Genomic DNA, 123,262 nt, shown 5'->3' with positions numbered 1-123,262 from the left:
CTCCATAAAAATTGCACTTGTGGCTGATGGCCTGTTAATGTAAGGCTTTAGGCAAAGACCGAGGGCAAGTTGCATAGCAGAAAGATTCATTTTAGTTTCTTGTCCGCAAGTTATGTTCAAAGTAGATTGGTGATTACATATATAGAAAACGCCTTGGTCTCCTCATGGATGTGAAATCTTCTGGGAAGCTCACATAGTCTCAATAAAGCAGAAAACAAGAGAAATACCTGCCTGTGCAGATATGACGAGTAAAAACGAGAACCTCCTTCTGGAGAGGAGGATCCTCTATTGTTTCGATGGCTCATAAAAAAGCTAAATTAAGAATAAGAAGATCCTTAATAAAGCTTTGGGACCTGATATAAAGCCTTAAGCTTAGTGAAAATAGCTCTTGGCAATAATAAAAATTGCACAATAGACCAATACTGTGAGTACGAAGTATCTTTTGAAAAGGTGAATAGACCAATACCCGTTAGTTGGTCGTAAAAAAGCTTACTCATTTTAACTTACCCTTGTTTATTTTATTTTATACATTTTTATTCTTGGCGAATGAACTTCAATTTCTACAAGTTTAACTTATATTGTCAATTTACTGGCTGATTAATATCAGTTTAATAGTAGACAAAATGACTTACTTGCCTCAATTCCTCACGTTTCTCTTTCTTTTTGTATTTTTTATAAGCCGCTTCTGTTTTCATTTGGAAATTAGCTAGAAGCAAGTGATGATCAGATGTAGCATCTGCACCTCTTTTATTTCTGAAATGATGCGTTATGAATTGGCGAGAAATAGCTGTTATCTTTCTGGTTTACAAGTTTAGTATTGATCACATCTTATTGGAAATTTAACATAGGTTTCAATGGTATCAACGGATTTGTCCAAAACCTTTTAGTTTTTGAGTTATCATTGTTTATTTGAAGCAAGGTCGGGAAATCTTACAAAATCAGAAACTTTTTGGTTCCTTTCTGAATATAGAATCTACTGGCAAAGAGTAGCAGAACACCCTGTATAGACAAATGAAAATGTATTCACCAATAACGTTTTTGTTCACGTGGCCAATATCAAAATCGCTTTGGGCATCGCTTCAAAGACTGAAAAACTTATATTTTGCTTAAAATAAACATTTCACTCCTCATTATTCTTAATGGCGATTGTTGATTGAGGGCGATATAACGGCCTTCGAAACTATAAACCCGAAAGATATGCAGCAGTTTGGAATCACCTTGCTGTGTCTTATCTTTTCTCTTTTAATACCCTATGTTTGAGGTGTGATTTGTAGTTAATAGGCTTCAGACGTCCTTCAAAGCCAACATCACGATCCAGAATTAATTTCACACCAGAATACACTTTTCAACGCTAGTTGAAACTTTCAATTTGGAATTAGATTCTTTCTATCGACATGCTTTGGATTGATAAGATTAGTTCAATTGAACCACAGTAATAATTATTGTTTACACGAGCAAACATAAATTAATATTGTTTAAAACATTAAATGTATGGACCACTTTTTTACTTTCTAGTAATCTGGATCTCGGTAAGGTCTGGGTGAAAAAGAAATTCAATTTATTTTTATCTTCCAAGCATTCGACCCTGATGATGTCCTGAATATAGGTCGAATGCTTAGCAGATAATTGAATTTGTTTTTGTTTTGTTTTTAATCCAGACCATACCGAGATCCAGATCATTCGTGGATAAATTAATAATGTGTGATCAATTTCTTTCAATCTATAAGCACCTCATACATACTGGGTCGTAAAATAAGCCGGTAGTTCATAAAAATACAAATTATATTACCCTGAATTGATAATTGAACTGTGATTTTTTAAATAAGATGTTTTATTAAATTTATTCTTCTAAGCTTATTCTTTATTATAATCAATAGACGGACACAACCACAAAACAAAATGACATAAAAATATTTATTATTTTACAAAGCAAAATTTCGGAGTTCTACTAGCTTCTCCTCTTCAACTGTTTAAAAACCCGTTACTGGAGACTTAGAAAGATTTGTAAAAAGGAAAATTTACAGGAACAATTCATTTTTACACATTTTTTCCAAACTTAATTGTATATACCCCCTATAAAAGACAGTATAGACAACCATTAAAAAATAAAATAGCGTATAAAGTTATGTGTTCATTCCTTTTGAAAAATGGCAAAAAGGAGGGAAAATTCAAAAGGTGCGGTTGAGATGGGAAGTGTCCGAGTGGATCGAGGTCACGATAGCTCAAGTCGTAGAGCAGCGGCGTATCAAGCCGAAGATCGTGGGTTCGAATCCCGCTCGTGCCATTGACTTTTTTATCTCAACTAAAAACCTTAATTAATTGTAATTTATTAATTGGTCAAGCGGACCACGAAATTAGTGAAATTATTAATAAAGAAGATTGTAATAGTTTATCATTCGAACCCGACATACTTACAAATGAGCAAAAAAAAAGATAAGATCAGATGATGAGGTCTGACCCGGACTGCAAATTGGTTTTGTCATTTCCAGTCTGTTTGTTCACTAGAAGATATTAATCATTTTTCAAAAAACTATTTAAACTGAAACATATAAAAGAAATATTTACATTGAAAAATGTCGTTCCAGGGTCCGTACGATTTCAATTTCAAATATACTGAAAAGTGTGAAAACGTGGGTACTGGGGCGATACAAATTTCAAACTTTAAAACAAACAAAATTAATAGGAAAACATTTGTCTACAGTGGGAAAATTACCATTTACAACAGGACTATCAACGACGACAGTGACGTAAGTTTTAAAACTTGTTTATATTTAAGTTACGGCTTTCTTTTTATATTACGCCATCACTTTAGTTTCAATAGTGCCAAACAAACAAAATTATGTAACATTTTTGGTCTGTTTTTCGGACTATATTTTTACAAATCTCAAATCAATTAATCAAATTTGTTAAGATGTTTAACTAAATTGACAAAGAAAATCTCATTTTAACCAACTACCGTAGACAAATTGATTGTTTTAAGGTTTGTCATTATATTGGTTTTCTGTAATTATTTTTATTTGTTACTGCAGCTAGAGTTGGTTTTCCACTCTGTTTGTGTGCTATGAAAGAAATAGAAGAGATATAAATCATTTTTCAAACAACTATTACAACTGAAAAATAATAGCTTTTGTACGACTTGGGGAAAAATGAGATCAAAACTGTTAGTTTTACTTGTTCTAAAGTCAACGTACAATCCGTCAAAACAGGGACTCTCTAGGGAATATGCCGTGAGTAATTTTTAACATTGTCAAGCAAATATTTATTTGAAACGTTTCTTTCCAGAGGCCGTACGATTTCAACTTCAAATATATTGAAAAGTGTGAAGACGAGGGTACTGGAGAGATGCAATTTACAGACTTGAAAACAAACAAAATTAATAGAACGACGTTCGCTTGCAGTGGAACATTTACCCTGTACAACAAGACTATGAACGACGACAATGAAGTAAATTTAAAACTTATTTATAATTAAGTTTCTTTTGTCATTTTGCATAGACCTATTTTGATTAAATAAGTTCAGTTCATTAGAGTCAAAAGTACTTACAAAATTTTTCAAAGTGACAAAAATTTAAACGACAAATTTTGGGCTATTTTCGTACTGCATTTTTACCAATTTCAAGTCAATTAAATATGTTAAGAAGTTTAACTCAATTGAACACACAAAATCTCATTTTAACGAATTACCGTAAACAAATAGATTTTTTCAGATGTTATCAGATATTTTTTAAGTTACGCATATTGGTTACTGCAGCTAGAGTTCGTTGTGGCAAACTGGGGAAACGGTGGATGGATAAACAATTACTTTGTAAAGCGTTTTGGAAAACCATTTTCAACTTGGAGAAACATATTTCCAAAATATTACGACCAATTGTTTGAAAAATTTGGATTCGGCGAGCTACCAATACAACCAGTACGAAAATCCAATTCAGTTCATCATCAGAGTTTTTACTTAAGAGTGGGTTTTTTTTTATTATTGTTAAGTATACAATTTTTTTTAGGGTGTATACAAGGCGAAAGATGTCTATATCATGCCCGATTTACAAATAAAAGTTCTCCCAAACAACAAATACAAAGGGAGATTTTCCTTTTTGGACAAAGGAGTCAAATTCGGCTGCTTAGGAGCCCAATGGGAAATTGCTCCAGCTTCTATACAAAAAAAAGGCTAATCAACAAATAGATTAATAAAACAACCTGAACCAAAATATTTGGTAAATTTTCGATTTGATTTTTAAAATCATGCACATTAAATCATATAATGTATTCAAGAATAATACACCAATTTGAAAATAAAACCTGGTTTAATTTAACACCAGACAAATATACATTTAATTTTGAGCCACTTTTTCATTTTTACATGTATCAAATTTGTTTTCAAATCAGCAATTGGATGAAAATATTTCCTAAAGCCGATCACCATTAATTGATAAATATTTTTGAAAATATGACATAAAAAACTATAAATATAATATATTAATGATTTTTTTAAATTCGTTTACTTGCTAGCATGTTCCATATACATATTACACGTTAGTTATTATATAACTATTATTACTGTTAAAATTAAATTTATGATCATAATATTGCACTAACAAATAATTTTAGATTTAGGTTATAATTTCACAAATCATTAAACCTATAGAATATATTACAGATCATTAAAGGTAAATCCTTAGTTAAAATTCTTTAATTTTTAATTTCTTCAAATACTTTAAAAGCTCGAAAATGTGTCCCTCTTCTGCCAGAGTGGTATAGGCTGGCCCCATGTATCTCCGTTGTAGGACCACGTGCCGCATCACCTGAGCCCTTTCTCTCTCGTAAAACCTGCAGCTTCGACAGTATATGTACAAAGCTCTGGGTCGAAAGTAAGTCGCAAGAGCGTGTTGGAGAGTTCAAATCGCCTACAATTCCTATACGGTGGAGGAATGCCCGACATGAGCCATGTCCGGTAAGAAGTTGTGCTATACGCTTCGATGGTCCGATCCTTCGTATCCCGTGAGGCCGGGTTTTTAACGATGGCCATACACAAGTGCTAGAGCGAAGGTCCTCTTTTCTAAGTTCTCGCCAGGGGCGTCGCCACGTACCACTACGAGTCCATTCCCAATGTAGCAGGGGCTGGACCTTGGAACATTTCTGCTACCCCGTAGTACAGATGGTTATGCACCCTCCCCTGGGAGAGGAGGAGGCCGCAGAACACATTTTATGTTCTGTGAAGATCTAGGTAGGTGCAGGTTCATGCAACTAGGTCAAGAAAAACCACAAGCAAGATCCTTACACCAAGGAGCCGCTGGCAAAGCTGTGGAACTGGTTAATAACCTGAAGCTGGCCAGTGAGTTATAAATAACAGGGGAGCACAATAGATCTATTCAGGTCGAGGTGCAGAAGGCCTTGTGACCGCCTCTTTTATCCCTATCACTATCCTTATCCCTATCCCCCATTCCTGAATATCATGATTTTAGAAGCGATGGTGTTTAACATGAATTGTATTTCTGAAATTATCGCTAAGTCTTCCGCGCACAGTAACCGCGTATCTTACCTTGTACATATCCTACCCTGCAAACATTCATTCGAGTTGCATTTTATTTGAAGAGAGCTTGTTGTTCCATACTTTAACAAAGTTATTTCGTTTTAAATTGTTCATGAATTTAGACGAGATCCGAATGCAGCTCAGCTTAAATAGTAAATATGACCTTCTACTCGGTAAAGCGGAATTTAGTTCGACAAAAAGCAGTATAAGTTACTTTTTTTGGCTCATCTTTAATTTAATTAAACTAATCAGGAGCCAGCTCTTATAGCACGATACGTAAAAATTGGGTATCAATTCTGATTATTTACAACACCAGTCTGAGAAAAAATACTAGAGAATTCTTAGGGTATGATCGCAAATTATTAAAACTTTCATCATTTTTGGCTTCGGGCATTTACATGAATACTGTCTACATAGCTGAACAAATGATAAATCAATATAAACAGTTTCGTTTTTGCTTTGTTTTTTGAATGCTTACCGACTTGATGTCAAACAGACCAATAAACTTTTAAAAAGTAAATACATCACAATGACCCTGTGTAGATAAAAATGTATTAAAATGGAAAAAAATTCAAAACTTATTATTAGATATGACGAATTACCTCAGTACCAAAAACAGGAAGTAGATCTGCCTGATAAAACAATTAATCCATTATTATATACCGAAAATACTCTAACATTTACTATCATTTTCCTAATGAAACGTCCTCTAAGAACTAGATTTATGAATTGAAAACTACGATGGTTTTAAAAAATCAATAATATTTACTGTTAATCTCGCATATTCAGTAATATTGTTAAAGAAGAAAACGTACCAGATATTATGTACAGATATTAAAGAATTATCTAACGAGGCTCCTAAACAATAATTTAGGATTTGCAGTTTAAAACAGTCAGAATACAGAAGAGAATATTGTACAAGGTTGACAAACTTACTAAATAATTCACTGTTGATGACAACTGTCTTCTTTCAGAAACATTCGACCCTCAGATGTACACCATAAACAGATAGATAGATGTATTAGTCGGGTGTGTATTATATTGTGCCCTTTAAGATCTATTGTATCCCCCGTTATATGGTTAAAGCACATCGGTAAGTCCTAGTTCATCCAGGAACTTGATTAATAGGCCCTGTTTCAGTGGTGGAATCTCCTTTACGGTTACGTTAAATGGCCCAAAACATTTCCTCCTGTAGCCCCACAGTTTGTGGCTGTTCATCGACAAAACCTTACGTTTTATTTACTAGACATAACAAATTACTGTCAACACTTATTGCATGATGCAAACGATCAAAACTGACTTTTGCCAGCAAAAGACTGGTGCACATACTTTCAGCGTTGAAAGGTACGTTTAAAACATCATCACATTCAGATTCACAAGCCGAAATCCACCAAAAAGCGGTCCACCCCTCCCTTGTAAATTAGATAATCCATAATGGGTTTAATATACTAAAAACATTTACGGTTCCCTTTCAACTTTAACACATAAATGTCTCGTGATCTGCTGGACCTAACGCCTTTACTTAATATCGTGACTACTAAAAGTATCATCACTGGGTCCTATCTTCAAGTGCCAAATTTGTTAATGTTTTTTATAACTCAATCATTTTACTTGTATTAAATCGCAAATGCTGCTACAACAGCCATAAAAAATAAAAACAATTTAACTTTATCACCGTAATCCCATTAACCAAAATACATACATATCCCTAACAAAATATCAAAGAACACCTCAGGTTAGCTAAATAAAAAATTACAATAAAAGTATACTGTAAGCGTATTCAGAAAGAACACTATTAAAGTAAATAAAATGTTGTATTTGGATATATTATCAGAACAGTGTCGGTAAAAATAACTAAGAAATAAACAACTAAAACATTGAAGTTGGTGGTGTAGGTTGGTCTGAGGGTGTATGAACACATATACTGAATATTTGTAAAATTTTGATTACCGTCTCTAATGGTTTTCCCTTGGCAAGATAATCCAGATTAGTGTTAACTGGGTCGATCCAATCCAGGTCAAGCTGACCAGATCGTTCAGGGTTGAAGCTATGCAAATGTACAAAGAAGTCGACGTGCTTCGCGTTCAGGTTGGTCATTTCCGTTCGTGACTCACTGGCTAGCCCAGTTTTAACCCTTATCTAATCAGCGTTGCGTACCGGCAAGAAATCTCCCTTAAATCTTACGCGCATATGAGTTCCTCGTGGAAAGACATTAAACATGTTTCGATCTTGTTCATGTTTCGAACAGAAATTATTATGTAAAATAGTAGTAATACTAAGAGTATGTAAGTTTTGTGGTGAGATGTTTTCTAGAGGTTTGGAGCATGTAGCTAGGTCGGTTCCAATCGTATGTCTGCCTGATGCGTTTTGCCTCCTGACCATCTTTACTGGCGTGTTTGTGGTCAGACTAATTGTTTATAAAACAATGGATTTTTTATCCAACGTTTTCACGAGAGAATTATAATTGATGATTTATACAAAAATATAATCAATACAATCCATTTTTAAAAGAAAAAAGTTGTTTGGGAATAAACGGATGACAAGGATAACAAATTAAGAAATCCTGTCTGAGGAAAATCCATTTTTACATATTTTACCGTTTTTCCAAGGCACAGATTTTAAAAATTTATTTTACACTTAAATTTTTAATGCTACTCATTTGGTTGTCTCTTTGAATATAAAGACTTCGAATAATCCATAAGTTAAAAAGTCATCCTTGACCCAGAATGGTTTGCCTTACGTTAAGGGGGATGTTTTGAGGCGTAACCATATTTGCATCAATACAGCCCGGAAGGCAGGGCACTTCTGAATAAATCGAGGTTGCTAATAATTTCGCAATTTCTTCCAAGGGCTTCAATGAAACTTGATAAGACTTCGATCTGCTTTATCGCGACCCTCATGGCCATCTTAATAGTGACTCATTGATTCGTTTCTAAGATTACAGGATATAGTTAACATTTATTTCTTGTTCATATTATTAATTATTAGTTGATTACAATACAAAAATCGAATGATTAGCAATTAATTACAATAAAATCTCCCAAAGAGTGGACATTTGGTTTTAATTTTAATTTGACCTGAACACACAAAAGTTACTGTTTTAACAACTTCAAGTAATAACGTACTGTATCTCATAAATTGTGATCATTTTATCCGCAAATATTTGCGACCAATATCCGACTGCAGGAGGTATAGAAATACAATATATAACATTTAAGAAATAAATACAAAACAAAACTAACAAAGAGAAGTCTACGGACGTGGGATCACTGATTTCAATGAAACTGACAAAAAGACCAATCGGACCTAGATGCCGAGAATTAAAATATGTTTTAAGTCATTTAAACATATTTTGTTGATCTGCCAAAATTAAAATTAAAATGTATCGAGGAAAGATTTAAAAAATTATTTGTCTACATTCCACATGGTCAAATATTTCAAAGATCATTAATAGCTTATGTGAAGATAAAATAGCCTACATAAAATTGTTTATATGACTATAAAGTAAAATTTATTACTTCCAATCGGTTATTGAAAAACAGAAAAAATTTACCCTTTGTCCACGTTTGCTTTTATTTAATTAATAAAAAATAGATGTAAATAACTACGTATTAGTTGTCATGCAATGTTCTGATGCAGAGTGCATATGAACTGATTTTTCCATATTAAATTTATCGTATGTCACATCAATGAAAAAAAACTCTGAACGTGTTTTAAGCAAGTAAAGGCTTTAAGTGGTCTATACTTCGGAACATTTTCTTTTAGTGTGGTAACTAAAACTAAGTCTGGAATTGAGATACGTTCTTTGCCCATGGTATGGACCAGTTATTTATTATGAGAAGATTGACAATGCGTTGTCCCCGTCGAATGAAAAATATGCAGATAAAATCAACCCTATATATAATTCCCTAATTTCGTGGTCCGCTTGACCAATTAAATCATTACAATTAATTAAAGTTTTTAGTTGAGATGAAAAAAAGCTAATGGCACGAGAGGGATTCGAACCCACGACCTTCGGCTTGATACGCCGCTGCTCTACCACCTGAGCTATCGTGACCTCGATCCACTCCTATATATAATGTGTGGTGATTAGTGACCGTTAATCGATATTTATTTAGAAATCGTGAGATGTGGTCTGGGTGATGTAGGTTTCAGAAAAACATTTTCTTTATCGTGCCAACGTTTCGATCTTTATTGAGATCATCTTCAGGGCCTGGGATTTACAAACATTGTTTACATATAACAATTACATTTTGGATGTGGAAAAGTGAATTTATATGCAAAATATATTTTTTTTATATATTCAATCAAAGTATTTCTACTCTATTACCTATATATAATATGAACAGATGCTTTAATATTGCAGAAGGCCAATTATAATTGCCAGTGTGTTTGCGTTGTAGGATCACGTGCCGCATCACCTGAGCCCTTTCTCTCTCGTAAAAGCAGCTTCGACAGTATATGTGCAAAGCTCTGGGTCGGAAGTAAGTCGCAAGAGCATGTTGGAGAGTTCAAATCGCCTACAATTCCTATACGGTGGAAGTATGCTCGACAAGAGCCATGTCCCGAAAGAAGTTGTGTAAGGTGGTCGGATATTTTGTTTCTATAGTTTTCCTTTTTCTTATGTTTTTATATTGAGATGTCGGGATCTTGTCGCATAGATCGAATAGTAAAGAGACCACAGAAGCTGCTTTGGCTAATTTATCTGCTTCTTCGTTTTCTTCAATTCCAATGTGGCCCTTCACCCAATACATACATTTTATACCGCCACAAACGGGGAACTCACCCAATGCAACGCCATGCGACGCTACTCGACGCAAATCCAAACTCCAATTTTCCATAAGATTGTATTACCCCCGTGCATATCTGCCCGATGCAATGCAATGCTACCCTACTCTATGCTCTGCGATCCCCACTGTCCAGATTTTCGTCGGGTAGCATCGAATACAGTCGAAGACAAAAGAAATGGACACTCATATTTTTATTCAAACTACATGTATTATTGTCGTTATAATAATTACAACATACTTTCTTTTTTTTCTAATCGGGCGCCATCGACTTCTTTGGTCATTTCGGCGCCCTTACGTTCCCTAAAACTAGTCATTCTCACACTCACTCATACAATAAATACATACATACTACTATATGCAAACCCAATCACACATGCATATCCTCTGTCTGGAATCCGGGTCGGAGGGTACTCGATATTCCGCCCCGACCCGGCTTAGCGGAGCAGCGGTGGAGCCTTGAAGTAATATGCTGCATCGCCGCCCAGCATACTCCTATTCTAACATAAGCTAAGTCTAAACTTTAACCTATGAAGTAAATACCCCACTATATACAACCCATAATCCCTATATAATATCTCTTCGAAACCTAAAAGGTTTTTCCTTAAACTCGCTGCCATGCTCGAGCATTCTCCTATAATCCGGCGGTATTCCACTTCGGTCCCCATACGGGGCCAAGCTGCGACACCCCTCAAACACGTGCGACACCGTGAGTCTGTCAACTTGGCATGCTGGGCACCTAGGTCGGCTCGCGCCAACCAACAGGTACCCATGAGTTGCACGTGTGTGGCCTATCCTTATTTAACTTATTTTAATATAAACCAGATTAATTCATTTGTTTTTATCTAAAAAAAAATTAATTTTAATGGTTTGGTAGAAAATCAATCAAAACACCAGAATATCATTTATTGGTATAATGAATTTAACTAACAATTTATTACACAGTGTTACTCATAAAATTTAACTAACAATTTATTACACGGTTTTACTCACAAAATTTAACTAACAATTTATTTTATGGTTTTGCTCATAAAATTACACCATTTTCGTCGAGTAGCGTCAGAACAGGACACTCATATTTTTTGTACTTTATTTCAAACTAAGTAATATGTAATTTTGTCGTTATATTAATTACAACATTCCTTTTTTAATGTAAACCAAATTAAACGAGATCAAAAATTCATACGATTTTATAAAAATTATTTAATTATGATGATTAGGAAGAAAATTTATCAAAACACGGGAATAACTTTATTTAAAATAATTAACACTTTCAACGTTCATATCGTTGCTAATTAATAAATTGTGATAATGAAAGTTGATCTTTTCCGATAAGTTAGGTTTGTCTATTTTCACCGCTGTTACATAGGATTTTATTATATATTTTGTTGTAAATTGTAAAATTTCTCTTTACATTCGATCACCAATCGGATTTTCAACCGAATTGGTAAGCTGTTTGGTTTGGATCTTTGACAAGCTTTGATGAGCTTATCTTGGCATTAAGTTTTACGAGTGTACCTCCCCTGAAGGTTTTCGAAGCTAAAATTGTAACAGATAATCTGCGAGTTGTAGCTTACGATTGTCATTGAGCCTGATATTGCATCCTAGATACAATTTAAATTTAAAATTGTTAAATTTATAATTGATTGGATATTATAATTAAAGATCTTTTCAATTCCCCTTGTAAAGCGACATGACCTACATTTCTTTATATGTAAATATTAATCAATAACATGCTAGAGCATTGATTTAAAAATTATAGCATGACGAGTGTAATTACGCTTTTAAAATTTCCATAAAGATTGTGAACAGTTCATGAATAGCAAGGAAAATGTTTAGTGTGTTAAAAGACTCCCCTTATCGATACGCATTGTGCAAATTTTACGTTACAGCACCGCCGGGAAAATTAAAGCCATCAACGGGCAAATTTTGTGCAAATAAGAAATACGGAAATGGAACAACAAAGGTTTTCTTCCTCAAAACACGAACATCTGGCTCTTACGTGAGAGCGTAAGTGTTTCTGGGTCGCACGTGTGTGAATCGTTTCCAAGTTCGTTTTTTTCAACTAAATTTACCAGGTTGTTAAAAAATGTACATAAAAATCAAAAAATTATTTCAACACTCTTACATTTATACAATTTATATCATTAATACACTGATCAATAATTTATTTAAGGATATCCTTACATGTTAGTTCTGCCTTTGAAGTATCTATATTGTACAATCATGAAATCAAAATTTACACGGGGAATTAAGATTGGGAGTGAACTTCAGCAACAAACAAGCAGTATAACTTGCGATTATGAAAATTCTTGAATGGCAATGGCGGATCCAAGGGGGTGCAAAAGGGGAATTAACCCCCCCCCCGTAGCCAAGTGAAGATGTTATGTGTTATATTTAATTATTCAGAAATCGTGAGTTGCGGTCTGGTGTGATGTAGGTTTCAGAAAAACATTTTCTTTATCGTGCCAACGTTTCGATCTTTATTGAGATCATCTTCAAGGCCTGAGTTGTACAACAATGTTTGTAAATCCCAGGCCCTGAAGATGATCTCAATAAAGATCGAAACGTTGGCACGATAAAGAAAATGTTTTTCTGAAACCTACATCACACCAGACCGCATCTCACGATTTCTGAATAATTATCGATTAGCGGTCACTAATCACCACACGTTATATGTAATATGTCTTAGTTTAGCCTTAATTAAGCAAAGTGGCTTACATTTCATTATTATAAAACCTTGGTCTGTTACTTCTGATAAACCTTCCCTAAATTAAATCAGTTTCCTTTTAACTGGTCACGCTTTGGCTTTGTTTCCCCCGGTTCGATACTTCGAACACTCGATTTGATATCAAGAAACCTAAGAAGAAAGAAAAAGAAAGAAAGAAGAAGAAGTTGATGTTGTATTTTAGGTAGATTTCTTTCAAAAATCTAGCACTCTCTAGCGGCCGCATTTTTGATCGTATTGCAATGAAATTTGGCAAAGTAGTAAAGAATCCTATAAGGACAGTTGGGATTGTTTTTCAGCCAAATGGACTGAGGTTCGCAGAGTTATAGGCGATCAAGATTTTTGTCATTTTTGCGTTTTCTCCCGCAAACAACCAGCTCGATTTGTTTAACTTCACTCCCTCCTAGCATTTTTGGTACCGATTTTAAGCTGGATTCTTCCTGTAAATTTTAAGCTCGGTGTGGCTCAAATCCAAGAAGTATTTTAAAAGTTATCATATCCCATTTTTAATCGGGTTTTTGTCTCAAATACGATACTTTCAAACCTAATTTCTTCATCGTGCCAGCGTTTCGATATTTATTGAGATCAATGATAGGTAGACCAAAAAGAATCTTTTATGATGTTATTTTGTCAATTTGCACGAGTCCTTCTCATCTGTGTTGATTAACGACTTGCCAAATTTCGCCATCTTCAATGGAAGTCTTCATGTTTCCCTCGCTCTATTCTGCCATCTTAATCAATTTAGACTAGATTGAAAGATGTCCACTGAAAATGGTGAAATTCCGAAACCAACCTCAAACCAACATCGAAAACAAGCAGACCAAATTTATAGAAAACGGCCAACCTTAATAATCGCATATTGTTAATCAGCACCGATGATGATGAGAATGGGAGTGGTGCAATTGTCTCTGAACTTGACAAAATAACATCTTAAAAGAAACTCAAATAATTTAGTCGTTTTCCATCAATTTTGTCTTCCTACACTCGCTGTTTTGTATTGACAGAAGCATTTCCGCATCTTCAGTGGAAGTCTTTATGTTTCCCTCGCTCTATTCTGCCATCTTGATCAATTTGACTAGAGGAAAGATATCCACTGAAGATGGTGAAATTCCGAAATGAACCTTATAGACCTACATGGAGAACAGGCAGAACAAATTTATGGAAAATGGCCAACCGAAGAAACTAAAATAATTTGATCATTTTCGAGCATTTTGTTCTGCCTACCCTTGTTGTTTTGGACTGACAGATGAATTTCACCATCTTCAGTGAAAGTCTTCTTGTTTCCTCGCTCTGTTCACTACTGACTTGAATGAATTACCATTGAAGATGGTGAAATTCCTAAAGGCACTTTTTTGACCAAAACAGCGAGATTAGGCAGACCAAAATTGACGGAAGTATCCACCATCATAATCGCATGTGGTTAATCGACACCGATAAAAAAAGGGTCGTGCAACCTTCTAAACTTGACAAATCTTAGAAGAGACCCCCTAAATCGGTCGTATTCAATCATCTTGGTCTACCTATCCTTGTTTTGGTCTGACAGACGCATTTCACCATCTTCAGTGGAAGCCATGTTTCCTCGTTCTATTCTGCCAACTGAATCAATATCACTAGAGTAAGAGATATCACTGAAGATGGTGAAACTCCGAAGCCAGTTCGCATACCAAAATTGTCAGAAACGGCTTATAACTTTAGGGTTATTATCACTGATTGTTTCCATGCTCTATCTTTCTAATTAGCTATAGACCAAGTTTCAATAATTAAGTAAGGTTTATCAAAAGCCATTTAAATTGTGTTTCATGTGTTGCCAAAATTAAGGAACTTTAATGGATGCTCAGAAAATTGTCTGGGTAGGAAAGATTACTTTTGATTCTCTTATAAGCGCCTAGGTTTTCCTAGAATATTTAAAGGCGCAGACAGACAGCTGTTCCGTCTCTTCGTGCCTGCATATCGTCCCAATGCCGACCAATCAATCAATCGGGCAGCATCACAGCAAGTGGCACCTGTTGCTTTTCCTGATAGACCGGCGCAGTGTGACTGCGTTTCCGATCAGTGTAGCTCCTAGGCCGTTCTGCCCTCCTGTTCAAATGCCGAAGGGTTCCAATACATTTGGCGGAGGGCACCCCGTCCGGCCCAGGGGTGAGTACATTGATTATATTGCTTTCCACCCCCTGAAGGGACCGATCGGTTTCCCCCACCGACGCGATTTCACCCCAAAACCCTTCGGAATAATTTATCACCTTTATGCAGTTATATAACTACTATTAGCCAGAATCTTTCAATACATTGTCTTTCAGAAGACTCTTTTAACAATTTAATTATTCAAATAGTAAGAAATAAATCAGGGAATCATTCCTAAAATATTGAAAAATTTTCTTCGTCAAACCCCAACCAATATTTACATGGAGTTCCTCTTATTTACTATTCAGCTATTACAAAAAATATTATTAATTATCTCTTAAAAAAATAATGGCAGATAAAAATACACAAAATTAGATTTATTATTGCAGGAGGTTATGGGATAAATTTACCAAAACGTCGCAAAAGTGGTAACAGATTTGAAAACTCAATACACTTGCTAAAATTTGGCCTATATAAAATGCACTGATGGGCAAAATAAACGCACCACTCTTAAATTTTAATGTATTTAGATTTATTCATATGTTGCATACCAAAACAGGTTTGGTTGCAAAAATGAGACATTTAAAAAGAAAGTGGTTTTTCCTAATAGTTAATTAACGTTTATTGAGTATAGAACAAAAACAAATAAAATGAACCCCTTTAATTCCAAGTATCTCCACCTCTGGAACGACTCTTGTCCGTTAAACGCCTCTGCATTCCTTGGAAAAAAAATTGATAAAATCCTGAGTAATTCTTTCCCATTCATCAAGAACAATCGTTTCCAACTCTTCTAGGGTGTTAGGACCTGGGTTTCGCCATCGTTCTAGTCGCTTATGTTGATCCCAAATGTGTTCGATTAGGTTCAAATCTGGACTTCGAGCTGGCCAGACTCATTTCTATATGTTCCAGCTATATGGAGCCTGGCATTATCCTGTATTAGCAAGAGCATGTCACCCATGGTGGGGGAGGGGGGCAAATGGCACCACATATTCTCTGATTATGTCTTGTAAGTGCCTATTAGAAGTTAGAGATCTTCCTCACATAACGACCAATTCTGTGCGGGCGTCCAAGGAAATGCCATCCCAGAACATCAATGACCGACCATGGACCGCACCCTGAAGAACCGTACAGCATGTGGCCTACGTTTCTGCTAAGCGTCTCCTTATGAAATTACGCCTATCTGAAGATTAGGCCTACTCACTTCGCCTTAAGAACTCGCCCTCAGTCTTTCAATGCCCAATTCAAATGTTCCCGTGCAAATTGAAGCCTGGCCAATTCCTGAGCTGTTGAAAGAAGAAGTTCACGATCCGGCTGCCGGGCTGTGAGCTTATTTTCAATGAGCCTTCTTCTTTCAGCACTGGAGAAACTGAAACATTTCGGACTTGTCTTTTCACATTTCTTATCTCATTTCCCGTAATGCTGCGGTTTCGTAGAGTCTGATGACCAAGCATCTATCGACTCCTTCGCCTATGGTCCTAGGACGACCCTGTCCTGGTCGAAGAACCCTCCCTATCGCAGAATGATTTACACTCAGTCAGCGTAGAATCTTAAGGCATATAAAGGAACAATTCTACTTTTTGTGCAAATGGGATTAATGACGTAAAAGTAAGCAAAAAGCAAGTAAAGAAAGCATTATTTTATTTTGACTACGATAGCTCCTAATAACTGTAACTAATGTAGAAAGATAATGGATTTAATTTTATACTAAATAAATTGAATGGTTAAATTTGTCCATGTGTAGTTTGGATTAGACCGATTGAATCAAAACTGCAGTTCATCAGCCTGCAAACCCCGTGAATAAATCTTACAAAATGAAATAGAACAATAGACCTCAATACGGAAAAAAGGCTGATAATGAACAAAAGAAGAAGAAACTGAAATAATCGGTACAAGTTCTTTAAATCTGTATTAAAATTACTTACCGCCCATGTTAAAAACATGAAAATTCGAAAAAAAAATTTAATGATTGACCCATGAGTAAGATTTTAGGACTTTTTGTCATTATTGACGTCGTCGATTGATTATTCTTTTCGACTGTTTTGTCGTCGTTTTGTGATTATTATTTATTATTTAAATGATTTATTTGTTAAAGGAGATTGTTGGAATTCTATTCAGCCAATTAATACAATTAAAAATTGTTGTAAATAATACTGTACTTTGTATGCAAAAAAACACTTCGAATAATTGCAGTCGTCGATATCGACAAGGTCTCAAATAAACTGATTACTGATTTATATAAGCGCAACTCTGCACATTTATCTACAAACGTGCACAGAATCAAACTTGTGGCAAGTCGTGAGAATCACCTACGTCAAGTTTTGGTATTCCGCGGTCGGACCTCTGGGAAGATACGATCCCCAGTGTTATTGACAAGTTCATTTCAGCCCCCAATTTATGCAATTTTTCAAAAGACATTCGAAAATGCTTCATTTCCTATTTATATCTCATTCACACATTGTATAACTAACCTAGCTCTGAATCAATTGTTACTATTCCTCTTCTGCCCTTTCACACTGCACTGTCACGCTAATAAATACTTTCATTCTCTAAATGCAAAAAGGCACACAAAACAAGACATCTTTCATGTTCTGTATAAGATAAAAGAGTCCGGTTTCCTTCAAATTGAAACAGAGGATCCAAATACTAGCTGCCATGTTCAGGTACAATTCTCGTATCAGGAGACTACTAGCTCTGAACATAGTGTCAAGGAATGGACACCCTTCAATCATGTCGAACACATTGAGCAACAACCTACCAAACACATACAAGTGTGTCAACTTCATATGGCCCATTCTCGTTTTTCGTTTTTTAATTTATAGGTTTATTTATCATCCTTGTCAATTGGACAAGTAAAATGTTTTAGAATTATGTCAACCACAATCTCACTTTAGACTAAGAGTGTTTTATTACTTTTTTTTTCATTTTCCTCTTTTCTTATTGCTTAAAGCAACTGTAATTTTGTTGCTGTTATAAATACAGGCATCATTCAATTTATCCCCTTTCATAAAGATGAAAATAATTAATAATAATAAATGTAATCCTTTTATTATTCTTCTGTAAATAGAATCCATTTAGTATCTATACACAATCTCATAACTTATACATTTCTTTAAGGTCATACTTTGACAATCAAGTAAAGAGATTTAAATCCATATATGTATTTAGTAGTCATAATTGGCAGTATTAATTATTTTAATTAATTATATATTTTATCTAAGGTTTTGGTTGAGATGAAAAAGCTAGTGTCATGAGAGGGATATGAGCCCGCCAAGAGAATTGAAGTCACAATAGCAAACAGTTTATTAGCCGAAGGTCGTTGGTTCAAATCCCGCTCATAGCACTAGCTTTTTCATCTCAACCAAGACCTTAGCTAAATTGTATAATTAATTAAAATGTTTGCAATGTTTACAAGTTCAGTAACTTTTTATCTTTATACCTTATAATAATAATTAAATTAGGTGATAATTTGTAAGCCATATTGCCGCTGTTAATTATAGGTCAAAGGAATATTAATTAAAATTAATTTCATGTTTTATGATTTACATTCAGCTCAGACCTTTTAATTGTATTTATTTCATAAAGGTTCAAATAATAATAATAATAATAATAATTCACTAATTTCGAGGTCCGCTTGAGCAATTAATATATTACAATTAATTAAGGTTTTTAGTTGAGATAAAAGTTAGTGTCCCAGTGGATCGAGGTCACGATAGCTCAAGTGGTAGAGCAGCGGCGTATCTAGCCGAAGATCGTGGGTTCGAATCCCGCTCGTGCCATTGACTTTTTTATATCAACTAAAAACCCAAATTAATTGTAAAATAATAATAATTTCACAACAGCTCAAGTGGTTAGAGCACCACTCTGGTGGTGTAATGAGCCGAAGGTTGTGGGTTTGAATCCCACTTGTGATACTTGCTTTTTCATCTCAACCAAAATGTTAGATAAAATGTATAATTAATTAAAATGTTTACAATCTTCAAGTTCATAGTTCAAGTTCAGTTTTATCATTATGCCTTATAATAATAATTAAATTATCTGATAATTTGTAACCCATGTTGCAGCTGTTAATTATAGGTCAAAATTATTAAAAGTATAATTAATTAAAATAATAATAAACGTTTCTTATGTCAACACAATAAACAGCAGTTGGTTTGGATTAATTTAAAACACACACGAATTTATTTTGTTAATGTTAATTTTTCTCATGATCAGAGTCGCTGATCATCAGACTTTAAATTTTTTGTCAGAAATGACTCCAGATGAACAACAATCCTTTTAAGTCCTTCTAACATTTTAAGAGTGGACATCAGCATCATCAAATCAGACATTATCAAAAAAAATTTAAAAAAATATGATTACAAATTCTTCTTATAAAAAAATGTATTCCCTTGCATTTTAATGTAAGAATGTCACAAAGATAATTATTTGATTCTGACTCCCATTTTAAATTATTTTTCTTTTATATAAGATTAGACAGATTTGAAAAATTCATTGCGCAAATAGGTAACTTTATATTTGCATAGCTATAGCTTCGAGGGGAGAACTCTAACGATGCCTGTTGATGCCATGACCCCTAAATTCAGTTTTGACAAAAAAAATATAATCAAAATACATTGTAGAGCAGATTGGGAGAAAGGGATCCCAGTTAATGACAACCAGAACTGAGTCAGGAGCTGGCATTTATGGAAATAAACCATGGACTAGAATTTATATAAGCCTTGGACAATACACCACCATCTTCCAAGTGGAAACTGTGACTATTGAACACTGTGTCGGGAGATCAAAAGGCAGGGGATTGTCAATAGAAGAATAGCCATCTACTCGGACAGCCAGGTGACACTGAAGGCAATTGCCGCATCGACGGTAAAGTTCAGAGTTGTTTGGGACTGCATCAAAGCTCCATCAGACATTGGGGAAAATAACAAAGCTACCCTTGTCTGGGTACCAGGGCACACATGGAAGAGGGGCAACGAAAAGGCTGACGAATTGGCCAAGGAAAGTTCGACAAATACACTTATTGTCCCAGAACACTTTTGTAGCATGCCAAACTGCCAAAAACACAAATCCATTATACAATGGATTAAAAATAAGTCCTCTGTTCAACGGAATGTAGCCCAGGACCAAGGCAAGCAAAAACTCTCAACACAACACACAAGAATGGCACAATTAAGCAGAAAACAAACACTTTGAGCCCTGAAGATGATCTCAATAAAGATCGAAACGTGGCAAGAAAAAGAAAATGTTTTTCTGAAACCTACATCACACCAGTCCGCATTTCACGATTTCCAAATAATCATCGACTAACGGTCACTAATCACCAAACGCATGCAAAAAAGTTTATCAAATGACCATCGCAGAATCTATCGGCAGAACTACTAAATCTAGGATGTACTAGGTCTAGAATAACAGTTGGACTGCTGACTTTTCACTGCAGACTCTGGAGATATATTTTTAGACTCGGAATGGCAGATGCTTATGCAGATATTGCCAAGAAGAAATAACAGAACATATCCTCTGTTGGTGCAAAGTCTGAGATTCCTAATCCTGGGAGAGGAAAAGCCAGGGCCTGAAGCAACAAAAGCAACATTTGTATTTGTTTTTTTACACTTTTGTGAGTGCTACAGTATGATTGTCGAAAGAGAAACATGTTTTCGATCTAAAACCTTGGAAATGGAATTATTCATTAACCCCTTTAACTGTCGGCCTCTAAGATATTCCTATTTTCTGTAAATTAGTTATTTTATATTGTACTCTTATAAGTGGTATTTTACTATTTTTTTAATATATTTTTCTTTTCTTTTACAAATTATCAGGTTATCATGCAAGTGTTATATTCGGAAGATTATAAAACTTATTTCATTGAAATTACACCTAAAGTCAGAGTGAGAAACAAATTTAATGCAAATCCCCTTTTAAAACAATATTAAAGATTTTGCATGAATGCATTTGCAAGATAAAATTAAGTTCTTTTAATCAAGTAGTAACTGATAGAAAATGGTTTACATAATAATATCACAAACTTTAAAATTTTTATATTTCAGGTTTGTCTTTATTCAGCAGTTATTGACAATTCTAACATCTACAATTCAATAACTTCATACTTTTTTAATTCGTTTTTAATTCTAAACAAATGCCCTTTGCAAACATTGGCTATCCTCGAACCTGACGAAGAGAGCGGCTCGAATCTGAGAATGTAAATACAATTTTCCAAATGTGCTTTGCCCTCCTCCAGGAGTTTGCTCTTCTCCAATTTTCCTTTGGTCCGGTTGTACTGTTCAAACATTGTCAAAAATAATTCCAGTAAAATCACAGCGTTGTAAAGCACTACTCGTGTGTTCTCGACGTCCAAAGTTGAACTCACGTCCAAAAGATCTTTGCACATGTCTGTATTAAATAAATATTCACAAATAAAAAAACGTTAAAAATGTTAATTCCAGTGTAATTTATGAAAGTTATACCATACCAATCTTTTTTTGAAGATCTTCATTACTCATTTTGTCATGAGTATATCCATCTTCCCTCCCTAAAAGTTGGACGAGCGAATGCTTCAACATAAAGCAGTGGTAGTGATTTTTGTGAACCAATTTTTCCAATTTCAGTAAGAAATCTTGAAGTTTCTTTACACTAGGACTCTAAAATAATTAAAACAAACCAAGTTTTTTCAAAACTGTGTGTACGTAGTTTGGCCATTTCTGATCATCCTAGTCTGCCTTTCCTCACTCTTTTGGCCTGTTTCAGACATGAAATAGAGCAATGAAAACACAAGGACTACCACCGAAGATATTGAAATGCCAAAAGTGTCTGATGAACACAAAAAAAACCAAAACAGGCAGTCTAACTTGATCAGAAAAAAATTACATGCTAATCATCTCACAATCCTAAAGGAAAACTCTCATAAAAATCATGTATGTTAAAATAATCAAAATTAAAAAAAAAACAAAAAACCTCCAATGTAGCATCTACATCGGCAGCAATCCTTGACATAAGATCAGCAACATGTCTCCCCGTTAGTATGACTGGACATTGAGTGCACTTCCAGTCAGAATTATCATCAACCGAGTTTTGAGGAAGAATCAGCCCGGTGCAAGGTGTGTTCTATAAAAGGTTTGTATTTTTTATTTTATTTTTAGTAAAAATATAACCCTCAAAGAATGAAAGTTGGTGTTACTATGTCATCCGGTGACGTTCCTATGCACTTCAGTGTGCTCAAATTAGTACCGAGCTCAGTTGGGTCCTGGCATCTTTTGCATTTGCACACAAAATATTTTGTATTCTTCAAGTGCTCAAGTCTGGCCGCTGTTCCCCATAACATGTGTGTGTACATAGTTGCTACATGATCGCCTCTAATAAACAAAATAAGTCGTCAATTGATCTTTATTAATTCATATTTATACTTTACTTCTTTAAATTTTGCGATGAGAGTACGGTGATTTTAAAATCTTCCAGTTGGATCATGTAACGAGTATTCGGGATGCAGCTGTGCTCCATTAAACACGCATTTGGATATAAGGCTGACAATTCACCATTTCCTAAAGAGAATTTTTTTTAGACGCTTTTTATTTTAATTAAATCATGGTTGTTGTTTAGGCATGCTGAATGTTGGGGGTTTTGATGAATGAAATCAACCAGGCTCTTACACATTCACATTTAATTATCGAAGCCTTAATTTTCTTCATATCTGGGAGCGAGAAATGACACAGTTGTTTTTGTTCATCAAAAATCCCAACATTCAGCATTTTTGGAGATGTTTAATTTAAATTTATTTATCGTACCTGTACCAATGTCCATAGCATTGACTTCAAGTATACCACATATCACATGAATAATTTCAACACTCATTTTTGGTAAGATTGAGTGGTCCAGCTTGCATAAAAAATTGTTTACAAGGTACTGAGCTATTTGATCCGTTTCCCTTTGAACATAACAAAAATGATTTATTTTATTTTTTAATTGGTAATTTTTTGTAGTTGTATTAAAAAAAATTTTAATGTATAATAATTTAATATATTAATAAAGAATAATCCAGGGCCTACTCATAAACATCGCTATCTTTCCCTCTTTTCTTGATATGTGATTCCATCGACATCAATTCATCCCATTTTTTTGGATTTCGTTTTTGCAACAGCAAACAACGTAAAGGAGTGACAGCTTCATAGCTACAGATAAAAGTCAAATTTTTAAAATAATGGTGTTAAATATGTATACATTGTTGGCTTACTAATATCCCAATTCATCAGTGTCTGTGTTCAAACTAAAGACAAGACACTCCTGCAAATGATGATGACGATGCGTCAGCCCTGGACAGTCAGCACTGCATGCAGGCCAGTTGCATTTCGGACACCTTGCCTCGATATTGTCCAAATCGAGGGGCTGGTAGCACCCTAAGCATTGAGGAGTCGGGCTGGAAAATTTCGGCCCAAATACGAGTGGCAATTCAGTGAGTATGGTGCCGTGTATTTCTATGTCTCGTTTGCATGTCAGGTATCGTCCAAGATCAGGACTCCTTTTCACCTGGTACATAAAACAACAGAAATTTTCGTTTCGTAAAGAACAAACATTTTTTAATTTAGCCCGGTTTAATCACACACCTCATATGGGTGACATGCAGTTTTGTGAATTTTCCAGTGTTCTCTCTGGTGTTCCTTGCTGCAATAGCTGACTTCACGACAAGCACCGCATAAAAGTCCCCCTTTTGCATTGCATATTGGGCATTTGCTGTTTTGACACATACCACTAGATATAAAAAAACTACCAAGCAACTAGGACTTTCTACGCCACTCCTTTTGGCTATTTATAAACACCATGTGAAGAGACAAGAATAGAATATTATTTTCCCTCTTGATTTCTCAATATAATTTGATTTGTCTAAAAGTCAATTTGAAATATGCTCTATTTATTTCTTGTTTTTTTGTACCTAAATAATAAAAAAATGCTTAATGCAATAACCTAGAGTGCAAAAGTTTATTTTTTTTGCAGTCAAAAAAATATATTCACAATATTTATAGCAACATGTTCAGCAATATTTTTTTCTACTTCTATACTTATATTTTATTAGGCATAGTACAGAAAAAACATACAATTGTACAATTCTTGGAAACAAAAGAAAAATATATACGTTTTATAACGTGTAAGGGTGAATCCCCTTCACACGATGCAAATTTGTTTCCTTGCAAGTGTAAAATAAAAATAAGAAAAAATATTTGTGCCACAAACTCAATTAAATTAGACGGAAAAGACAAAAATTGGAACCTGATCCAAATAAATTATAACAAAGCCTTCAAAAAAATAAATAAATGTATTTAGATTTGAAAAAATAAAAATATGTGATCTATGACATACGCACTCTCCTTGCCATTTACACAAAAAAGAGCAGGTGCCTTCAAGCAAAATTGAGGTAGAGTCCTTCCTAGTCCTTTCGTAGCTCAGCTCGCACTGCCCAAGCCTGCAGTAGGGGATTAGCTTATCCTTTGAGATAAGCTCCACGTTTTTAAAAATATTGTTATAGTTTATATAACTTAAGTTGATGTTATCGGCACCCTTGAGGTAAGTAACATTACTAAGCATATATAGAAAAAAATAATAATAATAATAATAATAGTTGTAAAATTAGATTACACATGACAATCTAAGAATTTTCCTTTTTAAGTAGAAGGTACTAATTTTCATTGATGTTCTTAGCCATGTACTCAAAAAGCCAACAGTTGACTTTTTTAAAATCCTTTGGGGTTTACTTCAAATTTGACAAAATTAGGGATCAAATGGAACCACATAGGGCTTACATACAAAAAACAATTCAATGTAAATGTTAATCTTTCAATTAATTAAGGTTTTTAGTTGAGATAAAAAAGTCAGTGTCACAAGCGGGATTCGAACCCACGATCTTCAGCTAGATACATATGCTGCTGCTCTACCATTTGAGCTATCGTGACCTCGATCCACTCGGACACTAACTTTCCATCTCAACCCCACCTTTTGAATTTTCCCTCCTTTCTGCCATTTTTCAATTGAAAGATATTAATTGGTCAAGCGGACCATGAAAACTAGTGGAAGTAAATGTTAATTTTTATTGGCGCAACACGCTATTTGTAGATTTTTTTTTATATTTGTCGGTGTAATTTCTACCTCTATTTTCTTTAGGTTTGGACAATGTAAAATATAGTATAGGTAAAATTTGGTATTTGAGGAAGAGTGGAAACCAATTTGCATTTACAAAACATTGCATGAATAATTTTTAGCTGTAGCATTTTCATACACACCCCCAGCAAACCGAGCATTTTGCTGTAATAAAACCAAATTAATTAATCAGTTCTCTTAAAGATTCTTAATAGGTACATCAGTGGTCACGATGTTGACACAGCACTCATCACAGTGGCAAGAGCCCCAGGTTCGAATCCAGTGGCCTTGCATTCAAACCCAACATACAAATGTTTTTTCTTTTTTTTTCTCAAAAACACCAGCACCCTGAGGGTTCATAAAAAAATTAATAATTAAATATATATATATATATATATATATATATCCNGGTTGAGAATCGGACCATGGACAATATGAACTTTTTTGTTCATTTTAGGGTGAAGAATCTACTGGAGAAGTTTGTAGCACGAGTAGCAATTCACCCTGTATATATAATAGTAACATAAAATTATTATGATTACATAAGATTTTTCTCTTTAAAAATGTCACTGTGGATTAAAGTTGAATAAGTAATTACATCAAAATGCATAATCGATAAAAAAAATGAGTTCAACAACATAATTAATTTGTTGAAGTCATGAATAAAGGATTTTAGAAAAAACACCTTTTTCATTTTTTTGCCGACGTTTCAACCTATATTTGGGTAATCTTCAGGGCATAAATTGTGGCGCTATTCTTTTGTTGTCATAATGGTTTTGTGACCATTTTGGCACCACAAGAATAGCACTACACTTTATGCCCTGTCGGTGACCCTAATAAAGGTCGAAACGTCGGCAAAAAAATGAAAAAGGTGTTTTTCTAAAATACTTTACCCCTGACTGCTCCTCACAACTTCACCAAATAATAACATAATTATTTCATTTAAAATTAGTTTGTATTAGAGAGACCTACACCAAAAGTAAAAATTGATTAACTTGAATTTTTGTTTCAAAATTTGTTTTCTGATCATTAAAAAACATCTTTACTTGGAATAAAAGTATTTTTACCATTTCTCCTGTCATGGTCAGTGATTAATTTCTTAATAAAACATGTTTTGAAGTTTAATCAATTCAAATATTTATTCTAAAAATTTACAAACTGCTGACTTAATCTTTCATGTAAATACCTATTACCTAATATGTATAGAAAGTGCTTTTTAAATTTAATCTAAATAATTGTTGGATTCATGAGGTGTGGTTAAGAATGAGGTAGTTTACAAAAACACTTTTTCCATTTTTGTGCCGACGTTTCGACCTATATTTGGGTCATCTTGAGATCATAAATTGTGGTGCTATTCCTGCTGTGTTTACATATCACTTTGTGTACATTGTAAGTGAATGAACTTATTAGTGTGAGGATCAATGCAGTGCCTGGGGAGCACAAACCCCGCTTCTTAGTATGCTCATTATCACCACAGTCTTTCAGTCGAGAAGCCAAAAAGCTCAATTCTGTCTAGTAAGTTAGAAATGTAATTTATCCAAAATCAATGTAAAACATGTCTGGCAGGCAAAAAGCTCATATAAATATTGTTTTACGCGTCTGTGGTTGCTGAGTGGTCAGTGTGATATTCTTGGCGCTAGACCCATTGTGGGTTCAATTCCCACCATCGCCCCTGGCCCCCTTTTCCATGCAACCTTCCCCCCCCCAGAAAAAAAATAAAAAATAAAAAAAGCACTACATATGATTTCACGTTCCTTGAGTAATATGCAAAATTCATAAGGTCATTAATAACAAAATTAAATTAAATTTGTAAAAACTTATTTTACTCTTAAAACTTACATAAAACATGATTTTAGAGTAAAACTTTTTTTTAATTACTATAATTAATATATACAACCATATTAATTATACTAATTAAAAAACTTAGATAATAATTAAAACATACATGTACATGTTTTTTGGTTAATATAAAAACCTGCTTTTAAACCACATAATAGAATACAAGCCAAGACACATTATTTTATATACCTCCAATTTTTATGATTCATTCAATCTTCCTGTGACATTAAAAATAATTTCCTTCAACCAAGTTAAACAATTTCTTCCAGTAAAAACCTAAATTTCCTTGGAAATTTTGACCTTATCAATGTGGAGGAAGTCTTGCCAATTAGAATGTAGGTCAAAGCACAAAAAAAAGTTGGGAAATCACAAGCAATAAAATAAAATGACGTAGAATATCAAAAATCATTTATATTTGCTCGTATATTTACATATTTACATCGGAAACAATGAATAAAAGAAAGACAAATAAAAAGTATCCGCAGGAAACATGGACAATTAATAAATACAATTATTCAGTGTGTTCATGATGTGCTTGAGCTTCCCTCCACGAGTTTTGAACCGCTTCGACTAGAACCCTCCATCCTTTTGATTTAGATATACCAACTGCCAATGTTATCAGGATGACAGCCCAAGCCAATCCGAGTATGTAATCCCTCTCTTTGGTCAACTTACTCGGCACTGGGCCTCCAAAGTCGCTTGACGATACAAACATCATTTCAACTGGTTTCATCCCTTCAAAAATAAAACAATTGGCAACTTATAAAGTCCAAGTTTAAAATAAATAAATACAAACCTGTAAATTGGATAATGAACATAGCAAACATTTTCAATGTGTATTCACTACCATTAAACTTAGCAACAGGGCGACCATTGTGAAAAAGCATAAGAGTCGGAACTCCAGCGATTCCGTATTGTGTATTAAAACTAAAAGAGGGGAAATTAATACAGATAATGTTTTTTAAAAGTGAAATACACACCTCTGATACAACATAGCATTGACTGCTGCCATTTTTATAGCTGGGAAAGCTCTAGGCAGGGCATTAAAATGAGGCGCTGCGAGACAACTGAATGGACATGTTTTTGAATAGAATAAAAGAACAACGCATTGCCCTTCCATGTGCCTATTTGTTACATTTGGATCTGGTAACAACAGTGAAGTGAGACGTGTAGAATTCACCAACTAAAAGTGAATCATTAAATCATTTAATTTTTCTTTTTAACAACCAAAATATAATAGTTACCTCAACAGTCATACTGCCCAGTTTTTTCTGTGTATTGCAATTAACTAGTGAAGTACCATTTTTGTCAGTGCCATTTTTACCACCTAGTAGCGTTCCATTGTCATTTAGCGTGAAATGTGTAAGAAAATCACTTTCAGTAGCTGCTTCAAATTCCGGGGTTGGATACAAATCTTTCTCAAGTTTTCTCTTCACAAGAAAAAAGAATACTTAACTGATAAAGTTTGCTAATTAAATAAATTGTCAATTTTTTTGACAATCTTCAAAACTTGAAAGTCAAATGGAAACTGTTTTTGGCAGACTTTAGATGTTTGAAAATTATAAATAAACAATTAACAAAATTCATAAAGTGATATAAAATAGTCTGCCAAATTTAAATAATGGAAGTAATTTGTTGATTATTTAATCAAGTTTGGGTATTTCTAGCTTTATTATATTTATTCAGAAATCGTGAGATGCGGTCTGGTGTGATATAGGTTTCAGAAAAACATTTTCTTTATCGTGCGTTTCAATCTTTATTGAGATCATCCTCAGGGCCTGGGATTTACAAACATTGTTTAAATTTAACAAATACACGTAGGATGTGGAAAAAAGTGAATTTATACAATGCAAAAAATATTTTTTATATTCAATCAAAGATCTCTACACCAGACCGCATCTCACAATTTTTGAATAATCATCGACTAAAGGTCACTAATCACCACACTTTATTAAATTATTTTCATAAAATCATGAAAAACCTTAAAGTAATTAAGTTAAAAATAATTCAATTAATTAAGGTTTTTAGTTGAGATAAAAAAGTCAGTGTCACGAGCGGGATTCGAACCCACGACCTTTGGCTAAATACGCCGCTGCTCTTCCACTTGAGCTATCGTGACTTCGATCCACTCGGACACCAACTTCTCATCTCAACCCCACCTTTTGAATTTTCCCTCCTTTTTGCCATTTTGCAAATGTCGTGTAATCTAATTTGATTTAATTTAAAGAATTAAAATGAAGTATACTTCACTAAAGCTCTCCGTGACTATTTCATTTGTCGCTGAGAATCAAATTAGATTACATGACATTTGAAAAATGGCAAAAAGGAGGGAAAATTCAAAAGGTGGGGTTGAAATGGGAAATTAGTACCCGAGAGGATCAAAGTCACGATAGCTCAAGTGGTAGAGTAAAGCAGTACCAAGCCGAAGGTCGTGGGTTCGAATCCCGCTCATGACACTGACTTTTTATCTCAACTAAAAACCATAATTAATTGAATGTACTAATTAGTCAAGCGGACCACGAAAACTAGTGAAGTTAAAAATAATGCTTAAAAATTATCCACAGTTTAGTTGTTTCCAAGCACAAACATTTTTGTTTGGCTGTTTTAGTGGTATCTTGTCATCATCGTTGGTGGATGTTCAAAACAGCAAGGATAGGCACACCAAAATGTTCAAAATGACCAAAATACAGGTTCATCACCCTGTAGAACCCAAGAGGAAATCTCACAATTTAAAACAATTACCCTTAGACCTAAGAAATGAATACAATGTATTATACAATGCATTCTTTGTTCAAATGTATGTTAGTTGAACAACTTAAAGTACAAAGAGAAAGTCGCACATTTCACTCCGTTCAACCATATAATTTAAAATGTGGTATTTGTTGTACAAAACTGCTGCTATATGAGCGACAAATCATCTGCATCAAATAGAAAAGAAGTTCACTATATCGATAATATTTGTATGAAGTCTTACATGGAATTCCTTGATGAAGTTGCTAACGTATGTGATATGATTCAGGTTTTCATTGCTCTCGGTTTTCAAGCTCTGCTCGACCTTCTGACAGGCAATGCCCGTAATTCCGCAAATTAACACCAACAGTCGCAGAAGCATCTGTAAACTGTATATTCTCAGATGGTGGATACAGTTCGCCAAGTGGGGATACAGCTCATCTGAACCGGCCAACTGTTAAATCACCGCTGGCTGGAAAATATTTACACCATTGTTACAACAAAAAATAAGCCAATCAAATTAATATAACTTTACTACTGCCAAATATAAAAATTTAAATATATTAATTTTGTTCAACCATCAGCCATTTAAAACCTATATCACCAATTTGTAAACCAAGATTGAATTTTTAAAGTTTATTAAGAACCTCGAAATATTTACTTATCTTTATATTAATTAAACTTCAATTTAATACGTCTAACTACTAATATAACCATAGATAATACAAGAACAATAGATAATGATTATAGACAAGTGATTTTATTAAAAGATGTCGATAAAAAGACTAATTTAACTGAACAATAAAAAGTATATAAAAAAACTTACTGACAAAAATCTATCAATGCTCCAGTACCTACAGACTGCTATACAGACAAACAAGAACAACCTGAGCAAGTTAACACATAACACTTCACAACCTCTCAGATTGTTATCACGAGGCGGGAAGTTTTGGAGTTATAACTTTCATGTCACCCTTGTTTCTTTAAAGTTTAAACCTTTATTATTTTTAAAGTTTAAACAATGGGAGAGCCGGGAGTTATAAAAAAGCTGGATGAGACCGTTGTGAATAGAATCGCAGCAGGGGAGGTCATCCAAAGGCCGGCAAATGCCCTTAAAGAATTGTTAGAAAACAGGTAAATAATACTGGTTTTTGGACAAATTGTTACCATTTCCAGACAATTTGGCAAAATAGTTCTAGTACTGGCACTTGCTTTGTAGTTCTAGTGTTAATTGTAGTTGTACTACCAATTTTTTATTTTCAATTTTATTTTATTTTTTAGTTTTAGGGCCGGCAAACTACATTGGTAGTTCCTCTCTTCCTTAGCTTTACATTCCTTTTCTTATCTTTCTCGCGTTTTAATTCTACTAATTTTTTTTCTGTTTCTTCAGCTGAGTTACGATATTTTATGGTACAACGGTAACCAACTCTCTCTTTTCTATGTACTATTGCAGACCTCTCCGTACCTCAGGGCCTCATCAATTGCGGATAAAATAAGACAAATAACACCCAAATACAGAGAAACAAGATAAAAACATGATAGTCTGGTTACCATTTACACTACCCAAAAGTATGTAACATTCCTCGGAGTAATTGATGATAGGCCCTCCCATTCACACTAATAAATATCATTCACACTACCCCACAGTACTAGATATTCCTTGGGTTAATTGGGGATAAGCTACCTTCCACGCTAATAAATTATATTCACACTACCCCAGAGTACTAGATATTCCTCAGGGTATTTGGGATAAACCTTTTCATTCATTCTAATAAATTACACAGCATAAATCATTCACACTACCCCAGCCTACTCGATATTCCTTGGGTTAATTGGGGATAAGCTACCTTTCACGCTAATAAATTACATATATACAGCACAAATCATTCATACTTGCCCAGAGTACTCGATATTACTCAGGGTAATTGGGGATATACACTTTCATTCACTCTAATAAATTACATTCGCACTACCTAGAGTACTTGATATTCCTCTGGGCAATTGGGATAACTTCTTCCATTCATGCTAATTAATTACATTTCACAGCACAAATCATTCACACTACTCCAGAGTACTCGATATTCCTCAGAATAATTGGGGATATTCACTTTCATTCACTCTAATAAATTACATTTACACTACCTCAGACTGCTTGATATTCCTTCGGTTAATTGGGGATAAGCTACCTTTCACGCTAATAAATTACATATACACAGCACAAATCATTCATACTTCCCCAGAGTACTCAATATTTCTCCGGGTAATTGGGGCACCTGCCTTCTATTAGTGAAAGTCTAAAACATAAATACGTTGAGGCCGAACACTATATGACCCAAATTTTCATGGGACATGGTGATTTCGGGACGTATTTATGTAAATTCGGTATTCAAAATATGGAAGAGTGCTCCCAGTGCTGTGATGGTTCTGAGGAGACACTGGACCACACGTTCTCAGAGTGCCCAGCTCATTCAGCTGCACGAAGAAGAGAATTGGTTGAGAGAAACGTACTCCATGGAATACGACGTCTGAGCCCTATCCAACGCGAAAAGATTCGCGGCCACCAAATGCTTCGTGTACCAAGTGATGAAAACAAATGGATGGCCAGCATCAACCACCAGTGACTGATAGTGATAGTGGTTTGTGGATGCTAGTGTAAGTGTCAGTGTAGTCAGTGCCAGTGAAGTGTATATTAGAAATATATATTAGATTTAATATTAGAGTGTATACATAAATATATTGTAAATTTATATGTAATTTATTTTATATAGTATAAGTATGTATGAGGGGGCCCACTCTCTTTCTCTCCTGGGTGGGGTTCAGTGCATGGGGGTACCCTTCATTAGGACGTAAGAAAAATTGTAAGATGCGACACTCATGCTGAATCCTGACCAGGACCTGCTGCAGCCGTGGCTAACTCCTGGGGATGTGAGGGTTGGGCCTTCAGGGGTATATGATTGCACAATCATCCTGTGTAAGTCCGTAAACGGACATAGGAACAGGCAGTTCTTATACCTTTGAAGGGAAATTGGGGATATGCCCTTCCATTCACGTTAATTCACACTACGCCAGAGTACTCAATATTCCTCCAGGTAATTGCAGATAAGCTACCTTTCACGCTAATAAATTCCATACACATAACCCTAGAATACTCAATATTCCTTGGGGTAATTTGGGATAACCTTCTTCATTCATGCTAATAAATTACATTCACACTTCCCCAGAGTACTCAATATTCCTCAGTGTAATCGGGGATATACCCTTCCATTCGCAGTGGCAGACAAGTGATGTGCATGTACGTGCCAACATCTACAGCTACAGCTTAAGTGCACCTTTTGATGCACATAGATATTATAAATTAGTTACTCTTGAAATTATACAATGCAATTTACTTTGGGGGTAAACAACTGAATAATGTATTAGAATTTAGATCAGAATCTAGATTTTAACTGTGGTTTAAGTAACTCGAATAGTTGACACTCTAATTTAAAAATTATACAATGTAAAATAAGAGAATCCTTTAGGGAAAAATGTATTTTAAAAGCTCTGAATTCTTTCTTTGGTGGGTTTTATAATTAATTGAATTTTAACAAAGGATATAAATTAAGAAATGACGAGATGCCAAATTAAGTAAGATGGGTAATCAAAGAGGGAGGTGGGCTGTTGTACCTAAATTTTAGTATGTTTAGATGAATCAGTTGAGGCTTTTTTTTTTTTTTTTTTTTTAATTGTTTATTACCATCTGTACAAATACATTATGTAATGTGGTACAATATTTATCATTTGCAAATATCCTGAGGAGAGCCTGCCTATGTTGCTCTCCCAGCTTTCTGAATAATTGCTTACAAACTATAAGGAAGTCCCATGGCGATCTCTATTTCAATCCCCTTATTGGGACACTTTCTATTAAACCAAAAACCTAAAAGTTTACAGGCTTAGTAAATCAATTAAATATCACACAAATAACAGAAGAGAAAATATTAAAGAAATAAAAAAATGATTGGTCATTCTGACAAATTTCAGCAAGGTTGGTTTTAAAAAAGGTTAGAAATACCTAGGTAAATAATTTTAGTACTAGTAAAACTACTGAGTTCAGTATTTGTTCTCAGATAATTTATGTAGTTTCAGGCAGAGAATGCCAAATATACTAATTGTATATATATTCTTTTAGATATTTCAAAGTAAACTTTTCAAGAAAAGTAGCTGGATTAGTCATTTTCTTCAAGATTTAATATTGTCTTGCTTAAAGCAACACACATTAAGATTTGCTGATAGTCATGTTTTTCAAACTGCTGTGCAATATTATTGACTCCAGAATTTCTGTATATCATAAATAAAAATTAAATAAATTGTCTATAGGCTAGAGTTCAAGACAAAATCGCTTTTCCAGTTTAGATGCCAAGGCTACAAATATTCAGGTAACTCTGAAAGAAGGCGGTCTTAAGCTTCTACAGATAATGGACAACGGATCAGGAATCAGAAGTGAGGACTTGGAGATTGTATGCGAACGCTTCACAACAAGTAAACTGAGAGAATTTGAAGACTTGTCTAGCATTGCTACCTTCGGGTTTAGAGGAGAGGCCCTGGCATCTATCAGCCATGTCGCACACTTGACAATCACGACAAAAACAGCATCACAAAAATGTGCTTACAAGTCAGTATTGAAGTTACTTGCTTGGTTTTATTTTGTATCTTGTCTTTTTCGTCAGAGCATCGTATTGCGATGGTAGGTTGAAAGAAAAGCCTAAACTTTGTGCCGGAAACCAAGGGACGCTTATTGTCGTTGAGGATCTTTTCTACAATGTCGCGACTAGGAAAAAATCTCTGAAAAATGCCAGCGAAGAACATGCAAAAGTCGTTGAAGTGGTATGTTTAATTTTATGAATTTATAAAAATTTCTCATTAATTTATCTATTTATTTAAGGTCAGTCGTTATGCAATTCACAATCCTTCAGTGGGATTTAGTCTTAAAAAGCAAGGTGAGCCTACGGCCGACGTTCGAACAAACCCTAATTCTACCCATATTGATAACATACGTACAATCTTTGGCAACAATATAGCAAGGTGATATTTCTAATCATCAAATAACCCTGGTATCGTTCATTATGAAGTTCTTTGCAGAGAGCTTTTAGAAATTACAGAAACTGATGATGTTCTCAAGTTCAAACTACATGGCTACATCACAAATGTCAATTTTTCTACTAAGAAACATACACATTTTATTCTTTTTATAAACAACCGTTTGGTGAATTCCACTGGTAAGAAGAATAATTCTCCATCAAAGTCTTGCAAAATTTATTTATTTTTTATTTTTTTAAAGCTTTAAAAAGAACTCTAGAAGATCTATACACCCTATATTTGCCCAAAGGAAGTCACCCATTTATTTATCTAAGTATAAGCTTAGATCCAAAAAATGTTGATGTCAATGTTCATCCAACAAAGCATGAAGTCCATTTTCTTCATGAAGATGCAGTGATTGAAAGTACTAAACAGGCCATTGAGAAGAAATTGCTTGGATCTAACACATCTCGGGTTTTTTACACACAAGTAAACCATCTTTCATTTTGAAAACTAGCTTTTTTTAAACATTATTTTTAATGCTAGGCCAAACTGCCGGAGGTTGATCTTGATTTAAATTCAGCTGTGTTAGAAGAAACCATATCTAATGTTGAAAATAACCTTAATAAAACTGAAAAGGTGCACGCTAAAAATTTAGTCCGGACAGATTCAACTTCCCAAAAGATTGAGAAGTTTCTTACGAGCCAATCGGAGAGCCAAACACAAGAAGAAAAGTCTGCTGAGCCGAAGAAACCTATAATTTCTAAGTACGATTATTCTATAACTTTGTATATTTCTAGCTTTTTTGTAATAAAGTAAAGTCCACAGGCAAGAAACCAAGTTAACAAGTGTACTGACATTACGAAGGATAATTGAAGACGAGTGCAATTTGGCTCTGAGGGATATTGTAGCAAATTTAACGTTTGTTGGCTGTGTTGACCCAGACAGAGCTCTAATCCAAAGCAGCACTGAACTATATCTGTTTAACACTCGGAGACTTAAGTAAGTACAAAAAAGTTTCAATAAGCTCTTTTCAATTAATTGAGGTTTTGGTTGAGATAAAAAAAGTCACACAAGCAGGATTCGAACCCACAACCTTTGACTAAATATGCCGCTGCTCTACCACTTGAGCTCTCGTAACTTCAATCCACTCAGACACTAACTTCCCTTCTCCCCCACCTTTTGAATTTTCCCTCCTTTTGGCCATTTTTCAAATGTCGTGTAATCTATTTGATTCTCGGCGACAAATGAAATGGCCATGGAGAGCTTTAGTGAAGTATACTTAATTTATCTTATTACATTTTATTAGCTTTCGTGGTCTGCTTGACCAAATAAATTCTAGATTACATGACGTTTGAAAAATGGCAAAAAGGAGGGAAAATTCAAAAGGTGGAGTTGAGATGGGAAGTTAGTGTCCGAGTGGATCGAAGTCACGATAGCTCAAGTGGTAGAGCAGCTGCGTATTTATCCAAAGGTCGTGGGTTCGAATACCGCTCGTGACACTGACTTTTTTTATCTCAACCAAAACCTTAATTAACTGGAAAAAAACTTATTTGGTCAAGCAGACCACGAAACCTAATAAAATGTTTTAATAACTGTTAGGTTGATCAACAGTTTTATTTACAAATCCATTATATTTTACCTTAAAATTTTAATTTCAGAGAAGAGCTGTTTTATCAAATGATGTTATATGATTTTGGAAATATCGGTGCTATCAAATTTCAGGTATTTTATAAAAATGTTTTCTGAATTGGTTTTTATTTTACAGTATTTAATTATTTTAGACCCCTTTGCCTTTGACAGAATTGGCCATGATTGGTCTTGAAGATCCCATATCTTGTTGGAAAGAGGAAGACGGCGACAAGAGTATGATTGCAGATTCTGTAACGAACCTTTTGATAGACAAGAGAGAGATGCTTATAGATTATTTCTCAATTGAAATAGACCGGGACAAAAACCTGTGCACCATCCCTTTGATCCTAGGTAAAAAATTTATTGTAAATGTGCCTGATAACATATTTGTAATTTTGCATCCTTCCAGATGACTACAAACCTGATGTAAGCAGACTGCCACATTTTGTCTTGAGGCTTGCATGCGACGTCGATTGGACATCTGAGCAAAACTGTTTCGACACCATTTGCAGAGAAACAGCAAAATTTTTCAGTTATACAGACTGCTTTGAAAACGTGAGTTAATGCTAGCAAAAATAGCTTCAAACACATTTAACAAGTAACTTTTTTTATTGTATTATTTTGATTAAATTATCCTGGAATCGTTTAAAAGAACCTTACAACACATGAATAGCTTTTATTTTATTAGGATGTAAAATAAGTCTGTCACTTTTGTTTCAGATCTTGTATTATTATAAAGCATTTAGCTAATTTAAAATGGAGGAAAAAATAGTGCATTTTTATTGCATGATGGGTTTTTTATTATCGCAAAGGAAAAACCACTGCTAGGAAAATTTGTGCTGTTTATGATGATGACGTTTTAGGATAAAGAACTGTTCTTAAGCTGGGTTTCCACTGCGCAAAAAAATCACTACCGAAACGCTATCTGGGGTTAACTATTTCTACGAGGCGAAATAAGATTGCTGTTTATAACTACACAAATTGCACCATCAGCATTTGCTAGTATGGCGATACTTCATGTTAAAAAATTAATTAATTAAAATTTTTAAAAAACTAAGAAAATGCTGTTGGTGGGTCAAAGAATTATTTTATCAGCAAACCCCATTACGTTTTCATTTTTGCTTTAAGAGAACTGTCAGTTTGATGCTAATTTCCTTCCATGCATCTTCTCTCTTGTTCTTGTTCTGATGAGCTTTATCTTTAGCATTCCAAAAAAATCAGTAGTTGTGATTCTGAAAAGTCGAATGCACTCCTGGTTTATTCTCATACTAAATACAAGTGCATTTATGGAGCGAAATAACTAACACGAAACAATTTGATGTGCACTAAAAAACTGACAGCCGGTCGACTTACCCCGAAACTTCCTCGCGCCAAAAGTTTCAGTCCCAACTAGGTCTCCACAATGTGAGATATATTTCGCAATACAGTTGCGCGAGTGAGTTTCACACAGTGAAAACCCAGCTTTAAGTAATTTAACTCAGTTCAAAAGCGGAAATTTTGATTTGGAAGCACAAATGTCGCGTCCTTCAATCATTGATGATGACCAAATTCAAACTTTTATACAAATAATCTCACACCAAATGACACTGCAAAGATACTTAGCGTACCTATTTCATACTAGTGTTTCAAGACATTTGAGATCGGCTGGAGCAATATGGGTTCCTCCTAACAGAGAAGACTTTATCGGACTGAATTTCCATCAGCAATTCCTTCCTAGAACGCAATGTAAACAGTCCATTTTTGAAAAATTAATAATTAGAGATGAAAAGTGAGTCCGTTACGACAGTGTTCAGAGATCGTTGGGAACAAGCAGCAACCCTTAATTAACAAATCCAAAAGCCAGATTACATCCCAAGAAGGAAATGTGAATTTTGTGGGATTTGAAGAGGGTGCTTTATTATGCACTTCTTCTGCCCAACCAAACAAATCTGGTGTACACTGCATACGATTGGAGTGATTAAAGTCAGCAATTTGCCAAATTTGACCATAATTGGCTAATCGCAAGGGATTGTTTTCCATCATGACAGCACTTACGCACACATATCTTTGCCTCAAAAATTGTTAGAGGCTCTTTAGACAGTTTATTCCTGGCTCTGTAGAACTCTATTAATGGGGGAAATTTTACTTCATTTGAGGACTGCAGAAAACAGCACATCACTTAAAGACTTGACAAGTTCTGGGAGGACAAAATTACACGGAAAGTGCTGCCCTTAAGTGGCTTGCTCGGTTCAGAAGTGGAATTGTTGATTTGGTAGATGCAAAGTGCTCTGGTTGCCCTACGATTGATGATGGCAAAATTATAGCTTTTGTCATAAATGACCTTCACGCAACATGAAACAACGCAGACAATTTCACATCTTATAAAAGTGTTTCAACACATATAAGAGAAAGCAAATGGATATGTTTGTCAGAAGGATATGTGAGTTCCTCACATGTTGACATTAAAGGACCAAACCTCCATCTGTGATTCTCTCCTAAAACACAATGCAAGTGACTCACCATTAACAACTCCAAAAACTGGATTTTATACCAAGAAGGTAATGTGCATTTGGCGGGATTTGAAGAGGGTACATTATTTATTATGAGCTTGTCCCACCCAACCAAACCATTAATTCTAGTGTACTGCACACATTTGGGGTGATTAAAGTCAATAATTGACCAAAAATGACCAGTATTGGCTACCACTCACCCTCGTCGGGCCAGTAATTGTTGAAGCTTGGCTGGGACGTGCTACCAAACCCCTCTTTATTCTGGGCTCTACAAGTCTCTATTAATGGGAAAAATTTTTCTTCTCTCGAGTAATGCAGAAATGACATTGAGGAGTTCATTGTGTAAAAACCTGGGATGTACCGGGATGATGACATTTTAAAATGGATAATGGCTACAGGTAGTGGAACAAAATGGTTCATATATTGTTTATTAAAATTTCTTTAAACTGCCTGAAATTTTCATTGAATTTACCATCAAAAAATGCTTTTATGACAGACTTATTTTATGACCTGATAATAAATAATTAGAATTATGACATAAAGCGCATATAATCTAATGAAGCAATTAAGCTGTTGGTTGTTTTTTTGTTGGCTGAAATTTGCTTAGTGTGTATGTGCATAAACGAAAATACTTTTTCTCTTTGTGATGAAAGGTTAAACTTAAATAAATAATTCATAAAACAAATTTATTGCAAGAAGATTAAAAATTTAGCATTTCCAGCATACCTTTATTTTTCTATTAAGTAATTTATTTAACATTTATTAGGCATTTAAAGATTATTGTTTATAATTAAGGTTAAAAGTAAATAAATAATAAAAAGGATGATGTTTTAGTTAATGTTTGAAGATTTCTAACAGCATTATAATTTTTTACTACGTGTCGTACATCTGTTGAAATATTATAGGATGACAACGAATGGAGAAAGACAATCGAGCATGTAGTCTATCCAGCAATCAAGAAAACACTTCTACCTCCGAAAAAATTCGCTGAAGACAAGACGATTCTTCAACTGGCGAGCCTGCCTGATTTGTACAAAGTTTTTGAAAGATGTTAACTCCGTATTTTATCTTCAAATTCTTTTTTAAATAAGACGATTATTTTGAAGCTAATTAATACTGCAAATAAAAGTAAAAGAGATTTCAGATAATGAATGCTGAATTCTCAAATTGTTTCGGTTTATTTCTTCAAACTTAAGACACTTAATCACTCTCCGAAGATTGATAAAGAAGCATTCTCTTTGCGCATTTTGATCCAACGAGTTGACCGTACTCTTCGATTTCTCTATCTTTGTTAATTCCAGTTTTGCTCTTGTAATATTCATAGGTCATGCCCATGCCGCAGAAGATCAATACCTGTTGAATTAATTGTACATTTTAATAATGTGTTATTTGTCAATGAATTGTCAAGACACTTGCATCGTGAATTGATTTAAAACAGTTTTTATCTTCTTCTTCGGTCCCTCCCAACCTTGAATATTTATTCATGTCGAGCTTTTTTTTAGCTTCGTCCACTGGGTGCCATGTATAACTTTCAGGGCAGAGCAGAAAAGACGGAGAAAGGCGAGCTTTGTAACACATTTTTGGGCAATTATGAATATAGAAACCCATATAATAGTATTTCATCTGCGGAAAAGTTTTATTAAGGCTTCTCACATAAGCAATTTCTCTAAAAACAGGCAAATTTTAGATTATGATAAAGGAAAACATTCAATAAATGTTAGAGAAAAATCAACCTTAAAGAGCTGTACGTCCCTAGCGAAAGAAATGAATAATCGGGGTCATAGAAAAAATAAACTGATGAAATACATGTCGGCAATACATCTATTACGCCTACTGCAATTATTTTTCCATTGAGACAATACTGTTGATGAAAAGAGCCATATCCACACGGGAGGCCTTTTACACTCATCTCCCTCTGAAAAATATATTTTTTTCTTTCAAAATGAACTACGTGCACTGCGTACCAGTACTTTTAAAGGGCTGGTGACTAAAAATCTTCTGAACTGTTTCTTATTGCACTGGCTCGGTGTATCTTTGTGAATGGTTGTTTGATATTTTTGATATACTGCGAAACTCTCCTCGAACGTATCTTCAAACTGTTTACTTTCGGGTTCTAAACAGACTAGCCTCAGCTAAAATTATCCATGTTAAAATTGTTTTTGTATTAACTTTTTTTTTTTAATACCACATTTTACCTCCAACTGTAATGTAGGATTTTCATATATAATAAAATCTTCAAGGGATTTTTCCTGATTGCCTTTTGTTTTTACGTTTACATTTGATGCAGCGCTTTGTTTCTGTTTCTTCTTCTCTAGTCGTATCAATTTTGCCTTCTTGCATTTAGGTTTGCCCGCTTCTTTACCATCTTCTGAAATTAAATCAATATATTCCATTCACAATTTTCAATTAATTAAAAATAGCTTTTTACCTATTTTTTCTAACTATAACATAACTGAAAATAATTATGTATTACCTAGGTTTAAACTCTGTGTTCTCTTTGTATTTACATCAGCAGGCTCAGTTTCTTAGTAAATAAAAAAAGCAAATTAATCGACATTTCTGACATATAAAATACCTTTTTGTTCATTTGAACTCTTATCATTATCCAACTTATTAGTGCAAATACTTCCTTCTCCTGGAATAACTAGAATTAATCAAAAATAAGTTTAGAAAAGCTTTAATGAGGAACTTTACCTGACAAAATTTCGACCTTTTCGATGTCCTCCAGATTTAGTTGAATGTTTTCGGAACTGATGTCCGTCATAACAAACCCTAGAGAAATTTCTGAAGTCATTAAAGAAAAACTTTCTTTTAAAATATAATTTGCACCTTGATCATTTGGAACTGGGGTTTCGTCTTCTAAACTGTCGTTCGGACACTCGTTACGTTTTCCGTCCATGAGATATTTTGAAACTCTTTTTAGCAATTTCTTCTGAGATTTAGAAGGTTTGAATTCAGTCGCGTCGCACCTTTGAGAAATCATTCATTCATTCTAATTTGCATATACAAATGAAATTCAACTGTGAAAATAATTCTTAAATCAGACTAGAATACAGCCAACATAGTTTTACAGGGGCTTTTTCTACTTAAAAAAAAAAAAAAAAAAAAAAAAAAAAAAAAAAAACAGCTTAACACACTAGCTTATTAACATTCTGGAACACCAGCAGATTCATGAAAATTACCTTTGGAACCATACTTAATTTTACAATAAAATAATATAAAAATAAAAAGCCACATATTTATAAAATCTCACACGGTATTAATTAGTGTTTTGCCATTACTAGTAAGTCCTCAATAAAAATATAAGCACTTTAATGGTGTTACGTATAAGGTGCAAGGATAGACAAACCAGTCGGTAATGATCAAATTGCATAAAGTTAAGAACTGGAGGATAAAGCAAATGGTAGAAGAAAAGAAAAAATAATAAAAATGAAGGTTTAGATCAGGCTGATGGAAAAAATATACATGCACTATAAATTACAGAGGGAATAATGAAAAGAATTTAGGTCAAGCATTGTGAATATGAGTGAAATTATACATATTTTTCACACAAGCGCTAATTTGCTGGGATGGACAGAGGTAAGAAATATAAAAAAGGCAATTGTTAAAAGCAGGAAGTAGGAAGATGCCTTTGCCAAGGACAACTTAGTTCCGAATAAAGAGCATGCAAAATTAAATAAATTAGGTATAATATGTGTCACAAATTGTAAGTATATAAGGGTAAATGCTAGAAAAATCACTTGATAGTGTAGAGTGGACAACAAGTTGCCTTCATGTTTGGCTTGTAGCAGTACTTCCCACTCCTTCTCCAGCCCCTGTCGATGAGATCCTGGTAGTCCTGTGCTGTGATGACATGGGCCCACATGCCTAGAATGAGGACAGTTTAAACATTGAAATGTACGCGTAACGAAATGGACAATACTGTAATTCTGGCTGGTGTCAGTGGACTTGCAGTATCCGCAGGAGCCATGCCTGGATGAAAAGTAATCAACTATCGAAGGCATTCTGGATCGCCAACTTATCTGCAAAAGGTTTTTTTTAATATTTTATTTTTATTTTTTATAAATATATATTGGTTTCAACAATATACCCGATTGACAGTTTCTGACTAGACAACAACAACAAACATAACATGGCAATATTTTAAATTATTTATTTTTGTTTATGTAAAAATGCTTTATAATAAAATGTTGAGGTTTTAAAATACAGTAAAATTTACGCTACCTTTAGCTAACAATTATAGATTTTCTGTTTGATTATAATTGTGTTTTTAAATACGTTGGAGTAGATATTTGTAAATAATACATTTCAGCTTGAAAAGAAAAGATTGTTAATCAGTTCGGATTGATTGGTGTTGAGTTAACAAATAACACGTCATTGGTACACCACTGCTGGAAGGTTAAGGTACGCCTTGGCCCGTAGCCGTACCTGAACTTGGCACGTCTCCTTGGAAGGATCAGGTAGAGCTATGCCTTGGACTTGAGAATTGAGATGTCTAAACTTTCCGGGCAGTTTCGCAACACGGCATGGGACCCGTTGCTGATAATCGGGCAGATAATCGCCGTCCAGAGCGTTTTCTACTTCACACTGGGCGTATGGCTTGTTGCTTTGGATATACTATCAGGATCTCCTCGCTCCTTGGCTCATATATTTAAATATCAGGTAATTTGGGTCAGATTGTACATGATCATCCTTCTGTGGTCACTATTTACGATGGGAATTAATATGTCTCTTATGGTGACATTTCTGTTTCGTTTTGCTTTCTACCTCTGCCTCGTGAACTATTATTCTGCGGAGCGATGAACCTGTAGTTTGGACGTTCCCAATTGATTTGGGATGCCTGTCTTCGCTGGCACATTTTGTACTTTATGCTGAGCCTATCGCTAGTCATATTAACGTATTGTATCAATGCCAATGTATGCAATCAATACCATGTTTGTATGTTGAAAGTGTACAGTTCAAATTGATTAACATTTTTTTACCTTGTAGACTATTATTCTCTTTTAGATTTCTTTTTGGGGTTCTGTACAATGACATGTAACTTCGTCATTTCCAATTGATTCGGGATGCCTGTCCTCGCTGGCACATTTTGAACTTTATGCTGAGCGTATGGCTAGTCAAGATCTGGTTACAATTTAACATATTGTATCATTACCAATGTATGCAACCAATACCATGTTTGTATGTTGAAAGTTTACAGTTGGAATTGATTTATCATTTTATTACTATCTTTTTACCTTGCAGACTATTATTCCTTTTGGGGTTCTGTACAATGACCTGTAATTTGGTCATTTCCAATTGATTCGGGATGCCCGTCCTCGCTGGCATATTTTGTACATATGCTGAGCATATGGCTAGTCAGGATCTGGTTCCAATTTAGCATATTGAGTCAATACCATGTTTGTACGTTAAAAGTGTACAGTTCAAATTGATTAACATTTTTTTACCTGGTAGACTATTATTCTCTTTAGATTTCCTTTTGGGGTTCTGTACAATGACCTGTAACTTGGTCGTTTCCAATTGATTCAGGATGCCTGTCCTCGCTGGCACATTTTGTACTTTACGCTGAGTGTACGACTAGTCAGGATATGGTTCCAATTTAACATATTGTATCAATGCCAATGTATGCAATCAATACCTTGTTTGTATGTTGAAACTGTACAGTTCAAATTGATTAACATTTTTTTTACCTTGTAGACTACTATTCTCTTTTAGATTTCTTTTTGGGGTTCTGTACAATGATCTGTAATTTGGTCATTTCCAATTGATTCAGGAGCCTGTCCTCGCTGGCACATTTTGTACTTTACGCTGAACGTATGGCTTGTCAGGATATGGTTACAATTTAACATATTGTATCATTACCAATGTATGCAACCAATACCATGTTTGTATGTTGAAAGTTTACAGCTCAAATTGATTAACATTTTTTACCTTGTAGACTATTATTCTCTTTTAGACTTCTTTTTAGGGTTCTGTACAATGACCTGTAAGTTGGTCATTTCCAATTGATTCGGGATGCCTGTCCTCGCTGGCACATTTTGTACTTTACGCTGAACGTATGGCTAGTCAGGATATGGTTCCAATTTAACATATTGTATCAATGCCAATGTATGCAATCAATACCATGTTTGTATGTTGAAAGTGTACAGCTCAAATGGATTAACATTTTTACCTTGTAGGTTATTCTCTTTTAGACTTCTTTTTTGGGTTCTGTACAATGATCTGTAACTTGGTCATTTCCAATTGATTCGGGATGCCTGTCCTCGCTGGCATATTTTGTACCTATGCTGAGCATATGGCTAGTCAGTATCTGGTTCGATGTTGGGTATTTGTTTTCAGTTGATTACATCCAGTTAAACGTTGTTTCAAATTTTGTAGGATTGTGAGTTGTGCCCTTGGAATAAATGGCTTTCAATAATATGAACTGCAAGTGATTGTTGAATCTTTTTATTTATCACGGTTTTTTAAAGGCAAATTATTTTTTCCATAAAAATATGTAAATAAATGTGTGATGATTAGTGACCGTTAATCGATAATTATTCAAAAATCGTGAGATGCGGTCTGCTGTGATGTAAGTTTTAGAAAAACATTTTCTTTATCATGCCAATGTTTCAATCTTTATTGAGATCATCTTCAGGGCTCATAATGTTCGTTTTCCATTTAAACACCACACATCCTTGTATGTTGACGATTTCCAATTGGAAGTGAAGTGTAGTTAGTTAACATGTTCTTAGTACCTCTTTGCCTTGTGAACTATTTTCTCAGTTGGATTTCCTCTTGGGGTCTGTGGACCAAACCTGTAGTTTGGTCGTTCGCAATTGTTTTGGCCTTCCTATCCTCGCTGGCACATTTTCTACTTTACACTGGGCATTTGGCGTAGTCATGATCGGGTTCCCATTGAACATATTGTGGTGCAATCAATATCATCTTTGTATGTTGGCAGTTTGCAATTAGAATTGATCTGACATGTTTTTTTAACATTTTATTACTACCTTTTTGTCTTGTAGACTATAATAATAGTCTCTTATATAATAGTATCTTATATAATAAGAAATCTCTTATAAGATTTCCTCTTGGGGGTTCTGTACAATACCTGGAACTCTGTCATTTCCAATCATTTTGGTCTGCCTACCCTTGCCGGTATAGTTGAATCAATCAAACTTCCTCAACTGGAAGAAATCTTATTTTCAAACATAGTGAATTTCCAAGTTGATCGTGGAACGAAATCTATTATGTGTCCATTCTAATAATGGAAGAAAACTTTTCTTTTTTTAAATTATATTCTAAGTATTCATGTCAATAAAATTTCTGTAAATCATAATTTTCTCATTATAATTTTTTACCGACTTTACATGATTAACAATTTATTATTTTTCTTTATTTCCAGGAACTTCATAAAAATACCTTTGTGGTCGTTGGTTCTTACCTTCTAAATTCATTTACAGGGTTAGTAAATTTATTTAATATTTTAAAATATAACCAAAAACAAGCTTATACACCGTAATTTCCTTAGAGCCGTGAATCTGTGGTGTATTGTCCAGAGGACGAAGCTGTGCCTGGATTTTGCAGCGACTGCTCACTTAATCCACATGATCCTTTGCTGGATATACAACGGGTTGGTTTGTAAAATATATTCGACAATCGTTTTATAAAATATTTCCATTCTTCTTTTTGTTAAGGTATTTTCCGACAAGTCTCCCCTGGTGGTTATTGAATATAACTGATGCATCGATCATGTGCGCTTTTGGCGAATATCTATGCAGAGGAACGGAATTGAAGGCGATTCCATTATCCACTGCTCCAAAGGTTGGTTTATGATATTTGGTAGAATATTTTTCTAAGATATTCCAGTAAGATGCCAAACTAATTGAACCAAAAAACTCGACTTGTGATTTGTTCCTTCACAATTGCCTTCAAAGTGATCTATTTGTAATTCTATTATATTTTTATTACTGTTCTAGCTATCATCATATTTTACTAATATTCGTTATGATAGCCAATATTAATGTATAAAATTTAAGATTTATTTATTTTTCAAATTAATTGTTATATTAAATTTCCTTTTTTTTTCTTTTGACTTTCACTTTTTTTACCACCCACTCAATTTCCCCAAAAAATGTTTTATAGTGTTTTTAAAAATCATTTATAGAAAATTATTTAAAGGACAGAAATTGACAGTTAATCTAGAAATAAGTCGCAGAGATATTTATTGAAAGTGTTCTTTATTTAATTCAAATATAAAATTTAAAAAAAAAAATGATTCAAGAAAAAGTAAGACCTTGTCTGGAAGCTGACAAGAAAAAATCATATAAAGTCCTTGTGCTGATTGATGCTTATTTAATATTGAAAAATTGCAGCTTAAGTTGCATTTTTGGAGGATATTGTTTTTTAATAAGTCTTTTGTTGAGTTTTTCTCATGGCAGTAGTGATGAAGAACGTAGTCAGACTATTGCACGACAAGGTGTTGTTTTACTCCCTCCTTTAGGTTTAGTTTTGGTTTTCCAGCCTTTTTACAACCTTCCGCACTACTACCAATAATACCAATAGTCTATGATGCAGTCATCATTGTTGTCAAGTTCTTTGTTAAGGGACCGCGGTAGCCAAATGGTCAGTGTGATTGATGGACTCTCACCTCTTAGACCCCATAGTTGTGGGCTTTATTCTTCACCCCTATGATGAAATAATCAATGGAATCGTATTCTGGCTAATATGCAAGCTCATAATAAAATAAGTTCTATGTTAAGCTTAAAGCGGGGAACCCACTTACATGATGTGACCCGAAGCCACCCGATGCAAATCCAATGTCCAATTTTCCATAAAATTGTTTTACCCCCATGCACATCTGCCCAGTGCCTCGCAGCGCTACCCTACTCTTCGCTAAACGATGCAACCAAGTCCCCTACTGTCCAGATTTTCATCGTGTTCAGTCAACGTCTGTATTAACTGGACACTCATATTTTTATTTCAAACTATATGTATTATTTTGTTATATTAATTACAACATACTTATTTAAAATAAACCAAATTAAGCAAGATCAAAAATTCATGAGTTTTTATTTAAAAAAATTAATTTTAATGGTTTGGCAGAAAATTTATCCAAACACCGGAATACCTTTTATTGATAGAATGAATTTAACTAACAATTCATTACATGGTTTTGCTCATAAAATTTAACTAATAATTTATTTCTTGGTTTTGTTCATAAAATTTAACTAACAATTTATTTCATTGGTTTGCTCATAAAATTTAACCAACAATTTAATAAATGGTTTTGTTCATAAAATTTAACCAACAATTTATTACATGGTTTTGCTCATCAAATTTAACCAACAATTTATTACATGGTTTTGTTCATAAAATTTAACCAAGAATTTATTACCTGGTTTTGTTCATAAAATTTAACTAACAATTTATTACATGGTTTTGCTCATAAAATTACACCAGTTTTGTCAAGTAGCATCAGAACCGGACACCCATATTTTTGAAATTTATTTCAAACTATGTATATGTAATTTTGTCCTTATATTAATTACAACACGCTTATTTTTATGTAAACCAAATTAAACGAGATCCAAAATTCATGAGTTTTTATAAAAATTATTTAATTATAATAGACAAAAATTTTATCAAAACACCAGAATAACTGTATTTAACAATTAAGTTTAACTAACAATTTATTACAGGGTTTTGCTCAAAATAATGCATTAAGAACAAAAGAGATGTTGAGATTGTAATACTGATTTGTATGTGATACATGCTGTGTGACTACGTGGCATGCGCTTGGCATCGAACAGATGTGCACACCCTACCAAAATGAGACAAGGAGTCGGGTCACATTGCGTTACATTGCGTCGAGTAAATGTGTTCCCGCTTAATGCTTTTTACCAGATCCCTAAGATTAGTTAAAGATTCATGTGTTTATCTTAGGTCTTAGCTTTTCCTCTCTAGCGAGTAAAAAACTGCCTGGCAGTCCTTTGCACCAACAGAGGACATGTTCCACTGTTTCTTCTTTCTGGCAAAATAACTACACAGGCTTGTTCCTAATGCTCCACATGTAGACAAACCTCTCTATACTTTGCAGCATAGTCAGCTCTCCTACTATCATTCTAATCCAGACATTCTAAGTTAAGCAGATTTGGCATGCCTGTCTTAGTATACGTACATTGCCTAGTAAATACAGTTTTGGTAATTTGGTTTGCTGCGAAAGGATTTAGAGCCAATAGGTGTCCTGACTGAACATTCCTGGGCCAATTTATCATTGCCCCTGATGCCCAAATAAGGGCATTTTGTTGTTTCCCCCAATATTGCTCTGGACTTTACTACCAACGAGGTGCTTGCTTTAAGTGATACCTGACTGTCCGTTTAGATACTAATGCCATTGGCCTCCACTGTTAGCAGTCGAATGAGCCAGATCTGTATGTGGCCAAGACAGGTGTTTGGTTTATTGGATTTTTTTCTTTATTATCATAAACAATTTACGAAATAGTTGGGTTAACCAAGACCCTTTAACCCCCATTTATATCCCTACCTCCTTTGATCTTGTTTTATTGTTATTAAGATAATTTAACGATGGTCATTGTGCTTGTTATAGTTTGCATAAACTGTTGTCATTCTGGATGGAATGGAACTAAGTAAAAATATTGAATATATAGTTACCTATTACAAGAAAATGATACCTTGTCAGGTGAGCAACTTTTAAATTTTATTTCTAATGATTATTCAGAAATCGTGAGATGCAGTCAGGTGTGATGTAGGTTTCAGAAAAACATTTTCTTTATCGTGCCAACGTTTCGATCTTTATTGAGATCATCTTCTTCAGGGCCTAGGATTTACAAATATTGTTGAAATTTAACAAAACCATGTAGGACGTGGAAAAAAGTGAATTTATATTTTAAAAAAATATTTATTTGCATTGTATATCGAAATATCGAAACGTTGGTACGATAAAGAAAATGTTTTTCTGAAACTTACATCACACCAGACCGCATCTCACGATTTCCGAAAATCATCAACAAACGGTTACTAATCACCACACATTTATCTCTAATAGAAACTTCGCAATTCACACTTCTGAGAAAATCCTTCCTATTTTTCTCCCGTTTTGCTCAAAACGTTTTGTCCATTATCTTGACCATTTGGTGACATGTTGAATAGAATTTTGGGGAAACATTCTGATAATATACCCAATTTGTATTACAAAGCACAAGTTTGCCAAAAAAAACTTGACTAGCGCTTACCAAAAGGACGAATGAAGTAATCAACAACCGAATGGAGTTTGTCTTTCAGTCTACATGGTGATTAGCCTGTAGTTCGGTCATTTTAAATCATCCTGTTAGCTCATAGCTGTATGCCCACCACTGAATATAGCAATGATGATCTGAGAACTGCAACGATAAACAGCTAAATTGACTGGAAATGACCTAGCCTAGTGAAATATGAAATACAGTTTACATACATTGTCAGGCATCAGCTTGGTCATTTCAGCCCCGAGCGCATGCAAAATTTTAACAAGGTGAGTTGTTCATCATGCACACTCGATATTCAAATCAATAATCATTTCACCTTTATTTATCAAACAAATCAAGGAATCGCATTGGATGAAATAAGCAAAAATGTTTAATCAGTTTATTAATATTTAATTAATTCCAAACTGGTCAGGTTTATCTGAACACTGTCTTTAGAAAATTAAACAATGACTGTTGGCCGCTAATGGAAAAATATAATAACTATTTTTAGGAACATACTTTGCAAAAACAGTTTAAAAAAATAGTGATTATACAAGCCAAATATAACAATTTTATAACGATTATTTAATAGTCCAACTGCTAATCATACCACTTTAATTTAACTTCAATAACAAATTATTAATAGACTACAAATTACCTGATGACTGGTATGCTAAATTAAACTAGATATTTTAATCCAAAGCAGTTTCAAAAGGCATATTTGGTTTATATGACTATATATACTTAGTTTTAATATTTGTTTGCTAAAATTTAATAAAGAAAAATATATTAACTGACCTCTTTAAAACTGAGTTACTATTAGTTTTACTACTACCTACATGTGTTTATGTGTCTAAACACACAATTTGTTTAGCATTAAAACCATATTATTATTATTTTAATTGCATACCAATAACCAGTTGATCAACAAAGAAACAGATAAAAATAAAACAAAACGAAAGTATCTAATAAAATAAACATCACAGGAATTGCCTACTTAAAATTACAATGCAAAAATTAAACGTTTTTTTACGGCAACAATTCTGGTTTGTGAAATTTTTTCTATGATGTTTATCACACAAGTTTTTCCTATAATTAAAAATTATTATCTCAAATAAATATGAAAGTCAAGATTAAATTATAACAGGAGGAAACTCTTTCTTTTTTAAACAAAGTTTTTTTTTTACAGTTTAGATATTTTTTGTCCTTTTTAACTTTTTATGTATTTACAACCTCTAAAGAAAATGTTTTTACAACTTAGTGGACCCTATTGTTAAATGAATATTTGATCATGCCTGAAAGAGACAACCCTTAAACTTAATTATTTACAAAACACCTTCTTTTTTATTTAACTAATTTAGACTTTAATTAATGTTTAAATAAGAAAAAATTAATAAGGCTTAACACAAATTTGTCATGTGTAAGGCACTTAATGTGTAATGTATTGTGAAATTTAAACAAGTGAAAATCCTTGAGTTTGTTGAATGGCTTGCAACAGTTTGTATTTAAGCTTTTCTTTTGTTTTATATCTTGGCAAGTCCAGAAGGTTGAAGCAAGTATGAGCCACAGGCAGGAATTTGTCGTCGGAAGTCGGCTGAATTTTAATCTAAAATAATTACATTTTTTTATATTTTTTTACGTGACAAATTTCAATTTTACTTCACCTTAATCGCTTTCATGCCGAGGATTGGTATTCTGTCGGTACCAGTTAGAAACATAAGAAATTTCTTTTTCTCCGATAGAGGCATAGCATGAAATACGTCCCAGAACATTCTTATTGTCGGGTCACTGTTTGAATAACCGTTTTTATATTCTGTCGTGTTCTCCAATACGTGCCAATCGTAATCTTCATTTCCTGAAAATTTCAAGGGGAAAAAATAATTTTCTATTTGGTAAGGAAAAGTTCAATATTTACCTATCACAACAGCCATCAGTTCTTGAGCGTGAAACAACTGAAGGACTCTTCCTCCGCACACTTTATGAAAAGCATCGTGAAACGCTCTGAAGTGCCTCTCGACGCTTTTATTTAAAATGTAATCAATGTAAAGCTCAACATATTCCTTTCTAAAAAGATAAATATTAAAATTACTTATGTAAAGATGTGGAAATTATCAAGACCTACTTATTTTCTTGAGTGACGGATATGTTTCCACCATTCGGTTTCAGAACAGATGACTTCAGCTGGCCAAATACATCCCTTGTTATTTCAAATTTTAAACAGAAAACTTCTTCTATATCAGTGCCTTCGTATTCAAGAAGACTTTTCAGACCTCTAAAAAAAAATTTTTTAATTATGTTTTATTTTGTAGAAAGAAGAACATACTTTGCCAATGAAGGAGAATATTCTTTTAAGTCCTCAATTCCCACTGGTTCGTGCAGTAACTTCTTATAAAGAGCAAGAGGAAATGGCATGTAGATTATAGTGAAGTTGTATATTGCAAGTCCGCAAATTAAACCTGTTAATAAAGTAATAATTTTTTAATTGATTATCATAAAGATAATTTTAAAACACATTATTTATTTTTTATTTTCCATAATGGTATAAATATATAAATATTAATAGTTGACTTAAAACAAGGGGCGTCACACAGTGGGACGAAAGGCCCAAACTCTCTGACATGGACCAAAAATTAATTTTTTCTATTCCAAACCCCTACCTATTTGCACCCTCTTACATTTTCCCCCCTTTCTTTGGTATAAGAAAATGCAGCAATTTTGCTGGATACAAAGTAGCATCACTGTGTATATAAAAAAAGTATTAGAAATCGACAAGTGAGAGTTAAACATGCGCGAAATTATATTTATTTCAACTTTTTCTTGGTTTTCTAATGATGTTACCTGTTTTTTTCATACTAATGAGGTATATTGAAACTGAATAAAAAACTTAGGTCTAATAAAATACAGGGTGTATTAGATTGACATTTGATATTTAGTAACTTTGAGCATGTTTGGGTGCATTTAAAAAAAAGCTCCAAATTGCTCCAAAAAACTGACATCACAGTCTTCTAACTTAAGTATTTAATGAAAGAAATACGAAGGAATTATATCCCCGTTCATCCCATTTTGCCCACAAAACATATTGGAACAAGTGGCTTCTGCGGTCAATATAAATAATATTAATACCAACCATTGTTTCTTTACAGTTTTTATATTGTGGGATTAAGTAACAGCATTATTGTCATTCTTGGTACTAACGTTTTGTGACAATGTTTGAGACTAACGGTGATTTGTTTAATTTTTTACAAAATCCTACGGATCCAAAAAATTATCTAATTCTTAAGGAAGAAATGTTTAGGAATATTTCAAATGTGATGGTTTCTCCAAATAATATTATTTTATTAGAAGAAAAACTAAAAGTTAAACATTGAAGATCATTTGCTCAAAAATGAAGATGACACTTTTATGGATTGTGCTGAAGTACCTGAATCGCTATCGCTAGGAGAGACCAGTACTGATAATATGATGGAGTTAAATTAATTCAACACCATTGTAATTTTCTTTTCTATATTCTTTGGTTTATTTTGTATATTCTTTGGTTTATTTTGTATATTCTTTGTTTATTTTGGTTTTTTTATTCAATCGATTTATTACCATTCAATTTTTTGTAAATAAAATTTTAAATCATTGTTCTTATTTGCCTAGTTGTTTTCGCACCACTCCAATCACCAAAATGACTTCACTAATCGATTCTACAATAAAAAACAAAGAGAAAACGTTCCACTATGAAATATTTATGGAGGAATGTCAGGGTAAAAATGCCATGTCAGGAAAATCGCACTATTCGTCCCACTGTGCGTCGGTGGTCATAACGGGCGTTTACACAGCGTTCATCACTGTAAGGTAAATAATCCAGCTGTCCTGCATTTGAACCCGTCATAATAATAAGTGGGAAGTTTATGGGCCAACAAACAGCTGAAGTCATCGCCGGCCCTCTACGTGTTTTCCATCTTTTTCTTTTCTTTCGCGCATATTTTGTTTTAAACTGCAGCCATTTGAGCATCTCGATCTGGTTACTGACTCTCTGATTTCAGATATATACTACGTTCATATTCTAGAATGCTAGTCTCTCGTTTGTACCTCAGGTTGTCAAATACAGAGTAAAAACAAAACATGCAATACATATCTGAACCCGTCATAAAACGGGCTTTTTTTATTTTCACGAGCCAGAGGGTTGATATGTCCTCTGCTGTTGCGAACCCTTGTATAAAGAAAAAAAATTAATAACTTGTTATAATGGTATCACTAATCCTTTTACACGCTTAAGATTAATAATAAAGAAATTCAGTTTAATTTCATCCTTGACAGAGCCAACTTGCTGAGTGAGTTGGCTTTTTAAATTGTTTTCTTTGATGAAACAGTAAATTTTAGTAAAAAAATTAATAATTATTTTTTTTCTTAAAAGCATGGTTTTTAGTTGAGAAGATCTTGCACAGTCAGATGCTTTGGCCAACAAATGCAGCATCAGTTAGATTAGCTCGTCCTGCGTGTGCCACGCTCGCTCAACCTTCCATGATGGTCTGCATCAGTTTAACGTCACTGGAACGAAGAGAAGGTAGCGGTCGACCATGATGTACGACGGCTTGAGATGATCATTTTATTACTTTTACTGCACTACAGTGTTACGCCCTGACTATCCTCCCCCCCCCAAAAAAATAGAAAAGAAATCATTTTCAACATTAGGGGTTGGAAACTTTTTTTTTTTTTTTTTTTGTAAGAGGTACCTCTAACTGAGAACTGAGATGATGGAGGCCGGGCGAACACGGCGGCGGACTGGTGGGGGCGGATGGGAGTAGGCAGGCAGAAGCAGGCAAGGCGAGCGAGTGGTGAGAGACGAGACGAAAAACAGAAAAAAAGGAGGAAAACCAGAGGAACGAGGGACATCCTTTTCTTTTTCCAGTGTGGGAAATGGCCGTTCTCCTCTGGGAACAGGATACGCATCCGGGCAGGAGCTAGGAGGACAGACGTTGAGACGAGGCGCTCCGGCAAAGTCCAACGTGTGGAGACAGTTTTGTGTGTGTGTGTGTGTGTGTGTGTGTGTGTTTTAAAGCAATAGAAAGTTTTTTTTGAGAGGATACTCCAATTATTGTAAATTTAATTTCGTTTGCGAGGCCTTCACGTAATAATTCTATTGTAAATTAAATCGTAATTCATAGAATTTTGTTTCGTCTAAATTCAGATTGTTTCATTTTTTTATTACTTATTTATTTTCATTCTGGTTGTTTTGTTTCAATTTTTTTTTTTTTTTTTCCGGTTCCTGGTGAATGTCGGTCTACTGATTTTAATGATTGAATAAGATGAACAGTCGGATACTAACAAGGCAGCTCATAGCGCAGGGGAATCGCATTTCGCTTTAAGGCTAGAAGGTCCGCGGTTCGAGTGCGTTTGAGGTCATTTTCAGTGTGTGGAATTTTTTTTGGGGGGGCCAGAAGTCCCAAAATTGGGGAGGTAAACAGTCAGGACGTAACAGCAGAACTGTCAATTAATAGCTTCCTTGATATGTGGTCAACTCTAAATGGGCTATAATGTAAGGGTGAGCTCTAAAACTGTCATCAGAAGACTTCGTGACAAAAGTGTAGTCTATAGACATCCTGCATCTGGTCCTCTACTGCTGGATAGGCACCGACTAGAATGTAACTAATCGCAAATCAGCATCATACTCTGATACTGGAAAACAGAGGAAGCTGTTCTCACAGATGAGTGCCGGTTTGGTTTGTGGTAATTAGAGACCAGGACCAGGTGTGGTGAGAACACGTGGAAAATGCTTTGTTTCATGTGCCATGTTTGTCACAGTCTTTTCAAAGAATTATGGTGTGTGGTGGAATCAACATCAGTGCAGGCATGGATCTTTGACTACTCTAAGGTACATTGAGGAAGTTCTTCGGGAAACTGTGGTCCCATTCACTCCATTTATTGCGGACAACTTCGTGTTAATGTATCACAAGGCTCGACCACATGTAGTTTGAGATGTCACCCTTTACTTGGAGGATGAAAGGATCACCAATGTATCGACCAGCATGTTCTCCTGACAAGAATCCATAACACTTATGGAATATGATAAAGAGATAGGCTAGACATTGTTCTCCAACAAGTTCAACAGCTTCAAACCGCTTTTGTTGAAAAATGGGATTCTGTTTCACAATATGAAATCCAATTGCTTATTTACTTGATGCTTAGAAACTTAAGTCCCTCTGCGAGGCCAGAGGTGTTAATAAGCCCTATAAGAGCAAAGCTAGGTAATAAGTTTTAGTTAAAATTTTAACCTAATAACAATTAAAGCTAAATGATTTTCTGGTGTTTTGGTGAATATTCTTTCAAACCATCATAATTAAATAGTTCTCATACGAGGGGACTGCGGTAGCTGAGTGGTCAGCATGATAGACTCACGGCTCTAGACCCCACGGTCTTGGGTTTGACTCCTACCATCACCCCTGGCCCTTTTTTTTGCATCGCATATGAGATATAAGGTTCTTGGCTAATATACAAAGTTCATAAAGGCATTAAATAAACAATAATAATATATGTAGTTTGAAATAAACAATCAAATATAAGTGTCCAGTTTTTGTTATTGAATATATAAATCAATTATGCAAATGCTTTAATGATTAAAGTGCATAAATGATTTGAAGTGATTTAATGATTAACGAAAACTATTACTTTTATAATACACCAGCAACAAAAAAGACCTAGTTCTCAAGTCTTTACATTATAAATATTCATAATTAATCGAAAATAGCCTACTTACCCACTAAGTAATACATAATTTCATCTTCAAAAGTGTCTTCGCTAAACCAGATTGCATTAGTCTCCGGATCACTTACAAACATACCGTACTTTGGATCCAGTACCTCTCTTAGTAGCAATAGAAAAAATTCTTTTTTAACGCCTCCGGCATCTTCAGCGTCTTCTCCTATGAATGTAACCTTTGAAAAAAAATAATCCATTGGTTATTTTCTTTAGAAAAAAAATCATATTTAATTCGTTTACTTTTAAAGGTTTCTTAAAATCTTTTTCTGAATAGTTTCCCAGTTCTCTAATTGTATCCTGGATTAAATTTTCTCTGGATACGGACAGTTCTAACAAAGGCTGCACTTGGACAGGAGAAGGCGAAAGTAACAACATAGCTACAGCTCTATGCGTCGCTTCTGTTACTGCCATATGCATCTATGTTCAAATCAAATTATATTGCCATTCAATTAAAACTAAAAAAATATAAATAAGAAGAATCTGTACCTGCATTGACTGATCTGTTTGGAGAAGAAGCATTTTTGCAGGAGCATCGAAAAGAAACGGGTAATGACAGAAAAATCGTTTTCCACTCTGAAATTAATTGTATTAATTGTGTTTATTTTATTTTAATTTTTTATATTTACCTTTTCCATAGCCCACATTAAATAATCGACTCTAATATCAACCGAGTCTGTTAATTCAGACAAATGAAATGCTTGGTAATTGACTTTTGGCCCGCCGTTCGTCTTTTCGTTCACCCTCGAAAGACGGTCGAGAATATCCAAAGATTGCACCATTGCAGGGTCATATTGCAGTAAATCAAACTAAACATTTTTTTGTTATATTTTGTTTCGTTAGTTCTAACTTGAAACTTATTAAAATATGCTAAGTAATTTAAAGTTCACATTGTGCATGTTGATTGGTTCCGACGATCTTAAAAGAAGAAGAACGACATTCTTATAAATCTGGATAAGCCGATCAAAGTAATCTTCAGGTTGCATGAGATACCAAGCCTCTATTTGACACACAAAAAAAAAATAAATATTTATAAATAATTACAAATCATCTATCATCTGCACTCGCCTACTATACGAGCTGCTTCCGATCTAAGACGTAGGTATGCTCTTGCATACGGGCCTTGAAGTTTTGACGAGTGTCTAGCATTGTCAAATTCATGATAGTACGGAAGGGCCAGATATACGCGTAGCGTCTCTGCATCGGGTGGCGATTCCGGAAGGCTCGATAACATTTGACTCACTTGTTCTACAAACTTTAAACCAAATAAAAAAATTAAATTCATAATTTAAGAAGGTTAAAAATATAAATATATTACAATGTCTTTAATGGAGGGATTCTGAATTCGACTAATTCCTGAGTATATGCTCTTAACCAGTGCCATGTCGACTCCATGATGTTTAGAAGTACAGCAAAAATGCTGATCTTTTTGCATGAGAAATGAACCGTTTAAGCAATAAGATGATCCAGCAACAGTTTCCAAATACCTTCGATTTTAATTATTAATTGTAAAATTAATAAGAGTTGATATATGTTAAACACTTCTTGACCCACTGTATTAGTTCTTGGTCAACTTGAGCCTTTTTGCCAACTTTTTGACATTCTGCCACTTTCTCAGGAGTAATACTCCATATTTGTGTGTCCGGTGGTAGTTCCCGATAATCGCTCGGCTTTGTTTTACTCTTTAAAATAAAAATTAAAGGTTCTTTTAAGTATTAATTAGTAAGTATATTAATATTATAAATATATAATAAAAATAAAAATATACATCATTTGGCTGAACAATGACCAAGCAGTGATCTCCACCAGCAAATAACTTGTTGACTCTAAATTTGGCAACAGGCATCAACCAAGGGCCTTGAACGACTTGTGGACTGTTCGAGTTGATGAGTTGTTTAGTGCCCAACTGTCCGGCACCACCAAGGCCAAAAGCATACACTTTTCCTCTCGACGGTATATAAGCTAGTGTATGGCGCCTTTTAGGAAGGAAAAAAAATTAAAAAATGAATTTTAAACCGATGAAAATAATCAATTACCTTCCACAAGTCACTTGAGTCACAGTGCTGCCCATCAATTCTAAAACTTTCCTCGGAAGGATTTCATTCGAGGAGGAACCGTGGCCTAGTTGACCATACTGTCCAGCTCCGCAAGTTAAAACGCCTCCATCCTTAGAAAAATATTCAATAACTGTTATATTTTAAAATAAATAAATTAAATTACTTGAGTAAGAAAAACGCTGAAATCTTCGCCGCAGGAAATATATTTGACTTTAATAGACCTCAGGGTTTTAAGCTGACAAGGATAAATGTGATCTACATCTGAATTTAATCCAAGCTGTCCAAATGTATTTTTACCCCATCCATAAACAGCTCCTAAAAATGGTACAATAAATTAAATTCAAACCAAATTGCTCGATAAAAAAAATTCCAAATAAATGTTAAATTATACAGTATAACCCCTTTTATTAAATAATTTTTAGAATAAACCACCTGATTTTGAAATGGCAAAACTGTGGTTGGCACCACATGCTATAAGGGCAATAGGAAGTCCATTTAAGCTGGAAACCAAAGTGGGTTCTTTTACAGATTTTACTTTTAACCCAAGGCCCAGCTGACCGTTTTCATTGCTCCCCCAACTGTACAATTCACCCTCTGAAATAAAATTATATTAATAAGCCATACAAAATTCTAAATCAGTGTGTCTGGGTATACAAAAATTAATAAGTATGTAAAAACAAAATGATCAGTAAATACAATAATAGATAAAAACAACATACTCACTGTTTGTAAGGGCCATACAATGATTGTAACCAGATGCTATTTGTACAACAAAATTCGTAGCGATTGACCTTATTATCTTCGGCTTTGGTAAATTCTTTATCGCCTGGCCTGGAAGAAAATATCATCAGGACTATTGGCTGTGGAGAAAATTTAAAACCCACCTAACTGTCCATGAGTGCCGTCTCCCCAGGCGTAAATTTCTCCCCAATAATTGAGGGCCAAGGAATGGTTTTCACCGCACTGGGCATCTTTGATTTTAAATGCTTCTAATCCGAGAACTAGCTCTACAAATTGGCTATCATTACATAACAAAAACGAGAAAATCAGTTCGTCGGTAACGTACGAAGTTTTGTCCTTGTCTTATCATGGCCCAGCTGCCCAAAATCATTGCTTCCGCAAGAATATAGCTCCCCATTTTGAGTAACAACAAGCGTATGAGCTTTTCCACAAGATACTAAGAAACAAGTGCAAAAATTAACAAGATATTTTGGCAATGATAATATATATTTGCACTGTACAAAATAAATTGCATAAAAATATATTATTCTCTTTCTTAAGATATATTTATTTATTTTTATTAAATTTTAAAACAAACCTAAAATAATAATAAAAAGCATCACAGAATCCTCAACAAGTAAGTTTAATTTTTTTTTTTTTTTAAGAAAAAAGCTTGAACCCAAAATAATTGTAGAGATTCTAGGTATCTACCATATCTTCACCATACAATATTTTTCATACCTAGGTTTTAAAGCCAAGCAAGCTAGAAAGAAGAATAGAACAAGAAAATAGGAATAGAAAAAGAATCAGGAAACAAAGCAAAATACAAGGTACAGAAAAATATGCGCGCACAGAAAAAGGCATCATCTGGTTTTATTTGAATTTAACTTCAAAAGAAAAAATATATTTTTGAAAAACCTGTTTTACACAATGAAGGTCATGGGTATAACACAAACCTATATGTCATAAGCACATAAGGTGATTGTAAGCATAAGCATATACAGCATACAAAAAACAACAGTATGATCTCTGTAAAAGGGCTGAAAATCAAAGCACATTGCAGGGGAATATTGGGGAATGGAAAAGAAGAAATAAAGCAAGCACTGCCTGTGCTATGCAAAACAGCTTTATTGTATTTATTTATTTCAAAAACTATATGATGTTAATAAACCCAATACCAAATACACACAGGAGTGCTCCAAGTGGACTCTTTTGTTCCAACTTTGGTGAAGTGGTGAATTCAAGAATAACTAGATGTGTATTAGCTTTCCAACTACTTTAAATTGATCAAATTCACACATAATTAATAAACATTCAAAGACAAGAATTTTTTACAAGTTGGAACTTGATCTTGATGAAATTACGTAACTTTTATTCATAAGTTGTAGCTTAGCTTATTGCTGGTGAAGTTCAAGTGATAAATTACTGTCCCGTTAAATTTATAACAACTATTGAAGCTCAACTGCGATTTACCACCTCAACAACACTCAAAGGGTTTCGGTGGCCGCAACGGTTCAGGCGTTGATCACGGCACTCAACACTGTAAGGTAAAGGTCCCGAATTCAAACCTGGGGAACTGAACTTACAAATGGGCTTTTTTTCAAAAACACTGGCACCCTGAGGGCTTTTATGACCTCTGCTGTTGCGAACCCTCGGGTGGGGGAGAACACTCAAACCAACCTTCTAAACTTCTCAAACATTAATTGACACTATTAAAAAGTAAAATAATGCTGAAGAATAATGCAATTATAACTAAAACAAAGGAAGTTTCCTAATCAAGGGTAAAATAAAGTGAAATGATTGCTTTAAGTTGGCCATTGAATTCAAGGCAATAGAAAAATAACTAAAATAAGCAGCTATTTAGATAGGTCAAGCTTTCTTAATAATGACAAAAAAACAGATCTTATGATGATCTCTTAACTACAGTAAAAGGGCTGAAACCACCTCACAAATCAACTGTGAGGGTTTAGGCACCTTGTCTACACAAAATTCTAAAAGTACAGTAACACACAAGAAAGTGTTCATCCACTTATGAGGGGTTGCCATTGAGAAGGGCATTAAATATTTAGATTTTTTTATAAGAAAAATTGCAGATAAAGACATTTCATGCTCATTACACAGTCTTCACCATTGTAAATCATTTTTCATCTTCATTATCTTTATAAAATCCAAAATAGCTTCTTTTTTAAAATTTTGTTAGTCAAATGAAGCAGGATAACAAGTACTTGAGAGCCAAGATGTACCTTATCTACTCCAGACCAAATAAATAGGATGGCAATTCTAATATTGATTACAGCAATCAGCATGTCAAGCAGAGGGCAAGAATTTTTGGTGCTTAAGCGAAAGAAAACTTTTTAAAGAAGAAACAGAATATATGAATTATTTATTTAGTGGGACTCCTTTGTGCTACTCTCACCCATAAGAACAAATTGTCATATCATTGTCATGATAGAAAACACAGATTTTTAGAAACATCAAAAAAGGACAAAAATTGCACCCCACATTATTGAGTTGCAACTAGGCATATGCTGTCTACATAAAACCAAGGTAAAGCTAATAAGCAATTTTTTAGAAGACATGATTAAACTGTATTGTAAACGTAGAGTATATACAAGCACAAATTTAACTGGCCGCATTAATATAGCTTTCAACGATCAAGCATAAAAGTTCAAAGATAATTCAAGGTAGTAGGTAAATAATTGAAACAAAAATTTATTTATGGCAGGTGTGCATGGAAACACTCCTGAGAGAACAAACCAAGGAGGATAGGCAGACCAAAATGATCTGAAACATCCAAGTTGCAGGATCTTCATCCCTCAGACTACATGGAGAAATCTAACAAGAATTTATGTATTTGTACTCTCCTCAGTAAATGCTGCTCTCACTCAATAAAAATAATTTGGAACTGTCATGATAGAAAACAGGTTTTAGAAACTTGTCTGCAAAAGAAAAAATCGCATCACACATCATCGAGAAGTTGTGCCTAGGCTATCTCTGTAAAACCATACAATACCACCAAATGTGACTGTAAGGATGTATACGCAGAATAATAGTGCATATTATCAATAAATGATGTTTTAAAACTTAAGACACATAAGTAGGTCGATCTTAAATGGTTGCTTTGCATAGGTTTTGACCAACCACTGGAATATGAGCTACAGAAGGTAGTTACTTGACAGTTGATGTGCTTATTAAGAAAAAAACTTGTGAAATTGAGTATGCTAAAAAAAACAGACATAGGTTTTCATCTTAAACCTAACTCAGCACTTCTGCATACAGGTTGAATACCACTTCTAATTGATTGTGTCTCAAAGAGACATGTTTTGTGAAAATGACAAAACAGATTGATATGTTTTGGTTGATGCAGATATAGAACTAACGGAAAGTTGGCAGACAAGAGGAATAGTGGAGTGAAATGGTTGTCCCCGATTTTCCTTACTTGACTTGACTGTTTGGGCATGAGGGAAGGGTAGCTCCCTCGGCGAGAGGACATACTGCTCCTCGATGCCTCCCAACCCGAGTTCACCGTTGGCGGTGTTACCCCAACCGAACATGACCGTTATCGTTATGGTTGCAAAGCCGTCCTCAGCTAGACTTTCGTCCTGCCATGCGTCTTCTCCATTCATCTGTCGACATGACATACCTGCATTAAAAAAATTCTCGTAAAATAAGCAGAATGTTTAGTCATCAAATGGTTGGATTCCGTTCGAAAATGTGCATCGACGGACTGGCCTGGTGAAAAAATCGTCTTACCAGGGTATCCGCGTCCGACATTTATGCCTTTTCTTCTGATGACCTGTGTGCCGAGTTTCGAAAGTTCTGTCCCAACTGTTTAAAATGGCATGTTAGCTCGGAATTTTAAATTTCTTCTTTATATGGAAAATATCTTTTAAATTCTAAGGAGGTAGCTACAAGGTTCTAGATAATCTTGCGTGTTAACTACAAAGAGAAACCGACAATGCCAGTTGGATAAAAACATGCTTAGTCAACATGAATCTCAAAGAAACAGGCGATATAAACACCGAAACGAAACCGCATTTCCTAAAGGAAAAGAAATTATCTTTAGAAAATATCAGTTTTTTAACTGAACAACAAACAACGTCCGTTATTATAACTAGTTTTCTTCTTCCTTGCCAGTTGCCAGAGCCCTCTTTGATTAATACCAATGATTTTGCGATGATTTTAATTTCTTGATGAAATAGCTTTCCAATTTACTCATGTTCTCACGCAACCCACGATATTTCATTAAAAGGCGATTCTATTCCACCATGAAACAAAAACAACCGGCAATTAGATAAAACAAAAAATGATATCATGAGACTATTGGCCAGCGACAGTCTTAAGATAATTCCGACTATAGATTAAAGATTTTTATTTTTAAGATTAATATAAATTGTTTCAGAGCTTACTAACAAATTCGTTTTAATTAGACAATTGCAACAGAGCATCTTGTACAGGTGGTGCCTTTTTTCTATGGTACGTCGAGAAATACTCATTAAAAATGTACTGAAGACGACGCTTAAATTGTATCGAAATGATTTAAATAAAAAAGTGTATACGTAGGACATGCTTAAATAATTGCCTAAGCCATATGAAAAGATATTCAACAAGAATAAAGAAAAAGTGAAGAAAATTATTTTAAAACAATGATTTTACTTAAATGTATCATTACTAAAATATTCCACGACAGAAATTGTAGGTCGCATTGGAACAAGCGATTTCGGTGACCAGTGACCCCGAAGAAAGAGTGTTTAACTACTAAAATCTTGGACCTTAGATTTTAAAGATCGTAGTGGAAGAAAGGGATAGTTTGGTCGCCAGTGACCCCCAAGAAAGGAAATATCACTACTAAAATATCCCTCAATAGAACTTTCGGGTCGTAGTGCAAGAAAGGAAAATTTTGGTCACCAGTGACTCCGAAGAAAAGATGTATCACTACTAAAATATCCCACAATAAGTCTTGCAGGTCGTAGTGGAAGAAAGGGAAATTTTGGTCACCAGTGACTCCGAAGAAAAGATGTATCACTACTAAAATATCCCACAATAAGTCTTGCAGGTCGTAGTGGAAGAAAGGGAAATTTTGGTCGCCAGTGACTCCGAAGAAAAGATGTATCACTACTAAAATATCCCATAATATATCTTGCAGGTCGTAGTGCAAGAAAGGGAAATTTTGGTCACCAGTGACTCCGAAGAAAAGATGTATCACTACAAAAATATCCCACAATATATCTTGGAGGTCGTAGTGCAACAAAAGGATAGTTTGATCGCCAATGACTCCGAACAAAGGATGTATCACTACTAAATTATCCCACAATATATCTCGCAGGTCGTAGTGGAAGAAATGGAAATTTTGGTCACTAGTGAATCCGAAGAAAGGACGTATCACTACTAAAATATCCCACAATATATCTCGCAGGTCGTAGTGGAAGAAAGGGAGAATTTTGTCTGCAGTGACCCCGAAGAAAGGATAAAATATCCCACAATAGATTTTGTAGATCAGAGTGGAAGAAAGGGAGAATTTTGTCTGCAGTGACCCCGAAGAAAGGATAAAATATCCCACAATAGATCTTGTAGATCAGGGTGGAAAAAAAGGGGAATTTGGTCTCCGATGAAAGGATGTATCACTACTAAAATATTCCACAATAGATGTTGTAGGTCGAAGTGGAAAAAAAATTTTGGTGACCAGTGACTCCGAAGAAGGTATTATTTAAAATTATGTAAAACTTTCTGTACTTACAATTCTGTTAGCTTTAGGAAAGATTTATTTTTAAAAAAGTAATTAACTGACGAAAAACCATAATAAGATGGCCGGGTCTTTAAATCATTCATGCAAGCTGTGGGCTTTTTTCCATTTTTCTACTTAACTTCTTTTAAATTTTAACTTTATTCAAGCTTCTCCTTTATACAGCTTTTTTATCGAATGAACTGTATATTACAGTGAAATCCTCCCTTCTGAACAATCTTAAAAAGCAGAACGACTTAAAAGCTGCACCAAACGCAAAGGCTCTTTCGACATTATGCTAACATACGACTGGATAAGCCATGTTGCTATGTGCAATTTGTACTCAATGCTTTGTTGGTTTTTATGACGAATGGTGAGAATTCAATCTTGTACTCGTGTAATCCTAGGAGTAAAATTATATTTCTTGGAATTATGCTTGAAGATAGTCTGCTAGAGATAGAACAATTAAAAAATCAACAGCTTTAATTTATATAATTCTTCCATACAATAAGAGTGTAATTTACAATATGGATTACAGGAAACAATAATTCGATCCTCATCGCATATAACATAGGACCCAAAAGGTAACGCCGAAAAGAAAATGAAAATATGGTTTTTACGAAGGAAGGATGAATCGACCGCAGAAGACCGCATCCCTGATTTACAACTTACTAGTGATTTTGTTTTTTATTAGTGTACAACTTAAGCAGATAGGTTACATGAAAAAACATAAGTAGCGTGTTAAGCGTGAATGAGAACCACCCATCGATGAGCAACATTAATCAGATATTTCGACTGCATGATATGACCCGATGGATGGCCATATGTGCGCAGTTAATCGCGAGGGCATCGTCTAAATCTCATAAAAGGATTGGTAAAGAGGCTACTAATATAAAGATCATTGGACAAAAGATAATTTGGAGTGAAATTTGATGTATCGGGAATTGGCTAGGTTAGTAACATAAGGAATTTGGATAATGAGTAGAGACTATGGTAACTAATAAAGAACAGATCATCTGGGATTGTGCGGAGAATTTTGGACTGAAGGGAGTGGATCCTATTTTGATTTTTTAGACGTCCCGGTCAATTTCCAGTCAGTAAGTCCATATAGTAACTAGGTGAGCTGAATAAAAAAATTTTTGTGAATAGTAAGCCTTGACCGCAGCTTTTTGGTTGCTTTGTATCTGTAGTTAAATTTATTTTATGTTTATTTCGAGTTTTAGTGTAAAGGATACATATGGGAATTTGTTTTCATTTCTTCTGTTCTCCATTTACGGAACCATGGTTCTAAAGTAAGAAGATGGTCCTGGAGGGATCGAAAAGAAAGGATCACGGGTTGCAAAAAATATTGCCGGATCGTCGGAAAAAGTGAACCTAAGATGCTCTATTGAGGACTGCCTGAAATGGACAGAATGGATCAGTTAGCTTTAGGGTCGGCAGATAACAGGATGAGATAATACCTAGAAAGAAGGACGAATGTCGGAACGGGTTCCTTCCGTGTAGAAAAGACTCCAGGGAAAAACTGCTTATGCTCTAGGGATGTTGTCAATGATCAAAACATGAATTTTCAGAAAATATCCTGCTAATTGTTACAGCCTACTTCCTCTAGCCAAAGTGATATCTGATCCAGTAGCTAGTAGTGATACTACTTGCTGGAATACTTCTTCCATTATTTTTTTAACATAATTTTTTTTTGTAACTAAACGTAGTTGTTTTACTTTTTTAAGCAAAGATAAAAGCACTCTCGACACGATACGCAAGAATGGCACAATTACACAGAAGACAAACACTTTGAGCCCTGAAGATGATCTCAATAAAGATCGAAACGTTGGTACGATAAAGAAAATGTTTTTCTGAAACCTACATCACACCAGACCGCACCTCACGATTTCTAAATAAACAAAGATAAAAGTTTAAATATATAAATCCTTTAATCATCGAACATTGTACTTTCGTACACCTCTCTTCCTCTCTATCCTTATACTTTCTCCTATATCTTTCCGGTCATTCTTTTTTTTTTCTTCGAATTGAGGTTCAAACGCATCTTTGTTATACATATCTCTACCGTGTTAAATAAAAACGGCTAAAATTACCTAATAATATTATTTTCCTTCAAAATTCCGTTTTTTCATTAAATATTTCAATGTGTTAACTGACCCCCCTCATATTAGAAAAAAATTTAAATAAACCGAATAATTCTAAGCCGAAAAAATGTAGCTTTAAAAGAACATATAAAGTAATAACAGGTCTAAACTTTCGACCAAGTGTCCCCCTCCTTTAAAACTTTATAGAATGGTGAAGTGCCGCATGGGAGACCCTGTGCTCATAAAAGTTCGTAACTTTTTTGAAACGAGACGGAAACTTTAGACCACATGATAAATCGATACCTTTTTAAAAGGTAATATCGAAGATTTCAATCGATGTCTCCCGTTCAAGAGTGTTGGCAGGGAAGGGGGATGAAATTATATTGATCTGAGGGACCAGCATCCCTTATCCCTCCCAGTTCCCGCCTAGACTCACTGAAGACAACACGACATTATTCTCGGGTAAGTGTTCTAATAACCTTCATACAGATCGTTGCACTTTAAAAAAAATAATCTAATTTGTCGCCTTAAAGTTGATTTTTTTAAATATATTATTTGTAACAAAAAATTATTTATGGAGGTAAAAAATGTTTAAAAATATATGAAATATTGATATTTTTTATTTGAAACAAAGTGCTCATGTTGTAAAAAAAAATTGCGTTAAATATTTTTAAACACGATAAATCTTAAGTGCAAGTGAAAATTTGAAAATATATATTTTTATGTAGTACATCGCACGTTAAAAATTTCAAATTTTTCCTAAGCAGACAAAATTTCCGAATACGAAAACGTTTATTTAAAATAAGAAAGTATTACAGATTGCACACGATGTTCACGCGTTGAAAGGCAATTTTTGTCAAAATTTTAAATTTAACGTCCTGATTTGCAATTGGGATGATAATCCGAGTGATGCCATTACTTCTGCCACAAAGGGTCCCAAGTTTGATACTGAGGGTTGACAGGCGATCTGTTGGCAGCTGTCAATCGTACTAACAACTTGTTTTAGTCTTACAAAGCAACTTTTCTCAACTGATGCAATAAATATCTACCTATTTGTTTCCTATATCCAGACAGGAAAAAAATTGATATAATTTCATCATGAACTGCAAGATTATTTTTATGTTTTCTTTAAAGGTTGAAAAGGATTTTTTAATTAAGCTCCCATCACTCGTTTGATTAAAAGTAATTAGTTAAGATGTAAAGTATTTGGAAAATAAAATTAGGATCCAGAATCACACTTTGATTTAAGATCATGATTAATAATTGGTAACTTTCCTGTCGGCATAGTTTTTATACCTCTCAATATTAAATTCCAGAGAAATAAGCAGTATATCTGGAGAATTCGAGATATTTATTACTTTCCAAAAGGCAGATAGTTCGATGTTATTGGATTTTCCGGTGTGAGAAAAAGAAGATTTATAACATGTAACAACCTTCTACACTGGTGGATAAAATAAACCACCCTTAAAATTTAATGTATTTGGGTTTGTTCATATTTTGCACACAGCAGGGTTTGGTTGTAAAAATAAGACATTTAAAGAGAAAATGTTTATTACCTAATTCTTTAAAACAAATTATTGAGCAAATAAAAAACAACCACTTTTATTTCCGAGTCATTTCCACCTCTGACTCGAATTCTTGGAAAAGATTGCAGATAAAATCCTGAGGAATTCTTTTCTATTCATCAAGAACAGTCGTTCCTAACTTTTCAAGGGTGTTAGGATTTGGGTTTCGCCGTCGTATTTCGCTTAAGTTGGTCCCAAATGCTCGATTGAGTTCAAAACTGGATTACGAACTGGCCACACCAAGATCTCAATACCAACCTCGGTCATAGTCATCCACAATATGTGTTCTATGTGTCCTGGCATCGTGCATTAGCAAGAACCTCTCTCCGATGTGGGGGGGGGGCAAATGGCACTACATGTCCTTATATTATATCTTGTAAGTACCTCTGTGAAGTTAGAGATCTTTCTTGCATGACGACCATATCGGTGGGTGTTTAAGGAATTGCCACACCATCAATAACCGACGATGGAATGCCACCAGAGGAACAAACAGCATATGGCGTATCTTTCTCCTTAGCGTCTCCATATGAAATTACGCCCATTTGAAGATTTGATGTCAACTCTCATCTCGTCTGTAAAGTCTCGTCCCCAATCTTCCCAATTCACATTTTGCCGTGCGAACTGAAGCCTGGCCATTTTCTGTGGTAAGAAGAGGTCCACGAGCCGGGCGTGTCTGGCCTAGAGGTATTTTCAATAAGCCTTCTTTTTTCAGTCTTGGAGGAAATCGAAACATTTCCTTGTCTTTTCAGATGTCTTATCTATTTTCCGGTAATGCTGCGGCTTCGTAGGGTCTGATGACAGATGACTATCGATTCCTTCGCCTACAGACCTAGGTCGACCCTACCCTGCCCATCTAGTGTGAAGGCCTTCTTCTCTGAAGCGCCGAAGAACCCTGCTTATTGTAGAGTGATTTACACTTTTTCCTTACTACATCGCGCTGGCTTTATCCTTCCTCTAATAATGCTATGTCCCCTAGCACTGTACTCCTCAAATGCCTGACTAGAGCCATTGAAAAAGGTTTATAAGAAAAAGAATAATATCAAATGAAATCAACGAAGGAAAAAGATCAACTGAAAGCCCTCTTTAGGCATATCATAATGTAAGGGATTAATACTATTTTTTGTGAAAATTGTATCAGTGCTAAAGTAAATAAAGCATTATTTACTGTTATTTTAACTACGATAGCTCCGAATTACCTGCATAATAATGTAGAAAGATAATGGATTTACTTTTAAAATAAATAAATTGCGGTAATTTATCCATCAGTGTATCATCCTTTCAAATCGATTTTACTGTCAGATAAAAAAATTATACAAGTACATTTACAGTCTTGTAAGAAGATGTTAAAATTTGTTACTTTCAACAATAGTTGAAACTCCTAGTTAGTAATTTCTCAAAAGCTTGACGAAGAACTGGGAGTTTGCTTTCTTTCAAATTAGCCTTACCACTGAATTTTATTACAAAATATACATGGAAAGAAATTTTTTTTTGTTGTTATTGAATGAATGTGTTTATGAGTTTGAAATTGACCTCATTTTCATTAAACATTTTTTTGAAATGTGTACAACCTTAATTCATCAGTTCCTGGTGTAAGGATCCGATCCTTTTTATGTAAAAGAAAACCGAAAGGCTGTTTCCAATTCAACAGTCCCAGGTTGGATTTCCACCTATTTGTTCAATTCAAGAAATAAAGGCGAACGGGGGGAAAACCACCCAGCCCAAATGTGTATTTTATAAACATCCTGTATCCACAGTTGCTTTTTATTGAGTAAAATGTGCCGTTTATCACGGGCGGAGTGCTTTTTGCAAGTTTAAATTTCATGAGGGATCCGGGAAACAGCCGGTTTTTTATTTTATTTACTAATAAATCCTTAGGTTCGCCATGCATTTTGATGCCGCTACTTTCTTGCTGAAAGCATCTCAGTACCTACTTCTTTCTGGGGATTTTCTTCAACTAAGTAATTGCATGATGCCGAAAGTTTGAACTCACGTCCAACCTTAAAAAACCCACTACTTTGACCTAGAAATACCACCATAAAAAATAATTACATATTGGTTAAATCATATATTGTATTACTGTTTTACTCCAGAGTTAAGGGTTAATTTTCTTACGTTGCCTTTTATTTAAAAATTTTGACAATGCAGATTTTTTGACATGACAAAAAAAGGTTTAAAATAATTACTTTTCATTTATGGTAAATGATAATTTAAAAGTTTATAAAATAAATTTCAAATGTAGGAAAAGGAGCATGGCTGGTACACACCCAAAACTGCTTAATTTATGTTGTTAACTTATGAATTTATTACAGTTGCCATTTTCCAAGCAGTCCTTCAAGAGGACAAATTTTTTAAAAGGCAAGTTTCCTTTATACAAAAAAAATCTTTATTTAGATTTTTCTGCAATCTTACAAAATACTTTTTGATGAAGAGTTGTCTAATAAAAAATTTAAGCAGGGATGCTTTTTTCACCCCTTATTTGTCATATTGTTGCCCTGAATCAACTTTTCATACTTTTCGTCAGTATAATGAATAACACGAATGAAAAATAACTATTTTCTAAATTCTAAAAATATTTATTTTTACCTTGAGGACTGTCCTGCCTGAGTGGTTAAGCAATGAATTTATTTTTTTAAATAATTCGGTTAATCCGAATTATAAAAACTTTTTTACAAAAAAACAATAAAAAAAGTTTGTTTCTCTTTTGCAAACTCGGCTTTATGGCAAAGTTGGCGACTTTGTATTTCTTAAGGGCATCGAATCGCATCCTTTATCTTTGTCTCTAGGCACTGTCAAGTCCTTGCTTCCGGGACCTGATGAAATTGTCTTCTCGCTTCCGTGGAACATTCCCGGCCTGTCATCTGGCACCCTACACTTCTGATGACTGAATGACTTAATGTGTCCTCTCTTCCAACGTCTTTAGCATGCATTCTCGTTTCCAATGTTTCTAGGCTTTTATGTTTACTCGCTTTCATTTTTATTAACTCCTATGATTCCTTTTCTCCCTTTTGTTTGCGCCTGCTTCTTGTCATTTCTCCACGCCTCCTAGTCTTGCTTCCCGTTTTGTGTCCTTTGTTTTTATGCTGTTCTCTTCTCTTTGCATATATTTACTTCTTTTTTTGGTCTTTCACGCGTATTTTTTAGCCTGTCTTTGATCATCTCAATCTGTAACCGATTCTCATCTTTTATGTGAAGACTAAGTCGATATCCTAAAAAATCCACACCTCTCTTTGGTGCCTAAGGTTGACAACTACAAAGTAAGAACATACAAACATACAATACATATACACCCATCACCACATAGAAGTCTGGTCCTTCAGTCCTCCAGAGTACTCGATATTTCTCGGAATTTTTTAGTTAGAAATTATAGTGTGTAATTAAAAAGATGACAACACACCATACAAAACATTTTTAAGGACGCAATGAAATGTTATAGATTTATGAAAAAGTACTTCTTTTGGAAAAAGATTTGTATAATCCACACTAACTAAATTCTCTTAGGAAATACTTGTATTACTAAAACAATAGTTGGTTTTGCCAAAAATGCAGGTAGGTACACAAAAAAGAATCTGAAAATTTCCAAGTGCGACACTTTTCCCCCGGTTCGATTTGTCCCTCCTGAGTCGATTGCCGCATAAATTAAGCAAGTAAACCTGAAAAAAATCGAGAAAAATACAAAACCTGAAAACGTTCAAATTTCCTTTTCACATATTTTCTGTTGTTTATTATACATTCGAACCTGTTGAGTCTTACTCTAAAACTCGGTGAAAAAAGTTATCTCTGAAAGTACACAAATCGAAAGCCAACATAGAAAATTAATTACTGTTTCTTCTCATTATCGGCGATGTCCTTCAGAATACTTTTTGCTCCGTGACCATATGTAGTTGAAATTCGTTCGTAGAATCCCATGTTCTTCGTTCTTCTCGTGTAGAAATCTGTGGTAATTAGTGACCGTTAGTCGATGATCATTCGGAAATCGTGAGATGCGGTCTGGTGTGATATAGGAATCAGAAAAAACATTTTCTTTATCGTGCCAACGTTTCGATCTTTATTGAGATCATCTTCAGGGCTCAAAGAGTTTGTTTTCTGCGTAATTGTGCCATTCTTGCCCACTCTCATAGGCACACTCAACACGCCACGCAAGAATGGCACAATTACGCAGAAAACAAACACTTTGAGGCCTGAAGATGATCTCAACAAAGATCGAAACGTTGGCACGATAAAGCAAATGCTTTTCTGAAACCTACATCACACCAGACAGCATCTCACGATTTCCGAATAATTAATTACTGTATTAATATGCATCCCTCAGTACTTCAGTAAGTTCAATGGTTCCAAGAAAAAAATTAGCACGTATCCGTTAAGAATAAAAGAGGAGAAAAACCAAACCGGATAGATTATGGATTTGCCATCACGCTTAGTCCGAGGCTAAGGCGTAATATTCCATATTCTCCATAATATTCTTTAAACCTACGCTTTTTTTATATCCAACCACCAGCCAAGTAAACTAACACCTTAATACAAGTGCATTTAATCAGACTTCAGAGTAATACGAGAATAGCCCTGGAGGTTGTATATTTTCACCCTCCCGTCCATAATATACAGCCGCTCAAAGGTCACACTCCCAAGTGAATTTATTATCAAAGGAAAAAATATTATAAGGAAGTGGGCAGAGTGGATATCCTTCTGCTGATAAGGCTCAGTATACGCGCTACGCCGTATTTCATTTAACAATACCAGGAATAAATTTGAATCTGAATCGAATTTTATTTTTCTACTCTTCCTTTTGATAAATCGGTGCAAATAATTGGATACGATCAATTCACATCTAAATTCTCTCGAAGACATTTTTTGCTCTTTCATAACCATCAATAATGTTTAGCTGGAAAAGACGTAAGTTATTCATGTTAAACGATAGTTGTCAAAAAATTACAGGGAAAAACTGTATGTTCTTAATCAAAAATGATCAACTTTTGGCTTTCGACTATTATTGACACGTATTTATCAATGATCAACTCAAATAAGTTAACATGCTGAGAAACTTTCATCAAGGAAGTCTGTAGCATTATAATGGAAATCGGAAGAAAGATTTACTATTAAATCAAGTAATACAACTAACTGATCTGTTATTGATAAAGAATTTCTTCATAAAACAATCGATGCCAACCTTGATCGATTCGACTTTCGGTTATGGTCCATGACAGTTCCACCTCGTCGTGCTTCTCTCTTTTAGAGAGATGCTCGGAAATAAAACGTCTCGGCAAAACGGTGGTGGTTGTCTGGGTCCTCGGACACATAAGTTAAGATTAAGGTTAAGGTTAGAAAGAGTCGGCCTCTTTACGACCTGGCGCACCACGACCAATATCGATCTATTATGAAGTCTCTGTCGTCTCTTTGTCAAGGTTGCTTTTTACCAGGTCTCAAAGCTTTGTCAAAGGCTTCCCTGTGAATCATCCATGACTTGGCTTTTCCTCTTCCAGGAGTAGGAATCTTCTCCATCCGCACCAACTGAGGACGTGTTCCGCTGCTTCTGCTTCTTCTTGACCATATCTGCTCAAGTTTGTTTCTGCAGATACAAGTCTACAACATGCCTTACGAGTCTGTAGTGTCCAGCCGGCAATTTACAATCATTCTAGTCCTTAGGTTTAGTAGTTCTGCCGTTACTTTCTGCAATGTTCCTTTGAATAACTTTAATTAACTTATGCGTTTCTTCTGTCCTGGAACATTATCTCATTGAATATAGGACTTATTGTATAATGGAACTATGTATTGGCAATTTGATTTGCCGCAAAAGGGTTCAGGAACAATAAGTGTCCTTATTGTATTTCCCTTGACCAATTTAACTACTCGTTGCCCTTCTGCCCTGTGTGCTCTGATCCTAAAACAAGGGTAATTTTATAATTTCCTCCAAAGTCTGATAGGGCCTAGATGCAGTCCCAAATGGACAACCGATAAGGTAGTTGCATGTAGTGCCACCTGGCATATAGATAGTATGTAGTAGTTGGTATTACCATGCCATTTTATGTCCCTGGCAATGTGATCAATGGCTACTGTTTCCGCTTGAAAGCCTGGTCTCTGCCATTAAAAAGGCAATAAAAATATGATTAAATGGAAATGGCAGCGTATGACGAGCATGGTCGATATATGGGTCTTAGAAAATCTCAATCTCAGAAGGATCGCCCTCACCAATTAAAAATGACATTCGGACAAGTTACTTTTTGACTAAAGTCCACTTTTGTGCCAGGCATGTTGAGAAAGCTCGATTGCCCCACTCAATTAAAAACTGTCATTTCTTGGTTCCTTAAAGAGAGCTAGTAGGAATTCCGCCCAACATTAGAATTGTACCTGAGCACGTCGACACATATTTGGATCCAGAGTTCCTATTCTTGTAAGAAAAGGCTGTATTATTGTGGATAGAGATTGAATATATTTATTAGCGTGAATGTGCAGTGGGAGAGGGGTTGAAGGAATATCAGGAAAATCATAAGCCAATTCTGTACATGTATATATTCAGAGTTGAGCTTAATTAAATAAAATAAAATCGGTGTGACATAAACTGAACAATGAACTAGCAAAAATATTAAAAATTACTGTATTTGTCCTTATTGTAATTAAGTAAGTTGTAATTATTCGGGTATAAAATACAGTAAATATGGAAGCAATTTATAACTTTGTCGATGATAGCAACGGAAACTCATTCTTTTCATGCATTTAAAAAGTTAATCAAACTTGAACATAAAACAATAATGATTCCTATTGATAACCTCATCCTGAAATCTTTTTAAAAAATTATTCAACCAAAAAAATTATATTACAAATTGCATATTTGTCGACAGAAAAAATTAAAAATGTATTACTTTTTCTCGTATAGCTCTGCTTTAAAAAAAGATGTAAAACACAAAATGTAATAATAAAAATGTTTTTAAATTAGTTTCAAGAAAAGAGTTTTTCTGTCTTTCCTCTGTTCTGAATGTAAGCATTTTATTTACACCTTTAGGTTTAATTAACATTATTTACATCAGAATTAAAATAAAGGAACGCCCATCATATCTGATAACTTTTCATCTTGTAATTAATTAGCATTATTTTGATTTTAATGATTCATTATATCGTAAAAAGGAGGAGACAATAATAATTTTGTAAGGTTTAGGTATTAAATAACATCATATAAATAGAGATTTTTTTAAGACAAAAGTTGTTTTTTTTCTGGCTTTACGTTTCCGCATTAGCCACTGGACTTTAAAACTCGTGTGCAACAACATGTGGAGGGTTGCTATTTAGGCGGTACCAAGAGGGCCACCAACCCGGACGCAGCCAACAAGCCGGGCGGATCAACGGGCCTGCCATTTGGGTATTCTTCTTTAGGAATATTCTTTCTCTATAACGAGGGTCTTAGCGGAAATGTGGATAAAAACCACTAACATCGAAATAATGTGGAAAAGTCCACATCTCCCAAACCCCCGGAGCAAACTTCGCTCTGGAGGCCCCCTTCTCGACCCAGCAAGAAAACAGCAGCCGGACCGACGGCCCCCCCGACACCAGCCCGGAAACCTCCCCCATTGTTTAGAGTGATCCATACAGACTCGAAGTCAACTAGAGAAGACCATAATAAATAAATAAATAGCCAAATAAATAAATAAATTAACTAATAAACAAACGAATAGATAAATAACAATAACAAATCTCTTAGTTAATATTTAATTCTCATATGGTTAACGCGCACTTATGTATAAATTTTAACAAACATAAGTAGATGCCTTTATTTTTTGAGGCCAATAAAGTTTTGTAGTTGAAAGGCTTTTCGATGTCTTTCATCGCATACATTTTTCATTACAAGACAAAAGTTCATCTGAAATATTTCAATATCTGAACCATACTGAAATTTATTGATTTATGTTTTCCGTCGGTCCATAGGACAAAGCAAGTACCTGTCCATCAGTTCTACCGGTTATTACTTTCAGGATATTGCACTCTCACGGTTCGTTGTAAATATTTGTAAATAAAGTTTGTTGAGCTTTTGTAGAAGCGACCAAACTGCATGTACAGCCATTTAACTTTAAAGAAGAGAAAGGTAAAAATTTTAACAAGGAAAAATATATATATAATAGGTTTTATTGGAATTTTTAAAGTATAGTGTTAATTCATAAGTCGGGAAAGATCTTTTCATCACTTCGCATTACTTGTTTATATAATTATTAATTGAGCAATTGAATCATTGAACAGTCTTGGCCAATAAGTTGTTAACTTACCAAAAATACCACAAGGTTAAAATCCATCTTAACTCTAATTAAAGGTAATTGGTTTAATTTATTCCTACGGAGGACTGAGATTAAAAAAGACCCGCTCGGTAAAATTTCTTCAAGAATAAGCCCTCAGCCTTCGACTCGATGATGTCAAAATCAGTTATCTATTCGGCGTGTTTTCTTTAAGAGATAATTTTAAATTATGATAAAGAATTTTAAGCGGAGATGATTTTCTTTATCATAATTGAAAATAAATTGAAAATTTACGTTGGAAAGTGGCCGAACGAAAGGCGTAGAATTAATCGTTTATTTTTGGTCCCATTGTTTTATTTTAACTGATATAACTATATATCGGGGCCAATATTTTAGCCAAATCAGTTGTTGAAAGCATATTTTTTTAGAATACAAAATAGTTTAAAGAAGTACAACAATTTGAAACGGAAAATTTATCAAAATGAAAAGACACGGGAGAATCTAGCTGTGACACGATGTTCATTCTCATTTACAAAACACACAAATAATAAACGTCTCGTTAGACGTCGGAACATTTTACAGACTTCTTTGCATCCTTTTGTTGAACAACTTTGCACAGAAATGTATAGTTGAAAAAAAATAAAAAAGTTAGCACTGCGGATTTTCCTGACTGGTGACTTGTCTTTTCATCCGCTGAGAACAAATCTATTGGAGAATTGGCCCTTCGTTATATCCAAACACCAGATAGTGCACTACCCTTAAGTTGAGTACTTTCCGAGGCTTCTCTTCTGTCGTCTTTTCGAAGTGGTTGTATCTTCTCCGTGCCAATTTTTGACCGAATTGGCAAGTTCTTGTCTCATTTTTCCTATTTTATAGGCAAGTAATTAAATTAGCCAAATAGCCAGCATGTAGACCTATTATTTTCTTTAATTCGTTTTTGCTAGAAAGAGGTAGATTTTTATTTTTCTCAAAATATGTTCAGAAACATCTTTGATAGTTTTGCACTAGTGAATTCATCCAATGTTTTTTTCTTCATCCATTTGTTCAATTCTACCATGCTTTGAGGAGTGCCAATTTGTGATTTTGGTCCGAAGAATATAACGTCTGCTTTTGCTTTTGCTAGTTTGTCAGCCTGTTTGCCTTCAATACCTGAGAGTTACATGACTTCGTTTTCCCAGGAGTTGAAGATATGTTAAGCATTTCCACACCAGCTTTGAGTTAAAGGGGTCTAAAGCCCTTGGTGCTCTCAGAAAAAAAAATATATATATATATAAATATATATATATTTGTGCACAACTTTTTGTCCTTTCTTGAGGATTTCTTGTGCAAGGACCACAGATTGGATTGACGGTGTGGGGCCTAGATGTTTTACTATATCAAAATTTGGGCTGTTAACAACAAATTCTTTTTAGGATCCATCTGTTTACCGTTATGAAGCTATATTATTACTTTCAGGGTTATTGTTACTTTCATTTGGAAAGGTTTATTTATAATTAAATCCATTACAGTTCATGGTCCTATTGACCAATTTTCACCTAATTAATATTTATGAAAGGTATTGGTTGAGATAAAAAAGTACAAAAATGGCAAAAAGGAGGGAAAATTCAAAAGGTGGGGTTGAGAACTTGGTGTCCGAGTGGTTCGAAGTCACGATAGCTCAAGTGGTAGAGCAGCGGCGTATTTAGCCGAAGGTCGTGGGTTCGCATCCCGCTCTTGACACTGACTTTTTTATCTCAACCAATACCTTTCATAAATATTAGTTTATTATAATTTTCTTTCATCTTCATTTTATCAGACATTCTTGAAATCATTTCATTTATTGTCAGAGGGGATAATCCTTTTGTCGATAATGTACTAAATAATAAGCCGTTTTTTGTTTAGTAATCGCAGACAAATTAATTTGATATTGCTCAAAGATGACATTTAAAAAGCTTTTATTGGTTTATAAATTTTGTGAGATTACATCTGTAGGTGGCAAGTCACTGTTATTTTAATCAAAATTGCTAGATTATGCTGAGGTCTGCGAGAGATAAATCTCCAGTTTCAATCTAGAAGTTCGCGCTGATCTTTTTTTCCATCAATATGACTTTCATCATAATTTGTTCTATATTATTCTACGTCTTGGCAAAAACCCAAAGAACATCAACAAATAAAATCAGCGAGAAAAAATATACCAGGATGGGTAGATGCTTAAACTGCAGACTGTTTAGAGAGTCAAGGTTATAAATCTTGAGAAGAAGGTTTGGTTTGAAAATTATGTTCTCCCCTTGCATTAAACCTCATAATCCGGTCTAACGGACAAAAATATTGAGAATGTTGTCAATCGTTTAATTTATCACGTTCATACTGACAGGACAAAAGAAATCTCACGTTCTTCGACAGTTCTTCTTCTGTAAAAGGGCGCGATTGATAAAATAACACTACAAGGATAACCAGCACTGAAGATGACGGGATTCCGGTAACGCGATTTCAGAACGAAAGTGTTTTAAATTCAGTCGTGATATTTTTGTGATTTGCTTATAACATACTATACATAATTACTAAACAGCAGACTAGCTGCAACTAATAAAAATAAAATAAAAACACACAAAAAAAAGAAAATGAAACAAAACACATAAAAACGATAATAAACATAGCTAACAATACAACAGAAACATTGGACAAAACGTCTACCCGAAACATAGCCAAAAGAAAAAACATAACAAAAACACAGAGGTTGTAAAACCCAACTGTAACCTAATAAAAAAGCATAAAAAGAAAGAAAATTTCAACATAAAAATCAAACAAAACACATAAAAGGAAATAAATAATAAACAACCAAATTCAGTTGATTTTTTTATGCTTGAATTCACTAGTTTTCGTGGTCCGCTTGACCAATTAATATCTTTCAATTAATTAGTTGAGATAAAAAAGTCAGTGTCACAAGCGGGATTCGAACCCACGACCTTCGGCTCACCATTCGGCTAGATAGCCGCTGTTCTAACACTTGAGCTATCGTGACTTCGATCCACTCGGACACTAACTTCCTATCTCAACCCCTTTTTTTAATTTTCCCTCCTTTTTGCCATTTTTCAATTATTTTAAACGAATTTCAATCATTATTTCAATTAGCATTTTTATGCTTAAAGTTGGAATAAATTTGTCCAGTTCAAAACGTTGAATTAATTTTTGTTCGATGTAAGTAATGAACATGGTATACCACTAAAAAGCTCATTGAACGACGAATTTTTTATGAAATTTACCAAGCTCTTCCATTTTTCCAATAAGATTGCAAATTCAGTTTTTACAAATTTTAAATTTAGCAGTTTTTGAATATCTAAAAAAATTTTAAACAAAAATTAAACTAACGTTCTGGAAGGGTACTTTCGTAAAGGAAATTTGGTACTCTTAACTAATAACAAAATAACATAATAATAACATTTTTTTATTTCACTAAAAATGAATAATTCAAGAGCTACGAGTAGATTTATGTCGAAAACCGTGGATTGTTGAAAAAAAACATGTTATTGAATATCTGCAAGAGGATTGAGAATCGGACCATGGTTTGTACGAACTTTTTTGTTGCATTTGAGGTGTAGAAGCACCTGACGAACTTTGTCGTTTGATAAGCAGATCACCTTGGTTGGAAAAAAATTATCCAGGACAAAACGAATTAATTTTGGTTCTAATTAATGAAAATTTATGAAACCACTAAAAAGCTCATTGACGAAGAATTTGTTATGAAATATTGACTTGGGTCTGTTTCTGTCTTACAGTCCTACACAATGCAGTTATTTATACAATCGTAAAAGTCAGTCTAAATATTAAATTTCAATCTTTAGAAAATGAACTAGTTTAAGATTCTTTTTACTTTAGATTAGCAATGCATTTTCCTGGTGTATTTTCCCTTGGAACCGACCCCAGATGATTACCGAAATATGAAGAATTATTATAAAATGTGAAATAATTTCCGAGTGAAGGATGACAGGAAAGAGTGATCGTCCATTTAGTCCACGTCAACAAATTATTGAAATAATAAGCCCGTAGATGAGCCATCAAGGAAATTCCATATTGCATTTGGCTACTAATAAAACCCTAACAACCAAAATTTATTTAAGTTAAATTAAAATGTTTAAACAATACTTATTAAAATATATAATTCGATAATTGGAAGTTAAACACTACATTCGATCATCTAGTTTCAAGTGTTGATGCAATATTTGATTTTGACGACTCCCTTTGTGTATTTAATTGAGCTTTCTTTTGTACCGTCCTTTTCAGAATATTGAGTCCTGGACGAGACCTCTTTGGCAAACACTCTCAGGGGGCGTGTAATCGTTTATTTACTTTATCGGTAAGATATTGGATACGCTGCGAATATTCGACCAAATCGAAAATAACCGATTCAAGCGGAATACTTCGCTAATATATTCATGGAAATTCAACAACGTCGATGTCTATTGAAAAAACAGAAAATAATTTATTTTAAATTTCTGTTTTTATGCGTTGTAAACGAGAAAACAAATTTATTATATAAATAAAATGATCATCATATATTTCGTGTTCTTATAAATTCTATAGCACATAAAACTTATGCCATGATATGACGCATAAACACACACATATAACGTGTGGTGATTAGTGACCGTTAATCGATAATTATTCAGAAATTGTGAGATGCGGTCTGGTGTGATATAGGTTCAGAAAAACAATTAATTAAGGTTTTTAGTTGAGATAAAAAAGTCAATGGCACGAGCGGGATTCGAACCCACGATCTTCGGCTTGATACGCCGCTGCTCTACCACTTGAGCGGACATCCACTCGGACACCAACTTCCCATCTCAACCGCACCTTTTGAATTTTCCCACCTTTTTAGCAGAGCAGCGGCGTATCAAGCCGAAGATCGTGGGTTCAAATCCCGCTCGTGCCATTGACTTTTTTTATCTCAACTAAAAACCTTAATTAATTGAAAGATATTAATTGGTCAAGTGGACCACGAAATTAGTGAATTTAATGAGTTCAGAAAAACATTTTCTTTATCGTGCCAACGTTTCGATCTTTATTGAGATCATCTTCAGGGCCTGGGATTTACAAACATTGTTTACATTTAACAAATACATGTAGGACGTGGAAAAAAGTGAATTTATACAATGTAAAATATATTTTTTATATTCAATCAAAGTATTTCTACTCACTCAAAGTGTTTGTCTTCTGTGTATTGTACCATTATTGCGTGTCGTGTTGAGAGTGCCGGTGAGACATTGCTGTTTTATGTTTATATATGTTGGATTTTGAAGGGGTGGGGACGGAAGTCGGTATAGAAAAGACATTTTTTATAAGGCGTCGACTTCTTTGAGGTGAAAAGAGCCGACGAAGGGAAAAAACGTTGGTAATGGTTCGGTCAGATTATCCTTTCAGGATTATATAGAAGGGGATAATTGGGGAAAGGAAAGCTAAATTGTTGAAAAATTGGACTATGTGAAAAGTGTTTGATGTGTGGAATATGATATGATGATATATGTATTTTATCTATATTGAATTTGATTAATGATGTTGGCGTAGCTGCGACTGAGTTTACATGCATATGGTCTGTAATTGATGCTGTGTTTATCTCCGTTGATGTAAACCATTTCTAAAAAATTACGTTTATGTTTGTTTTGTTCTGTATGTAATATTTTTTTTACGTTGGCACGATAAAGAAAATGTTTTTCTGAACCTACATCACACCAGACCGCATCTCACGATATCTGAATAATCATAAACCTAACATTCAAATATCGTCAGCATCTGTTAGTTAATTGCCAGGCCTAGGTAAAAAGCCCTCCTCAAAGATCTAATCCTATCTGAAACCCTATCTTTAATCCCAAAGCATGACACTCCATATTTTGACTGGTATTTTCCATTGCCTTCTCTCTTAAGCGTAAGGAATGATACGCTGGGAAACTCCTTACTCGCACAAACGTTTGAGAATGTAAGACACGAAGGATTTCTGTAAGAAAGGAAATCCTTCATACTACATTATCCTCCAGCATATAACTTTAGGTTCGCAAGGGCTACACAACACTTGCCATCTTTCTAGTTAAGGCTGGTATCTCCCAAGGCAGTATCCTAGGTCTTATCGTTTAATACATTTGTATCCATGATTCAACGTTTCATCTACCCTCTCTGACAGCTATTCTGATATTACTGACCCTCACTTACTCATTAAATTTACATGTCTTCGCTAGAACTGCTTAAGTACAAAAATTGGAAGAAAATTGACGCGATCGAAACCAAATTTTTAGATTTTACACTACGACGCGCTAACCACCAGTATCATCGCGTTATAGACGCCATCGCGACCGGTTTTGAGCGAAAGGAGTGCTGCTGCTCCGGTGTATTCGTAAATGTGAAACAAGCCTTCGATTTTTTGATACTCGGGACTGTTCTGGAAGCTTATAGGGCAGTGAAATACATGCATTTACATATTTATCCTGGTTAACTAAAACATCCAGTTTTAACAAACTGTTTTGAAGCATTTGGAATCAATTTAAGCTATATTTATTTTGCATATATTGCTATAAATGCATATTTTTGCATAAGTAGGTTGTAATTGCATATTTTCTTACATATCTGGCATATCGGTATTCGGCACGTCCGTCAAATTTTAATGTTTCTGAGCAGGAAAAAAAAATATTCTCCAAAAAAGAGTTTGTGTTTGGTCAGTTGCTGCTCCACCACTTTCCGCGATCATTCGGTCGCCTTTGCTTCCCTTGGAATAAATGCAGAAAGAATAGTGTTTGTACCAATGTAAATGTTCTCTTGGATTCATGGAAATATTCCGATCTCAGTTCTCTTATTTCCCTATCATCAAACTTTTTAGCTTTACACAGTTTCTCATGCGTTTTCCATTGTGAAACATCATTTGTGTGTTGTGAACTTACTACTCCTAAAATGCCGAAAGTCACCCCAAAGACGAAAGATCTTGTTCAAAAGTATGTACGTGGGTTTTCAAGTGAGGCTTTTAAGGGCGATGCAGACGTTTTATACTGTGTTTGTTGTGATTTACTGTACCAACAGCTACACGTTTTTTGGTAACACGGCACATAAAGACAGCAAAACACAAGGAAAACAAAGTTAGGAAGTCAAGTTTTAACAAATCTTTGAGACACAAGCTGCCTTGTGTGCTTGGCCTGGAAAGTCCGGTTTCGATACCGATTTATGTCGTGCTTTAATTAGAGCTGACATAGCCATCCATAAACTAACCCACCCTGAATTGACGGGTTTTTTGGAGAAATGCACAGGGAAAATCATTCCCCCGAAAGTACCCTCAGGAAATCTCACCTGAATCTTATTTACAATGAAACACTCCATAAAATCAGAGACTTAATCGAAAATGGACCGATCTGGGTCTCGATGGATGAGACTACGGATTTTTTAAATTTAACTTTTTCTTAAATGCGTTTTTCTTTTTTTAATATTAGCCATGTGATGTTCATTTTGCCACTGTTTCTCTTTTCAATACAATCATATGATCTAATTTGAGTTTTAATTTCCCTATTTTTTTTCATGGTAGTTTTCGCATATTTTCAGTTTTAAATTGTAATATATTTACATATTCTTATATATATACTTCCCACATCTCTTAAGCAGTTGTTCAAGTTGTGAAAAATAACAGTGAACAGCATGGAACCGATACACACCTGGTACCTCCCAAGGCAATATCCTAGGTCTTATCGTTTAACACGTTCGTATCCACGATATCTCCTTCAACGTTATGTTTACCTTCTGACAGATATTCTGATCTTACTGACCCTCTCAGAAACCTTTAAATTTACATCTCTTCGCTGGAACTGCTTAAGTACAAAAAGTGGAAGAAAATTAACACAATCAAAAACAAATTTTTAGTCCAACCGGCATAAAACTCTGTGGTTCAACCAAACGTTCCAGCCTTCAACGAAAACTATCCAATCCTTTTTACAATCCAAAATTCTCCGCATCATCGTTAATGCCCCACGTTATGTATCCAATCTTATCATTCACAATCACCTTAATATCTAATATGTCCTTTAAGTGGCCAGAAACAGCTAAAGAAGCTTAACAAATAATTATCCTGGAAAATCTTAATAACACTGGCAAAAAAACCCTCATAAGGTCTGCTAATCAAGCAGCCATTAAAGCATCATGTAAAAGAATAAGATTAATTAGTCAGTGAATATGCATCCAAAATCTCCAAAACCTGGGAAACACAACAACCTGATGATATCTTGGGTGCCAGGACATAGAGGAATTTTGGGTAATGAGAAAGCAGACAGACTGAAGAGGAAGTTCTGCAAGACTATGTGGGGACTATACATAGGACCCGAACCATACTTGGGATAACAAAAACAAATATAGAATCCTCCATCGCAGAATGGATCCAAACAAAACAAAAGTAGAAGTGGATAAACTCACACACGACACAGTAAACCTTTGCTAAAACAACCCTCACCAAGACTGGCAAAATCACTTCTGCAATTGGAGAGGGCTAAATTCAGAGGAGTGGAAGGACTAACCGGTCACTGGCATCTGAGAAAACATCTACACAACATAGGCCTATACAACGATGTTGTCATCTGCAGATAGTGTAATGAGAAGGAGGAAACAGCCACTCCTTCGTATCTTCGAATGCGAAGCAACCGCTCAATGGAAATTTAACCTAACATACGAAAGGAACTTAGGGAATCATATTGTAGCACCGATAGTCAATGACCTGATACTTTTAAAAAGAAGGATTGAGTCTATTGCACTGAACTAAGGAACTAGGAAGATACGATAAGCCAGAAGGCTGCAGTGCCTGGGGAGCACAAACCCATTTTCTTAGTATCCTTATTACTATACCATCCTGTCACACATGCTCTCATTTAAGAAACCTTCTTCCATCTCATCCTTCCAAGTAATCCTTCCCGATGACTAAAGAGTCACTGGCATTGCGACATCCTAACTGACAGTGACAATGATTAACGTTAATACACAGGAGTGACAAATGAGTAGTTTTTATTTTTTATTGTTTATATATGTATAATGTTCATTTTATTATTTGTCATTTACAAGCCAAATTTACTTATGCAAAACAATTACCACCGGTGTCATTCCTCTTTATACCTACTTACATGAACATCTCTTCCTTATATGCGAGTCAAGAGCACGACTGGTAGATGGCCCTCAGAGAACCTGAGCAGGAGACGAGGGATCGTCCTCACCCGACTGAGGATTGGCCATACGCGGTTGACACATGGGCACCTGCTTTTGGGCCAAAGCCCGCGCAGGTGCCCCTTATGCAGAGATAGGTTGCTTGATGTGTCCCACATAATAGAGGCGTGTCATTCCTTTGCGCCATTCAGAGAGCGTGTAGGCATGCCGCCGGACTTAAGAAAAATTCTCGAGCACTGCAGCGAGTTTCAGGGTCCCCTGTTCCGCTTTTTAGGAAAAATAGGGGTTTTTATTGTATATAATATGTCTTATGTGTTGTGTCTATATGTTTTATCTGAGTGCATGTATTTATTAGCGTGAATTGCGAGGGGTGAGGGTGAAATATAACATCATCATCGCCCCTCGAACGTTGAGAACGTATGAGTGTGTGTTCGAGGTCGATGGCGGAATATTTATAAAAGTACTCCATCGACCCCAATCTAGATTAGTTTGAGTATAGGTCGGTGGAGGAATATCAAGTACTCCACCGACCAAACGGAATGAGTGTATTGTATGAATGTAGTGTTTGAAAGTGTAAATAGAATATTGGCTTAGTTTGGGGCTGAAATGACCTAGATGTCGGAAGCACCAGTAAATAATAATAAAATAAAAACTCTTCCTTACGACAATGCTGTTACCTTATGAACAGATGACCCTATTTATGAACAGAAGACTTACCAAGGTGAGACCACTATTTCTAGACTGCTAGACGGGAATATCAACTGCTTCTGACTAAATGATTTATACATGATACTAATATAGCAAAAGACTTGAATTTTAAGGTTCAACTAAACGTTCTAATATCCGCAGAATACGGACCAAGCAATGAAAAAGTCCAAAAAATAGACAATTTCTAGATTCCCCAATAACAACGACCACATTTTTTGTCGTCTTCGATCTGGCAAGAACGTTAAATTTCACTCCACTCTTTCCACTCACAACGATTATATTCCAACCGAACTTGCAACTTTCGCTTTTCTCATCAAAATAATTAAATGTTGCTATAGTGTAGATGGAACCAAAATCCTATAATCAAAATACCTACTAACGAATAGTTATAATCTAAGAACAGAAAAAACGCATGGATATAATTTTTATTCGAAAAAATATCTCTTTGATCAAAACAGAAAGACAATATACGTCGGTGTTTGACACAGGTAAAATTTGGAGACATGGAATGAGTCGGATTCTCGTCTCACCCTGTACCGAATATGGTTTCTATGAATAAATCATTTTGACTTCACAGTCACAGAACCAATCTGTCGCCACAAAATTTAAATGATGTTTGCAAATTGGAAAAGTTAATGGCAAATAACTCCATATATTTTTAAAAGTAAATTAGAACGCGCACCGATTGAAAATTTAATTCAGGTATTCGTACAAAATAAGTTTACGGCGTACTGGTCGTTATTTCTGGTTGTCCTTTCGGTCGTGATGGTCGCATTATTCAGCCGTTAATATATTATTAATATTGAGTGTATTTTCATTTTTCGCAGGTACAGTAATGGGGAATTTATTTCTGCCCATTCTCTCAAATTGACTGCAATTGTTTAAATTACACATAGGATTAGTTAAGACTAGTTATTTCCTATGATTAGATTTTCAAGATAGAGATCTGAATTTTGTTATTATATATTACAGTTAACATTTCATGAAACTTATATACAATAAAACAATAATATATTTTAATAAAGACTAACTAGTTTTTATTTAAATAAAGATTAATTAATTGAAAGAAGTTATTTAGTCAATCGGACCACGACATATAATGGATTTAATAAGTAAAACGAAGTATATCTTCACTAAATCTCTCCGTGGCCATTTCATTTGTCACCGAGAATCGAATCCTGATTACACGACATTTAAAAAATAACAAAAAGGAGGGAAAATTCGAACGGTTGTAGGTTGAGATGGAGAGTTGGCGTCCGAGAGGATCGAAGTCACGAGAGCTCAAGTGGTAGAGCAGCGGCGTATTGAGCCGAAGGTCGTGGGTTCGAATCCCGCTCGTGACACTAACATTTTCATTTCAAACAATACCTTATAAGAATTAAACTGACAGTGAACCAGATAATCGTTTATTTTTATCAGAAAAAAAATTATATCGGTGGAAGTAAATTTCAGGAGACCGCGGAAGCCGAGTGGTTAGCATGAGAGACTCTCACGCCGCGGTCGTGGGTTCGATTCCCACCGTCGCCTCTGGCCCTTTTTTCCCGATTACCCCCAATTGAACAACATATATAAGAATTCGTCATGGCTAATATGCAAAGATCATAAGGCAAAAAAAAAAAAAGTAAATTTCAATTTCTTATGGAGTGAATTCACGGGTTTTCCACAATTTAATACAACTTTACCTTAATACTTTTAATTTAGGTATAAACATTGAAATTATGTTTTATACGATTTTCGAAGCATATAACCGTAAGTATTTCTCTCAGACAAGAAGCAAATGATCGGATATTTTACCGAACGTCTCTTTCCCAACTTTCCTTGAAAACAAAGCCCTTGTCCCATCGGTTTGATAATAAAGTTAAAGCTACGTGACTTATAGTCAATAGCGTTTCGAGTGAGACAGGGAGGGAAAGCGCGAAAGAGAGGGAGAGTGAGCGAGAGAGAAGACGTCTCGCAAAGGGATTGAGAGCTTTCTCAGATACACCCTTCTTATCCGACTTTGACATCTCGAGCACGTTTTAAGTCTCGCTGGCTTCGTATACTTCTTCAAAGTCGTTATCACAAATGCCTATTTGGATTGCTCCACGTCACGCTCCTCTTTAATAAAGTTGGAATTTTCATTCGCATCGTTGAAAATTTCATATACACCAGAAAGAAACAGGGCCTCCTTTAATTTCAGTCAAAAGAAGACATATTAACTGCGCATTTTGCAACCGTTTTTCATGAAACTTTTTTTAATTTTTTAAAAAAAGCAGATTTATCATTATTATTTCAAAATCTAGATGTTATTTAGCCATCAATCACGGCAAATTTTAGAAAGGTTGACTCCATCAATTACCGTTAAACGTCCTAAAATACATTCACTAGTTTTCGTGGTCCGCTTGACCAATTAATATCTTTCAATTAATTAAGGTTTTTAGTTGAGATAAAAAAGGCAGTGTCACAAGCGGGATTCGAACCCACGATCTTCGGCTAGATACGCCGCTGCTCTACCACTTGAGCTATCGTGACCTCGATCCACTCGGACAGTGGTCCTAAAATATTTTTACTTCGTTCATGCAGGAGTTAAAATCTAAAAACACTTTACAGAACAATTTTTTAAACTGACCTTTCTAGTTATGACACAAATTTGTTACATCTAAACTTCTCAAAAATGAATACGCCAATTTTGTAGTATTTACTTTCTCTAGCATTTTTATTTTAGTGTAATTATAAATTTCATCAAAATCTATTAGAAATTATTGTTTTTACTTAAGGAAAATTTAAGGAATTTTGAAAAAATAATAAAATAAAAGATTTTAAGCCCATAATTTTGTTTATTGGACACAATATTTTTTTTAAACAATTAATAACATGTCCTCTGTTAGCTAAAACCTCTGTGCACCTGTTAGACCTATTGTTAATGAGGTTGTTAATAATTTCATAAAGAAGTTCATAGAAGTTGCATAGATGTTGCAGTCAATTGGCTGCGGATGGTGATCGAAAAGCCTTCTCTGCGACGCATCCCACATGTGCTCAATGGCATTGAGGTCTGGGGACAATGGGGGAAGGGCAGATGGGAAATTCCCAGGTTTTCTAAAATTTGATGAACAATTCTGCCTCTAAGAGGTCTTTGTCATCCAGAAATCGAAAATATGTGCCAACGAGATCCTTGGATTGAGGGGTGTATTCCTCCATAATTTATTAGGCATAACGGACTTCGGTGAGATTGCGTTCAACAATATGGAGTATAGTTCGTCCTCTAGTGTAAAGTCCAGCCTAGACCACCTTCTCCAAACTTCACTAAAGGGAGCACGAACTGGTGCATTGTATGCATCCCCTGTTATCGGTAGATTCTTCGGCGTCTGCTATCACTATACAGACTGAAATGCGACTAGCAGCATTCGTGTTCTCTTCTAGCGCTCGCTGCGCCATATACTCCTGAGTTGCTGCAGGTCATACTATAGAGTCATACTATGTGAGACCAACATCCCACGATTATGAATCGTTTGTGTCGATAAATGCCATGCCAAAACATCTTGTACTTCATTTAGGATCTAGCGGGCACTACGGAAAGGGTTCAGTCTTGAAGGAATGGCAATATTTCTGTCCTCCCTTAGCTTCCAAATGCGCTGAAATCCACTGCGTACTCCTCGTATTGGCACTTCCAGTCTCTCGGAACGGGGCTAAAACCCTGGAGACCACGCTCTGAGAAACGCCAACTGCTTCTGCGAAATCCGCTAGCCAGTGACCTCGATGTCTCATTCTCACGATAATAGTGCGAGGTTCTGGTTAAAAATGATGTCTTTCCATGGTTAAAGAGAATACAACTGGATTAAAATAGAGAAAAGACGAGAAAAGGTTTTTTTTTTGCAAAATGAGTAATCTTCATGTTTACTATACTTAAGTAAATCCGTTATTAAAAATTAGGGTTAACCCTATCAGTTTTTGGTTTGGATTTCCTATTTTATTTTATCCAATTAAGAAGAATATATCGGTTAATTTAATTAAAATTAATAGAATAAGAATAAATTACAAATATTCCCATTCATTTTTGAGCAGTTTTCATTTCTCATACCACACAAACACCCCTGATCATTAAAGATTCGTCAGGTCAACCTCAGAAAATCCAAACTGACATCATAATATCTGCCAGATCAAATTCTTTCTTTTTTTTAATTAAGCATTGAAGCTTCTAAACGAGTTATGGGGTGGTCGAATTAACTGTTTCGTGTCTCATAAAAGATAAACCATCATATTTTCACGAGCTTTTCATCCTCAACGGCCACAATATCAGCTGAAATTTTAATGAAGCTTTCCAAGCTGAGCGATAAACAGGGGCATAAAGTTATTATTGCTAACATAAAATCGGGTTATTAAATTTTTTAAAATGATTCCGTGAAAAAGTATCCAATACAAAACATCTTTGAAGAATGGATCCTAAGTCCAATAATATTCTCTTTACACTTTATAATAAGGCGTAAACTGGCAGAACATTCATTAATCCCTAATCTACAATATAAATATGTAAATCCATATTTACGATTTGGAAAACATGTAAAATAAAAAGCAAAATATGGCACGCTCAATAGACGATTTACAGTACATGTTCCATCATGCACATACTTTCTTTATATTTAAATTAAATTGTTAGAAAACATAACAAGATAATATTATGTATCATGAAACTACTAACATACTAAAAGGACGCAAAAAGAACACACAAAAACTTGGAAATATGCATACACAAAATTCATAGATCCACAAATTAACAACATTCGCATACATTGTTTACACTAAACAAAACTGTAAAAAAAACATTAATTAAAAAGGGCCGAAACACAAAGACCAATCAGAAAAAATAAAACACAGATTCGCTGGTTTCGAGGTCCGTTTGACCAATTAATATCTTCCAATTAATTAATGTTTTTAGTTGAGATAAAAAAAGTCAGTGTCACGAGCGGGATTCGAACCCACGATCTTCGGCTAGATACGCCGCTGCTCTACCATTTGAGCTATCGTGACCTCGATCCACTCGGACACTAACTTCCCATCTCAACCCCACCTTTTAAATTTTCCCTCCTTTTTGCCATTTTTCAAATGTCGTGTAATCTATGATTCTCGGCGACAAATGAAATGGCCATGGCCACGGAGAGCTTTAGTGAAGGTATACTTCATTTAAACTATTAAATTCACTAGTTTCGTGATCCGCTTTACCAATTAATATCTTTCAATTAGTGTCCGGAAGTTAGTGCCACAGTGGATCGAGATCACGATAGCTCAAGTGGTAGAGCAGCGGCGTATCTAGCCGAAGATCGTGGGTTCGAATCCCGCTCGTCACAATGACTTTTTTTATCTCAACTAAAAACCTTAATTAATAAAAAACTATTTTTTTTCATTGTATAAATTCCCTTTTTTTCACATACTACATGTATTTGTTAAATTTAAACAATGTTTGTAAGTCCCAGGCCCTGAAGATGATCTCAATAAAGATCGAAACGTTGGCACGATAAAGAAAATGTTTTTCTGAAACCTACATCACACCAGACTGCATCTCACGATTTCTGAATCATCATATTTCATTGTACTGTGTGAATGTAATCGCCGGGGTGATGAACCTGTAATTTGGTCATTACGAAGCATTTTTTACTGCTCTTGCTTTGTAGGTCTATAATTTCTTCTACTTACCTATCTTGCAACTATTGTATATTTATATAATTATCGAGTGTTTAATTTTTTCCACCACTCTCTCTCTCTCTCTCTCTCTCTCTCTCTCTCTCTCTCTCTCATTCTCTGCCCCTTTCTCACACCTTCTTTTTCTATATCATTTATTTTATATGTCTAACCTATACAACTACTTACGCAATAGTGAGCTGTGCTTTGAGGTGGTTGGTTCACAAAAGAAAGACTCTTCGCTGTTGGATCTGTGTGATTGTAGTGAAGCAAGTCTCTTTTATCAAGTCATGAAGACTGGGGTGCGTGTATTGGTGTATCTTTGTTTTTCAGTGGTTTTGGCAGATTAAGTCTGTGTTTTATTAATTAAGGTTTTTAGTTGAGATAAAAAAAGTCAGTGTCACTTGCGGGATTCGAACCCACGAATACACGACCGTGACTCAATCATCTCAAGTAAAAACCTTAATTAATTGAAAGATATTAATTGGTCAAGCGGACCACGAAAACTAGTGAATTTAATTTTTTTTAAATTCAATCAAAGTATTTCTATTCACTCAAAGTGTTGTTTTCTGCGTAATTGTGCCATTCTTGCGTGTCGTGTTGACAGTGCCAGTGAGATAACACGACACGCAAGAATGGCACAATTACGCAGAAAACAAACACTTTGAGTGAGTAGAAATACTTTGATTGAATATAAAAAATATTTTTTTGCATTGTATAATTTCACTTTTTTCCATATCCTACATGTATTTGTTACATTTAAATAATGTTTGTAAATCCCAGGCCCTGAAGATGATCTCATTAAAGATCGAAACGTTGTCAGGATAAAGAAAATGTTTTTCAGAAACCTACATCACACCAGACTGCATCTCATGATTTCTGAATAATCACCCACTAACGGTCACTAATCACCACACAGTGAAATATCAAAATCCACAATTTTTTAATTTAGAAAACGAGACATTTTCAGCCGAACGATTTACTATAATTCAATGACCAACTTGGCACCTATTTCATAGAAATTTTTACATTTAAATCGTAACGAATTAATACTGTCATTAACTGTTTATTAGCAATAAAAATTATAATTACATATTACATAAGCGTTCTGTATGAAATTAGCAAAAGGTCGTATGTAACAGAAATTGACATATTTACAGAAACTTTAGACAAGTTTATTCAAAATTGATTTATCCGTTGTCCTGAGAACAAATTGAACTCTATTCGGGTCTTACACAAGGCTCAAGTGTCCATAACCGTCAATTAATTAGAGATGAGGAAATTTACATCTTGCTTGGCTTGACCCCAGCCATGTTTGATTACTCGATTGGATGATTTCATAACGGTGATGAATAGAGACGTAGTGTATCCATCAACAGAACTGCGAAGTTAACTTTGGTCAACCGGGTGGCCAGCTTTTACTGGGCGAGTTTTGAATATTAATGTGAAATTACTCAGTTGTCAGTCGAATGTATTGAATTTACTAAAATAATTCTTAAAAGGCTTTTTGAATATTAATCATTTCGATTGAAAAATAAATTAAAAGAATACGTCGAATATTAGAACGATTTTTCTTGTAATATTCCCTCTGATTTAATTTCTCCCGTCGGGATTTTTATTAATAAAACCTTTTTTCATTATTTTTCAATTCATCTACCTTCTTTTCTTTCCTGGGTTCTGCCTTTTTTACGATATTTCCCTCGGGCGACCTCCGGGTTTGAAACATGGGGAGACACGTCTTCTTAAGGGAACTTGATTAGCTCCTTCGAGGAAGGATATTACATTAGGTTGCCTCCGCCACAGAAAGCCGTCATCTGGAGGGACAGTAAACAACTTTCCACAACCACTTTCAACTTTTCTTTCTTTCAGAATATGACATTCGACCTTTTCTACAAACAAATTAGATAATATCGATCACAAGGTTGATTTATTTTGTAAAAATTATGCAGTTAAATAGTTTATGATATTAACAATAAAATAATCGGTGGTTAAGGTTTATTACTCTTCCAAGTTAACAAACCTGACCAATGATTTTATGAGCAACAGCTTTAAGAAAAAAATGGATACATCTACAAAAACTAAAATAAATAAAGTCAATATATCAACTTTGAAACTCGATAACATTTTACTTTTATTATTGTATAATACAATATGATGAAATCTTGTGAGAAGTACACATGGATTAAGAGACACAGCAAGGCGAGGAAAATTCATTTCTTAGGGAAACTAAGTGCCTGCTTCCGTCTACTTATAACCCAGACTCTTGAAAATATTACAGTTTACAGTTTAATCATCTCCCCGTCTTAGTCTATCTTTCCGTCTAGTTTTACTTGTTGATAAGGCATTTGGCTTTTTCCAATACTCAGAAAATCAAAGAAGGAGTATTGATCATAGTGACCAAAATATATTTAAGAAGAAGAAAAATAACTTTATTCTGGGACTGGTGTCCCCTAAGAATAATTTACATGAAATAAATAAAGGAAGTTCCTTCTATGAAGTTAAAAGTAAAAAAAAAGATAGAAATCTTGGCGTAATGTATACCATAAGGAGGACAAAAGAAAAAATTACGAGAATATTAAACAAAAATAACAAATGTTAACGTGAGGTCTGTGCTTGGAGGGAGAGGAGGTGATTATACAGGTGGGATTTAAAGGAGGAAAAGGAGGCAGCGTGACGATTAGAAAGGGGAAGGGAGTTCCAGAGTTTAGGAGCTCGAAGGATCTTTCGAAGGTATGGGTCGTACGTTGCGGAAGGATAAGGTCGATTGGGGATGAGCGGGTCTTACTAGTGAGATGTGAGGAGTTGAATTGGAGGGATTGGATGATGTAAGGAGGACGACGAGGTTGGATGGACTGGAAAAGAAAGCAACCTAGGAAATACTGTGCACGGAAGGAGGGGAATAGCCAGGAAAGTTGGGAATACAACCCCGACCCCGGGTACACAAATCTTACGCAACAATTTCAATCGCGCGTTCTCCCCCTCCGAGAGACCACCGTATGCCAAACAGCTACAATCGAAGAAGGGAAGTATAAGGGAAGATACAAGGAGTTTGCGGGTGGAGAAAGGTAAGAGAAGCCAAGACCGACGAAACAGGCTGAGGGAGGCAATGGAATGGCGGGAAATTTGGGAAATGTGAGAATGCCTGGAAAGGTTTTGGTCAAAGACTACTCCTAGGTTTTTAACCGAAGAGCAGAAGGTGATATATTTGCTATATATTTGCTGATTGGGGCGATGCGCTGTCTTTGTCCTGTCGGCTTAAACGGGAAAAAGGGCACAATTGACAAATCATGTTCGTCTGAAAGACGTGATTTGTGTCATGTCAAGTTTTGCATTCAGGGTGAGAAGAACAACTGCTGATAAAACTCAACGGCTTGATTTTCCCTCCTTATAACCCAGACCGTCCAAAACGTTTATTAGTTTACTCTACTCATTGTAGTCTGTCTTTTTCGTCAGCTTTATCTGTAGATTCTCTTTGGACATTTTACCATATTTGATCAGGCACCGTTCACATTTTCAAACTGAAAAAAGGACTTCGATTACAAAAATAATGTGCAGACCTTATTCTGAAGATGTCGAGATGACGAAACACATCTGAAAGAACAAATCATTATAAACAGACAAAATACATATTACAACTTGTTACATTAAGGCATCATTGGCTCGGTTTTGTTACAAATTATTCTAAACTCTAAAAATACTATATTCTAGCTGTTTAAATAACAGCAAGACGCTATTGAAATATTTTGGACTTAAACATAGTCACAAAGTTTTCTAGGCCATCCTAACGACCAATTGACGCTGATGACCATTAATCTTAAAGCAATCTCAATTTCAGAGGATTGTGAATACTTTTACAAGCAACGTCTAGCCGAAGGTCGTGGGTTCGAATCCCGCTCTTGACACTAGCTTTGTCATCTCAACCAAGGCCTTAGATTAAAAATATAATTCATTAAAATTGTATATAAGCATGAACTTCGTAAGAGTTTGCTTATGATTGAGAAGTGGTATAATGCAAATTCCCTAGAAAATAAGCACTTTGTCAGAATTCGTATAATTATTTGCGATAATATTAATTATTAAGCTGCTGAGAGGGTTATAAGTCGGCATCAGCCTCTTTGACTGCTCGGTAAAGTGGCGAGGTTGTTCAAGTTATATTAAAACAATAAATTCCACTTTACCGTCATAATTTAATAAGAAGAGGTATAAAAGGCTTCGTCCTGTGTTAAAATAGAATTACGTACTTGCCAATTAACCCACGAAAAAATTGTGGTCATTCTCAATGAAGATGAGTTTCATCAACTATTGTCAAAACAAATAGAAATGTTTAATGTTGAAATTTTTCATTACGTAATGTACTTGGTTCTGCAATTTAAAGTACATCTTCTTCAACTTGAATTATATGTTGAAATTTATGTTAGGGTGAAAAAAAGAAAGCATGAAAAATTGAGTTTTTTGTATGTTTTTTTTTGCCGGCAAATTACATTGGTCATCGCCAGCCCTTGTTTCTTAACTTTGCTTTTCTTATCTTCCTCGCATGTTCAACCTACTAATTTCTTTTACTGTTTCTCCAACCATGTTATGTTTTATGATGTAACGGTAACTTTCTTTTTTCTTTATCCTACTGCTAGTCGATTTGAACCTCAGGGCCTCGTCAACTGTGGATAAAATAACACAATTAACAAACACGAATACACAGAAATAAGATAAAAACATGATAGTCTACTTAGCATTCTCACTACCCCAGAGTACTCGATGCTCCAATTCGCCTTTAGCATAATTCCTCGGGGTAATTGGGGGAAAGGCACCATGAATGAAGATTTTTTTAAACTTAATCTCAAAAAAAAGTTAATTGAACTATCAAACTCCCTCTGCTTTACTATTATTATTAAATAGCCAAGGATAAACAAAATGAGAAAGAGGCTAACGTTGTCGCAAAGTTTTAGGAGGAAAGATCTGCATTTTTTAAACAATTTTACACTTTAACTTTCTACATGAATAAAACAGTAGTTTCATAAATTTTTTTACATTTTAAAACATCACTAGGTAGTCAGGAATTATTTAAACATTCAGGTCTTATCAAAACTAAATTATTTGTATATATTTGTTTCTCAATTTTTAAGTATTGAATTATAAAACTTCAAATAAAAAACTAATTTTTTATATATAAGAAAGTAAATTTTTATAAGAATAAAACAAATTTTAAATAAAATAAATTATCTTTATATTTACAAATTAAATTGTTGGACATAGAGTGTGTAAATAAACCAGCTGTTTTCCTATCAAAAATTCCGGAACGATTTTATGTTAGAAGAGTTTCAGTTTTAGAAGTTTTTAGAAATTTTATCTACGATCAATTGAAGATTCTTATGACTGAATTCTTACCTATTTCTTTTGTTTAAACAAGCAATTTCATCGTATTTAGGTAAAAGTTTTACTTATATTTCACATAAAATTTCAACACGTGAAAAAAGAAAAAAGTGACGGGAGTAATTTCAAAGAAGGGACGCCCTTTAATTTCCGTACGGAACTTTTAACAAGCCAGTCTGTCGTTTTTTCCCATTACAACACTAGTCATTATGAAACAAATTTCCAACCAATTTCAGTTTATTTATAAAGTTTTTTTTATGTGTTAAAAAAATAGATAATAATTGAGAAGGTAATTTAATAATTCGTCAGTTAACAACTGAAGTACATCCGTGTAAAATGTTTTACAATTATCCGACAAATATTTTATTTAAAAATCATTAAACATTTGAAATTGGGTGTATGTGCACGTAAGATAAAGAGTAAGTGAGAGAGAAAAATGGAGGAGTGAGAGAGAGTGAGAGAAAAAGAATGAATGAATAATCTTTTATTTGAAAATTTCTAAAATTTAGATCGCGAACGACTTATCTTACAATTAACGACAAAATACCTTACTGATTAAGACTATGGTTATATATCGTACATTATGATATTGACTATGATTATCATTGAGGTGAGATAACCAGACCGAAAGAGAGAGTTTGAGAGTGAAAAATGAATGTCGATTTATTTAAATGTGAGGGTTATGGAAAACTGAAAGAAATGGAGGATGAAAAGGCTTAGTCCAAAGCCTAGCCACAAACCTAACAATTTCCTGCTCCCTCAAAAGATCCGGAGGAAGGATACCGGCATAATTTCAAAGACATGCTTGTTCTAAGCACTCCTGTTGCAACATACATCATGTTATTATGATTATCATATTATTATCATTGAGGAGGGAGTCAGATAAAGAAAGAAACAGACAGAAAGAGTGAGACAGAATGACAGAAAGGGACAGGAAGAGAGAGATAAAGAGAGAGAGGCAGATAAAGAAAGAAGCATCCAGACAGAAAGAGTGAGGAAGGAGAGGAGAGGAGAGAGAGTGATAGAGAGAGAGATAAAGAGAATGAGAGACAGATAGTGAAAGAAACTTCCAGACAGAAAAAGTTAGGGAGGATAGGAGAGAGTGAGAGGGAGAGAGCAAGAGAGTGAGTGTATCAGACTGTCTGTATGTTTTCTGTACTTGTGGCTTTGCCCGTGCCTGTTACTGTAACCATTTTGTATATAATTTATGTCTTGAACTTTGCTTTTGTGTAAGGTTCTGATACACTGTGAAATATTCTCTATTCTTGGAGTGCTGAAATTAGGGATTCAAGAAGGGTGAGTCAAGATATAAACGTATCTTTCATTATGATATACCTAACTAGCGTCAAAACTTAAAGATGAACAAAAAAGAAAGACATAGGCAGACTACAAATCTTAAATAAAATCGTGTAAGATACGAAGTTCAATCAAATTCACCTACGCCGTAGCATTGCATCCTTTTTTTGNCTTCCTAGTAGTCCAAGTCTTGTATTAAGTAGTTTTTTAAGCCTTGTGTGGGGATTCCACGTCAGTCTGCTGTCGGGATTTAGCCTCAGGAATTTGGCTTGAGCGGAAACTAGTATCTCTTTGTTGCTGATGTTCAATGGAGGGCAAGACCGCTTTTTCAGTGTAAAATTACACTGAGTGCATTTTTCTTCGTTCAGTCTTGTCCTCCATTTTTTACACCAGTCTTCAATAAGCTCAAGGTGTTCTTCAAGATGTTGGCGGTAGCTTGAACGGGATTCGAGTTAAAGGATAGGATTGCTGTGTCGTCCGCATAGGTGGTGATAAAATATACTGGATATACTGGTAGGTCAGCAGTATAAATGATATATAGGATAGGTCCAAAGATGCTACCTTGCGGTACACCAGCCTGTATCTGTTTGACTTCCGAGAATTCATTGCCGCACCTCACTCTGATACAACGATCAGTTAGGTAGGTTTTCAATAAAAGGTAATAATGAGAGGGTAGGAAGCGCTTAAGTTTAAAAAGTATGCCTGGGTGCCAGACCCTGTCGGAAGCCTGCGCTACGTCTAAGAACGCGTCCAGGCAATTCTCCTTTTTTCTAGAGCCGATGAGGTTGTGACGACTACTCTAAAACATTGTTTGATAGTGGTATGTTGAGGAAGAAAACGGAATTGGTCAGAGGGAATGATCCATCGAAAAATCGATTTTTCCGCCTATGACGATTGGATGTTCGTCGTAGAAAATCCACCCACGCTCTTTATCGACGGTAAAATGGTCGAAAGGAGTTTTGATAACCCATTACAGACAGTATTATTGCCACCAGACAGAATAGGTTTCAGTGTACTCACTCAATTTACATGCAGGTCTATTCCAGTTTTACACGAGATTTCAGCAGGCGGTGTGTCATAAATTTTCTACTCGGTCGCGATGTAAATTTTAATATTCCATTAAACGGACATCCATGAAGATAAATCGTAGTTTACTGACCAATCAAATTTAATTTAAAAGATATTATAGATTTTAAAAATATAGTACGAATATTTGTTTTTCATGCATAACAGTGAAAATTTTCTTTAAATTAGGAGATATGCAATTATAGGGTATTGGACATATTAGTTACAATGTAAATTAGAACAACACACCTTCCAACGTCATTTGACGCCAGGAGTATACATACACAAAGTGACATGTGACAACATGGACAAAAGGGCCGCACCTTTAGCGCAGAAATATCCTATCATATCACTATTCCCTACTGTTGTTACAAGACGAGCCATTCAAAAAAAAAAGACAAAAAGTTTGAAACTTTACTGTTTTTCATAATATGAAAAGAGGAACGAAATATAAACAATACAAAACAAACAAAAAGAAAGAGAAATATATCAATAATAATCAATTTTAGAAAGAAAGAAAAGGCTGAATAATATTAAAGTAATAATGAAAGATTTAAGGAAATCGAGGGATTACTTGACAAATGACAGTCTGAAACAGACATCCGATTTGTTCCAGACATCTTTTGTACAAAAGCAAATGGATCTAAGATTACAGCAATCATGTCTGTCGAGGGCTTTTAGCTCGAAAGATAAATCTTTTCAAAACATTGTTTGTTATTCAATTTATCTATTGCAACTTACATCCTAAAATAGTCTTTTCTGAATTTAGTGAGTGATTACAAGTATATATGGAGAAATAAATCATCGACTATTCATAAAATACAATAAGTGATGTAAAAAACAAAATATATACTTGCGCATTATTATTCACACACAAAGATCAATAAAATAATAATAAAACTATACTAATAAAATTAATAGTTTTAATGCTACGTTAAACACTTTTGAGATTTTGTTTGGCTAAGGTGCGTTGGTAAATTCGAATACTTCGGACCTACAGACTCATTCCCTGGCTCTATTTAGAGAGCACGCAGGATTGCCACCCGATTTAAGAATTGTGCTTGAGCACGGCAGCGAATTTCTGGGTCCCCTGTTGCGATTCTTGGAGGAAACGGGGTTGTTCTATTGTATATAGTAATACTAGTTGTGTGTGCCTAGTTTGTGTTGAGTGAATGTATTTATTAGCGTGAATGTGCGGTGCGATAACGCGGAATATCGAGACCCTTCGACCCTCAGTTAGGTTAGTTGAATAATATTGTAAGGTTGTATTTATTAGCGTGAATGTGTGGTGTGAAAGGGTCGATGGCGGAATATCGAGTACCCTAATTGAATGAATGATATGTAGTGTATAAGAGTGAATGTATTTAAGAATGCACGTGGATTTGGGACTGAATTAGTTGGGTGCTGAATTGACTTAGCTGTTGATAGCACCTGGAGCCTAACCTGGCTGGACGTATAAGACTGAGGTTTGCCCCCGGACTGCCAACACCCGGAATGGGTGATTCTCGAGTCTGCCGGCAATTAGGCTCAACTCGGCTCATGTTTGTATGTATGTATGTGCGGATTTTGGCCTATATAAATCCACTCCAATCTTTAAACAGTTTTTTATTAACCGATAATAAAAACAGTTTGCATTAAAACAGTTACTTATTCAAACATTATCAACTTATTCAAAAATCTCGGTTTCAGTAAAAAGGTCTTATCCGTCCAGCCAACGACGCAATCAGTTCTTCAATCCAAATCCTTTCACTCTCTCACTCAATATTAAATACATTCTTTCTTATTTACATACCATTTACTCAATTAAAATGGCGGAGTTACTCATACTCTCTTTACACTTACTATATAACTAACCTATAACTCTCTCACTCTACACATTCACGCTAATAAATACATTTACACTCAACACATATTCGATTATTGGAATCCAGCGGCCCTATATACGAACCCGACATACTTACAAATATGCTTTTTTTTCAAAAACACCGGCACCCCGAGGGTTGATATAACCTCTGCTGTTGCGAACACTCGTAAAACAATAGTATAAGATTAGAAAAACGAATATGCTATAAAAGATTCAAATTTAATTAATTTTTTTTTCTTTGATCATTTTGTTAAAATGTCACAAAATGTTAAATTGTCATTCTCCGTATTAATAAACAACTTTAGCACGTAAAACCACTAAATTCGAATACACTGTAGAAACAAAAAAATAGAGATGATATCGGATCGTAGATTCCTGTCCTCGCCCATATATGGTCGTTTCGCTTTGACGGGCGATTTATTTCTCGTACTTTTTCTATATACGATGAAATATTATAATTGGAATGAATGGTCGGTTGGATCTTCCAGGACACGTATTTTTCCTAGATCCAGTGCAACCAGAAAATGAGACCGTTTATTTATAGCTCCTAGATGTTCTTTACATTCCGACAAGCTAATATAATAAGTCACACTGACATTTAGTTCGTTTAATTAAGAAGAATGGTAAAAAACCCTCACAAACATCAGCATTTAAAATGTTTGCCAAGGGCTCGATTTCACGGCTCAACAATTATGCTAAACCATCAAGGTGGTGGAGCAAAGCAAAACTGTACTGTTCGCCGTGAAATGTTTGTACACTTTCACACTACTCTGACATTGACTCACTCATTCTCTTACTTCCTTTGTATACATATACTCTCTCCCTGCAGTGTTATCTTTCTCTACTTTTCACTATCTGCCTCACACGTCTATCTGTCTGTCTTCCCCCCTCACTTTCACTCTATCTCTTTCTCCCCTCTCTCTCCCCATCTCTCTCCTCTCTCTCTCATTCCTTTCCTTTATGTAACTCACCCTGCCGGCGTATATATACTTTCACCACCTGTCTCACTACTACATCCTCTTTTCTCTCTCCCTCCACCTACAATCTCTCTCTCTCTCTCTCTCTCTCTCTCTCTCCCTTTCACAGCATCACTCACTCTCTCTCTCTCTCTCTCTCTCTCTCTCTCTCTCTCTCTCTCACTCTCACTCTCACTCTCACTCTCACTCTCTTGTACTGCCACCATCTCTTTACTATGAGTACAGATATTATAGTATTTGATTATGGAGGTGAGCTAAATAAATTTATTTAATATTTTAATTTACAAAATGTATGACCTAGAATTTGTCACATGACAAACAGTGGTTTTTATTTATCAAATATTTAATACAATAAAATTGAAAAAAATTCCAAAAATTGCATGGAAAATGATATATTTTTTTGTTTAAGCTGTTTATTTACTTTTAATCAACACTTGCATTTATTTCAGTTGCACTATTTTTACATAAATGTTAATAAAGGCTAATTTGAAATGGTAATATTTAAAAAACACTGTATGGTTCATATATATAACAAGGACAAACGTTCTGTGTATGAAATATCCTCACTCCAACCCCCTGGGAGGGTGGTTAATTCAATTGGCGAAACCATCAGGACAATAATTGCATTGGGCAATTATTCAAATTGCAAAGAACAAAACTTGAAGTTTTCTTCAAAATCATATTTCTTGAATGCATTTTAACATTTTTTGTTTTACAAAATAAGTTCTAGTTATGTTGTCAAACTATTTTAAAATAAGTAATTTAAAAATTATTAGGGTACTACGGTGTTTATTTTTATTTTGTTTTGTTTCAGTATGAGCTGAAATTTAATGACTACTCAGCACGGCAAAATCAGGCAGGAGATTAAACACAGGTATTGTACAAAAAGTTGAACAAGAACGCTTTAAATACAGACAATTACTAAATTGAACTTCTTACTCTAATTCCGTCTCAGTTTATAGAAAGGGGACGGGTGTTTGCCATTGTTAGTTAATACACCCTTTTCAATAATGAAATGGGCTTTGGGAGAATGACTACTTTGTCTCAGCATTCATTAGCAACTTTCTTAACGCTGAAGGATAAAATCGCTAACTTCGCTCTAAATTGAATTTTTCTTAAAACCGATTTACAGCCAATTTCATGGTCGAAAGTCAATTTCCAAGCTGGGGCTCGATAAGTTTGCGATAAAAACTTGGACTCTTGGATTGAGAAAGATAAAGAAAAAGGTTTATCCCTTTGTGTACCTTGGTGAATAACTGTTAAATAAGAAAGACTGCGTTGTATCTTCTTTCTCCTTTTTTCCTGTGACTCAACTTTTAATGATCTTTATTAAAAATGTTAACAATTATTGCTTTGGTTGTTGCTACATCACTGCCACAGTTCGGCAGATTTCTCAGAACCAATGTTACAAATTGTCTCCCTTCTGAAATTTTCTTTTCTTTGTTATACTTTTGTGTCATGCAATGTGAACTTACTATTCAGAACTTTATTTCTTTATGATATTTTATTTCTTTTATGTTTATATCATTTTAAAAAATCCATAATATGTTTAACAGACATAATTTACCGTATTAATTATTTCAATTAATCCTACTTTTTATCGAAGGTCTTGGCTGAGATGAAAAGTATAATTAATTATTTTAACTATTTATTATTTTTATGTAAGGTCTTGGTTGAGATGAAAAATTTAGTATCACGGTGAGATTCGAACCCACAGCCTTCGGCTCAAAATCCTGCTGCTCTAATCACTTGAGCTATCATGAAGTCAAGGTGTTTTTTCGGTCTTAAGCAGTTCAAAATTTCTATCTTTAATTATTTAATTTTTTTAGACCTTTTTTTTAATATTGTAAAATAAAATAAACTGATTATTTTTTTTAGCAAATAAATTGTTAGTTTATTGTTTATATTGTGAGTATTTCCTTTGTATTGCTCTATCTTTATTATAAAATATGCTACAGAAAACAAAATACGTCAGATTTGCAGTGATAGCGAGTTATCTTTCTTTGATTTTTTGTTCAACGAGTAATAAATGTTAATGAAACTAGTGTTATAAATGTTCAATGCATAAATAACAAACATTCAACAGTACAAGTAAATGTACCTAATGTTTTATTAACCTGCTGGAGTGTGCAATTTGATTTATGGTGCCAAGGATTACAGTCAAAAATCTTTTATTCCATAAATATTAAAGTAGTTCAGAATAGCATAACATTTTGGAAAGACTATCTGCTTAATTAATTATGAAAAAGTTAATTACATCTCCTTACTCACAAAATAAAACACTGTTGTAATAAAATAACCAAAATCTTGTTAGAAAAAAAAAATAACCAGCCTTTTTGTTTATTTCCCTACCAGATTTTATTTATGATTCAAATTTTTGTTGAAACTATTTGGCAAAAAGCAAAATAATTTGTAACTTATTTTAGGTATTCCCTCAATGATTAATAGACAGTTACACCTATGGTCCAATTCAAGGATGTATTCATTTTTCTAAAATACAAGGTATTGTATAATAAATGTTTAAATAAATGAACAATTAAGAATTAATTCAAAATTTTCAATTTATTAATAAATAAAGTCGAATTGTAATGGCTAATTTTAATGTTTTTGTTATTGGACAAAACTTGATGCTCATAAATAAATTTGCTACACACAGCTTGATGTTAATAATGTCAATTAATTGTTTTTATGGCAAACAGAAGTTAAAGAAAAAATTTGTTTTATTATTTTAATAACAAAGAAAGGATTTTAAATGTTTTATTTGCTGGAATTTTCTTAAATAAATGTTCTTTTCCAGGTCTGCAATGGCGGGGACTGAGGATGAGGGTGAGGGTAAGAGGTACATTGTCACGTGTGAAAGCTCGTGCAGGTGCACTAAGATCATCTCACGGATCTCCTCCATGGCTAAGACTTCTTCCCCTCGCTTGTATTATTATTATAATAGTGGCGCTTGGAATTCTCGCAATATCAGAGGTACATAAGTTCAAGAAGTAATTATTTTTATTGGCAAATTAGGCAATTTTCTTTTCATATGGTCAATAATATGTTGTTCATTTTCTATTTGGGTAATGATTGAAATGTCATATTTGATAGATGTCAATGCTAGGAAAGCAAGGAGCACCGCCACCCGTTATGGGTGGAGGGGGTGCTGCTGCCAGAATTATGCCTGGCCGGGTTCACAAACATTCGTCATCCCAGCAAAAACCGACACCGACTGTAAGTCGAGGGGAAAAAAGAGATGCACGATTTAAAAAAAATGCATGAAAAAAAGCCTGCCTCTTTCTGATCTTTTACCTATTATGAATACAATATTACGTCAAATTTTTTGCAAATATTCTTTCATGTTTTCAGTCGAAAGGGATAGTTTTCAAAATGGAGCCGCTATTGAGAAGAAATGCCTTAAGTGTAGAACTGTGGGCACAGATTGTGCTGAACAGAGTCAGAGGTCGGCTTTTGGCCCGTACAATCGAAAAAGAACAGGACGTAGACAGAGTCGAATTTTGTCAACCATTTCCATTGCCTGATTGTCCCAAAGTTCCTCCAGAAATAAGTAAGTTAACTTTTTTTATCAAATAAATGTTACAAATTACTTTCATTATTATGTTCTTTTCATGATGAAGCATTTGTCAGCAAGGAATAGCCCACCTGATGAGGTATATTACACCGAAACGCGTGTTGAGGGATACTCGAGTATCAAACAGAGAGACATGAATAGTAGTAACTTTACATTGCTTCCAATGATAATCATGAGCTTCCATTAAGAACATTAATGCTTCCAATGATAATCATGAGCTTCCATTTGTTGTTAATTGTATCTGCCTTATTCATGTAATGGATGAGGTATGTGCATTTTACAGCAGATTAATCAGCTGGGAATAGCCCTCCTGACGAGGTGTATTACACCGAAACACGCGTCGTGGGATACCTTGCTGACAATTTCATTAAACAGTCCTACAAATATCTTAAAATTATCTATACGTATCAAGTATATTTTTTAACCTCGTTTCTTATTTTTTAGGTCGTACGGTAAATGTTCAACAATGGCTGCATAATCGCAACAATTCTACAACACCTAAACCATCAGGTCTATTTTCAACAATTGGAGGGACCTGGAGGCCACCTCATTGCACATCGAGGCATTCAATTGCAGTTATAATACCATACAGAAACAGAAAAAACCAACTTGATGTTCTTTTAGACTACCTCCCACCTCTTTTACAAAGGCAACAGGTCAACTATAGAATTTTTGTAGTTGAACAGGTAATTAACTGCCCGTAATAAAACATCTTCAAATAAGTAAGGCATAGATTGTGTATATTTATTGAATTATTCTTGTGTATGCATAAGCAATTTAATTTTTGAATTTCTATTAAAACATGGAAAATTATGCCTTTGTTTTGCAATGCACAATAAGCCTGGTTTCCAATTTTAAATATGCTTATACCAAAAGTCTAGTAATTAATTTTATTATAAATTTGTATCCTGTGGTCTGAAAGAAAGTTGTTGAACTTTTATGAGCAGTTTAATCATACTCATATCATAGATTAAAAAATTGTGTGACAAACTTGCAACAATTTTTTTTGCATAAAATTACATTAGCATACAATATCAAGTTAAATTGTAAAAGAATAAATTGTGAGGTTTTCTCTTTAGGTTTGCAAGGTGATGAAAATGTAGCTTGGCCATTTTCAATCATTTTAGTCTGCCTATCATTGCTGTTTCCTTTTTTCACAGTCATCAGTGGTTAATGTCAATCAGACAGATGAAAACATTAAAGATGGTCAAACCAAAATGATTGGAAATGACCGATCTAAATGTAAAAGTTTATACATCAGTTATGTTGTTCTGGATAATTCTGGATCAGAAATTATTAAACTGCAAGTTCAATAACTTACAGACTGCACTACAAAACTATCTATCCTTTATATCTCTGTGAAAATATGTTTTGGCAAGAATATAAACACAATTTACTTCAAAAATAATTTTTATACTTATATACAATACATTGAATTTTCTATAATAAAGTAATATACTAAATTAATATTTATTTTTTAATATGAACAATAGAAAATGACGATATAAGATTTTATTTATTTTCAGATTGGCAATGATACATACAACAAAGGGATTCTAATGAATGCTGGTTTTCTCACTGCCCTAGAAATGCCTTCTGAAGGTGTAACGTACCACTGTTTTATTTTTCACGACGTCGATTTGCTACTTGAAGACGAACGGAATATGTACACCTGTCCTCAACAGCCGAGACATTTATCTGTGGCTGTTAACGAGCTGGGTTATAAGTTAGTACTCCAGTGTCTTCTTTAATGTTAAATAAAAGGTGATGATGACCTAAAACCATCACAAACAAAACATAAAAGAAAATGAAAGAAAATATTTAAGTTTTGGTGCAATCTGGTATATTTATTTTTCCCCCCCAAAAGGTTTCAAGATTGACTACACTTCTGTCAATATTTTACAAAAATACAGAAAAATAATATTAAAAGATGTTTAAAATATATATATATATATATAAGATCCCTTTCCGATAATCTTTGTTTGTCTATCCTCACTGTGATAATCCATCTGACACATTTCAGCATTTTGCCATCTCAAGTGCTTGGTCTATGCTTTTCCTTTACTTTCTTATTTACTTGATGCCACACACTGAAGATAATGAAATGCCAAAACATGTCTGACAGACAAACCCAAGGATAGACCAAGATAATCGGTATCAAATTACAGGTTTAACACCCTGCAGACTTTCGGGAAGAACTTTCGTGATTTATATTAAAAACAAAATTCAAATTGATTTTTAATTTTTATGTAAAGTGTGGTTGAGATGAAAAATTACTGTCATGAGTGGGATTCAAACCCATGACCTCTGACTGTATATGTGGTTCATCTCAACCACACTTTACATAAAATTATAAATCAATTTAAATCACTGGTTAATTAGGACCAACAAAATACATATGATTTAATAAAATTAAAATCTTAATGAGGGTCATCGGTGGCAAATTTTAATCTCAGCAGCCCTGAATTCAGACCCAGAATAAAACCTGGGGTTGATACAGCTCTACTATTCCAAGCCCCCATATTAAAAATAATAATTAAATCTATAAGTAATAATTTTCATTATTTTCAGATTGCCTTATCGAATACTTGTAGGTGGAGTTTTTGCCATTAGGACAGAACATTTCCTAAGGGTTAATGGATACTCCAATCTTTATTGGGGTTGGGGAGGCGAAGATGATGATATGGGATATAGGTAATAATTTTGATACTATAAATCAGTTTTCAATGACTACATTTTTCCCCTTTTACCGAAGGGTTGAGCATGTAATGTCTTCGATTTCAAGACCACCCGAATGGATTGCAAGGTACACGATGCTAAAGCACGACAAACGAAGACCGCTTTCCCGAAAAGTCAGAATGAAACTACTTCGCACGTCGTGGAGAAGGTACAGGCTAGATGGCTTGAACACTGTCCAATACGGACTGGGCGATGTCATCGAGAAAGATTTGTTCACGCACGTTTTCATCGACGTTGGCCCTCCACCCAACTCGTACAGGATAATTGAAGAAGAGGAAAGTGTGAAGAACACAAAATAAATTGTTATCGACGGCTCAATTAGAATCCCTCCACAAAATTACAAACAGAAAGTTAATAATAGAATCTTACCAGTAAATGGGCGAGATTTAAAAATAAACAAGTAACTCTCATGCTCGTCTAAAATACTCAATTGTTTTGAATTGATGTCACTTTGGATTAGAACATAACAAATTATTTAAAAAACTAGACTACCCTCTAATTCAAAAGACATAAAATGCATTCTAATGTGAATTGTGATTGTCGCAAGTGCCTTTCATTAAGAGTTTTTCGGTGGCTCTCCAACTCGCCTTCTCAGTGCAAAAATATCAGACATCTTTACTTTTATTTTACATTATTTAGTAAAATATTAAAATAAAAGTCCTAAAAATGTGTTGATAAAATTCTATTGTGGATGTAATATAATCTATAGAGATAATATGATTTCAGCAATGTTGAAGCTTTCAAATTAAATGTACAGTTCGTGATTAAACCGTGAAAAAAAAATATTACGTGCCAACAGCAAATTTCAACTATTAATCAGTATCATCACTAGTGTTAGCTAATATAACTATATTTATATACTGTATAAGTCTAGTATTTTAATATGCAAAGTGCCAATTGTAAAAATAACATGTAAAATTGAGTTAATAAAATATATAAAGCCAATTCTACTATTGAATATTTCATTGAGTCAGTGTTGAGAAAGTGGTAAAATAAATTTTAAATGTAATCAACCTACAGGATGAAATTTATAGAAAAGTTATTAAAAGCATGAGCTCAGAAAGTTTTGTGAAAACCCTTTCAAATCTTAAGACTATTTTGTAGCTATCTCGCAAAGTTCTATCTTAAAAATAAATTGACAAAAATGAAAGTGTGGCAATAAAGTAAGTATGGTAATAAAAGAGTATATATAATAAATATGTACATAAATTAGAATCTTTAATCATAAAAAGTTGACATGGATCAAAACTGAGCAAATTTTTTTTTCAAAAAATTTAACCCTGAGGCCTATTCTACATGAGTTCCACCTGCTTCTTATTTTTAATGGTTGCTACGCGTTTGAAATGCATACTAGGTAACATGAGACATATGATAACTACACATCATATGAGTACAGGTTTTCAATGTAGTTAGTTTCAAAATGAACTCTCTTCAGGTAGGATGTGTTATGGGGATTTTATTGTTGAAGCAACTTTAAAAATAAAAATAAAATAATATAAAAAGTTAGAAATGATAAAGAGGTATGTAAATTCACTTTTCATAAATGGTGGTTCTACCCACAGATTGGTGGTTTTACAACAATCCGGATTTCAAGCATTTTAAGAGAGACTGACAAATAGACGACCAATTCATGTCGAGAGACATGTTTGTAACACCTTTAACCTGATGATGAGTTTTTAATGCTTGAAATCCGGATCGTTGTAAAACAACAAATCTGTGGATAGAACCATCATTTACAAAAAGTGAAAAAAAACTGCCATCAAACTTTGCTTTGTCGATTTATGTCATTTCGCCTTCACTTCTCTATTGGAATATTCCTTTGCATAAGCAACTCTACTTTACAAATGAATTTTTTTGATATACTCAATACTCAACTTTTTTCCCACATTCCTTATCCCCATGCACCGATCAAATTCCATGCCTTCCAACACTCCTCTATAACTTCAGCTTTATCATTCAGAATTGCAGGGATAAAGCTATCGAATTTGCTTCCCTGGGAAATACGTTTTGCTCCCTCATTGGCTTGTCAATGGCATCTTGGTTATTAAAAATGACATGAATCCATCTTTTATTTTTTTGTTTCCTTCTGTTTTTTTTCTCATTTTGTTTTTCTTTTGTAATCTGGTTTCATCATTCCATTATAAATTATCTTATAGAATATATAATTGTCTTTATTGTTTTATGTATTTTATTATATGTTTTAGAAACACTCGTATAGATTGAACCTGTTTTTCTATACAAATTCATTGAAACAAAATATGTAAAAAAATTGAAGGGCATTCTAAACATCACATTTTTAGCACTCGTGTAGAATATGCCTGACATATTCAGCCAAGATGCTATCAGAACATTTTCGAAATTGAAATTTTGATCAAAACCATTCAAATTGTAAAGTTCTTATTTCTAATAAAAGTTTTGGATCTGAGAGAATCTTATGTTGCAACGACTACTACATTGAATATAATTTAAAATAAAATAAATAGTCGACATTTGAACCAAGGATATAAGTAGTAGAGGCTAGCGCACATATCAAGTACTGGTGATGAAAAAATGCTGAAACGCATCTGACAGGCCAGGATGATCAGTAATGACCAAAATACAGGCTCATCGCCTCACAGACCACAAGAGGCTCAGGATAAAACAATAAGATTCATATGGAAAGTTGATAGACGGATCTAAATTAGTTCATTTTGTGGATTCAGCTCTTAATAGTCTAATCGCCAATGATTTACTAAACATGAACTACCAATATTGAACTATCAGAAATAAATATGAATCACTTAAAACAAAACAAAAATTTAAAATCATTTTGTAAAACTTTACCTCAGATACACCCTGACAAAATATAAGACAAAAATATAACACTTAATTCACAAACAATCAAGATGATAATTTTAAAAAATTATGACAATTTTGTATATAATTTTCAGTACAAATAAGAAAATAAAACATATTTTAGGATTTTAAAAACTACAGAAATAAATTGAGTAGTAGTTTATTTGCATTTAAGTACAGATACTTATTACATAAATTGAGTATTCTTCCTGAATATTCTATAAAATTTTAAATACTCCTACCACCTTTAACAGTTCGTACAGTTTTAGTTACCTAAAGCTAAAAAAAACTCTTTATCCTATGATATGGCCATTTTGAGGCCTGGAAGATTTACTTTGAGCTTTTTATTTATATTTTTCAAATAAGTACTTATATATTATAGCATCTACACAATGGCAAAATTAACAATAATTAATACACAAATATAATACAGTTGATTAACTCACTATTTGTTCTTTTTTAAGTATTTTTTATAAGCAATAAAACAAAATATTATTTTAACAAAATCAGACTTTAACAGCTTAACTACTGACAAAAAATATTGCTAATAATCACAATGAGCCATTACAAAATAATACAATTATCCTTATATCTGATATAAGTAATAAACGGGGGGCCGCGGTAGCCGAATGGTTAGCGTGAGAGACTCTCGGCTCGTAGACCCCATGGTCGTGGGTTCAATTCCAGCCGTCGCCTCTGGCCTTTTTTTCACGATACCCTTCCCCCCCAAAAACAAATACGCATAACATTGTCATATGCATAGAACATAAAGCCATTTAAAAAAAAAAAAAAAAAGTTATAAACAGTAACCATAGCCCAGTCAAAAATTTATTAATTATATTTATTGTCGATTTCATTTTAAACTTTATTATCCTTGATTGACATGATTACGATTAGAATAAATATTGGTCGCAGAATATGATTAATGAAATGTTACACTAAGTAAGCTCTAGCCGGAAACTTTGAATACTGGAAATTCTTTTTTTCTGAAAATCACAACCCTCACTGCCAAGTTTTCGATACTCGTACTTACTCGTACCTCCGTACCGAGTATACTCGTGAACCTTTTTTAATCAACAGTTCTATGCTTTCTCAACAAGAGAAAAAACAGCAAGTGGTAATTATATAATTTTCAATTAGAACAACATTAAAAATTGAAATAATTATCACAATCGAACTTAAAAGGTTGAAAGAGATGAAATTTGTTTAAGTCCGTAAAGTCTCACTTTATAAACTAGATATAAATTATAATTAATCATAATAAGTAATCATGGTAACTAGAATTTGTCTTTTATAAAATTAACATTGTATAAATTAAAAAATAAATAAATAAAAAATACTATCAAGGTGCCATACCAATGAATAAACTTGTGAATTAGTTTATTTTTGATTAAACAAAACAGACTTTCTGCTAGTATGATATATCTAAAAAAAAAAAAAAAAAAAAAAAAAAAATCGAAATGGCTATTCTCTACCTAAAGGAAAGGAATTAGGAGGCTGATAGGTATTCTGACGGGCCACTGCCCACTGAGAAGACACCTCTCGGTAATGGATATTCTACCAGATCCCATTTGCTGTTTTTGCCAAATAAAAGAAGAAACGGCAAGGCACTACCTCACGAGTGTGATAGGCATGCTAGGTCCAGATTTGAAATCTTTGAAGAGAGGACATCACCAAATCAATCCCTGAGATTAAATGGTCCAAAATCTTGGGGTTTGTGAACAAGTCCAAGAGATTTATGCAGGACACGTGAGCTGACCAAGTCCCGGATCTTTTAGGGATGTATATATATAAGCACACATTCAGCCAGTACAGATATTTCTTTATATGTATATGTATGCATAATATAAAAACTGGTAGGTATTCAAAAAAGTTAGAATAAAAAAATTGACTAGGGTGACAAGAGTACAAATGCCGATTTATGATATTTTAACGATTTAATGACAGTGATATGATTTTCCCGATTTTCTTTTAAAATGCCACGTTTGGAAATGATGATATGTAAGAGTTCGAAGCTATTTGTTAAAAGATATTTTTCATTTCCCAATTCTCAAGCGCTAAAAGCCTAACAGTAGCAAGGAAGTACACGAGCCCATATAATTTGACGTATTTTTAAATCTATTTACTTATCCTTCCATGTCAGTATCTCATCCAGGATCGCTTCCAAGTATGGATTTCCTCCAAGCAAAGTTATTTCTTTTCTTGCCTCTTGGTCTAGAGATGCCAGAACTTCTCTCGTGTGGTTGAAAGAACCGAATTTCTCCAATAAAGAAATGCAATATCGTTTCACTTCTACGTCGTGCGTTCTTTGACGGAGTATATCTGAACGTTATGATTTAAGGAAACTTATTAATCTTAAATACTCATCATTGTCAAAATAAAATTATTTTTAAATTATCATTAAATAAAATAAGCTTAAAATAAAAGTATAGAAAAATAAGGATACTAAAAACTTGTTTGTCTTCAGGCTTTGTATGAATAGCATGAATTATAGGGAAACTGAATTTTCCTTCTGTCAAGTCTTCACAGAAACTTTTATTTTCTGAATACTGAAACAAAACAGGATTAAAGTTGATATAATTAATGACAATTTTTACAGGCTTACTTCCTGTGAGCACAGGTTGCAGTAGTCATCCCTTATTTGGAAATATAGGCCAAAAATGCCAGCGAGCTTTGTAAAATCCGCTTTGTTGTCGCTGAACAGTTGCATGAGACGAACAGCCAACATGAAAAGCCCTCCAGTCTCTAAGTAGGAATTAAATTTAAATTGAATTTTAAAAAGTTTGAAGACAGAATCCATCAAGAACACTACTCACTTTTCATTGTCATAATTTTATATTCATCTTCTGAAGGGCATATAAAATTGTCCCTCCAGTATATTTCCATCCCTTGTCCCCGGTGCAATTCTAGTAACTGTTCAGTGTAAACAGCAGTCGCCTGAACAAAAAAAAAATTAAAATAGAAAATTCTGAATAAATGATATTTACAGATTAAAAATAAAACAAATTCAACTAACTTCAGGATGTCCAAGGGCTAGGACTTTTTCCAAAGCTAAGAAAAAAACATAATTCGCTGTATTTATTGTACTTGCGACCCCATATATGCTGTGAGCAACAGGTATCCCTCTTCGGAGAATTGAATTGTCTTGAATATCATCAATTCTAAAAAAATTATTATTAAAAATGAGACAATCATTCAAAAATTTAGTTGTAGCATACAGTAAACTAGCGTTGTGAAGCATTTGTACAATATCACCAACACACTGCAATTTTTCAGCTGGAATATCTAGCCAGAAATTAAACGCATGTGCTAATTTTGCTCTTATTTGTTTACCCGGAACTTGGAGTATGTATGAAAATGGCTGGAGTAATTTCTGAAATTAGACAAAACAATAAGAAATTTAATGGTTTAATGGTGGGTGAATTTAAAGAACAAACATTTAAATTAAACATATAGCAAAGAGTTGCTATTGATTAAACAAAGTATCTGCAAATTATATAGACCAGTACTTGAAATCCAGAACCGCAAAATTAAACAAACAAAATTAAACAAAAATTAATAGTGCATGAGTGAAAATGAAATATATTAAAATGTTCAACCTTGAAATCCCACCGTAATAAATTTCTAATACGTAAAATAAATAAACTTTTTGAATTATGCTCAAAAACACAAAAATGGCAAAAAGCTGAAGACGATTATAATATTAAACAAATACATATCCCAAAAGAAGAACAAGTAAAGAAAAACCTCAAAAACGAGAAGCTTGAATTAAATAATTACTATAAAAATTAGTACCATAGGACAAACATTTTCAAAGGAAATAAATTGTCATTCTCATATAGACATTATCATTCATTCATATATAAAAATCTTATTTATTTTTTTATATATTACATATGAAAAAATTAATTTAAAAATGTGTATCATTAATTAATTATACATACATTAATTATAATGAAATATATTACAATGTTCAACCTTGAAATCCTACCATAATAAATTTCTAATTAATTAATTCTTTTTTAAAGTAAAGTGGTCTGTTTTATTGTTTTATACTTATAACAGAAAATATTATTAAGAAACAATCTTCTCTCAAACACAGTTTATAATTTAGATTGACCAAAATTGTAAAGAAAAATGGATGTCATAGAAACTATCAATTTATATGTACTTAATTATTTAGTTAGAGTTAATTGGTTTGCTATTGTTTTTAGAAGGGTTGGTTCAATCAACTAATTAATTTAAATAATCATTCCAGCGGACCAAGTTGGTCAAGATTGCATTTCTAATATGATTCTCGTATTTTTACATACGGCCATTTGTTCCACAATATTGCTGGTGTCCTTGTAAAATTTGGTCAGATAATAATAGAAAATTTCTACTTAACTAGTCCAATGTCTTATCTGCAACACTCGTACAGATAGCTAAGGCCTTCTTGTGTGACAAGAATTACAATGTTCAACGCATATTACCATTTTATTTTTTATTTTTTATTTTTATTTATTTTTTTGAGGGGGTTATAAACATAAATTTGAAACACTTGAACATAATATTTGTTTAATCCTTTTTTAAAAAATTATCTTTTTAAAAAAGGATTGAACTTTTAGAACTCACTCCATCATTCACCATTTCTACTATTTGTTTTATTGCATTGGAACATTCACTGAAATTCGGATAAGACAGTCTCTTGTATATTGTATGTAAATTTGACCAAAATGACTTGCTGCATTTTTATTAACTTAATGATATACATATTTATTCCTAGATTTTTTTTTAATATTTGCTCAGTTGGAAATGACTGAAATGCATATTCATCACCTTGCAGACTTCAGGCTTAAACATTTTAACTTGCTTAAACTAAATAAGACAGATTGAGAACTGCAATGCAAAGAAACTCAAGTTTGGTCACTTCTACTCATACAGACAGACCAAATCAGCGACGGTAATCGATCAAGAATCATCATCATGTCAAAACTATATTTGTTTTCATCACATAGAAGAACTCACAAAATTTATTGTTAAATTTCATTTACATTGTTAACAATAGATCGCTAAGACAGATTTTACTGAAGTTTGATCATCATGGTTTTTGCTCAGTTGGAAATGACTAGAAGGCATTGCCTTGCAGATGTAAAAATGTTACCTCTGTATAAAGCAAATAATCTAGACTCTGCTTGAGCCCTGTATCTAGAAGAGTCAAAAACAACACTATACTATTCAACTGCCCTGCAATAGCTAACAAGGCTATAGAACTTGGGAAAACTGTATTTGAACCACCAAAATTTGACACCATGCCCCAGACTAGAATTACATCCTTCATAAAAGGAACAAATATCTTCTCAGAACCTATCAGAAGAGATCAGTACACTAGATGAAAGTTTAAATGCTAAAGTAACAAATCCGTACAACTCTATATGGAAGTAAAATTAAAGTTTCATCACCTCGCAGATCTCAATACAAAAAATTATAATAAACTGGGTGTTTTATAATTGATATAGTAATATCAATGCCAAATCGGCAGAAAAGCTATCGTGTATCAAGAGCACTGCTGACAGATGGCCCTCGGAGGGGCACTTGGAGGACCTGACTCATAGAAGAGGGTAATATTCACCTGACTGAAGAAGATGCAAGGTTGGGACCAGGACACTTAATTATGGGCCAAAGCTTACATATACGTCAAGGGTGCAATTCCTCAGCTCAATACATTCCGCACATAGGAATGCCTTCCGATGTGAGAATTGTGCTTGAGTGCGGCAGCAGGTATTTGAATCCTCTGTTCTGATTCTTGGTTAAAACAGAGTTGTTTTACTGTATGGTGTCCCTTTGAGTTTGAGAATTAATGTATTTATTAGCATTGATGTGTTAGTAATTATTAAATGTAAAGGATGATGGAGGAATATCGCAGTACTCCAATACCCTGAGTGAATGGTATGTAAATTGGAAAGAACGTATTCAATAGTGAAAGTATAAATGGGAGACCCTTTACCCCTTTGGGGGCTGAAATGACCTAGCTGTTGATAGGCCATAGAGCCCTCGGTGTTCCTGGATGGATAAGACAGAGATCTGACTCCGGACTGCCAATGATGATTCTTAAGGCCTGCTGGTAATTTATTGTAAATTACAAATGCTGGAATTCCGCTGGACTGCGAAAAGTGATAGGTTCAACTCTGTACATACGTATGTGTACATGCATGTGCATATTTGAGCTTATGCAAAACAGTAATCAGTACTGAAATAATCAATGTTTTTGTATTGATCAGCCTTTTTTCTTCATTACATCATATCCATATTTAAAACAATTCCATGATTGACTGACAGACAATGCTCAGACCAAACCGTTGGATTAAACGGCTGAAATTTTGACAATGCATTCTTATAATGCCATGGATAGCCATTAAGAAAGGATTTTTTTTTTTTTTAATTCCATCCCTGTCATATTTAAGGCACAGTTCCGTGACTGACTGACAACGCTCAGACCAAACCGTTGGATCTAAAAGGCTGAAATTTCAACAGAGCATTCCTATAATTACATGGATAGCCGCAAAGAAAGAAATTTTTTAAATTCCATCTCTAAGGGGATCATATTTTACAATGTGCGGTGTTTAGTGACCGTTAGTTAATGATTATTTGGATATCGTGAGATGCAGTCTGGTGTGATGTAGGTTTTAGAAACACATTTTCTTTATCGTGCCAACGTTTCGATCTTTAATGAGATCATCTTCAGGGCAAAAAAGTGTTTGTTTTCTGTGTAGATGTGTCATTATTGTGTGTTGTGCTGAAAGTGTACTTTGAGCCCTGAAGATGATCTCAATAAAAATCGAAACGTTGGCACGATAAAGAAAATGTTTTTCTAAATCCTACATCGCACCAAACTGCATCTGACGATCTACAAATATTTTACAATTTTTTACCACGCAGACCAAAGTGAACTGATGAAGAGAAGAATATGAGAAATGAGACATTATCTAGAAAGCCATACTAGGACTCTGAATTACTGTGACATAAGTAATGATATGGTTCTTAATACACATAATGTTCAGCTAGGAAATATCATAATTGCTAAAAGTTTAATAAACAATTATTATAAGCGTTTAAATACATGTAGATTCTGCCATGCATTTGTAAATTAATTATTCTTTTATAATAATAATTAAAACGAAACAACTGACAGACTTCATCGAACGAGCGACGCAGGTTCTAGGTACTAGCCAGCAATTGGAAAGTGTTAAGGTCAAACATGATTTTTCATGTTTTCCAACTGTTTCCAATCAAGAGTTCAGGTTAAATCATTTTATTTACCTTTTCTAGTTCTTGGTCCTTGTTTTTACTCTGAGAACTCAGATTATTCAAATCATCCATCTTTATGATCTAAATCCGTTTATATGATTATACACAGACGAAAAATTGGTAGATTGATCAGCACGAGGAGAGTAGAGCCAGTAGGAAAGTCATTGAGGAACTAATGTAATATTGATTTGAGAGTTTCTCTACACTAAACAAGAGAAACGATGAGAGCGCAAGTCCTGATCTAACCCTCTACCAGAACTGAAAATCGAAAATTTTCATCGACCTGAAATACAAATCTGGATAGAGAAAATTGGTCATATTCGACCTATGAAGTGGCGAAGGACTGGTCAAAGGATGGGTTGTATCGTCGAAGCGATTTCCTGTCTGGGTCGGACGAGATATTACCCTGTTTATTGATTTGTGGGTGGAAAAAAACTTCCCAGAAACTTGAGATTAAAACCTCAACAAAGGGAAGCTAGTGTAAATACATGCTTTTAACAGAGGGTCGTCTCGGTTGAAATCGAGACCAGTGGGTTTGCATCACACTGTGATGCAAGGGTCTGTTGGTGAGGTCATTGGTAGTCCTTCGGACAGTAGCTCGTATCTTAAACCAAAGAAATGTTGAATATGAGGAAATACGATATTGCAAATAAATAATCAATTCCCAGTTATATTTGCACCTCAAATTTGGAATACTGGAAAAGTACTGTACCAAGACACACTGATGAACACAATTAACCCACCACCCTTAAATTTTAATATATTTAGGGTTATTCATATTTTGCATACCAAAAATAGGGTTGATTGTACAAAAAAAAAGAGAGAGAGAAGAAGAAAAAATAGAACATTAAAAAACAAACGATTTTTTTCAAGGCTTGTAGTACTTTTGTGGTCGAACTCCAATATTACAGGTTGAATGTCAATAAAGCCTTTAGTTCCAACTGTTTATTAGTTTATTCACAAAAGTTTTTAACTTATATTGTAAGCATATTCAGCCCTTATAATAAATAGAGTGACAAATATATAAATTTTGAAAAATCTGTGTACTTATGTGAACATGATCTTGTACTTTACATCTAATGAATTGAATGAAAAAATTACATTTCATGAAAATTAAACTAGCTAACATGAGGATGTACTCTGTTTTTTGTTATTATATACAAAGCAAATCCTCGTGTTAACTGGTTATTTTATTTTATTTTCATTAAATTTAATTATTTCACTCAATTTGTTAGATGTAAAGTATAAGATCATGTTAACATTACACAGATTTTTCAAAATTTATATATTTGTTACTCTATTTATTTATGTACGGGATGCTTATAATATAAGTGAAAAACTTTCCCGAATAAACTAATAAATATTTGGAATTAAAGGCTTTATTGATATTCGATCTATGATGGTGGAGTTCTACCATAAAAGGTACAAAGGTACAACAAACCTTGAAAAATTTTTTGTTTTAATTTTTTTTTTAGTATTAGTATTTAGTATTAGTAGTAAACATTTTCTTTAGATATGTCTTATTTTTACAACCAAACCTATTTTTGCTATGTAAAATATGAATAAAGTTTAATGGTGGTGTGTTTATTTTGACCATCAGTCTATAATTAAGGAAGAGAAAAAATTTTTTTCATCATATATTCTGCCAGTTTCCTATGAGTGCAGATCTCTTTCTTCGATAAAACTTTATTTATGTACTCAATGTGTGTCCTGAAAATCTCAATAAAACAGCTTTTTTATAAAGAATTTTTTTTTATGTTTTCCATTTCTCTATCCCTCCTAAATCCCCACATTTAGCTTTCATAGCACATGAGAGCACACAAAATTGAATTGAACAACATGATCTTAGATGACACTATCATTATGACACTTTATGCTATCATTCCTAATAAATACATTCCGTTATATTAGTCATATTTGCATGCTGTTAGTTTTTCTTTGAAATATTTCACAAGTGAAAATTGACAGTTGACAATATGCATTAACAATTTCAACATTCTCTCCTGCTTATTCGGAAATCGTGAGATGGGGTCTGGTGAGATGTAAGTTTCAGAAAAACATTTTCTTTATCATGCCAATGTTTTGATATTTATTGAGATCACCTTCAGGCCTGGGATTTACAAACATTGTTTAAATTTAACAAATACATGTAGGATGTGGAAAAAAGTGAATTTATACAATGCAAAAAATATTTTTTATATTCAATCAAAGTATTTCGCAGAAAACAAACACTGAGTGAGTAGAAATACTTTGATTGAATATAAAAAATATTTTTTGCATTGTATAAATTCACTTTTTTCCACAACCTACATGTATTTGTTAAATTTAAACAATGTTTGCAAATCCCAGGCCCTGAAGATGATATTAATAAAAATCGAAACGTTGGCACGATAAAGAAATTTTTTTTCTGAAACCTACATTACACCAGACCGCATCTCACGATTTCTGAATAATCATCGACTAATGGTCACTAATCACCACACATCTCTCCTGCATATGACCAACACTCGCTCTAGCCAATTTCGTCCTCCACTTATTTTGGATTTAGACAAATTAATAACTAAATACCACAAGTCACAATAACCATTTAACTTGTGTTGTCTTACTTTGTAGAAATTTTGGGTTGTTTGCTAAAATGACTGTCATCCGCATACATGAGAACCCCTATGTTTAATTTGTCTATGTGAATTCCCTCACGTGTACAATCATGCAAATCATTAGAAAAAGTGAGAATAGAAGAAAATAGACAGCCTTGTTTAAGATCGGTAAAATATATTATTATTATTATTATTCTGAATGTGTAGTGTGTCAGGACCGTAGACTAGTACTTTTATGTCGTCATATTTGATGGCATATTGAAGGCTAGTCTAATAAACTAGAATGATTTTTATATTTGATTGAAATTAAATATAATTAAAAGGGAAAAGTTAATTGTGGGAAAAAATATATTTTCCTGTTTTTTTCCTAGTTTCTTTTAGATGTATAGAACCATATTAAACATCCATTGATATGACATTTGTGACATGTGTGTAACAAATGATTTATTTCAACTTTAATTTATTTTGTTGTATCTCGATGCGGTAGTTTATTTGTTTCTTGTTTTTTAATAGAGTCTACCGAATTTTAATATTTTAAAAATCGAAAAAATACAATTTGTAGAGCGTGCCGTGGAAAGTCGGTCTGGTTCGCAATAGCCTTGGCCGTGGACTGTGAGTCGTAGGAGGAGTTTGAGCGAGATTTGGCATCTCGGACCGTTTGAGTCTTTGAGATAGAATCGGCATCGGCCTGGATACCGCCCCGACTCGCAACACGATTATACCTCAAGTTGTAGTTATGTTTTTCATGGCCTATTCTACCTAGGAAATAAAAATAGTCAAAGAAAAAAAAATAATGGCAGAAATTAA

At 34.2% G+C, this 123,262-nt stretch overlaps 10 protein-coding genes across 28 annotated transcripts in view; 5 read left to right on the top strand and 5 right to left on the bottom strand.

Annotated features, from left to right (window-relative positions):
- Positions 1-2,573: 2,573 nt before the first annotated feature.
- On the top strand, positions 2,574-4,173 carry LOC112126461. Its single transcript, XM_024225550.1, has 4 exons — positions 2,574-2,747; positions 3,283-3,444; positions 3,751-3,909; positions 3,998-4,173. The coding sequence occupies exons 1-4, from the start codon at positions 2,574-2,576 to the stop codon at positions 4,163-4,165; spliced, it is 663 nt and encodes a 220-aa protein (XP_024081318.1). The 3' UTR covers positions 4,166-4,173.
- Positions 4,174-21,176: 17,003 nt separating this feature from the next.
- Positions 21,177-23,963, bottom strand: LOC106667130 (protein msta-like). The gene is made up of 9 exons (XM_014394857.2): positions 23,748-23,963; positions 23,378-23,670; positions 23,193-23,315; positions 22,932-23,071; positions 22,559-22,688; positions 22,328-22,502; positions 22,105-22,254; positions 21,623-21,791; positions 21,177-21,543 (listed from the first exon to the last, which is right to left on the bottom strand). Exons 1-9 carry the CDS (start codon positions 23,886-23,888, stop codon positions 21,239-21,241), a joined length of 1,626 nt encoding a protein of 541 aa, XP_014250343.1. The 5' UTR covers positions 23,889-23,963; the 3' UTR covers positions 21,177-21,238.
- Positions 23,964-27,504: 3,541 nt separating this feature from the next.
- Positions 27,505-30,763, bottom strand: LOC106667047 (thioredoxin domain-containing protein 15). Its single transcript, XM_014394669.2, has 6 exons — positions 30,668-30,763; positions 30,086-30,313; positions 28,356-28,541; positions 28,092-28,294; positions 27,908-28,038; positions 27,505-27,846 (listed from the first exon to the last, which is right to left on the bottom strand). Exons 2-6 carry the CDS (start codon positions 30,221-30,223, stop codon positions 27,623-27,625), a joined length of 882 nt encoding a protein of 293 aa, XP_014250155.1. The 5' UTR covers positions 30,224-30,313; positions 30,668-30,763; the 3' UTR covers positions 27,505-27,622.
- A 6-nt stretch (positions 30,764-30,769) lies between these two features.
- LOC106667043 (DNA mismatch repair protein Mlh1) lies at positions 30,770-40,169 on the top strand. 3 transcript variants are annotated; one of them, XM_014394658.1, is made up of 12 exons: positions 30,770-30,975; positions 34,229-34,492; positions 34,548-34,704; positions 34,763-34,902; positions 34,960-35,096; positions 35,159-35,385; positions 35,443-35,663; positions 35,725-35,898; positions 36,558-36,621; positions 36,681-36,879; positions 36,938-37,083; positions 39,923-40,169. In XM_014394658.1, the coding sequence occupies exons 1-12, from the start codon at positions 30,863-30,865 to the stop codon at positions 40,070-40,072; spliced, it is 1,992 nt and encodes a 663-aa protein (XP_014250144.1). In that variant the 5' UTR covers positions 30,770-30,862; the 3' UTR covers positions 40,073-40,169. The 3 variants fall into 3 exon arrangements, with proteins under 3 accessions (XP_014250144.1, XP_014250143.1, XP_014250146.1); XM_014394657.1 differs by having other exon boundaries at positions 35,713-35,898; XM_014394660.1 differs by having other exon boundaries at positions 30,893-30,975; positions 34,198-34,492; positions 35,713-35,898.
- On the bottom strand, positions 40,026-43,410 carry LOC106667045 (arginyl-tRNA--protein transferase 1-like). Of its 9 annotated transcripts, XM_014394663.2 has the most exons (13): positions 43,242-43,331; positions 43,108-43,125; positions 42,940-43,039; positions 42,758-42,884; positions 41,847-41,986; positions 41,712-41,789; positions 41,593-41,661; positions 41,491-41,541; positions 41,213-41,385; positions 40,988-41,149; positions 40,751-40,932; positions 40,434-40,683; positions 40,026-40,370 (listed from the first exon to the last, which is right to left on the bottom strand). In XM_014394663.2, the coding sequence occupies exons 3-13, from the start codon at positions 43,019-43,021 to the stop codon at positions 40,218-40,220; spliced, it is 1,467 nt and encodes a 488-aa protein (XP_014250149.1). In that variant the 5' UTR covers positions 43,022-43,039; positions 43,108-43,125; positions 43,242-43,331; the 3' UTR covers positions 40,026-40,217. The 9 variants fall into 9 exon arrangements, with proteins under 9 accessions (XP_014250149.1, XP_014250148.1, XP_014250151.1 ...); XM_014394662.2 differs by having other exon boundaries at positions 43,108-43,410; XM_014394665.2 differs by having other exon boundaries at positions 41,213-41,382; positions 43,108-43,410.
- On the top strand, positions 43,356-55,438 carry LOC106667048 (protein SYS1 homolog). 3 transcript variants are annotated; one of them, XM_024225543.1, is made up of 6 exons: positions 43,356-43,679; positions 46,405-46,463; positions 46,531-46,632; positions 46,697-46,823; positions 49,609-49,701; positions 54,645-55,438. In XM_024225543.1, the coding sequence occupies exons 1-5, from the start codon at positions 43,509-43,511 to the stop codon at positions 49,615-49,617; spliced, it is 468 nt and encodes a 155-aa protein (XP_024081311.1). In that variant the 5' UTR covers positions 43,356-43,508; the 3' UTR covers positions 49,618-49,701; positions 54,645-55,438. The 3 variants fall into 3 exon arrangements, with proteins under 3 accessions (XP_024081311.1, XP_014250158.1, XP_014250156.1); XM_014394672.2 differs by lacking the exon at positions 54,645-55,438 and adding an exon at positions 52,552-52,634; XM_014394670.2 differs by lacking the exons at positions 49,609-49,701; positions 54,645-55,438 and having other exon boundaries at positions 46,697-47,088.
- On the bottom strand, positions 50,640-63,707 carry LOC106667042 (probable E3 ubiquitin-protein ligase HERC4). Of its 2 annotated transcripts, none has more exons than XM_014394655.2 (22): positions 63,514-63,707; positions 63,200-63,403; positions 60,107-60,217; positions 59,925-60,047; positions 59,764-59,871; positions 59,473-59,634; positions 59,204-59,355; positions 59,020-59,150; positions 58,752-58,959; positions 58,538-58,665; positions 58,302-58,470; positions 58,052-58,238; positions 57,874-57,983; positions 57,613-57,792; positions 57,473-57,559; positions 57,227-57,403; positions 56,985-57,162; positions 52,566-52,698; positions 52,365-52,514; positions 52,158-52,306; positions 51,907-52,097; positions 50,640-51,848 (listed from the first exon to the last, which is right to left on the bottom strand). In XM_014394655.2, the coding sequence occupies exons 2-22, from the start codon at positions 63,399-63,401 to the stop codon at positions 51,696-51,698; spliced, it is 3,189 nt and encodes a 1,062-aa protein (XP_014250141.1). In that variant the 5' UTR covers positions 63,402-63,403; positions 63,514-63,707; the 3' UTR covers positions 50,640-51,695. The 2 variants fall into 2 exon arrangements, with proteins under 2 accessions (XP_014250141.1, XP_014250140.1); XM_014394654.2 differs by having other exon boundaries at positions 63,200-63,386.
- Positions 63,708-67,991: 4,284 nt separating this feature from the next.
- LOC106667087 (beta-1,4-galactosyltransferase 4-like) lies at positions 67,992-110,677 on the top strand. 6 transcript variants are annotated; one of them, XM_024225532.1, is made up of 10 exons: positions 67,992-68,028; positions 104,238-104,297; positions 105,850-105,925; positions 106,221-106,396; positions 106,517-106,639; positions 106,775-106,973; positions 107,442-107,683; positions 108,524-108,723; positions 109,569-109,691; positions 109,753-110,070. In XM_024225532.1, exons 4-10 carry the CDS (start codon positions 106,244-106,246, stop codon positions 110,033-110,035), a joined length of 1,323 nt encoding a protein of 440 aa, XP_024081300.1. In that variant the 5' UTR covers positions 67,992-68,028; positions 104,238-104,297; positions 105,850-105,925; positions 106,221-106,243; the 3' UTR covers positions 110,036-110,070. The 6 variants fall into 6 exon arrangements, with proteins under 6 accessions (XP_024081300.1, XP_024081301.1, XP_014250264.1 ...); XM_014394778.2 differs by lacking the exon at positions 67,992-68,028 and adding an exon at positions 98,118-98,276 and having other exon boundaries at positions 109,753-110,677; XM_024225533.1 differs by lacking the exon at positions 105,850-105,925.
- On the bottom strand, positions 108,651-120,335 carry LOC106667088 (geranylgeranyl pyrophosphate synthase). Its single transcript, XM_024225534.1, has 9 exons — positions 120,184-120,335; positions 119,871-120,116; positions 115,790-115,944; positions 115,588-115,732; positions 115,388-115,508; positions 115,177-115,316; positions 115,018-115,120; positions 114,698-114,893; positions 108,651-108,772 (listed from the first exon to the last, which is right to left on the bottom strand). The coding sequence occupies exons 2-9, from the start codon at positions 119,928-119,930 to the stop codon at positions 108,751-108,753; spliced, it is 942 nt and encodes a 313-aa protein (XP_024081302.1). The 5' UTR covers positions 119,931-120,116; positions 120,184-120,335; the 3' UTR covers positions 108,651-108,750.
- A 2,578-nt stretch (positions 120,336-122,913) lies between these two features.
- The window catches only part of LOC106667098 (lipase maturation factor 2-like), a 9,132-nt gene continuing 8,783 nt past the window's right edge, over positions 122,914-123,262 (top strand). Inside the window, exon 1 of the mRNA XM_014394799.1 lies at positions 122,914-123,262. This exon is cut by the window's right edge and continues 80 nt beyond it. Within this exon, the coding sequence (XP_014250285.1) occupies positions 123,249-123,262 (14 nt within the window). The 5' untranslated portion in view covers positions 122,914-123,248.

The sequence above is a fragment of the Cimex lectularius genome, unplaced genomic scaffold (assembly GCF_000648675.2).
Source record: "Cimex lectularius strain Harlan isolate CLEC.00 unplaced genomic scaffold, Clec_2.1 scaffold72, whole genome shotgun sequence".
NCBI lineage: Eukaryota > Metazoa > Arthropoda > Insecta > Hemiptera > Cimicidae > Cimex > Cimex lectularius.
The sequence above is the reverse complement of the archived record's forward strand: the minus strand, read 5'-3'. Positions and strand labels throughout refer to the sequence as shown.

Excerpts from the sequence above, each read along its gene's own strand:
- LOC106667048 (XM_014394670.2), top strand. The coding sequence starts at position 43,509 with ATGTCTAAACTTTCCGGGCAGTTTCGCAACACGGCATGGGACCCGTTG. Across the intron at positions 43,680-46,404 it reads CTCATATATTTAAATATCAG|GAACTTCATAAAAATACCTT; the intron begins GTAATTTGGGTC and ends CTTTATTTCCAG. Across the intron at positions 46,633-46,696 it reads CTTTGCTGGATATACAACGG|GTATTTTCCGACAAGTCTCC; the intron begins GTTGGTTTGTAA and ends CTTTTTGTTAAG.
- LOC106667045 (XM_014394662.2), bottom strand. The coding sequence starts at position 43,021 with ATGCCTTCGATAGTTGATTACTTTTCATCCAGGCATGGCTCCTGCGGA. Across the intron at positions 41,987-42,757 it reads TGTCCACTCTACACTATCAA|GTGCGACGCGACTGAATTCA; the intron begins GTGATTTTTCTA and ends GATTTCTCAAAG. Across the intron at positions 40,684-40,750 it reads GGGACGTACAGCTCTTTAAG|AGAAATTGCTTATGTGAGAA; the intron begins GTTGATTTTTCT and ends GCCTGTTTTTAG.
- LOC106667043 (XM_014394657.1), top strand. The coding sequence starts at position 30,863 with ATGGGAGAGCCGGGAGTTATAAAAAAGCTGGATGAGACCGTTGTGAAT. Across the intron at positions 34,903-34,959 it reads TTTGGCAACAATATAGCAAG|AGAGCTTTTAGAAATTACAG; the intron begins GTGATATTTCTA and ends AGTTCTTTGCAG. Across the intron at positions 35,097-35,158 it reads CCGTTTGGTGAATTCCACTG|CTTTAAAAAGAACTCTAGAA; the intron begins GTAAGAAGAATA and ends ATTTTTTTAAAG.
- LOC106667087 (XM_014394778.2), top strand. The coding sequence starts at position 106,244 with ATGAGGGTGAGGGTAAGAGGTACATTGTCACGTGTGAAAGCTCGTGCA. Across the intron at positions 107,684-108,523 it reads GAATTTTTGTAGTTGAACAG|ATTGGCAATGATACATACAA; the intron begins GTAATTAACTGC and ends ATTTATTTTCAG. Across the intron at positions 108,724-109,568 it reads GTTAACGAGCTGGGTTATAA|ATTGCCTTATCGAATACTTG; the intron begins GTTAGTACTCCA and ends CATTATTTTCAG.
- LOC106667130 (XM_014394857.2), bottom strand. The coding sequence starts at position 23,888 with ATGTGTCAAAACAGCAAATGCCCAATATGCAATGCAAAAGGGGGACTT. Across the intron at positions 23,671-23,747 it reads CTGCATGTCACCCATATGAG|GTGAAAAGGAGTCCTGATCT; the intron begins GTGTGTGATTAA and ends TTTATGTACCAG. Across the intron at positions 23,316-23,377 it reads ACTGATGAATTGGGATATTA|CTATGAAGCTGTCACTCCTT; the intron begins GTAAGCCAACAA and ends TTTTATCTGTAG.
- LOC106667088 (XM_024225534.1), bottom strand. The coding sequence starts at position 119,930 with ATGGATGATTTGAATAATCTGAGTTCTCAGAGTAAAAACAAGGACCAA. Across the intron at positions 115,317-115,387 it reads TAAAATTATGACAATGAAAA|AGACTGGAGGGCTTTTCATG; the intron begins GTGAGTAGTGTT and ends ATTCCTACTTAG. Across the intron at positions 108,773-114,697 it reads ATACTGACATGGAAGGATAA|GTCATCATCACCTTTTATTT; the intron begins GTAAATAGATTT and ends TGATGGTTTTAG.
- LOC112126461 (XM_024225550.1), top strand. The coding sequence starts at position 2,574 with ATGTCGTTCCAGGGTCCGTACGATTTCAATTTCAAATATACTGAAAAG. Across the intron at positions 3,445-3,750 it reads CTATGAACGACGACAATGAA|CTAGAGTTCGTTGTGGCAAA; the intron begins GTAAATTTAAAA and ends TGGTTACTGCAG. Across the intron at positions 3,910-3,997 it reads GCGAGCTACCAATACAACCA|GGTGTATACAAGGCGAAAGA; the intron begins GTACGAAAATCC and ends AATTTTTTTTAG.
- LOC106667047 (XM_014394669.2), bottom strand. The coding sequence starts at position 30,223 with ATGCTTCTGCGACTGTTGGTGTTAATTTGCGGAATTACGGGCATTGCC. Across the intron at positions 28,542-30,085 it reads ACTTCATCAAGGAATTCCAT|AGAAAACTTGAGAAAGATTT; the intron begins GTAAGACTTCAT and ends TTTCTTGTGAAG. Across the intron at positions 28,295-28,355 it reads TGGGCAGTATGACTGTTGAG|TTGGTGAATTCTACACGTCT; the intron begins GTAACTATTATA and ends ATTCACTTTTAG.
- LOC106667042 (XM_014394654.2), bottom strand. The coding sequence starts at position 63,534 with ATGTCGGACGCGGATACCCTG. Across the intron at positions 58,471-58,537 it reads GTTGACCAAGAACTAATACA|GTATTTGGAAACTGTTGCTG; the intron begins GTGGGTCAAGAA and ends TTAAAATCGAAG. Across the intron at positions 57,560-57,612 it reads TAATGTGGGCTATGGAAAAG|AGTGGAAAACGATTTTTCTG; the intron begins GTAAATATAAAA and ends AATTAATTTCAG.